This window comes from Rhinolophus ferrumequinum, chromosome 21 (genome assembly GCF_004115265.2).
Source record: "Rhinolophus ferrumequinum isolate MPI-CBG mRhiFer1 chromosome 21, mRhiFer1_v1.p, whole genome shotgun sequence".
NCBI classification, from domain to species: Eukaryota; Metazoa; Chordata; class Mammalia; order Chiroptera; family Rhinolophidae; genus Rhinolophus; species Rhinolophus ferrumequinum.
Window position 1 is genome coordinate 34,394,485 of NC_046304.1, and position 121,896 is coordinate 34,516,380.

A 121,896-nucleotide genomic window follows, 5' to 3' on the forward strand; every position below is an offset into this window, starting at 1 on the left:
CTCTCAGAGCATCAGCTCCGAGAAGAAACTAGGTTTTGGAGATCATATAAAAAAAGAATGGGAAAGGAGTGGGGGAGAGAGAGAATAGAATGAAATACGGGAGAAATAAAGAAAGAAAAGAGACAGGAAAATGATGGAGGAGACAAGAAAGGAAAAGAAGAAAATCAGACTTAAAAGATAGAAGAAAGGAGACAAAGAGAATGAGAGAGGGAAAGAGAGAGACAAAGACAGAGAGAAGCAGAGAGAATATGTGCCTGGGAAAGGCTTGGAGGGTAGCTCCAAAACCAGGCCGCCCAAAGGCTCACATACCCGGGAGACCAGCCATCAGGGGTCTGCTAGATTCTGAGATGAAGAGGCTCCAAATCCCTGGAGCAGATTCCCATCAAAGGTTTGGTCCCAGCTGTCCCTTCAGGTGTGTGCAGGCCCTCCCCAGTACCATTTCTGAATTCCCAAGGGTGGGTACCCCTGACAACCTGAATTATGCAGCCTCTTCTGTCCTGCTCTTGGTATTGGGTACAGGGGACAGTCCAGCCTCCAGTTTCAGATTCCTTAACTACTGGAGAGGTGTGGCCTGGTGCAGATTGGCTCCAGATTCCCCCTTCCTAGGTTGGGAAGAATTAAGGCTGGTGGTGGAAGAACTTGGACCTTGAGTTTAGCTATGTCCCCAAGAACCCAGCCAGAGGTGAGGGGATGAGTCTCCAGTTCCAGGTGGAACAAGGCTCTCTCTTCCTCACTCAACTGCTTTGGTAGAGTATCTACAAAAGAGAGGAATTCAATAGCATCTTGTTAAAAGAGGGAGGGGGGCTTGCATTCTGACTTTTTTCTAGGGTGTTTTCTCCAATAAAAACCAGTTGACTGAGTATATTCTATTCTGTTACCCACTACCAGGGTGAGTCACTTTCTCTCCCTGCACCTATCCCCATAGATTTCTATCCCCATCTTTTATATATTTCTTCCACTTAAAGGTCTCTCCTTAGGTTCCGGGTCTTCTCTGTTTCTGCTCTTACCCGTGGTAAGATTGTAAGGTGTGAGATCATCTCCACGCTAGACCTCTGGGATGCTGATCAGATACGCACACGTCTCCTTTAATATCCCTCTCCACTGGAAACTCCTGCTACACTTCCTGGCCTGACCTTGCTCTCCTTTGACGTCTGCCGGGGAGGTACTCTACTCTCTACTCTGAGGAAGGAATGGCTATGAATGAACAACACAAATTTTCCTTAGAGATATCTGACCCACCTGTGTAGACCCAACTGCCAAGGGCAGCATTGTTTCTGGATGTGAACTAACTTGCTGTGGTACAGCCTGAAGGGGAGTTGGGGGAAGATGTGGGGAGCAGTGAAATGGAAGCAGGAATGAAGAACCAGAGAGGCTGGGGGAACGGATACCCTGGGTGAAGTTTTCTATCTCTGCTCCAGGCCTTTAACCAGTTAGACCCAACATCTGGATATAAACTGAGAAAAGGGGGGAAAAACACCCTAGCTCATAATCTAGACATTTGGTTTGCATGTTACTGAACATCTGGACACTGAAAAATATCTGGTTTGGGAACTATAATTTTAGTTTCCTTTCAAATTTTGGAACCTATGGTCATACTTGAGTGCCACAAGACCTTAAACAAATTCATCTTTAACTCTTGCACATCTTTAAAAGATCTCTGTTACACAACATCATCATCTAGATAACTCATGCTGTTCAAGGCTTCACAGAGGAAAAATACATAGAGAGCCCAAGAGATCCAGATAACTGAGTGAGGTTAGGGAAGTCTGCAAATACATGACCTCTATTTGCATCTGGGAACACAGATGCATCTCTGGAGAACATTATTCGCATCCTCTCCCCAGTCCCACCACCTCAAGATATGTATTGGAGCATCCCTCCTTTATCCATCAGCAAATGACATCCCAGACTGACTGGTGCTTGGATACCATGGCAGTGATGAAGCCTAAGTTCTTTGATTTTTTATAAGCTCTGCTTTATTACCCATTCAAGAGCCAGCTGAGGAGCCAGTCCAGGAAATGAGGCTTTCTTTTTTCCAGGAAAATGCTTGTCTTGGCTTTGGAGTAGCTCTTTTCAGCCATCTCTGAGCTGAAGCAGAACACAATCGTTAACTCTTTCTGCCAAAATCTCCAGTTCTGCCACATCAGCATGATTCGTCTCCCTCTCTGGGAGGGGCCAGGCTGGGAAGAGGATGACCCTGTCCAAATGGCCCTGGGAGATCTGAGCCCAGCAAAAAGACGCTGAGGAGGTCATATTCTGATGGGCAACGTCTATTTATTTTCTTAGAGTCCCGCTGAATGGCCCTGTAGAGGTGACAGTATGCCTGAGACTGCTCAGTTCCTTCCCTCCCCTACTTCGTCTCCCTCAGAATCCTCAGAACAACCAGTAACACTGAAATTCTTTTCCTCATTTTGCAGATGAGAAGACTGAGGCTCAGAGAAGTGACCTAACCTGCCCAAAGTTATGTAGCTATTTAGTACTAGAGTTGGGGTCTGAATCCAGACTATCTAATTCCAAGTCTTGTGCTTTCTACTCTAACCCAAGGGCACAGAATCCACTGCAGAGACAAGATCAGCCCTTATGAAGAAAGAGTTGACAATGAAAGGTGGAAGGATCTTGCAAAAAGAAGCTAGTTAGAATAATCACTGGAGGCTTCCAGAAAGAGGGGCTACGTGAGCCTTGAAGAAAGGGCAAGACATGGATGGAGGAGGAAGGGGAAGGCATTGCAGCCAGTGAACAGCGTGAGCAAAGAAATGTAGGCAGAATTGGGCTTGGATGGTTCACCGCCCAACAAGCACAGTTGCCTAATTGTTGGTATTCTGATTCTAAATAATAGCCATACATGGGAGGGCTCTAAAACAACCATAAAAGTGCCCCATTAGAAAGTTAGCCTTTGGACATTGGCCATACCCAGGAGGCTCCAACACTTGATTAAAACTATACTAGTCACATAAGAGCTTTTCTGCCCCTTATCTTTCCTCGCTCTTTCTCACTGCAACACCGGTGGAGGGAGATGCAACATAGAGAATGAGGGAGGAGTACCAGAGTAAGGAGGTGGAGGCGGCTGGATGGCTCAGGTGGTTAGAGCGCGAGCTCTTAACAACAAGGTTGCCGGTGCAATTCCCTCATGGAATGGTGGACTGCTCTCCCTGCAACCAAGATTGAAAACAGCGACTGGACTTGGAGCTGAGCTGCATCCTCTACAACTAGATTGGAGCGCAACGACTTGGAGCTGATGGGCCCTGGAGAAACATACTGTCCCCCAATATTCCCCAATAAAATTTATTTAAAAAAAGTAAGGAGGGGGAATAGTAAAGAAGCTAAGATTCCCTTTTCCACCATAGGTGGGCCCTAAGTTAGGCCCAAGCTTTGGGAGGGAAAAAATTAAATTGGACGAGAATTCAGAGTATTGATGAATACACACTTATCTTTTAGTCACTGAAAATGACTTAAAAAGCTATGGATCTACCTGAGATTTCATCCACAAGAAAAATGAGGTCACAGATCAGATCAAAAGAGACAGTCATGAGAAAGAATAAAACTGTTCTCTGCTTACTTCCTCTTGAGTTTGGCTTGTTTAAAAACAGGAAAGCAAAGATTTCCACTCCTGAGAAGATGGAGGAGCTGTACTTTTCCCCACTCCTCTCACTAAGTACAGCTGAGGACCCTGGACATTATCTGTAAGACAATGGTAAGAAGACTCTGAAGGGTGAGAAAGGCAGACGGGGGCTGGACCCCTATACTGGTGCATGACACGGTGGTGAGTTCTCTCAGGTTTCATTTTGTTTCATGTATTCCAGACTTGGAACAGCAACCCGGGAAAGCCAATGGATGAAGACCAAAATAATAATAATAATAATAATGATAATAATAATAATAATAATAATAATAATAATAATAATAGCCCCAACTAAAAGCCTGCTCTCACTAGCCAAAGGACCAGGAAAGGGACAGCTCAAAAAGACAGTAAACTTTTAGAAAATGACCACCTCTACTCCCTCCAAACACTACAGGAAACACAGTGACCCCCTCCATGCCTGCAAAGGCCAAGTGAGGAGCCTGGACTTCCACTCTTTCAAGGGTGAGGCTGTAACAAGCCCCCCCCACCCCCCGCCACACACACATGTCCACTGGGCTGGTATCAGAGAAGGCCATGTAGGGATTTGGGATTTTCATTTCTGCAGGCCAGTGACAGGGTCAATGGAAACCATGTGGGGAGGCTGATCTTGAATCCCACCTGGCACGAGCTGTCCTTTCCTCTCCCCACTGGAGTGTTGTCAGAGGCCTAGTGGAGAGGCAGAACTTTCATTATGACCCAGTGATAACAAGGACATGCCTGCCGTGGTATCACTGGAGACCATGGGGAGTGGAGGCAGAACTCTCACCCCTGCACAATAGTAACGGGGAATAACCCCTCCACACACACACACCCTCAGACACAGCTACGTACGGATCAAAATCTCTAATGACTATAAATGCATACATCTTTAATAAAATATTAGCAAATAGAATTTGTGTATCAAAGGGAGGGAAAACCTGGGCTTTTATCTCTACCTGGAAGTAAATAGGGGTGCCCACCCCCATTCCCTTATCAGAACAGTGGCAGTGACAACCAGCTAAGACAGAAGGTTTATATAAATCCAGAGTCTCATAATATATTTTGAAATGTTTAGGTGTCAATTAAAAATGAGTCATCATACCAAGAACCAGGAATATCTCAAACTGATCAAAAGAAAAATAAATACCAACACAGAGATGATAGAAATGTTAGAATTATCTGATAAAGATTTTAAAGTAGTCATCATAAAAATGCTTCAGTGAAGAATTAAGAACACACATGAAATGAATGAAAAAATAGAAGTTTAAGCAAAGAAATAGAAAGTCTCAGAAAAGAGATATAAAAAAGAACTAAATGGAATTTTATAACCAACACACACACACATACACACACACACACACACACACACACACATAACCAAAATAAACTTAACGAATGGGCTAGATAGTAGAATGCAGGGGACAGAGGAGAAAACCAGTGAACTTAAACATAGAATAATAAAAATTATACAATCTGAAAAGCAGAGAGAAAATAGAATTTTTAAAAAAATGAACAAGAGATTGGTGGGGCTAGACGAAAAGATTCATGGCATTGGTTTCCTGGAAGAAAGGAGAAAGACAATGGCAGGGCTCAAAAAGCTCAAGATATGTAATAGGCTGAATAACGGCCTCCAAAGATATTAGGTCCTAACCCCTGGAACCAGTAAATATTTGGGAAGAAGGTCTTTGCAGATGTGATTAAGCAAGGATTTTGAGATGAGGTTATCCTGACAGACCCTAAGTACAATCACAAGTGTCCTTAGAGGCAAGAGGCGGAGGGAGATTTGACAGAGGAGAAGGCACTGTGACCATGGAAGGAGAGGTTTAAATGATGTGGCTACAAGCCAAAGAATACTGGCTGCCACCAGAAGATGGGAAAGGCACACTGATACTGGTTGTGAATTTCTGGCCTCTAGAACTATGAGAAAATAAATTTCTGTTGTTTGAAACAACTCAACTGTGGTAATTTGTTACAGCAGCCATAGGAAACTAATACACTGTGAACAACTCTACACACATAAATTTGGCAGCTTTAGTGAAATAGACCAATTCCTCAAAAATCAAACTACCCCAACTCATCCAGTATGAAAGAGGTCATTTGAATAGTACTATAACTATTAAGGAAATTGAATTTATAATGAAAACTGTTCCCCACTCCCCATTTCCAGGCCCAGATGGTTTTACTGCAGAATTCTACCAAACATTTAAAGAAGAATTGAATTCTGTACAATACCTTCCAAAAAAGAAAAGAGAAAGAATATTTAACAATTCATTTTATGAAGCTAATATAACCCTAATACCAAAACCAGATGGACAGTGCCAAACACACACACACACACAGCTACAGATCAAAATCTCTAATGAATATAAATGCATAAATCTTTAACAAAATACTAGCAGATAGAATTCAGCAAAATATGCACTATGACCAAGTGGAGTCTATTTCAGGGATACAAGGCTAATTGAATATTCACAAATCAATCAATGTAATCCACCACATTAATAGTGAAAAGAAGTAAAACCAATGATCTTTCCAACTGATGCAGAAAATGCACTTGACAAAATTCAACACCCATTTAATAAAGAAAAAACCTCTAAAAAAAAAAAAAGTAGGAATAGAAGGAATATATCCTTGAGGAATATATCCTCAACTTGGTAAAATTCAACTGACGTTCTACCTAACGGTAAAAGATTGACTGCTTTCCCCCTAAGATTCAGAACAAGCCACCACCTTGAGGGACCTCATGAGCATGTGTGTGGACATCTGTGCGCAATCAGCCTCCACCCACACCTGCTGAAAATAGCAGTCCTTTGGTCACATCTTAGACTTAAGAGTGAATATATTAGTAGCATTCTCTTCTACCCGGAAGAGAGGTCTGCACAGGCTTTAGTGTCAGAAAAGAGGTCTGTGCAGGCTTTGGACCATTTGGATAGCAAATTCCAGTGTCCCAGGGACCTGGGACACAGCCTAGATGGGAGGTATGCCCAGGCTTTGGGTGGAACTATCCTTTTGTCTCACAGACTCCTCACCTGATGCGAAAGGGCCGCCTGAAAAAGGCACAGAGCAAGACCTTTCAAAGGGTGGGGGTCCTCTTGCCTGGGTCTAAGTTGGATGAGTTTAAAAACTCACTGTGGATGAGTTTTTAAAATTCAGAGTCGTTCTGTTTCAGAAAGGTAATATGCCACATACACTGCAGATTATCAATCCCTCAGTGGGGCCTGGGGAAGCAGAGCTTAAAATATATTGGCACTTCTGCAACAAAACACATTGATATTTGTTCTAAAAGGATTTAAAAAGGCTACCACTAGTCCCTATAGGTGCTTCTGTAAATTCCTCATGTGATTTCAAGTCAGATTTTGCCACCATATGAGTTTGGGCCAAACTTCCGTAAAAGCTCTTGATTTTTCAGAACTTGCAGATGAACTGTAAGTGGAACTGTAATAGAATGGTAGAGTAATTCATGGCTGCTCAACTGAAGATTCATTTCTGGACTCCCTTTCAACTAAGTGTGGCCATGCATGATGAAAATCACTAAATTCTCACCAATACAATGTGGGCAGAATTGAGGAGGGCCACTTTGGGCCTGAACTTGAAGATATTGGGCTTACGTCTTTCCAGGAAAAAGTCCGCATATTGGCAAAGCAACACTATGGAAGGAACCAGAGTTCTCAGATACATGGCCACGTGAGGGCAGACCCCTGGACGGCTCAACGCAGGACTGCCATGTGGGGGAGAAATAAACTTCTATTCTTCACATCCCTGTATTTTTTAGTCTCCAGCCCACTTAGCCTTGAACTAATTAATGTAAGAGACACGTGCTGGGCATGTTAAAGATGGAAGACATAGTCTCTACCCTCAAAGGGGTTCTAGTTTAAGTAAAGGAAATCATTCATATATAGATAATTCCAATGAAATGTGCTAGGCTGCTATAGCTGCTATGGAAGAACACAGGCCCACCTGAGGGCTTCAGGGAAAATGTCCTTGAAAAGATAATGCCCCAGCTGACGTATGAAGGCTGAAGAGGAGTTGGTGAGGTAAAAAAATGGAAAAGGGTATGTTATAGGTTGAATTGTGCCATTGTGTCACCCTAAAAAGATGCACTGAAGTCCTAATCTTCAGTGTCTCACAATATGATCTTATTTGGAAACAGCGTCCTTGTGGATGTGATTGATTAAGAGGAGGTCATACTGGAGTAAGATGGGCCCTTACTCCAATATCACTAGGAGCCTTTTAAGAAGAGGGACATTTGGACACAGTGACAGACACACAGGGTGAACACCATGTGAAGACAGAGAGACACACAGACGCAGGGGGAAGACAGCCCTGTGAAGACAGAGACAGTGACTGGAGACACGCTGCAGAAGCCAAGGAATGCTTGGGGCCACCAGAAGCTGAAAGAGGCAAGGAAGGACCCTCTTCTGGGGTTTTTGGAAGGATCATGGTCCCACTAACACCTTGATTTCCGACTGTTAGCTTCCAGGACTGCAAGAAAATAAATTTCTGTTGTTTTAAGCCACCCAGTTTGTGATACTTTTGTTACTTCAGCCCAGGGAAATGAACACAGGGTGTTTCCGCCATAGGCAAAGGCAGAGAGATGAGAAAGAAATCACATGGCACGTGCAAGGAAACTACACGCAACTCCCTATTTATAAAGCATAATGTTCAAGGCAGGACATGGTCTGTGATAGACACAGTTCATAAATGATGTATGCATGTCTCATAAATCAAAAGATGGTGATCTCGGGGAAAGATGGTGAAATACCTGTGGAGGCATCCAAATAGGAATGTCCTCTACTGAGAGGTCTAAGTGGTGGTCTGTCCAGCACTCCACTCTAGAGTTCTTCTGGTGAGTTCTCCTTCCCCTGCTCCATCTCTGTGATTCTAATGGCAGGTGCTACATGTTCATACAGACTCTGCATGCCCAGCTACAGTTGATTGGTCAAGGAAGGAGTTCTGACCCAAAGTTCTTTTTTCTTTTTTTAAGTTTTTTGAATATCAAAGACAAGACTGGTGACAAATCTGGGAATCACCCCATATAGGTAACAGTTAGATCCATAAATGGGTGAGACTTTCTAACGACACTTTCCAAGGAAAGGGTGTAGGGGGAGGAAAATGAAATCTGCCAAAAGTTAAGGAGAGAGCAACAGAAGAAGATCACAACTGAAATAAAAGGAATGTTCAGAAAAGTAGGAAGAGAACCAAGAGAGAGTGCTGCCCAATTGGAAAAAACGAGTTGTGAGAAGCTAAGCCAAGAAGTTGGCTGATTCAAGACTCAAATCCAGGTCTTGGTTGTTTCCATTGAGCCATTGCTCCCCCCAAAAAGAAAAATTCCCATGGATTTTGATTATTCTGTGTTGTTGCTTCTTAAAAATGGACTTTCAGGGAGAGAGTCAGTATAGACAACCTGTTTCATTTTCATTTCCCTCGAGAGCCTGTGTCTCGTTTTGAACTGAAGGCTGCCTTTCCTCAGCCTTCCTCTGGTTGCCTCCTCTTGGTCGATGCTCTCACATCTGTCTAGGATTTGGTATTTTTGGCCTAAGAGCCTGACTAGCACTGCAAGCATCAAGGTGCTGAGAATGCTTTGGACAAGGGAAAATGGACTATGGAAGCAGGGTGAGGGTGGAGATCAGGCTGAGGGTTTCGGAAGCTCTGGGGCCGCATGGGGGACCATTCCCGGGACACTCAGAGCCACATACCCACAGCATTTTCTCAGAGATTTCCGTTTAAATTACACTTGTCATTTCCTCACACCTCATTCTCAATGTCACACGTCACAAAAACAAGTCATTAAGCTGCTTTACTTCATTTATCTTGTGAACATATCATATTAATTTGATTGTTATTAAATCCCATGACTTAGCTAATAGGACAGGGGTAAGTGTTTCAGGAGATCCAATAATACCTTTAAATTAGACAATGGCCATTATCGTTAGTAATTAGTGTCCCTTGTCTGGTAATTGAATGGTTGGTATGAAAAATAGCCCCATGTTAGGATCTGTCTTGGAATGAATACAAGAGGTGTATAAATTTATATATTCTTTCATATTTATTGTGCATATACTATGCATCAGCAACTATGCTGATTAACAGACTCAGAGCAGTGAGTAAGACAGACGACATCCTTACCCTTCTGGCGCTTGTATTCTAGTGGGCTGGTTTCAGAAATCCCTTCCCAGGGCACATTTCTAACAATTGAAAAATACCTTCCCCTACTTTCCCTCTTAGCAGGAGAGAACACCCACCAGGCTCTAAGCCAAGTTGTCAGGAGAGAATAATAATAAAAATCTCACAGTTTAATTCTCACTACAGCCCTGCAAAGCAGGGTAACATGGTGGAAAGGGCCAGACCTGGGTTCAGATGCCAGCTATGCTACTTCCTGCAGCTAATCCTCTCTCAGAGCCAGTTTCCTTATGTTAAGCCCTGAAATGATAATATACACAGCATACAGCAAATAAATCTTTGTCACATGGCATAACAGCTATTCTTATTGTCATTAGCTCATTTTTGAAGATGAGAAACTTGACATAGAGAGGTAGAGTGATGTGCCCAACGTCACACAGCTGGTAATCAGCAGAGCAGGAACCTGAACCCAAACCTGACTCCAAGCCATGTTCTCTTTCTAATTTGGCACCGCTGTGTGGCATGAGGCTAAGAAGTAATCATCACAAGTGATGTACGCTTCTGAAGGGGTGCAGGATCGTTGCTTGGGAGGGGCAGCCTGGGGGAAACCAAGAAAGATGTGGGGTCTCAACTGGGCGAGAATCCAGATAATGGTGAACAAGTCCAGACAGACCTGAGGAATCAGATTCAGCAGCGGGCTGCTGCCTGCTCACCTGCGGCGAAACACTGACCCCTGTCGGCCGCCCGAGGAGCGGAGGCGCCGGTCCAGTTCCCGGAGCCTGCGGGCTGATGCGGTTGGCACCGCCCGACCGTCGCTCACTGCACAGGCAGGAGCCCTGGGGACCGTGCCCTTCTCTCCTGGAACAAGGCTGAGAGGGCTGGAGAAGCGTCGGCACCTTGTGACTTCTGTGCCCTCCTGAGTCGCATCTGCCTCCTTGCTCACTCAGCTTTTGACCAGAAGGGTCCAAAGCTAAGGATTTCCCTGTGGTGGGGCCCCACCCCAGCATCTCCCAGCCTCTCCCAGCCCCACCCCCTCCGCGCATCCCCCCACCCTGCAGGGACCTGAGGGCCACCTGCCTCTTCCCACCTAGAATGCTGGCCACATGGAGCAGGCGGGGGACGCCTCTAGGGCTAAACCTGAGCCTCGCGTGGGTCATCTTAACCAACTCTGGACTAAACGCCACTTGCTCTCCGGCAGAGGAAACGCTCTGTGGCAGCTGCCACCAAAAGCAGCCGTTTCTTATTTCTCCTCCTGGCAACCCCCGAGCCTCCCAGTATCCAGTTCCAGAGGGGTTAATCCTGCAGAGCCAGCCTACCACTCTTTAGGCTGCTGGGCGCCAGGTGTGGGGGATGGACTTCTCCCCACTTCATCCCATTCCCTCCCTCCCTGCTCTCCACTTTCCTTGGACTGAACTGCTAAAAAGTGAGTTAAAACTCAATATTTCAGTTTTTAGTCCCTACGTGACTCTGCACTTCCTTCCGTTTGCTCTCTGCAAAATGGAGCGAGTGAAACACTCTGAGAACAAAATAAACAGCGTATTTTAATATAACCGTGGGCATTTCTCAATCTAAGAGGACCCCGTGGGGGAGCAATCTGCAGGAGACCTTGTTTGCAATGCAGCCATTCCAGTACATCATTCCAGTACATCCATTGCCACCAGGTAGCAAGCTGGAGATATGACATGGCTCATATAATGATGTGAAGTTGGTGAAACAATGAAGAATAAGCCCAGTAGCAATCGGGAGGGAAGTGTGTGTGGGGGGGCGGGGAGTCTTTTAGCCTCCTGTGCAGGGCTTGGCATTTTATTCTACAACTGGGATAAAACAAAGAATACAGGCTTGTTAGCAATTCAAGTATATTGATTTAGGAGGCAAAATTTTAAAGGAGTTCAATAAACTCAGATTACCTTTAGAAAGCAACAAGATGTTTTCACAAACAAGGATTGATGTCAGGTCCTTTATCTTTCTCCCCAAATCATGAATCCCTATTTGCGGGAGGCTGGATGGCTCAGTTGGTTAAACCCCGAGCGCTGAACAACAGGGTTGCCGGTTCGATTCCCACATGGGCAGTGAGCTGCACCCTCTGCAACTGGATTAAAGGACAATGACTTGAAGTTGATGGGCCCTGGAGAAACACACTATCCCCCAATATTCCCCAATTAAAAAAAAAAGAAAAAGAATCCCTATTTGGAATGGAAGATCTGACTCAACTAAGATTCCCATGAAAAAGGAGGGGGGAATTTTCACAGATGAAGGTAGCTGAGCCTGACTGAGTAAGCAACACTCATAATTACAATGTATAAAGAACTTTACAAATGCATCCTTAGGTCATCTGAACTCCACTCTGACTGGGAAGGGAGGTAGGTCGGGTGGGAGGTGGGCCGGGTGGAGGTGGGTCGGGCAGCTATTGCCATCCTCATTTTTCAGATGAGGAATTTGGCGATTAGCTTGATAGAAAGAGGAACGAGGACACAGGTTTTCGATTTTTTCCAACCTAGTGTATTCATCATACTTTAGTCAAGTGTGACCTGCAGCCCCAGAGAGGAGGCACACTACATCCCTTGCACTCTTGAGTACTGCATTTTAACAAAGGACACTATCAGACTGTCTCCTTATCATCAACTAGGTCTCCACTCAAATGTTACCTCAGAAAGGTCTTCCCTGACCTATCTAGTCTCGTTGCCATCCCCAATGATATTCTTTCACTTTATGGCACTGCCATCTGAAAATTTCTTGTTTATTTATTTGTCTACATGTTTATTGTCTGTCTCCCCACAAGAATGCAAGGCCTTGTCTGTTTCCCTCTGTGTCCCTAGAGCCTAGAATAAGGCCTAGCTGGTCCCAGGTGCTCCATTAAAATGTTTGAACGTACAAATGAACTAGAACAGTGGTTCTCAAAGTGTGGCCCACAGACTCCTGGGGGCGGGGCTCTAAACTCTTCCAGGGGGCCTGCAGAATCAAACTCTAAGTCATAGTTTGTCTTTTTCACTGCATTTACAATGATGGTGTAAGAACAATGGTGGGTAGAGGTGCTGTAGCACCCAACGGAACTAGTAGTCATTGCATTCTTCACCCACATGCACTGACAGGAAACACAAGACAAAACAAAAGCCAGTTTCACTTAAGAATGTCTTGATGAAGCAATAAAGATGGTTAATTTTATTAAATCTCAACTCGAGTACATGAAATAAGAAATAGACAAAGTATTTCTGTTGCTCACCAAAGGACAGTGGTTATCTTTAGGAAAAGCACTTGTTTAAGTTGTGAGCTAAACTAGCCACTTTTTTATGAACACTATTTTTCCTTAAAAGAGTGATTGACAAAAAGTCTATGCTAATTCAAACAATAAAATACATAGAAGAAAACATAGATATTCAACTTATGGATTTTGGTCTCAGAAGGTTTGTTTTTTTTTTTAACTTGCTCCCAAAGACAAGGAAAGTAAAAGCAAAAATGAATGGTACTATATCAAACTATAAAGCTTCAACGAAAGCAAATGAAACCATCAACAAAACAAAAAGGCAACTGACTGAATGGAAGAAGACATTTGCAAATTATACCTCCAATAAGGGGCTAATATTCAAAATACATAAAGAACTCATACAATCAATAACAAGAAAAACAATCCAATTTTAAAATGGGCAGAGGACCTGAACAGACACTTTTCCCAAGAAGACATGTAGCTGGCCAACAGATATATGGAAAGATGCTCAACTTCATTAGCTATTGGGGAAATGCAAATCAAAACCACAATGAGATACCAACTTGCACCTGTTGGAATGGCTATTAACAAGACAAATAATAACAAGTGTTAGAGAGAACAGTAAGTACATGGCTGTTTGTTATATTATCCCCTTTATTTCTCTGTATTAACATTTTTGTACTAATAAAAAGGGTGACAGCTGGGGGTGTGTGATGATTAAATGATTTAAATGAGTTAATAAATGTAAAATACTTAGAAGAGTATCTGGCATCCTCTATATTGTTAGTTGTTGTTATTCTTTTCAGTGACATTTTTAAGGAGCAGCTTTTGAAGCTACATTATTAGGGTACAAACACTGACCCTGCCACTCCATAATGGTGTGACCTTGGGTCAGTTCTGAAACCTTATCATATCCTAATCTGCAGAATGTGGATAATAACCTTAGCCTCATAGGGTTTTAGTGAGAATTAAATGAGATAAAGACATAATTAAATGAGATACTAGAGATAATAGGAGATGCTTGAACACAGTAGGCACTAAACTATTATTTGCCTTCCTAAAATTCTGCAGGGAGTGATCAACTTGGTGAAAAACCTGGAAATCTTTCCACATGAAGGACATGAAAGAAATGGAGCATGAAGCTGTTTTTAAATATCCAAATGCCTGATACACACACACACACACACACACTCACACACACACACACATATTGGTACTCTAGAGAGAACAAGGACACCTGAATTTAAGGAAGGCATTTCTCAGCAACCCTCCTGTGGGGACAGAGTCCCAGAGAGCAGGTTCCAAGCTCTCGGCCTCACGTGGAAAGGTGCTGGCTCAGGTAGTAGATGGCCATCAGCTGTGACTAGTTGGCCATCGGCTGTTACCGGTTGGCCATTAGCCACTGATATAACTGCCAGTGGCTAAACTAGCCAGTGTGGATTGCGGATTGCAGAGAGGCAGATTGCAGTTAGCAAGTGAGATTGGTTGGCAGAGAAGCGGACTGCGGGTGGTGGATCGTGTGGTTCCTGCTTCCTGTGTCTCCAACCCAGCCGCCAGCGAGAATATAGTGGTATGACTCCCCTATCTATGGCTCCGTGGGTGTTCCTTTTTGGCCTCACCATGTCCTGCGTTCTTATGTGGGGAGTGGGACCAGAGACCCCGCCTGACACCCTGCATAACATCTCCCCAAACCCCAGGCCTCTGGGAGCTCCAATGTATAGGTACCAGCACTTGCCAATTTATACTTAAAATTATTTAATCTCAGATGCTCCCAATGGCTGATCCAATTCCTTAAATAGTTACCAAGTGCTTACAGTGTGCCAGACACTATGTGTGTTAGACCCCAGCCTCATGGATGGATGAGTAAGACACTGTCCCGGTCCTCCAGAAGGAGGACAATAAGCCAATTGGTGAAAGCTTGAGGGAGACAGATGTCTGCTCGATACAGCCACTTGCTGTCCACTCCAAATCCCCCAAAGTTCTTAGTTTCAGAACCAATGCAAACTACTTCAGCACAAATCACTAGAATGGAAAGAAACGCAGGGTGAGCAGTCCAAGCGCTCAATGAGAAATCTCTGGCCCTGAAAACATGTGGCTTTCTGAGCGTGGAGCACCCTCTAGTGTCTGTCCACAGTAAGGCAGGTCCAACGCGAAACTCAAAGATGTCTATTTTCTGTCAAGAGTTTCTTCCCTTAGTTTAACGTTTCTTATGGATAAGCTTATTTTCAGTTCTCCGCGGCAAGAAACAACACTGACAGTTTTAAAAGTAATAAATAACATAGTTGCTAACATTTTTCAGCACTTACTATATCCCAGGCCTTGTGTTAATTACCTTACCTGGCTTACCCAAGAGGCAATATTATTATTATTATTATTATTATTATTATTATTATTATTATTATTTCCAGTATACAGATGAAGAAACCCAGGCAGGTGAGACAGGTGAGACAGCCAGCTAGAGGCAGAGCCAGAATTCAATCCTAGTGGTCAGACTCCATAACCATGCTCTTAATATTTTTAAAAAAAGATTTTATTGGGGGAGGGGAACAGGACTTTATTGGGGAACAGTGTGTACTTCCAGGACTTTTTTCCAAGTCAAGTTGTTGTCCTTTCAATCTTAGTTGTGGAGGGCGCAGCTCAGTTCCAGGTCCAGTTGCCGTTTCTAGTTGCAGGGGGCACAGCCCACCATCCCTTGAGGGAGTCGAGGAATCGAGCTGGCAACCTTGTGGTTGAGAGCCCACTGGGCCATGTGGGAATCAAACCGGCAGCCTTCGGAGTTAGGAGCAGGGAGCTCCAACTGCCTGAGCCACCCAGCCAGCCCTGCTCTTAATTGTTTTGGTTTATTGTCAAGGAGAAGCAAATACCACAGGCAATACCAAGATAATTCTAGTCAAGTTCTCCTGGTTACTTGGGAGAATTGTAATTTATGTAAATCCAGAAGATATATGTTGACATGTCAAGTATAGAATGAGAACAGCTTTTCTTGGGTTCATACTGAAAGGGATAGAAAGAAATCATCTAGACTAGAGTTTTCAAACTGCAGGTTGTGACTCCTTGATGCGCTGTGGAAACAATTTAGTGAATTGTGACCAGCACTTTAAAAATTGAAATACGGAGGTGGCCGGTTAGCTCAGTTGGTTAGAATGTGGTACTGATAACACCAAGGTTGCTGGTTCAATCCCCTCATGGGCCACTGTGAGCTGCACCCTCCTTATTTAAAAAAAAAAAAAAAATTGAAATATAATAGATCAGAAAAAAACACTAGAACGCATAGTGACCCCTTGCTTCCCTCTCTCATATGGTATATATATATGTATGAATAATCAAAAACATTTGAAAACTACTGATCGAGCTATCCTCCTGACTACCCAGCACTATAGTCCAGCCGTTTTATCCAAGTGAAGTTGCCTTTTGTGTTTTGAGACCCAATAACATGGCTCCACAGCCACTTTCCCCTTAGTCATTCGTTTCCTTTGAGTGTCCCACGCTGCCAAAAATGTCACTTTGGGTCTAAACTAAATTCTCCATGCTATAGCCATCCCTCTCCCTTTTTGAAGATGAAGAATTGCGATCTCTTCTTCTTTTGTCACAGGACCTGTGGTTAAAAAATAGTAAGTTTATTTTTAAAATCTAATTTGGTTATCCAATAACTTTTTTCTCTAAACTTCAAGGGTTGGAAGTAGCCTTCTCTGTGATGGTACATTGAAAGGCGGTAGGCATTAATTAGTCCCAATTTGTATTTGCATTTTAGAGAGGTTAAGTGATTTGTCCCAGTTCACACAGCTAATAAGAGGAAGACCTGGGATTTGAACATAGACAGTGTGACTGCAGGACAGCAAGCTTTCAACCATTATGTTATACAAAAGAAATGCCCGCCTCAGCGCCAAAGCTGACAGTACACAGACACTGTCTGGGATGCTGATGAACTTGGCAAGGCAAGAGTGTGTTGAGTTGTGTTGTCAGAGCTGCTACATTATAGAGCTGTTTGAGTTCCACAGTCCTGGAGGTCCCGTGACAATGAGTTGGGTGGTCCTTGGCATTTCTGCTTTGATCTGTTACACAGTGAGTATGTGTAGCAATGTGAGACACTGGGATAAGTTTCAAAACAATTCTGAGATGCTTGTTATCATTGTCCTCACATAACAGATGAAGAAACTGAAGTGCAGGTTAGTCCACAAAGAGTAAATAACCATGATGCAAATCAGGTAATAAAAAGTATAACTAACAGTTATTGAAGGCTTAGTATATGACAAGCACTATGTTAAGCTACTTCCATATATTATCTTATATAATTGTCTCAAGGAATTTTTATGAGTTTTGAAGATAAGGAAATGGGCTCAGAGCAGTTGATTAACATGCCTGAGGATACACAGTGAGTGTAGAGCTGTCAGTTAAACTTCAGTCTACTTATCTCCAAAGACCTTGCTCTTCATCCCTCTAAGAGCAAACCAGAGAATGTCTAACCTTTTCCTGGGTCACGAAAGCAAAGTGAATTTAAAAATAGAAAAAAATTCATAGCTATAAAAGAGTCAAAATGGTATGGTGGTTAGCACTCAATAACTATTGGCTATTATTTATTCCAGTTTTCTATTGTTGCATAACAACTCACCCACAAGCTTGGTTGGCATGGCCATCGATGCCTCTTTACTAAAATGAAAATGGTATCTACCTGGTACCATAGCATATCCTATCTAAAGGAAAGGATGGTGGTCTCTCCTGTCCTCAGTTCCTGGTTAAATACCACAGAACTGGAGGAGGTCATTCCTCTCCTAGACCCCTTGGCTTCTTGGGGAGCCCTTTGGGATCAACTAAGTGAACCAGCAAAGGAAGTTCTTGTACTTTAAGAATGACAGCGCTACCATCATACCTGATGAGCCTTGCTTTCTGTCTGTGCCTTGCAACCCTTAAAAGACATCTCTGATAAAGGACAGGACTCAAGGGTCCACACAATTTGACAAATGTCAACAGTGATCAAAAAGCAATAAAGATGCCTTGGTCAACAATTGGCGTCATCTGCACATTTTTTTCAGACTTTCAGGCCATTGCCTATGATCTAGCCGTCTGGTCCAACCAACGGCAACAACAACAACTCCTTATTCAAAGTCACCCCCTTTGGGGTAAAGAACTCTTGGAATCTTCTTATTTCACAGATTCACAAAAATATAAATCAAGGTCAGACATGTCTTCGCACGTACTAAAGCCACAAGGCCTCACCAAGACACTCTTTATCCCGTTCAGCGTTCCAGACATTACTGAGAGTGACCAAGGCATTCATTTCACTTCTAAAAATATATAACACTGGGCCCTTGAACAAGGCATTCATTAGAACTTCCACTTCCATTACTGGCTTCAGGCGGGAGGCACCATAATGGCTGACTTAAGTTCAAATTTAGTTAAATGAAACAACACATTTTAGTTATCAAACATCAGGGTGAATTGTAATAGAGTCTAGGTTTGTTAATGGGCTTGAGCATCTTTTCTTATGATTATTGGCTCATAATCTGGGCAATAAAATAATTCTCAATAAACTTAAAAGGATTGAAATTATGCAAAGTATGTTTTCTGACCAAAAAGAATTAAAGCAAAAATCAATAACAACAGATCTGACAAATCATCAAAACTTCTGGAAATTAAACAACACACTTCTAAATAGCCCACAGATATTATGAGAATCGCGAAGGAAATTAGAAGATATTTTGAATGAAATTGAGTAATACAACATATCACAATGTGTGGATGCAGCTAAGGCGGTGTGTTAAGGGGAAATTATAGCATTAAATACTTATATTAGAAAGAAGAAAGTTCTCACAGTAATGTTCGAAACTTTTCAGAAATTAGAAAAAATAAAAGAGCAAATTACACCCAGAGTAAGCAGAAGGAAGGAAATAATCAAGATAAGAGTGGATATCAATGAAATAGAAAGTGTGAACAATAGAAAAAAATCAATTAAACATTTTTTTAAAAAAAGATCATTAAACCCTTACAAGCAAAAACGACTTTGCAGATATCATTAAGGACCCTGAGATGGGGAAATTATCCTGGATTATTCAGTGGGACCAATGTAATCACATGGGTCTTTAACACTGGAGAAACTTTCCTGGCTGAATCAGAGAGATGAGACCAAAGAAGAAGGAAAAGAAATTTGAAGCATGAGAGGGCCTTGACTGGCCACCAATGGCTTTGAAGACAGAGGAAGGAATGTGGCAAGGAATGTGAGTGACCTGGAGAAGCTCCTGTCCCCCACTAGGGTAAACACCCTCCCCAAGATCCCTAGACCTGTTTCCTGAACTTTCCAAAATGGCTTCTGGGGCTTCCTCTCTGTCTTCTGTTCTAGAATGTGAACTTTCTTTTTTCTTTTTCTTTTTTTTTGAGTGTGGAATTCACTTGATCAGCATTTTTAAACACAGCGCTTAAAATAATATCTAAATACAGGTTTTCCACATCAAAGTAGAGACAGATGTGCCTTAATATAATATCCTGATGTTAGTCTATTTCCTGATGACCCTTAGACTTCTAGGGTGGGCTTCTAGTTTCTCTTTTGAAACAAATGTTGGTAAATGTCTTAGAATATGAGCTCTGATGGCAGGACTTGCTAAGTCTTCCTTACTACTGCCTAGCAGTTAATGGTTTCTGCATGAATGAATTCTTTAATGAAAACAACAAAAAAAGACTTTCAAAGAGGAGGATATCCATAAGGTTAATAAACATATGAAAATGTGCTCAAGTTCACTAATCTTCAAAGAAATGTATATTAAAACCACAATGAGATATCATTGTATACCATATGATCCAACAATTCCATTTCTGGATATTATATGCAAAATAATTGAAAGCAGGATCTCAAAGAGATATTTGCACACCCTGTTTCACTGCAGCATTATTCACAGTAGTTCAGATGTAGAAGCAATGTCCATTGAAAGATGAATGAATAAATAAAATGTTACCTATATACAATGGAATATTATTCAGCCTTAAAAAATAAGGAAATCCTGGGGTGGTTGGTTAGCTCAATTGGTTAGAGCGTGGTGCTGGTAGCACCAAGGTTGCCGGTTTGATCCCCGAATGGGCCACTGTGAGCTGCACCCACCTTAAAAAAAAAAGAAAAGAAAAGAAAAGAAAATCCCGTCACATGCTACAACACAGATGAAATTTGAGGACATTATGCCAAGTGAAATAAGGTAGTCACAAAAAGACAAATACTGTATGATTCCACTTATATGCGATCGCTAAGAAACAAAGGGCCATCTAAAGTAGTCAAACTCATTGAAACAAAAAGTAGAATGTTGGTTGCCAAAGGCTGGGAGAAAGGAGGAATGGGCAGTTGATGCTCCGTGGGTATAGGTTTAAGTTTTGCGAGCTGAAAAATTTCTAGAGATTTGTTGCACAAATGTGAATATCGCTAACTACTGAACTGTACACTTAAGATGGTTAAGATAGTAAGTTTTATGTTATATGTTTTTACTACACTTTAAAAAATACACAAACACACACACATTGCAACATCACTATAAACCCACCAGAATGACTAAAATGAACAAGATAGACAATAGCAGGTATTAGAAGGGATATAGAACTACTGGATCTCATACATTGCTGGTGGGAGTAAACATTGGTTAACCACTTTGGAAAACTGTTATTATCTAGCAAAGATAAACATATCCCTACCCAATGACCCAGCATTTCTACTCCTGAGTCTCTAAGTGCAGGTGTCCATTAAAACACAGAGACACTAATGCTCACAGCAGCTTTTTCATAATAGCTCCAAACTGGAAACAACCCAAATCTGCACCAAGAGAAGAATGGATAAATATACTGGGATATATTCATACAATGGGATATGACACTTAATGGAATATGGCAACAAAATAACCATTGTTATATACAGCAACATGGATGAGTCCCACATACATAATACTGAGCAGGTGAAGCCAAACACAAAAGAATACAGACCATGACTTTATTTATATGAAGTTCAAGGACAGACAAAACTAATCTATGGTGATGGAAGTCAGAATTATGGTTACTTCTGGGAGGGATATTGACTAGAAGGTTATTGATTAGAAGGAGTTATAAGGGAATCTTCTGGTAGGTTGGAAATACCCTGATCAAGGTGGTGATTACACACGTGTACACATGCAAAACTGAATTGAGCCATATACTTAATACCAGTACTCTTTGCTGCATTTATACTATACATCAACGAAAGTTACAGAAAAGGAAAATAGAAAAACAGACTCATTCATGGAAGCAAAATTTAATTGTATCATATTTCTATATTCATATTTAAGTGTCTATAGAATAAAATCACCATTTGGATGCCTTTTTCTTTGGCTGTACAAGCTCACCAGAACGTGCAAACCAGAGCAGGATACAGAGACAAAACATAGAGCACCCAGCCTGCTCCTCCATTTTACAGAGGAAATAAATTGAGACCCAGACAGGAGGAGGGGTTGCAGGCTAAAGTTCCACAATAAGTTAGTGACAGAGCCAGGCCTAGAACTCGGATCTCAGACACACCCCACCCACCTCCTGGACAACCATGTGCAGGAAGGGGCTGGATATGAGTGGGTGGCCAGCCCCACCTGGCCAAGGAGGAAGGTGTTAGGTCTCAGGCCAGGTAGGCAGGGCAACTCCTGGAGATCAATCAGGAAGGTTAGAACTCTAACTATTTGTGGTAGTTTCACTGGTTTTAAGTAAGTTGGAACCTCTATTTGGGTTTCAGAGAGAAATAAAGAAAAGAGCCTGAAGTTTCAGGATGACACTCAAGGAATCCCAAGGGCCAACAAAACACAAAGGGATCCTAGGTGCTCCAATGGAAGGTGAAACTTCCAAGCTTTTCCTTTGACCTTGGTCAAGGTCATTCCCTCTGGCCTCATTCCTCTGTTCATTCAGTGGGGGAAAATTCCATTGAAGGCACAGGGAACAGAGGAAAGGAACAGGTAGGACAGCTCTCAGCCTGGTGCTGTCCCCCAAGCAGGACCCAGCAGACAGAAGGGGGTAACAAGAAGGGAGAATGGGAAGTAGCCCGGTTGCTGCATCAAGCAGAAAACAGGGTGCAACAGGGCAAGGGATTGAGGGCTGGGGAGACTAGGACAAAAGAGGGTCCCGCGCTCTTCGCCTCCTGGTTCTGCGTTCTCTACACGAATCAGTCGCCTCCAGCCTCTAGCCAAGGGTCTGTGGGGGCAGGGGGAAGGAGGCCACCTTCTCAGACTCCTAAGGTCTCTCCTCTCCCATCTCTCCCATTCCCAACTCCCAAGGACAACTTGTCGCTCGCTTCAGAAGCCGGGCTTCTTTCTGTCTCCCCCACCCCAAATCTGTTTTCTCCCCTACTTCTTTTGTTTGTTTCTGCATTTGACGGTTTCTCTGGGAAGCGTTTCTGGGATCTGCTTCTCTCTTGTCTGTTACACCTCTTTCTCTCTCTCTCTCTCTCTCTCTCTCTCTCTCTCTCTCTCTCTCTCTCTCCTACACACACACACACACACACACACACACACACACACACACACACACACACACACACACACACACACACACACACACACACACCCCCCCCCTCTATGCCGGCCATCTCGGCGCCCTTCCTCCGCCGCTCTGGCCTTTCGGAAGCGCGCAGGGCCCATGCTTAGAACGGCTGCACGGTGATCCGACGGCGTCTCAGGGAGGGGACAGGTGAGATTGGCTGGAGCCCCGCCCGGACAGACGCGGAGGAAGGTGGCGCCCGCACCAATCCGCCGCCGGGGCCCTGTCCTCGCCCCCCCCAAACTCTGCTCGCTGTCGTCAGGGGAGCGGAGGACGCAGGAGGCCCTTCGCGCCGCTGCCCCAGACCTAGGCGCTGCGCTCAGAGGCCTCACGGGGCGGGGGCGGGGGCGGGGGCAATGGACCTGGAACCACCTAGTCCCTGGCTTCTGGGGCCGTTACCTCGGTCCCTGGGCTCTGTCGCACCTAAAGGCCAGGGTTCCCGCAGCCTATGAAGACGCGTGGAGGACAGCGCAGTTCGCAGAGGTAGGTGAGATACTCCCCGCCCTTCCTCACGCTGCTGGGGGCCGCGACCACGCGGATCAGAGCCGTGGCGTGAAAGACCCTTCTGGGGCTCGGCAGTCCCCGGCCGCTAGTTGAGCACTCCTGGCCGTGGCGGGCACGGGCTCCCAAGAGCCACCAGTTAACCTTGAGCTCCGGGCCGACCCAGACTCTCGGGTGGGGCCTGGGACGCCCCTGCACCGCCTTGGCCTCCGGCCCCGCTCGCATCCGACTCTCCCTCCCCAAACGAGGGTGGGTACGGGGGCAGAGGGTCTCCTCCCATCCTTGCCCTGAAACTCGGGCTCTCGGGAGCCGGGTGCTGAGGGTCCTGTGCAGCCTCACGCCCTCTCAGACCAGTCACCACTCACAACCCCGACTTCCAAGCGGATGTAGCCAGAGAGACAGGGGCCGGCTCCTCCGAGCGGCCGCGTGGATAGGGTTCGCTTAGAAAGGGGTTAACAGTTGTTCTTTCTCCATGGAAATTAGAAATTGGCCTGGAACTCTGGGCCCAGACTGCAGTCCCCAGGCCCCCACGGTGCAGAATCAGTCCTCTTTCTAGCAGCTCCTTGGAAGGGATCGGGGCTGAATACGTGGGGGAGTCTCTTGCTTCGGACCACCTTTCGGTGAAGCGGAGGGGTGGGGAACCTGGGTCTCCTTGCTTTCCGGACCGGGCTAGGGCTCGGGTGGCCTCCCGCCTGGGAGAGCGGCGTCTGAATCTGAAGGGACGCCGGTGCCGCCATCTTGCTTGAAACTCACACTCAAAAATCGTGAGTGTGCTTTTTTTGTAGGGGGGTGCTGCTGTTTGGGGGAGGGGGCAGAAGGCAGGGAAAGGATCTCAGTCTGTCTGGACTGGGTCAATACAAAAATGGCTCGCCTTTGAAAATGCTTGTAGAGAGAAGCTGGCGTAAAGGGCCTGCATGGTGCGTATTGTGGTTTCTCTTAGTAGGAATTAGTAACCCTCAGGAGTCTGTGAGGAATCCTATATCAGAGTATTGCGGATTGTACAAACACGCAAAGCACATATGAAATTATGTACTCTCAATTGCACTCAATAATAAAAGTAGCTGATGGGAAATTCATATTTTCACCTATATGGCCCCTTTCAAAGCAGAACAGTGCAGAGAATATTTCCCGTATTCCGCATATGTGTGCTAAATGTGGAAACATGCAGCACAGAACCTCACTTGCCAGTATGGATAGAAGCACAGAGATCCATGATGGAAAGGAGGTGCTCCCCGAGTGAAAATTCGAATTTCTGGGTGTACTTGCCTGAGCCTTGAAGGAAGAGAGTCAGTGCTTTTCCTGATATGATCTTCCTTCCAAATCCCCTTTGGAGCTGCAGCTCCTCCCTTTCCTAGAGTTGGAGCACTTGCCTCCAAAGTCCAGAGAGGCCTCCTCACTCCAGCCCAGAAGGGGGTGAAGCTTTCTTCCACTCCCAGCCATATTGCCCTGGGCTCCCCGGAGGCGAGTTGCCTGCCCACTGCTACGGTTTAGAACCACCACCCCAACACCACTCCAGTGCACCCCAACACCACATTTCTCCATCAGAAATGCAAGGGAAGGCTTTACTGTGGGAGACCTCAGAAGACCTTAAGAAGAGCTCCTCATTCTTCCACACTACAATTTGGGAGATTCAGACCTCTACCCCCAACAGATGGTTGGCACTTCTTACTGCCTCAGAAGGTGCTGACCCTATGATTGAAGCTTCTGTTAGGCTGGAAGCTTAGTCACCCACCCACCCTGCCTCTGACTTCTTTTCCTGGCCTGATGAAACAAATATCAGGCTTCAAGTGCTATTGGATTAGAAAGAGAGTCTGATTATTTTAATCTATTGGAATTCTCTCCCTGATTTTCTCCTCCCTCATCATTCTCTTACTTGGGTTTTGTCTATTCTTTCTCCCTAAACATAGACAGAAAATCCATGACTTTTCTGGGCTTGGAAGGAAGGAATGGAGAGAGAAAGGAGGGATGTCTGACCCATCCAGGCAGCACCCAGAACTGTGATTGGAAGCACCAAAGTCATCATAGTACACCCTGCCTTCCAAGGCCGAGAGGTCATTTGATTGCATAATTCCAACCCTCACCCCAAGATACAATGATACCATCTTCCTTAAGAGGAACTAAGAATTTGGAGCTTCTGCAGTTTTCAAAAATAGGAAAAAGAAAAAAGTCCTGTATTATTTGGGTGGCCAGATGTGGAGGGAGTTCACAGTTTGGCCAGCATGCCCTGGGCTCACACAGAAACGGAGTCCTTGGGGATGAGAGGTTTGGGGCAAGTCCTGCTGAGCTTGGTGAGGGGCAGGCTTGGCCCCAACCCAGCTGGCAGGGGACCCTAGGCTGTTCACCAGGTGAAGGTGAGATCAGGGGACTGAGGGTCCATGTTCCTCACCTGCCTGGCTGCCCCATGGGCCCCAGAACCCCCTCTGGGCCTAAAAGCAGGAATAGGAGAAAGAAAGAAAAAAAACTGAAAGCATCCAAATTTGTAATCTGCTTAACTACCTAGAACCGTGAAAGCAGTGGAGAAACTATCTCCTTGACTGACTGGCAACTTGCCACTCTTCAGTTTGGTAATGTGTGGATGGGGTCGGCCTGCAGTTCAGACCTCAGCATCCAGAGTCCTGTCTAGGGATCTAGACTGCAGGATTTTGGGACTCTTACCTCCTTCTCCCATTCCCCCTTGCTTTCTTCCCCTTCCAGAGTTTCTCAGAAGGTGAGTAGGGCTTTCTTGTACAGCCACAAAATTCCCATTTCAGAGGATTTCAGGTGCCTTGAATGTCAGTCAGGTTAAGAAGAACTCCTATTTGGATTCATCAGAGAATTTGTGTCTGGAAAATGCTGAGACCAAATATGGTCGTTAATTTAGGTCTCCACTTTTTTCCTCTTTAGCTGATGCTGTGGTGCTTATCAGGTCTACCTCCACCCGTGAAAGCACCCAGAGGCAGTGTGTTCCACCCCACACCGCCACCCCCATGCAAAAGTCACCTGGGCCTGAAAGTTGGGCCCAAATCTCAGTGCCCTTTTCCTCAGGAAGATGACTGAGTGGCCACTCTCAGCCCACTTTCCATCCTTACCTTATCCCCTCCTCAGCCCAGTTACCGGAATAACAGCCTTTACCTTTCAGGGATCATTACGGCCAAAGTGCCCCCACCCCCATTGCAACGCCTATCTTGGGGCTGAGTCGCTCCTTCTGAGCCCTCACTTAGGAAGTGCTCCTGGGCTAATGTTCAAGGCTGAATCTTGGGTGGAATGGAGGCAAGGGCTTAGCTGGGAATAAACTGGATATTAAGTTATAACAATGAAGAAAAATAACCATGAACTCCCGTGCCTCCCCCATGCAGAAAAGTTCCTCCTAAAACTGTGGCCGAGACGTGGCCAGACGGCAAGGACTGATTCAAATGCCCCAAACTCTTATGGAGAGGGCAATCAATATCCAGAGACCTCATCCTTTAACGCAATGAAAGGGAAAGGGTCCAAATTTCTACCCGGTAAACTTCTTACCTCTTCCTCAGTCCGTTCGCTCCTTGGCCCGTGACCTCGGGCTCCTGAGCTCTAAGGTGAGCCGGAGGGAACAAGTTTCCTCCTGGAGGCTGGAATGTCCCTGCTTTGCGGCTCCCGCCGAGGCTCCGAGGAGAGACCACGTCACTGCTGTGGGACCAAGTTGCGCGGGGATTGGGATGGTCGGAGAAGTCGTGGCGAGGGGTTTGAGACCACTGCGGCCCTCGGTCCCCAACTCAGGCTGTGTTTGGGCGCGGCCAGTCCGGGTCCTGTCTACGGTTCCTTTGCGCTGGGCCAGCGCGACGGTCCCCGACGGCCCGCGCCCCACAGTGCTCCGCTGGGGATCAACATCTTTGTCTCCCGCGGGGTGTGGAGTGAAGATCTCTGTGTCAGCCGCAGGGCTGCTCCGCTGTGGCAGAAGGACAGGAAAGTCGCCAGGCAGGGAGGTGGCTGAGCCGGAGCCGCAGAGTTGCCGGCCGGAGGAAGGTCAGGGCACCTCGGGACTCCGCGCGCCTCCAGCCACACCCGCCAACAGCCCAGCCGCAGGGATGGAATCTGGAAGCCTGGGCTTTCAAATCCGGCCAAGACGTCCGGGAGCGTCAATTAAGGGTCGAAGGGAGGGCTCAAGTACACAGGTGTCCGCTCGAACGCTGCAACGCCAAAGGCCTGCAGACTCCCCAGCTCTGCTAACCGAGGAGACGGCGTGGGCTGAGGGGCTCTGTCCAGCCACCAGCGCAGGGAGCGGCTGGGATCGCGGACCCAGCGCCTTGCTCAGCGCGCGGGGACCAAAGAGGCTGGGGCGGGGCGCCCTTTCCGAGTGAGCAGCTTCTTCCCGCTGTCTTGCTCCGAGGGGTGTCGGTCCTAGTTTCTGGGCCTCAGCGTTCCCTCCAGGCCGCCGCCGGGCCAGCATCACTTGCCCCCGTTTTTTGGCTCTAGGCGCGCCTCCTCGATGCGCCCTTGCCACCCACAATTAACAAACGATCTCGCGAAACCCAGCCAGGGCCCCGGCGTAGGGTCACCTCCGTCCTCCGACACGGGCTAATTAATCAGAGAGACTTAAGGAGACCGAGGAGTTGTAAACGGAAGGTTTAGAACGAGGGGGCGCTGACAAGGCCATTAACCTTCCCGTAAAGATGGGAAACGGAGACGCCTCCGCGGCCCCTGTGGGCCCTTCTCAGCACGCGGGTTTTGGCTGCTCTGCCTACCCGCGGCGTTCCAGCTCCTGCCTCCTGTCTGGCTGTTTCACTCCGCTCTTTGTCATTCTCTTTCTTCTCCCTGGCCACCTTCGAAGGTCCCTTTCTTTGTGTCTGCTTCTGTCTACCTGTCCAGCTGTCTCTCGCGCCCTTTTTCGTGCCCAATCCCGGCCAAGAGAACTTTAGAGTCAGGCGAGCAGCCTTGGCGGGCTGTCTGGCTCCCGGGTCTCAGATGCGGCACTGCAGGCTTGGCTGGAGCTGAGGGAGCTGGATATCCGCGGGAATATACCCCCTCCCGCAAGAGCGAGGGCATTTGGGAGGGGAAAACGCAGAGTGAAACTTTGGGTTCTCTTTCGGTATGGACCAGTTCAGGACAAGGCGACAAGTGGCAGGAGTGACCCAGGCCCCAAGGTCGAAAAGCTCTGTATCATTTTGATTAGAAATACAGAGACCTTGTACACTCTGTCTCTACCCAGGCAAGGGTGTACGAGGTAGGGACTGGGCATTGTGGGCCACCTGGTCTCAGACCTGGGTCCTCAGCACCTGTGAGCAGGTGCCCATTGTTCCTGGGAAGGTCAGGTGACAGTATCCATCTGTGACACACACAATTGTTAGCCCCCTCTTTTAATTGATCTTATCGGATACCCAAGTCTATTCCGTTGCCTCCCTCTGCATCACGTTTGTGATGTTTGTATGTCAATGGTGGATGAAAGGTTGTTAACACTTTTGGGGTCATTCACTGGTACTTTAAAATCTGATGAAAGCTGAGTCCCACCTCCCCAGGGAAAAAATGCACTTATGTCGTGCTCACCAAATCCCACAATTTCAGACCCCTTGGACCCAGGTTAAGAACTCTTATTTGAACTGATCAAAGAAGCTGGTGTCTGGAAAACGCAGAGGCCAAATATGGTCAGTTAATGTAGATCTTCACTTTTTTTCCTGTGGCTGATTTTTCAGTGTTTGCCAGGCCAACTTTCACCTTTAAAAACACCCACGCAGCAGTATCCCCCCCACCACCACTGGTGGGTTCTAGGTTTCCAGGGGAAGTCAGTCTTTCTTCCCTCCCCGGGCCAGGTGGCTCGAGCAAGTGGGAAGAGCTTTGCTGGGGAAAGCTGACTTTGGACTGGCCAGGGATGGGACTGGACCAGTTGCTGGAGGGAAGTGGGGCTTGGGCAGCCTCTCAGGGAATAAAAAACACACTGGAACTCCTGGGAAGGGAGGGCTATCCAGCACCAACCCCCTAGATAATTCTTTCTGTGAGCCGAACAAGTGGGGATCAGGCAACCAAATTTTGAGTCCCTTATCAATCTACTTTTCAATTTCCTCAGAGACTCCAAATCTTCATGGGGCTAAGGGCTTAGCCAAGGTTAGAGGCTGGGGGATACCGAATTCTGGGCTGAACGGGGAAAGATTTGTTCCTAAACACTTTTTGTAATCTTCTTTGTAGGAGCCAAACAGCAGGTAGCCTCTGACAAGCCAGGGTGAAAGGGTGGTGGGTAGAGTGGGGGAAAGGAAGTTAGGGACCTCCTAGTTTCACCCAGCCACATATGTTGTGGCTTATTTAGACTTAGCTCTTCCTCTCCAGCCAGTGAAAGTTTCCTGGCCTTCTCTCCCCACTCCTGTGAAATGACCAAGCTAGATCTTCCAGGGAAATGTCAGGTTTCTTTGGGGTCTGTGATGTGAACAAACTTCCTTCTTCTAGGACTACAGTCAAATTAGGGGAACTGGAAATTATCTGGCTTATTGCACCCTCCTCCTACACACACACACACACACACACACACACACACACACTCCAAACCCAACCCACCTGGCTGGTCCTCAATTTCCTACATATTTCAAGCAAATGTGAGTTGGGGCAGGAAAACCCCATCCCATTCCTGGCTGCCCCTCTCTAAGCTGGCACAACCACCACCTACCAGCCTAGCAGTTCTGGGCTGTAACAAGAAGCAAAGAGTTGGTTAATAGTATTCAGACCCCTGCCTGAAAATAAAAGGAAAAAAATAAACAATTTTCTGCTTGGGACAACTTAAATTGAATAATTCTAGCTGTGAACACCTGACCTAAATGCTTTTAATTAGAGCAGAAGAAATATATGCCTATTTGTTCCCTACTTTACTAATTAAAGAAAGCTAATTGGTGTTCTCAGGAACTTCCGACTGAGGGTCAGAAACCTCTAGTCAGCTCTTTGCCCCTCCCCACACAAGGCCATCACCACCGTGGAGTTGGCCTCTTTCTGACAGACAATGGGAGGGAGGGGGTTCCCTCAGACCCTTTGGCTCCGCCCCATGCACCAGGACTTTGGCTCTGAAAAGGCAATATTGTCATTGGCCAGAAGTTCTTGCCCAGCAGGGTCCTCCCCCTTTCTGGTTCCCTGCACTCTTTTCTAGGATCTCTTACTGGCTACAAGTCAGCACTCTGCCAACTGGTGGGGTGCAGCTCCCACTGGAGCCCTGGATCTCAGCCAAGTGCTGGGCACACAGTAGGCACTCAGGAAATGTTTGTTGAATGTGGGATGAAAGTTCCCACCAGGCAAAGGTCTGAAACTTGTTCGGGGCGTCTCTGAGGCGGGTGCATGGAGAGTTCCAAGGCCTCCTGGCTGCCGAGGAAATGAGCAAGACCTTAGATGTTGTTTTAATTCCAGCTTCCTGGGCCCCTATTTCTTTTCTACTCATTCTCAAAAGCAGGATCTTGCTCACTCTGGCAAAGGGAAAAGACTTATTGAGAAGGGGGATGAGAATATGTCACCACTCCCCAGACCTTTCCCCCACCAGATCCCGGTATTTCAGGCTAAAGGGAGTTTGAACCTGAAATGAGCCAGATAATTGCCCCAATTCTCTGTTCCTCATTGAAGAGGGAGTTACAGGCCAAGAGGTTCAAGAGGCCTCACTTTTATGGACATTGCCCTAAGTCAAAAGAATTCATTATACATATACAGGCTGAGAGGCACACCCTCCAACCTACCCTGGTTCTCTGAGAACAAAGCAGGTTTCTCCCTTCTCCCTTTTCCCTTTCTCTTCCTCCTTGTTATTAATAGTTACTATTTACTAAATGCTCCCTGTACACCCCGCATTGCGCTAAACCCTAGATATATTGTACATTAATTATTCCTTACAACAATTCTCAGAGTTAAGACATCTAGATTTTGCAGATGCAGAAACTTATTTTTCGGGCATGAAGCCCGTGTGTGTGTGTGTGTGTGTGTGTGTGTGTGTGTGTGAGATAATGTGATACTGGCAGATCTGAATGTTCAAGAGGTATAACAGGGATGGTTATAAAGAAAATTGACAATGAAAAGCTCTTAAAGTTTTTGAAATATGGAATGTTTTAATAGAACACAGATAGTTTTTCTTGCCCTAAAGTGAACAAAGAAGTGATGCAATTAACTGGCTAATTCTAAGCCCCAAATGCTTTCCCTTGAAATGGCCGGATAATGAGGCTGACAGTATGTTCTCAGTTGAATTCGCCTGATGTTGCTCCATTCCCCGCCCCCCCCCAACTTTTATGAATCGATTGGGCAATCACAGTGAGACACACAGACACACGCACTCACACACACAGGAATGCTGACACACACAGACACGACTTTATCCTGCCTCCAGAGTCTTTTATGACTCAGCCCTGGGAATGAAAATAGGGTTTGGAGCAGAATAACGTGCCGGAGGCCGGATAGTGTGCAGCTGCTCCAGATGTGTACTAGATAATTAGGCGCCCAGAAAAGCCCCTGTGCGACTGGGAAAGGCATCTCTCTGTGGGCTGCAGGCCTAGGCAGGCGTTGTACTGTGGTGCTCTTTGCTGCCCAGGCCCCTCTAGCTCCTTTTCTTCCCTTCCTTCCCCGCAGGGTATTCTCTGGGATCACTGTCCTAAGAATAACTTTGGAGAAATGCCTCACAGAGAGCTGTGAAGTATAAAAAGGCATCTTTGCCTTGGAGGAAGGCAGAGATGCCTTTTTATACTTCACAGCTTAGAGCAACCCGTTTCTCCTACCTCGAGCTTCTCAGGTTCTGGATGTTTCTGAGCTCAGACTCACAGGGGCTGGTAGTGGAACAAGGCTTCTTTTTCCTTACCCCACCCTGTAACTTGATAGGCCCCATTTGAGCCAAGGGAGTGACCCTACTGCCTGCCTTAAATGACCTTCTCTTTTTGGCTTATGGGACAGCCATGTACCTGGCACCTTCTCTTAGTCATCAGGGCCTCTTTTATAAAGTATTCAAACCTCACAACATCCCCATGTAGTAGGTCATTTTCATCCGGGCATTTGAGGGCCTATGGTACTTGCTCAGGATCACACAGAGCTAGGGAGGTTATAAGTGTTGAGCTGGTCATGTCCTGGCTCCCAATCCTAGCTGAGCTGCTCCTATATGCACCTCCAATTCCCTTATATGCTTCCTCATATCTGAAACCCCAAAACCCCCAAACTTCCAACGTAGAAAACCCCCAAAGACTGTCTTTCTGGAAGTGAATTTTGCTTACAAGAAAGACATTTTTGTTGGAGTTGTGGAGTCATAATTTTGGAGTAAGAATATTCCATTTGAAGTAGAGCACACATGCTCCAGCCCTGCTTCATCACTTTAAATAGCTGCTCTGATCTTGGCTAACCAATTCATTTCTTTTCTTTAAAAAAAAAATTGTTGGGAATATTGGGGGACAGTGCATTTTTCCAGGGCCCATCAACTCCAAGTGGTTGTCTCTCAATCTAATGGTGGAGGGCGCGTTCCAACTCCAAGTCCAGTTACTGGTTTCAATCTTTAGTTGCAAGGCGCACCAGCCCACCAGCCCATGCCGGAATCGAACTGGCAACCCTGTTGCTGAGAGCTCGCGCTCCAACCAACTCAGCGATCAGGCCGCTCCTAACCAATTTAGTTCTTCGGGCCTCAGTGTCTTCTTCTGCAACTTGGGGAATGGGGTTGAAGATTCTGGCGCTGCCCTTGAGCTGACTACTGGGGAGATCAATGGAGACTTGAGCTGTGGAAGTCTCCCTAGAGTTAGGATGCGGGTAGGGGGTGGTGAGCGGATGGAGCCTTGAGTAGCTGTCGATTGCTTTCCCAGCCCTCACTCGTTTAATCGTGTTTCTCTCGCTTGGCAGAGGGCGCCAAAGGCGACGCACCGGCTGCCAGCTCCGGGCCAAGCCCAGTGCGCCCACAGGAACCAGCCCCTTCACCCAGCACGAGACGCGGAGCTGCGCGAGAATCTTGTTCAGCGCGGACTCAACGCCAGGGCGCCGCCTAGAGGTCAGCCGCGGCCTCAGGCTCACCCGCCAGCGCCGCGGAGCTGCTTCTCCAGCCGCCGCCAGAAATTGGGAGGGGCGGGAGGGTAAATCTAGCTCGGGTCTCAGGGACGCTGCTTTAGGCACTTCTGACTTCTCTGAGACCACCCCGCCTTACCAAGGAACCCTAGGAAGGGAGCAGGAATGCCCAGAAATATTTATTCTTGTGACTCTCACTAAATGGAAGGGGATGTCAATTTCTGTTTCTTTGAGGATCCTGTGTTCTGCAATCTCTTACCATCCAAATTGTCCAGCCCCCTCCAATTACGCTAGAAAGAACTGCGGTTATCTTCAAGGAGTAAAGGGAGTAGGGAAGAGTTGCCCCTAAATCTTACAGTTTGGTCGTCTACATTTTCAATTCTCGGAATAATTTGGACATCGACATGCTTTTGGGAAAGTATTCAGAAAACTTTTGAGGGTGAAAAGAAACATTGCTTAAGTGGCCTTTACTCACTGAGTGACCATCAGCTCAACTAGTGTATGAGAGACATTCAGGAGGGTGTTTTTGGCACTAGCGACCCTGTTGGTGGGTGTCTGTGCTGACCTTTTGAAAGTTGACTCCTTTGGGGCCAGGGGACCTCGGAATGAGAAGGCTGGCTGGTGTCTATGAGAATGGATTTGAGGTGTCGTTTGGCCCCATGCAGAGAGTTTTCTTTTTTTAAACTGGGATCCATGGCCTGGGTTCTGGAGATGAACGTAAGGAGAAGCAACAAGGGCCTGAAAAGTGTATACAAAATTTGTGTGTGCACAGGTATGCAATTCTAAGACTGTGGCCTCCTCAGATTTTCTAGAGTCTAAGACTAAAATGGTTTAATCCCCTTTCCTTGGTCCAGGGAGCCATGGAGTCCCAGTTCAGGGAGCCGACACACTGACCTGCTTCCACTGCAGGCCCCTGGGGTGGGGTAGAGGGTGGATCATAACAGTCTTGATGCTGTGGAAACTGCTGGACCCTCAGTTCTGCCCTCCACACCCATCACTAACAGCTCTCCAGAGGCAAATCCTGACAGGAGGGTGACAGCCACTGGCTGCCATCACAGTACTTTTAATAAACATATAGCATGATAAAGTTCGAAATGAGGACGGGAGCAGGAAGGGCCTCCCCAGGCATATCCTGGAATATGAATGTTGGGATGGAAACAAGCTACTTCCTGTCCTCTACACATTAATGAGCTCCCCCTCTTCCTCCTTCCTGGTGCAAGGAAGGGGCCAGAGGGCATCCCCACCCTCACTGGCTAGGGCAGAGTGTGACTGCCTGCGTTAGAATTAGCCTTTCAGAAAAACCAGGATCTGTAGACCACAGCCTAGTATTTTCCTGGCCCATTCCATTTTTTAAAAATCGCCAGCAGTGCTTTGACACCTTTTGTTGGGGGTGGGGAATGCAGTTGGCCGGTCACATAGGGTCGTACACGTGTGTCTGTTGGAGGAAGGTGTCGTTGGGGCACCAAACACCCACCTGAGTCTGCAGCTGGACCTCAGTCTTGTACCTAAGGCCAAGCTGAGCCTGAGTTCATCTTAGCCCTCCAGTGCCTCATAGACCTGACTCCTTGTTATTTTTTTGGTGAATAAGTGTGAGGTGTGATTGAATTCTTTTGCTCTCCCACCCAGAAGTGCACCTAACCAGGCCCCTCCAGCAGACAAAGTGAGCAGGAAGCCAATAATTTCACTACCACTTATCTGGATCCCAAGGTGCAAAGGGTTTTTTCCTAGTTTGGGTTCACAGTGTCCTAATAAGCATTACAAATTTGGATTCCACAAAGTTTTGTAAAAAACAAAGGGCCCCGAGCAAGAAAGAACTACAGAGAGGGTCGTTGAGGTCCAGTTTGTTTTTGTTTGATTTTGAGGCTTTTTAAGAGCCGGAGAGGAGATGGCGGCAGAGCTCGGCAGAGGCTAGTTTGGACACTGCTCAGCGCTGGCCGTCACTCTCACTCCCCCAAAGACCAGCCCCTCCGTTACTCCTTTGGGAGCCCCTGCCCCGCTCAGGTCTTCTATCTCCCTCTCGCCTTCTCTCAAGTACCTGGCAATAAATGGGCGGGGCAGGGCAAAGTTCTGGCCTCTGGAGACGAAAACAAAACAAAACAAAACAAAACAACACCCGCTTTCAGCGGAAAGATGCGAAGAATGGAAGCCCAGGGCGTGGCTGGCAGAGCCAGTTAGCCAGGAAGGACCAGGGAGCCCGACTCTGTGTTGGCGCAGACCCGGGAGCCTCGTCGGGGCGGGTGAGCCGAGCCGTGCTGTGAGCGGGCCTCCGGGACTGTTGTTCAGGCGGTGGCTTCCAGTCCTGGCCGCACGGCCGGCCGGGCCACCGCACGGGCCGGGGCAGCGCGGCGGCCAGTCGCGGAGAAGGGCACGCCCGGCGGCGGGGCGGCCGGGGCAAAGCCGGGCCGCTTCTCTCCACACGGACAGTCTGCTCCGGCAGGAGAAAGGGGCCGAGGCGGGGGCTTCTGCGGCTCGTAAATTTGTTTTCCTTGCCTTGTAACCCGCCCCCCGGCCGTCTTTCTTTTCAGGACGTGAGGGGATGTAAACCGTTTGAAGTTCATCAACACGGTGAAGTTTTATTGTATTTCCGGTCCCCAAGATTTATACCCGGGAGGGGGAGCGGGCAGCCAGGCAGACTCCTTCGCTCCCTCGGACTTCCCTGCCGGACACGTGGCCACTCGGACACTCGCTTCCCGGGCGAGGGCGGGAGGGCGCCGGGCCTTACGGGACGCGAACGCTTGCCCCGCACCTTCCGACGGCCGCTCCCGCCCAGCGCCGCCGCCACTGCCCAGGTAAGTCCACCGCCTCCGCCCCGCCGGGCCGCCGACCGCGTGAGGGTGTGTATGCGCAAGCACATGTGAGGATGCGGGTGTCTGGAGGGGTAGAGGTGGCAGTAGGGGACATCAGTCCGGGCCGGGGAGCAAAGGGGCCAGACTGAAGGTCTGGAAGGAAGAAGCAAATTTGTTCTCGGCGTCCCAATCCGAGTCCTCAACCTCCCGGTTTCATTTGTGAATTCAGAATGGGTTGTCTTACCTGGGACAGCTCTGCCTCGGTGGACCCAGGGCCACCGGACATTTAGGGCAGGGTGACTTCACAGCGACTGTTCAGGTCAACCTGCTTTCCCTTCCAGTCATGTTCTTCTGTTTGCTCCCTAGTCTTCCTAATACTTTCTCACACTCTGATTTTCTGTCACTTTCTCAGCACTCCTCCTCTCCACTCTCCTGTCTGTATGTATCTCAGCCTCAAAGCTGGGGTTTGGTGTAGGGCTTGAAGATTTGGCCTCTCTGAGCTACCTTGGGTGACCCTGGAATATAAGCACTAGCTTCACCGTTAATGTAGATGCACCTTGATAACAGTTTGAAGTTGAGAAATCCTTTTATCTGTGGAGACCTCCAGCAGCGGAAACAAAGACTGAGGGGTGGTGACCAAGCAGGTATATCCACGAGATTCTGCCCAGGTCTGGGGCTGGGCCTAGGGTCCCGTCTGGTCAGGGCTCCTGGAAGAGAGTGAAAGTTCTTAGTATCCAAACTGTCAGGATCAGCTCCAGAAAGGTTTTTCCTGGAGTCCTGCCTCCAGTTCTTTGGGTATGTCGTTTATTAGCAACTGGGTTCTGTTGGGGAAGAGGCTGAGGAAAATGAATGAAGTTAGGCCGTTAGTTAGCAGGTTTGGCCCACAAAAGAGCTGCAGCGGCCTGCCCCAGTGAGCCCTTGACCCGGAGCCTGAACTGGAACTGCTGAGTGAATTAGGTAGTTTCATGTTGTTGGGCCTGGATTTCTGAACACAACGACATTAAACCACCCGACTCACGGCAGTTACTGCTCCTCGCTTAGCTGGAGGAGTGGGGGGTGGGAGAGTGGGGAGTGAAGCAGAGTCACGACTAGTGTATCACCCTTGAGAGGTTTGAGGTCCCTCACCCAGGGGCAGCTAAGATGTTCCCCAGAGAGGAAATCTGGGAAGTTGTAGGGTGTTTCCCCACTTCTGCATTTTTTTTTTGTTTGTTTGTGTGTGTTGGGAGGGAAAGGAAGAATTCGGAGAACACCACTCTCCAAAGGCACCTTGCTGGGCTGTTCTGCAGAGTCCAAGGATGGTAGATGGGGCTTCAAGCTGCCTGCCGTGGGGTCTTCAGCTCCTGTCTGTATTCAGACTTTCCAAAGAAAGTCTCCCCAGCTTGGCAAATGCTTGATATTAAGAGACACAGGGGGTCCTTGAGGTCTTGTAATCCTTTGGGGGGCAGGGCTCTACCTCAACAGGAAGCTTCAGTGCCTAGAAGAGGGCTCAGTACGTCCCATTCTGAAAGGGAAACATCAGGATCTCTTGTAGTCTCAGCCTCTAGACCTCCAGGGTCTTTCCTAGGGCCCCCTAGTGGGACAAAGGTGGGTTTTAGAAAGTCCTCCCTGTTCTAAACCTGTAGTGGGCTCCTTTTCCCACCCAGTGGCCAAGGCTTCCCCAAGACCCTAGGTCTGCGCTTCAGGTTTGCATAGGTCCTGAGGGCCAGTGCCTGCGAGAGGGGCCTGACTTGCAGGCTAGTGGGGAGCCTAGGCATTCGGGCAGTTACTTCAGACTGATGGAATGACAGGAGATGGAGCAGGGGGTGGGGCAGGGGCAAAGCTGTGATACCCTCTTTGACCCCAGCCCTCTCCAGGCTGCTGGCTGTCTGCCCAGGAAAGAAATAAGTAGAAGTGGTGCTCGCGGAAGGCGTGGGACGGTCCAAAGCATAAGCTGACTTTTGTTCCCAAACTTTTCCCCTCTGCTTGAGGCAGAGGAAATGTGGAAAGGGGCCTGACCGGATGGGGCTTGGGCGCCAGGCTGACTTGGAGGGCAAGCGGGGTGTCTCTGAGCAAGGGGCCCCTGCTAGAGTGCAGGGGCCCTTGGGAGACCCACCCCCAGCCCAGGGGAACTGCAGCCTTCAGCCCACTGTCTTGGTGAGTGAAGGCCTATAATGCTGTCCCTTGTCATTTTCTTGTCCTCCAGTCTGGGTGAAGATGGTCTGGAATGTCCTGCTGCCTTGTCTTGCTTCTCCCTGGGCCTCTCACCAACCTGCCCAGCCACTGGGCGCCTAACTATCTTCCATCCCTGGAGGCCCTTGGCCACCCCCTCCCAAGAACAGTGCTGTAAAAAGAAGAAAAGGGGAGATGTTAGAGAGAAAGGAGGAAATAAAGTCTTTGGAAAGCAGAGAGTTTTACAGCCACAGGTTTTATGGAAGCAATTCCGTAATAACCTTCTACCTGCTCAGCTCCTTTCCGCCCCGCCTGCCGTTTACCCCGTTTGGCCTCCGGGATGCTCCCTCCCAAAGAGTCAGCCACCCCCACCACCTTCCAGATCTCTGATGCCGGAGAGTTGGTAAGACATTCTGAGGTCTGCCTGGGCCGCTGACCTCTCAGTCCTTCCTTTCACCTCTGACATCCTGGGAGGGAGGTTGGGCAGAAGGTTTCGTTACTTTACAATTAAAATCCCCACTTGCAGGGTGTGGAAGCGCGGAGGTTTGAACTCAGGTGTGCAGATTTGATGTGATTCGTTTTGGAGGCTGTTTTATACAAAGGGTGAAGGTTCTGGGGACCTTGATTTCTTCCCCCCTGGCGCAAGTGTCCCCACACCCTCTTTCTTAGAGTGGGTCTGGACTCTGATCCTGGATCAGAAGAAATATCTCCAGGTGCTTAGGGACATAGACCTGGGGACTTTTCTAATTGCGTTATACACAGCAGTGCTTTTGTGTGACCTCCACAGTTACCTGCGGGCTTTCACATTCACCTCATCTCTGTCCACTGGTCAAATTCACACCTTTGTGGGACACACTCGTGCGCAAGTAGTGGTGCCTTCATCTGGTGCCCATCTCTACCATGAAGTAAAGATCACAGGATGCATACTATCCCTGCAGCGTTGGGTAAGATACGCAGTAAAGGATTTCATGGTCAAACAAAAAAGTCACAAAATTTCATGACCTCCCTTAGGCCAATCTGAGGCATTTCCTTCACCTTCCAGAGAATATTTTGGAAGGAAGTTGTAAAAGAATCCCGATTTAAGTGGCACGTGTTTATTTGAGGATACGGTATATACTTTGCTTGAATATCAAGTCAACAGGCAGATTTTTAAGTGAAGCTTCTGAATCAGCTAATGTTCTATAAGCCACAATTGAAGTACACAAATACTCAAGTTTTTGCCCTTTTCGTAGGTGTGTGATGGTTATAAAAATGTACACGCAAGGTTTTGGGTCATAGATCTTCTTATATGAGTAGAATTGTAAACCCACATCACTCACAGGGGTTATTCACACATCTACATATATAGCACTAGATCTTACATACGAACGCCCAAGCACATCCAGTATTCTCGTTGTGCACATTTATTTATCACATATTCTATACACAGCATAGAGCACAGCACATTTGCACACTGGGTTCCCCATAAAGAAATATTGATTTGAAATATATGTACAGGATATATACGTCTATTCAAATACAGCCTGTGTAAATTTCAGCTTAGCTTATCAATTAAAAACAAGCTTTCCCCCCTTTCCCATTCATTATTTTTCTTCTTACTTTTTTCTTATTTCTTTCATTTCCTTCCCTCCATCTAAATCTTCTCTCTCTGCTTACTGACAAAGACCCTTCTGAAAGCCGCCCCTAAAGCACAGGGACTCACCGGCTGGTCCTGGCCAGGGTTGGCCTCTGCGCTCCCCAACCTCAGCCTTGATTTCGATGCTCTGGGCCCCAGTGTGGCCAGGGGCTGCAGCTTTACCCGGCCTGCTCTTCCCGGAGCTACCAGATGCTGGCCCCAGCAGTGTTCAGGAGCCGCTCCTGTGCAGGGAATGGCAAGAAGCTTCGAGGGAAGGCAGGGTGTTCCTTCTTTCTCTTTAGGATTGGGGTGGGGTGGGAAGCAGTTTGTGCTCTCAGGACAAAGTGACCCCCACTCGAGCAACCCCTCTATTACGCATCCTTAGAAGCTGGGCTTCAGAGGCCCGCAATCCTGTTTGCCTCCCTCCAGTCAGCCATGGTAGGTACCATTGTCTGGGAAAGAAAACAAGGGGTTTTTTTTTGGGGGGGGGTGGTCATCGGCTTTCAGAGCACCCAAACAAGGAGCTCCCTCTCATCCAACCCTTTAATCATTTGCCTGAGGTGGAGTTGAGCTCCAATTTTGGGCCGCAGTGCTTTCTAGAAAGGCTCTCTGGGGTGGGAGTCATTGCTTCCATCTGCATCCCCACCTGGAGGGAGAAGAGCTGGGCTGCAGACTCTTGGGTGCTAGTTCATTCTTGTCATTTCAGAGTCATCTCTCCTGAGAAGACTGAGACCCTCAAAACCTGTCATTTTGAAATTGTTCCCGTCCTCCAGCTTTTTTGTGAGCAAAGGCTAAGCTTTGGTCTCAAAGAGGTCTGGCTCCCTCCTATTCAGCACCCAGGAGCCACCAGGGGTTAGGGGCAACTCCCAGACAGACAGCAACCTTCAAACCTGAACTCTGCCCACTGGGACATTCCACCCTTGTAGGGCACACGCCATGAGCCCAAATATTCTACTTCTAACTTCTTCCCTAAACTAAATGGCCCTCTTGACTTCTCTCTTGTTGCGAAGAAAGGCAGCGACAAATCCAGGATGGGGAATGGCAACCAGAAGGGCTGCAGTCAGAGTCCAGTGCCTGCGCAGCCTGGGTCTTAAGAACAGCCCAGCGCTGTGACTTTTCCATAAATAAAAAAAGTCCCTGCCCACAGTCCTCATGTCCGTTTGGACCCTAATTTATATACTACAGAAAGCCATATACTCAGCCAGCCATGCTTCATAACACCGTTATTTATGGCAAGAGAGGAGTTTTTTTTTTTCCTGAAGAATATATTTATTGCAGGTAAAGCCAACAGCAGGGTCCATACGGCTGGCAAATCCAGAACAGGTGCTTTGCCTTAACTATGATTCATTCACTCTGCGTCCAGCTTTCTCGCTGAGTCCGGGTAGCTCCCTCGACTTTCCCAAGCGTCCAACCGCTACTTAGAATTTGCATTGGGTTTTTTGTTTCCCCACTTGGGTCCCATGGAAAAAGCAGATCTTCCCGCTGTTTGGTTTCGGATCTGCGGGGCTGTTGTCCTCGGAGAACTAGGATGGAAAAGAAGGGGGGCGGGTTGGGCGCCGGCATTGATCTTTAAAAAATCATTTTGAAATCGCCTTAATGTGAAGAAATATGGCGCTTTGCCCTCGTATTTCACACATAATGACACGAGATGGCTTCATTTGGAAAGGAAAGCAGGCGGGAGGGTGTGCGTGTGCGGAGGTGATCCGCAGCCTTCTGCACGGCACAGGGGTACATGCCCCAAAAGACAAAACCTCAAATTAGAATGGCTCCACTTTTGTTAAAATAATGGGGCTGGGAGCAGCCTATCTTATAAGGGCCCAGGGTCAGCGAATGCCAAGAAAATCGGCCCCAGCCTGCTCCTAACCCCAACCCGAGAAGAATCGGCCTGTCCAGGGGCTGCCCTCCGTGAGCGCCCACACCACAAGAAGCTACTGCACCCAGGGCAGAAACTGAAAGAGCAACGGCTGGGAGATGAGCCAGGAAGCCAGCCGGTGGTCCCAGGGGAGTCCCAGAGCAGGGCCCGTAGAGTTGATACCAATAAAACAGGCGATTTGGAGGCTCCAGCGAGAGAGTCGCAGGAGGAAAGGCGGTGAGTGGGCAGGAGACTGACCCGGCAGGCTCTGGGTCTACGCTGATGCCCAACACCGGGTATTTGGAAATCCTTTGGAGCGACAGTTCGGAGTGAGAGGAGCAGGGCAGGAGAAGCGAAAGGCTCCACTCTCACTGGGTGAAAGGGGAGGTAACTCTGGACCCCTTCCCACACCTCTGTTCTGCTGACACCTTAGGGAAGCTCCCTTACGCCTTTGTCACGTTCAGCTCTCCCATCCCCGCAATTCTAAGGGCCTGGCCTGTTATTTAGTGAAGGAAAGGAGAAATGGCTGTGCCCTCCCCCCCGCCCCCACTTCCCTCTGGCCAGGGCCAGAGAGAGGCCCAAGAAATTTAAAGGAGTATTAAACTCTTTTCAGAGGCTCAACTTTCCAGGGCCTGATGAATTCCTTTAACCTCATGCAGGTTCTCATTTTAGGACAGCTAAATTTTAGGACAGGATTTTTAGACACACACCCATATTTCTCCTCACTCCTCTCTCAGCTGCTGAGGGGTCAGGAGAAGCTCCCAGGCCGGAAACTCTCCCAAAATAATCACAGAAAGCCCCCTCCAAAAGAGGATAACTTCTTAAAAACCCCGAAGTTCTCTCCCCCTCATCTCCAGTCGACTGCTGCTGCGCTGTTGTTTAATCAACATCTTGTGTCAAACGGACAGAAGAGGAAACGAGGGCCTGCGGGGTGGAGTGGAGGTGTGTGTATGTGTGTGTGTGGGGGGGACAGGACCACTTCCTCTTTAATTGCGCTGCGGGCCCCTCTGGCCGCTCCCTGGCAAGGACTCGCCCTCCCTCTGCCCTGCTCTCCCTTTCTCCCTCCCGGACCCGCCTAGGGAGAGGGCTCCACAGCCCGCGTCGCTCCCTAGGCAGCCCGCTGCTTTTCCCTCCGCCTCTCCTCCGCCCCCGCCGCCCCACGTCGAGAACTCCCCCCGCCTTTCTGCAAAAGGCGGGGGAACCGGGCGGCCGGCGGCTCCGGCTGAGGTTACGTGGCCGCCGGAGCCCTGACGTGATAGCACATTGCATCAGCATAAAACAATCCATCCTCGATATGGAATGCGGTGAGGACGGATGACAGCGAGAGCGCAGCCCCCTCGCCGGATTGATTTATGTCGGAGCTGACGCTTTATCAGGCAGTCGGAAAAACTTTGACCAATCATTTTGCAAGAAGCGCTGAACCGGGCTGCTCCACTGTACTTTGTTGGCTGAGAAGTTGAGCAGGGGGTGGGGGTGGGAGGGTGGGGGGCTGGGGGGGTCGCGTCCGAAAGTCCTCACACCGGTCTGGGTGCCACCTCTCCCTGCTTGGGCGCCGCCGCGCGAGCGCTTCCCTTCCCCCTGCGAGCGCCCGGATAATGTCTGAGAATGTCCATTTCTGGGACGCTTAGCAGCTATTATGTCGACTCGATCATAAGTCACGAGAGTGAGGACGCGCCTCCAGCCAAGTTTCCTTCCGGCCAGTACGCGAGCCCCCGGCAGCCGGGCCACGCGGAGCACCTGGAGTTCCCCTCGTGCAGCTTCCAGCCCAAAGCGCCGGTGTTCGGCGCCTCCTGGGCGCCGCTGAGCCCGCACGCGTCCGGAAGCCTGCCGTCGGTCTACCACCCCTACATCCAGCCCCAGGGCGTCCCGCCGGCCGAGAGCAGGTACCTCCGCACCTGGCTGGAGCCGGCGCCGCGCGGCGAAGCGGCTCCGGGGCAGGGCCCGGCGGCGGTGAAGGCGGAGCCGCTGTTGGGCGCGCCGGGGGAGCTGCTCAAACAGGGCACGCCCGAGTACAGTTTGGAAACTTCGGCGGGCAGGGAGGCCGTCCTGTCTAATCAAAGACCCGGCTACGGGGACAATAAAATTTGCGAAGGAAGCGAGGACAAAGAGAGGCCGGATCAAAGTAAGTTATAAAAAGTGAGGAAATACCCAGGCCGAAGGCCAGGCGAGGGGGAGGGGAGCGGCAATAAAGTGCGGACAATGTGAAGGGAAACCGCGGCGGCGGCCTGCAAGCGAGCAGGGGAGGAGGAAAGAGGAAGGAAGGAAGCAAGCTGGGTGCCCCAAGGGGAGCTCGAGGCCGCGGGAGGAGCGCCGCCCCCACCACGCCAAGTCCTGGAGGGTACTGGGGCGCAGGGACCAACCCGCTGCTCTCGGCCTCCCTTCCCCAGCTCTCCCGGAGGCCCGACTGGAAGCCGGGAAAGAGGCTGACGACGGCCGGCCAGGAGAGGAGCTGGCAGGGCCGGGGCGGCAGCCAGCGAGGCCGAGAGTCCACGCAGGCGAGGGCGGGAGCGCACGGGGCTGCCCCGGCCGGCGCGGCTGGCAGAGCTCCCCGCGCCACGCGCAGACCGTAAAAGCCGGCCAAGGGGAAGTGGGAGGGGGCTCATTAGGATTTTATTTGCGATGCAACAGCTTGGTGGAGGATTGAGCCTAACAGATCTCGCGCAGTAGCCGCTCAAGGTCTGCAGCCGGCGCCAGGAGGGGCGGGGGTAGCCCAGGACCGGGTGACTGAGCCCCCTCCCAGGATGCGCCGGCCCCTCCCCGGGAGCCTTCCCTCCGGCTGCCCCCTCCCCTCCTTGGCAGCATCTCCCGGGTTGAGGCTTCCTTTTCTGCAGCCCCCCGCCGCTCTCCGCAGGGCTCCGCAGCCCCAGCCAGCGCTGTCCGCGTCGCAGGGAGTCGGGAATCGTTTCCGGAACTTCGGGGCCCGCAGCCAGAGCAGAGAAGGAGAGATCCCGAAGGGACCCTGGGGAGAGGAAGGGTGGGAGGAAGAGTGGAGTGCGGAGAGGTGGAGAACTTTACCCTCCGACGGTAGTTTCTCATCACCTCCCACTCCTCCAAAAGCACCTCCGCCAGGAACCCAAGTCTGGCTAATTTCCAGGAGGTGCTGCTGGCTGAGCGTGGTGGTGGTGGGAAGTCTCGTATTTTTCGTTTTTAACACGGAGAAAGGCAAATTGGTAGCCCCAACCAATAACCCACAGGCTGGCAGGGACAAATCCTCACCCTTTACTACTTTGGGGGGACTGGGGGTCATATTTTGTAGTCTCTGCTTGCCTTGCCAGATTTCCCACTAACAGAGCACTGCACAGGCCCTTTGGGGCACCCTTACTGCCGCACTCCCCTGAGGTCCCTGTGGGGTCCCACCTGCCAGGTTGAATCACAAGAGCTGGCATTTGAGTAACAACGAGTCTTCTCAAACCCTCCCTGCTCACAGCCAAACAGACCCCTCCACCCCTAAGCCCCCAAACTCTGCCTGGAAAGCCCATTATTGCAAGGCAGCAGTTTGGTTAGAATCAATTATTAACAGTTTTTTTTTCCTCTTTCATATTTAATGTAACTGTGGGTCCCATCACAGGCAATCACATTAAGGAAATAGCGCTGCAAATTGGTAAGAAATGGTACTTAGTGTAGGATGAACCAGATTATTTTTTAAAACATATTCAGTGCTTTTTATTTGGGAAGAAGGAATCTAGCGGAGGGTAGCTGTTATTTTTAATTGGCTCTGCTTTATTTGGCAACTTTTCTGAGTTCCAGGGTAGGGAGAAGAGAAGCCTGCATGTATTTTTGTTTCCTCTTTTCCTCGGCCTCCATTCAATTACCCCTTTCTCTGTTTCCCTTCACCACATGGAGTTAGGTGTGCTGTGAAGGGCTTTCTGTTACCCCCACATCATCCGTGGTTCCCCACCTTGGGACTGGAGCAATATTGCTTCCAAATTTCCCTGAACTTGCTTTAACCAAACTGCGAGCTGTGCAGGAGCGGAAAAAGAGAGACTATTGCAACCATAAGTTATCTGTGAGCCCCCAGCGCTCCCTTGTCCACAGGCTGGAGTTGATAAATGGTTGCAATTGGGTTGCTTGTGAATTGCAGTCTGCTGGACGTTTATGTCTCTAAGTGTGGACCCATATTGGTGGTGTGTAGTGTGGTGGTGGGGGCAGATATCTATACAGACACACATGCCTGCTGCCATGTGGCTAAGAGACAGACGCAGCTTGCAGATCAAGGCAGGGTATACTGGGACTGCACCTGAGGGCCAGGGAGTCTCTTGGTTGTGGCTGAATAGAAGCTGCACTCCCCCAATCCAATACTTCTCTCACCTCCCAGACCTATAGCCAGGACCCTTCAGGTCAACCACCCCTAGTTAGATTGGTGGTGGTGGGTGGGGGGCTTTTGCCATGCCGGGCTCTGACCTGAGTCCTAACCAGTTTGGACCCAAGTGGAGAAAGAGAAACTGAGGCAGTTAAAGCTTTGGAAGTGCTGAGCAGCCTGGCACATGGTTGGCTCCCTCCTGTCCAAATAACCTCTCGTCTGTATGTGTCCATAGCAACTCCTGGCCCATCTCTGGGACTCTTTCTGAGAACTTGACGGCCCAGGTGCCTCTTTCTCCAATGGGGAGTGGAGACCAGGGGTGTGCCCTCTTGAAAAGAGAACACAAGGGCCCTTCATCTCCCCTTCCTTTCTTTGATTCTATCGCTGCTTCTCTTTCAGCCAACCCCTCCGCCAACTGGCTGCACGCTCGCTCTTCCCGGAAAAAGCGCTGTCCCTACACCAAATACCAGACGCTGGAGCTAGAGAAGGAGTTTCTGTTCAATATGTACCTCACCAGGGACCGTAGGCACGAAGTGGCCAGACTCCTCAATCTGAGTGAGAGACAAGTCAAAATCTGGTTTCAGAACCGGCGGATGAAAATGAAGAAAATGAATAAGGAACAGGGCAAAGAGTAAAGATCCCCCCCTTGCTCTCCCCACCCTTTTCCCATCTCATGCTTATTTATAAGTGATGGCTGCAAAGCCAATGCTGTCTGGGATGTATTCAAGTGAGTGGGGAAGGGAGTCTTTCTCTTCAAAGTCCTTTCCTGCATCTAGAGCCTCTCTCCTTTCCTTTGCCCTTACCTGCCCTCTTCTCCCTGGGCCTCAGGAGGATGTTTTGTTAATTTAGAAGGTAGATGTAGTTGGTTCCTAAGAGAGGGTGGGCCACAAGGAAAGAGAGACCTAGTCGAACCCCTAGCAACCCCCCCCAATCAAATTTTTCTGGGAAGCCCCAGCCCCTCAGTTCCAGCCTGCCTGTTTCCCCTACACCTATCCCCAAATCACCCTGGGACACTCCAACTGCACACAGCCCAACAGAAGCCCGCATACATAAAGCCTGGAGCCCACAGTAATAATGGGGAAAGCTCACAGCCAACACTCAAATGAAGTGACCTCCCAAATGCAGACCATCGCACCCCAAATCTGGCAGAACAGCCAGCAGACCGTCAGGCAAGATTCTATCCCTGACTCAAATACACAGCAAGATGTCTAGAGACACACTCCAGAATGAGGCACTGCAGCCCAGTGGGCTGACTGAGCATCACAATACCACCCCCACGGAACCCCCCAACTTTACCCTGCCCGACCCAAGGGCAAAGGGAGTAAAAGCCCCCAAGCTGGTGGGCTAGAAAGGGCAAGGAAAGGCAGTGGTGGTCTTATGAAGGTATCTTAGGTTTTATGAAGGTATTCCACATATGCGTTTTGTTGCAGGAAATGTTTAATTCTGCATGTTGTTTTCCTCTCCTTCCAACAAAAGGAGGTCAAATTGTGGGTCGTAAGCCTTGACAATGTCGTCCGTCTGTTCATCTGTGCCCCGCTTGACAGAGACTGTAGCTTCTCTTGCTCTCCACCGGCCCCTGCATTCTTCTGCATCCTCCCAGCTCTGAAATCAACTCAGTTCGGCCAAATCCACCTTGCACCAGCGAGTCAAGCCGCCCCTTGTAGAAAACCTTTCCACCCTCCATCCCCTGCTAGGTCAACCTCGCCCTAGGCAGGAAAGCCAGGGCAGGAGAGTCCCATGGAGAATTTATTAGGAATCGATTCCTGAGCTCCCTTCCGGGCTAAGTTGTGGAGGACAGGGAGCAGCAAAGGCTCCAGCGCGGCGTTAGACGCGTTCCTCCCCCATCCTGTCCACTTCCTGACCCATGCCGAGGAGCCCCGGGCTTGGCGGCTGCGCGCCCCAGCGCAGAATGAGACCGGCCCCAGCGCCGGGTTTTGCCTGCCGCGACTTGGGCTTGGATGGCAATCTGCGTGGCTACTGCGCGCACGCTTCTGGGGAACAGTCCCGCGTGCAAAGGAGAGAGGCAGAATTGCGCCTAAGCATCAGGCCGAAGCTTCCTCTGCGCTTCCCTGCCGCCCCGTGTTCCCCCACCTCTTCAATCCCTTTCAATTCCATGGACTCTTGCTCCAGCTTTTCCCTCCCCTGCAAGGGGGACATTCCAGTAGAACTTTTTGCTTTGTCGGTGGCTGTGGTGAAATTGTGCTGTGTTTCGTGATTTCTTTGGGGGTGATTGTCTCGCCTGTTTTCAGTTGTCGCTTATATGGGAGGGTGGTGGGTGGGAATGGGGAGGGTGAGGGGCCTAGAGCTCTGATTGTTTGTTTTGGAAGAAAAAAAAAGAAAAAGAACAAAAATATATATATCACTCTAGAAAATCAATCTCTCCTTGTGTCTTATTCTGTGTTGGCTCTCCTCATCTGGCCGGAGATAGAGGTCCGATTTCCAAGAGGGTGCCTTGGAAAAAAGAGAGAGACTCCTGGGCCCAAGAAGTTTCTCCTTAGACCTTGCATAGCAGTCTTCCTCGTGGAGCTGAGAGCTAGCCCGGACCCAAGGTCCCCAGACCACTGCCTAAATTGAGTAAGAGCCTATAAACAGGAGAGCTGGGAGACTGGCCAGGGAGGAAGAGAGAGGTGAGCAGTTTTTAGAGGGGTCAGGTCTTGCTTCTTCCAAAGTTGCACCAGGGACCTCCCCACCAACTCCAGAGCCAGAGGGTAGGCAAGGCCTTCCCTGCCTCTCCTGGAAGCAGTTCCTCTCTCTGCCGGCTGAGCAAGTCACCTGGGTTTGGCCACTTGAAAATATTATGCATGTGAAGAAGGCAGTAACTTCCTTGTACTATTTCCAGAAGCAGAGGGACTGGGTCTAGGCAGAGGCCACTGGAAGGCCAGGCTCTCCTTCCTTCCACTGAAAAGGAGCCAACCGCTTGGGGTTCTTGGTCCTCACCTGGAATTTGAGGCTCCAATGTGAGCCACAGGGGAGCAGCCTTGGTATAAGGTGGGTGGAGGTTGGTAGGGGTGGAGGCCTGGGGAGGCAGCTCCCAAAGACAAGGGAAAGGGATTGAATGTGGAATAGAAGTGTCTCAAGAGGAAAGAAATCCCTTTCTCAGTCAGACCCCAGAACTAAATTCCATTCAAAGAAACACCTTTCTGTCCTTCTCAGACTCTGTGGTGTCTCTGCCAGAGCCCCTTATGAAGACGGCCATTCTCGGGCAGCCCTGCCTTTCTCATTCAGGCCTTGGGATTCGGCTTCTGCCTGGCTGGCGCTTAGGAACTGGCCCCATCAGAGGTCCCCACCCAGCCACCGCAGCACTTTGCAGCCTGCAAGGACCCTGAGAGTTGGGGTAGAGGTGGAGACAAAGAATAAACCGAGTGAAATAATCCTGGAAGAGAAAAGGCCCGGCCTACCCCTCTCCAGCGAAGGAAAGGATGTACTAATCGGAGAGATGGCAGGAGGCAGGAGAAAGCAAAGCTCCTGGGTATGGCAGGGCCCAGCACCCTCTTGCTCCTAGGAGGGTTCCATGCGGGATGTAAAATGAATCTGGTTTTAGAGCTTGTGTAGACGAGGCTCCCTCCCCATCCTGGGTTCCTTGGAGCAAGCCGGAGCTGAGAGTGAGTGAGCCGAGAAGGCCTGGTTCCGCCCAGGGGAAACGCAAAAAGCGAGGCTGGGACCGGACGGAGTGCTGCGGGGTAGAAGGCGAAGGCCCCGGGAGAAGCCTCCGGCGATGTCTGGGTCCTTAGCCGGGGTGGCTTCTTTAAAGAGAAACAAAGGCGAAGATGCAGAGGCTGGGAAGCCGGAGATGGGAAAATCTGTTGTCGTAAAAGAGAGCGAGAGATTCAGAGAGGGAGACCGCGAGAGTGCGAGACAGAGAAGCCAGGAGAGGAATTCAATGCCGTGTGCGCAGCAATAAAAGAATATGACCGCTATAAAAGTTTATAGCGTATAAATTTCTGAAGGTTAAGAAACTAAACAGCAGCAAAGCAAACAGTGAAGGGAAACTTTCCGGAGCCGAGAGAGTCGCAGCTGGGCCTGGGCTACAGTCCTCTTGGGGGGAATGCATGGACCTGATTCTGCAGCCCCCACTCTCACCGCCCAGTACGGAGCTTAGGGTTTCCGGGGCCCCAGGGGGCAAAGAGGGGAGAAGAGGGAAGGGCGAGGGAAGAACACTTTGTTGTCACAAATGCTTTAGAGAACGCAATCGGGACTCTTGCCTTTGTTCTTTACACCCCCTTCAGAATCGGACGTCATAAAGAAGCCCCCTGCGCGCGTGCACACACACACACACACACACACACACACACACACACAAACACACAAACACAGGTCCGGCGGGGCCAGACGTCTGGGCGCGGGCAGCCTCTTGATCCTTTTACAGTCCCATTCCACCCTCTCAGGCCTCCTCTCCCCCCACAAAAAGCCCAATTGTTTCTCCTCAGAATTTGAAACAATCGTGTTGGGTTTGAAAAGTGCTCAGCTCCCCCTTTTACGGGTCATAAACGGTGCACTGCTTGGCGGTCTCCGCCAGAACTTAGGGGCTTGAAATGGGTGGGGGTGTCATACGAGAGAAAAAAGCTATGGCTTCTTTTTCTCATCTCCACCCCCTCACCTTTTTTTTTTTTTTTTTAGCTTATCTGCACAATTTCATGAACCATTTCCTGATTTCCGATGCCTTTTCTCTCGCCCGCTCTCATTTCCCTCCCCCCTTTTCTGCCTATAAAGAGTTTCTCCCGCTTGTCGCCTGGGTGGCTGTCTTTCCGAAAAACTGGCGGAGCCGGTAGCGACGGCGCCTTTACTAGGTATGGCCGCTAGATGGCACCCTTGCTCCACGTGAAAATCCCCGGTGCGGCGGTGCGAGCGCTGATGGCTGCACAGCGCACCTTGGTCGACCCTGAATCTACGAACTGAGCGCTACCAAAGTCATGAATGATTTGCGTGTAATAAAAATATAGGGTTGATTATGGCGTTTCCCCCGATTTATAGTTTTCAGATGTAGTGGTGCTGCCCCCCCCTCCTGAAATGGACAATTTTTAAAATTTCCCCCAGGAGGAGGGTGACTCAGTGCTTCTCACCCAGTTTCTGTGTTCGGTGGGGCAACAAATGCATGAAAATCGGGAATAGTAGCAGTAGTAATAATAATAATAATAGGAATAATGTGTCTAAATAAAAGAGGAAAATTGGTTTGGGAAAATAAGATTTTCCCGGGAGGGGAGCAACAGGAATGTCTGCAGATGCGGGTGAGCAGGTCAGGTGAGAGCCGAGAGCCGGCAGAAGAAGGTCGGATGTAGAGGAAGCTGCAGGGAAACCTGCTGCGGGGATCGGCTGGAGAGGGAACCCGGTGAACCAGCCCGGGGGTGGTGTGGCAGTGGGGACAATTTAGGGGGAAATGGATCCGTGGCTTTGGTGGGGATTGGAGGTGCCCAGAGTCGGTGGGGCGGCTCCACTCGGACCAATGCTCCAAGAGCCTTTGTAAGTGTCGGAGTCTGGGCTGGGCGCGCGCCGGGCGACCCAGGCGCGGAGCAGGGACTCCCTGGAACCGCGAGGTGCGAGAAGGCTCGAATATTTCCTCCGTTGTTTTGCGCTCCCCAAGTTGGACCTCTAAAAATATGCGCGTTTTCCGGATGGATGTGTGGAGCAGGCACGGCACCTGGAAGCAGGAGTTCGGTTCTCCCTGCGGTCCGTTTTTTTCTAGGTGAGAGCTCTGGCTCCCTGCACAAACCTGAGGGACACGGGTCTTCTCGCAATTTAGCTGCTGGAGGCCTGGACTCGGGGCGTTTTTCGTTCTGAGACCCGCGCTCTACTCTACAGCCCCTTACAAATCTCCCATTTGCTCCTGGCCCAGCCCGATCTGTGCCCCCCATCCGGACAAACCTGCGCGAGAAATGATTCCTCCCCCTCCTTTAAATTAGCCCGGCCGCAGCCTCTACTCTCTTCCTCCAGGAGCGGGTGCAAAGAGGCGAGCGGAGTTTCTCAACTTGAGTTTCTCTAATAAATCTGCGCTCCGTTGGGTGTTTATAAATTATCTCCTCGCTCTTTCTTGTTTTTTCTTATAATAGAAACATTTTCCTTCCATCAGGAATTTCTGGCACGATGTAGGGATGATTTAGAACAAGCCATTGAATTTCTACCTCACCGGTGAGTCCTCAAATCATGACCATAAAATTCCCCGCACTTGATAAAAATGTTCGCTTCGGCAACAACTTAACTCTCTCTTCGGCTGTCTCGCCGCCCTCTGATAATTCAAGACCTTTCCTTTCCTTTTTTCCTTTCTCTCTCTCTTCCTGTCAGCCTTTCTCTCCCATTCTCCAGATTCACTTTTGAAGGATCAAGTGGCCCCACTGGTAACTTCCCCTTAAGAAAATGATAGTTTCATTTTTACACAGGTTAAGGTGAATGGGATCCCTAAAAAGCACCTCTCCAAATACATAGCAAACCACTCTCCTGAATTAACAATGGATTGAATATATTTGTAAAGCCTCCACCTTTTTGCTAGAAATTTTCTTTCTCTCCCTTCTTTCTTTCCTTTCCTTCCTTTGGCCAGAGAGCCCCTTCAGGAAGCCATTGGTTTGGACCCTCAGACTGGGGCCTTCTAAAGCCTGGCCACCATCGGTCACTAGGCCTAGTAGGTGAGGAAATGCCACCGACAGGAAAGCATGGCACCCAGTCAGTTCTGTCCTGCAGTCTGTTTCAGGACCCAGGTCCTCAGTTCTGGAGGGAGAGCTGGGCTTACCTAAGGGGTCCCCAAATGTGAGGAGAGAAAATGGGGGACTCTGGCTTTGCTGCATCTAAATCCCCTCTTCCCCAAGGTCAGTTTAGACAGTGACAGTGGCTCAAAGGACGCTGAAATCGAAAAGGTGCCCCCTTCATACATACACTACATGCATACACCCGACAGCCTAGGGCAGAGCAGGGTACAGGACCTCAGGCCCAAGGCCAGGCGCCAGAGCCCCAGAGCCCAGCAGCAGCCCCCATTACCCTTCCCTCCCTTTGATGTGCTGACAGACTTGGCGGTGCCCTCTCACCCTAGGGTGCTGTGGAAGGTGTGGAGGACTGGCCGGGGAAATGTTGGGAGTCATTTGGGCTTGGTTTACTGGGTCCCAAGGCCTGGTTGCAGGAGTGGGGTAGCCCAACTGGGTGTCACCCTGATGGTGGCATCAGGGCCCTCCCCAAAATACAATGTTGGTCCCCCAAAGTGCTGACTGGGCCCAAGTGCCTTGCAGAGACTGCCCTCCCTATCCCAACACTCCTCCCCCCACCTCAGGCCAACCGAGGTTGTGAAAAACTGCAGTATCCTCAGTTAAAGGGCGAACTTTGCTGGGTGGTTCACCACTGCCCATTAACCGGAAAGTTTCTTATCCAGTCCGGGTCCCTTCTCAAGCTCTTCCCCACCCCTTCTCCAAAGAAAATCCTTGTTTGTTTAATGAGGGAAAGTTGGTGAGTGGTCTGGGTTGGGCACAGAGGGGGTGGCTTGGGGGCTCCAGAGATGGGGTGGGGGCAGGTGCCAGAGCTGAAGGAGGCAAAAATCTCTCCGAAAAGTCAGACGAAAAACCGATAATCTTTCTCATTTCGGCTTTGTCACCCCCACCGTGCTGCAGTCGGGCGGCGGGGGCGATCGAAGCTGCAGTTTTATAGCTGTAGAGGAAAGAACTCGTAAAATGCTAACAGCTTTTATGCGCTGCGGCATAAACAACAACAGACTCCGGCTTTATTGCGTTTTATAGTTTGTTAAAGAGTTTACAGCCGTTTTTTTGGGGGGCCGGTTACCCAGCCAATTCCCTCCACACGATAGTTAAACCTTTATCAATAATAAGGAAATTGATCATTAAAGCCTTAAATATGACTACCTCGTTTGTTTGAAAATATGTTTAGGAGAGGAAGCTGTATGATTTGATAACTTGTATTAAAATACCAATTACATTTATAGGACCTTTTAAAACTCGGCGCAATTAAACCGTGTTCTTTTACATTTTTCCAAAGCGACCCTGACATTTAAAAAGACTCCAACTGCCTCGTTAAAATCGTGAAATTAACAGCGTGCCTACGCCTGGCGCGTTGTATCTCTGTGTGCGTGTTTTTTGCTGTGACTCCCCCACATCAGTCTTTGGGGGTGGTCTGCGAAGGTATTTGATTTGTTGTGAGGAGAGAGATATCTCATTAATGTAGGTAGTTAAACAGATTTAATCCGTATTCATTCTCTCTCTCAGCCCCTCTCCCTCGCCCCCTCTCTCTCCCCCTCACCCCCTCTCTCTCCCTGGGTGTTTTTTTTTTCTTCCCCTCTTTTTTTTTTTTTCCCTCACTCTCTCCTCACTCCCAGGCGCTCTCTCGCTCTCGCTCTCTCTCTCGCTCGCTCTCTCTCGCTCTCACCCTCGCTCTGCGTTCTGTCCGGGAGGAGTACGGAGAAGCCAATAGGATGCGGGGTCTCTAATGGATGCAAATGATCATGAAAAGACAGTGCAAAATATGAAACAACTCATTTGCAGGGAAGTAAATCACCGAAAACTGTTTATGAACTGGCATCCCTTCTTCGAAATGTAAAGCGAGGACCTCTTTAAGTGGCGGTATATTTTTGTTTGGGGGGTGGGGGGTGGGGGGAGGGCGAGCGAGCCGCGGCTGCCACGCGAGCTTAGACTTTTGGAGGCTTCGCCGTCCTTTTCTATTCCTGGAAATCACAAAAAGTGTGGTTGCTTCGAGATCTTCTTCGCCTTTTCTTTCTTTTCTTTCCCCCCCCTCCTCCCTTTCCCTCTCCTTTCCTGGCGAGGGTGACTAGGAGCCGGCGAATCCGCGTTTTTTTCTCTCTCTCTCCCTCCCTTTCCCCCTCCCCACCCCCTCCCCAACAGCCCCCAACTACAGTCGCCGCCGCCGCCGCCGCCTCAAAATTCAATAAAATGAGCTCTTATTTCGTCAACTCACTGTTCTCCAAATACAAAACCGGGGAGTCCCTGCGCCCCAATTATTATGACTGCGGCTTCGCCCAGGACCTGGGCGGCCGACCCACCGTGGTGTACGGTCCCAGCAGCGGCAGCAGTTTCCAGCACCCGTCGCAAATCCAGGAGTTCTACCACGGGCCGTCGTCGCTGTCCACGGCTCCCTATCAGCAGAACCCGTGCGCCGTGGCGTGCCACGGGGACCCCGGCAACTTCTACGGCTACGACCCGCTGCAGCGGCAGAGCCTGTTTGGTGCGCAGGATCCAGACCTGGTGCAGTACGCCGACTGCAAGCTCGCTGCCGCCAGCGGCCTGGGAGAGGAGGCCGAAGGTTCAGAGCAGAGCCCGTCGCCCACCCAACTCTTCCCCTGGATGCGCCCGCAAGGTGAGCTTGCGGAGGGGCGGGTGGGACGGGAGGGAGAGCCGAGGGCCCGAAGCTGAGCAGGGGGCCGGGCAGGCCGGGGCGCGTTTCCTCCAGCTCCTGGAAGACGTGCCTGCTCTGTTCAGATGGCCTCCCACTTCTTTCCTTCCTTCCTTCCTTCCTTCCTTCCTTCCTTCCTTCCTTCCTTCCTTCCTTCCTTTCTTTTTTGTATCCCTTGAAGGAGGGTCGCTAAGCGACATTTCCTGAATCCATAAACCCCTCACCCCGCCTTACTTTTCTTCCTCTCCCCCTCCTTTTTTTCCCTTTTACTGTTTTATGGGGGGTAGTGGAGAGAGGATGGTGGGAGTAGGGGCGCTCAACTTTTGCACTTCTCAATTGCTTTATAGTTTAATTACCCTGAAGAAACTTTTCTTCTGGGGTAGAGGCTCTGGGGGCTTTTCGAGGTGGGTCCATTCGTCCCCATCACGGCTTTTTTATTCTTATTTTTCCCCTCCTTCACATTCGTCCTTCTAAAGTTTATGGCACTTTTAATAGATTTGAACCACCCCCACCCAACTCTGGTGCTGGTTACCAGGGGAGGGGGCTCCCCCTTTCTGACTCCCTTAGATCCAGTGGTGTCTGATCCTCCTCCCCTCCCCCTCCCCCGCTGACCGCGGCCTCCTAGCGCCCCCACCCCCGCGCGGGCATAGAAGGTCCCCTGCCCTTATTATACTGGTCTCCTAGGCTGGTTCACGAATCTTCCAACCTTCTCCGTCTCTGCCCCCTCCCCCACTCTCCCCTCCCCTCTGTCTCGCCCTTTCCCCCATTCCCAGCAGCCGCCGGACGCAGGCGAGGCCGACAGACCTACAGCCGCTACCAGACCCTGGAGCTGGAGAAGGAGTTCCTATTTAATCCCTATCTGACTCGCAAGCGACGGATCGAGGTATCGCATGCGCTGGGACTGACAGAGAGACAGGTCAAAATCTGGTTCCAGAACCGGAGGATGAAGTGGAAAAAAGAGAACAACAAAGACAAGTTCCCCAGCAGCAAATGCGAGCAGGAAGAGCTGGAGAAACAGAAGCTGGAGCGAGCCCCGGAGGCGGCAGACGAGGGCGACGCGCAGAAGGGCGACAAGAAGTAGGCTCCAGCTGGGACTGCCAGGGCCGCGGCCGCCCTCGGTCCGCGGGTGCCCCGACTGCGCCGCCGTCGCCCGCCCCCGCCCGAGAGAGCTCTGGTCCCGGGGGTCGGCCCGGAGCCTGGCCTCCCACCGCTGCGTCCCCGCCGCGCCAGTCCCCGCTAGTGGTAGTATCTCGTAATAGCTTCTGTGTGTGAGCTACCGTGGCTCTCCTTCCCTTCTCTTGGGGGCCGGGGGAAAGACAAGGATTGTAAGCAAGGACTCCCTCGCCTAGCGAGGGTGAGCGGCTGCAGCTTGGCTGAGCCCCCCCCCCGCCCCCACAGGTCCCCGCCCCGTGTAAAAAGCCTCCTTGTGCAATGGTCTCTTTTCCTTTGAACGTGCTTCTTTGTAATGACCGAGGTACCGATTTCTGCTAAGTTCTCCCAACAACATGAAACTGCCTATTCACGCCGTAATTCTGTCTCCCTCTCTCTCTCTGTCTCTCTCTTTCTCTCTCTCTCTCTCTCTCTCTCTCTCTCTCTCTCTCTCTCTCCTCCTTTCCCATTTCTCTCCTCCCACCCCTCTCTCCCCGCTGCCCTCCCTAGCTCGCTGGCTTTCTCTCTAGCTTCTATCTTTTCCTCCGCCCACCCCCCTTTGGTTTGACAATTTCGTCTTAAGTGTTTCTCAAAAGAGGTTACTTTAGTTAGCATGCGCGCTGTGGGCAATTGTTAAAAGTGTTCTTAGGTTTACTGTGAAGAGAATGTATCCTGTAACCGTGAATTGCTTTACTGGGGGGAGGGAGGGCTAATTATCTATTTTGTTGTTCCTCTATACTTTGTTCTGTTGTCTGCGCCTGAAAAGGGCGGAAGAGTTACAATAAAGTTTACAAGCGAGAACCTGAGACTGGCCAGGCCCGCGCTCCTCTTTTGCTCCTGGTGCCTTGCAGATCCGGGGGGAGCCGGTCACCGAGATCCTGCGCCCGCCAGACCAGGCCGCGGAGAGGAGGGGGCGGGGGCTGGAGGCAGGTGGTGCTAGTCCCTTGGCCCAGGGACGCAGGGGGTGAGGGAGGCGGCTGCGCGTGATTGGAGGAGAGAGGAACGAGGGAGGGGAGCCAAGAGAAACCCCCTCCCTTCGCGTTCCGAGGCTGCCTAGCCCTGGAGACCCGGCGCCCAGGCCACGCTGGAGAGATGCGCCTGGGCTGGTGGCTACAACCCCGCAATCTTCCCCTTTGTTTCTGTGTGCCCTCTCGTGTGTTTCGGGGCGGGGTAGGGGACGATAAAGGTGGAGTGCAGGGCTGCTGAACAAGCTTAAGCTTATATATTTTTATTTTGCCCGGGACTCTGGGAGGGGGTGGCCTCAGGAAGAGAGGTGAGATGCTCTTCCCCGCCTCTCCCTCTGAGCTTTGGCCACCTTTGCTCAGCTCCGGCTCGCCGCCTTCTTTCATTCGCTTCCCTGCTTCTCCGGCAGCCGCTCCACGGAGGCATCCGCCTCCCGGAACCAGGAGAGCAGCTTACCCGGCCGCCCCCCTCCCTTCCTTTCTCTTCCCACCTACCTCCACCCCCTTCCTTTTTTATTTTCAAACCTTGTTTTTTTTTTTTTTTAATTTTAGTCACCAGAAACCGCAGCATCCCACGCCTGTGGGCTGGACCCCGCGTCTCTAGGAGCACCCACGAAGCCTGGCTCCTTCCCTGCCCGTATGTCTGGGGCACCGAGAAAGAGCCTGACGCCAGGCTCACCTAGAGAGAACTGGGCCGAGTTACCTCAAAGGCCCAGCCAGACTGAACTTGTCCGGATTAATAAAGACCTGACCTGCTCGCACCCACCTGCCCCGTTGCGTGCAATCCCTGCGTTTGTTTCTCGCTGGGTAACGGGCTGAGGAGGAGGGGTGGGGGCGACAACACGGGTCGCTTGGAGGTTATTTATTTTACCTTCCACTCAATACCTTCCTCCCCAAATCTCGCCTGCAAGCTGCCTCCAGCCCACGGGGTTCGACAGCGGCCCTTGAGCCCCCAGTCCCAATGCACAGGGCTTGGCTTCCCCCATTCATTATTGATCATATTTTATAAATCTAACGCCACACAATTTTTTCCACATTACCGGGAGCCGTGGGGAGGCTGCCCGGCCATTGGCGGAGGGGACGTCACGAGGGCGGGGTCACGTGGTCCAGAGAGGAAAAAGGGGGTCCTTTTTGGTGTAAATCTGGACTCTAATTCTGTAATATATCAAGGAATCTCGTAAAACCGACACTAAAACGTCCCTGCCTACAAATCATCCGGCCAAATTATGAGTTCATTGTATTATGCGAATGCTTTATTTTCTAAATATCCAGCCGCAAGTTCGGTTTTCGCCACCGGAGCCTTCCCCGAACAAACTTCTTGTGCGTTTGCTTCCAACCCCCAGCGCCCGGGCTATGGAGCGGGGTCGGGCGCTTCCTTCGCCGCCTCGATGCAGGGCTTGTACCCCGGCGGGGGGGGCATGACAGGCCAGAGTGCAGCCGGCGTCTACGCGGCCGGCTATGGGCTCGAGCCGAGTTCCTTCAACATGCACTGCGCACCTTTTGAGCAGAACCTCTCCGGGGTGTGTCCCGGCGAACCCGCCAAGGCGGCGGGCGCCAAGGAGCAGAGGGACTCGGACTTGGCGGCCGAGAGTAACTTCCGGATCTACCCCTGGATGCGAAGCTCAGGTAACGCCGCGCACCGAGCCGTCCCAAGCCGCAGTGGACCGGGCACATTCCCCGGAAGGCGCCCCCTTCCAGGCCAAGTGCTCCTTTCGGCGTCCACAGTGCTCCCGGTAGGAGGTCAGCCCTAGGGATGAGGCACCCCCTTGGCCTGCAACCCGGCGTGGCGCCCCCACCCCCATTTTTGCTTGGTGCTCTCAGGCTCGCTCTGCTTCCCGGCGGATCTCTCACCGCCGACGCCGCGGCGCTCGGAGCCCCCAGCTCGCCCCCCACCCTTCCTCCCGGCCTTTTAGCTTTAAATATTTATCAGCTGCGCCGGCACGGGCTGGAGACGAGGCCGTTTGTCTTGCGGAGGAAGGCTGGGGTTTGCAGAGAATAGCCATTAGGGTCTCCCCCCTTCCTCCCCCCGGGGATCTCAGCTCTGGGTGTGTCCCCCAGCCCCAGCTTGGATAAGGTCTGAGGGAGGGGGCCGCAGTTCTAAGCAATTCTCCCCTCCCCCTTCCTTCCCAGCCAACCCGGCTCCCCCATTATTCCCTTCTGGACAATTAGAGGTGGGCTCTAGGGGCCCGGTGGGAGGAGGGGGTATGAGAGATTAGGATCCAGCCAGGGACAGAGCGCCAGAGAGGCAGGTGGAGAGATGAGTCTCCTGACCCCCCAGTGAACTTGGGAAGGGGGCGGCAGAACTAGAGAAAGAGGCAGACACCTCATGGTAGTACAACTGGCTTCCTCAGGTGCCCTTCCTAGGGCTCCTAAGCGCCCCAGGAGAACTGGCCAACAAGTTTACAGGTATAATTCCAGAAGCGTGAATGTCCTCTTGCGGGAGTCACTAGGACTTTATAGAGTTAAATCAGGAGTTAGAAAGTGCAGGCCACTGAGCCAGCTGCCGTTGGAACCCCAAGAGACCAGGGGTTCCATGGGGTCTCCTGACAAGCCTGTCCCAGACATCCTTCTTAATGCTGCCCTGGGCTCAGGGGCCAACCCCAAGGGCCAGAAGACCCAAGACTTGTGGTCAGAGGCCCCCAGTCCAGCCAGGGTTGAGGACCAGGAGAAGCCCAGCTCTTATGCCATCGGTATTGGTGGTCACGGTCCCCATTACCTGCTCCATAATTCAACTGCCTTTCCAGTTGATTTATCAAAGACCAAATTTTTCTGCTCGTAAACATTTCAGCTTGGCTTTTATCTGACTTGAAATTAGGGCCCCTCCTCCCTCCTCCCACCTGCTTCTCTGGAGGACTGGCACCAGCACCTCCCCCAACACAACCTTCCAAAGGTTCCTCAGGATTTGGGGCCTAACCTGGGAAGCTGAACCCTGCCCTTCAGCCCCCACCAGTCAGATACTTCATGTATCACTCTAACCCATGTTTCTGTCCCTCCTCTCCCCCTGTGCCGTCTGAGAGGCCCAAAGGTTGCTTTGGAGAGCTGGGTTATCTTGGCAGGTAGGCAGGCAGGACAGCCTGGCTTTGTCACAACCTCAGCTACTCACTGGAAAATAGTTATCATCCAAGGAAATCTGCAAATTCTCACCTCCTCCTCATGCCACAACAGGCTGACAGGGCAGGACGGGAAGACTTATGGAGGGATGGTGGGTGTGTATGAACAACTAGACCTGTGAGGGTCCTTTGTCTCCTTTTCTTTGGGGGAAAAGCACTCAGACACTAGAGCTTTACTCCAGGGTCACTTACATGCTTTCCATTGCCCCCTACCCCAAAAACCATCAGAGGCAGCATCCAAGAGGGGAGGCGCAGGGCCCTGGTCCTAAGGGTGATGGGAAGATTAAGTTCCCTTAATCCTGCATACACCCCTTAGACGCTGGGCCTTTAACAGCCAGCAGGTTAGATGTGGGTTCAGAAGCCCTAGGCTAGAAGACTTCTTGGCTGAAAAATGGGAATGTTTGCCTCTCAGGAGGCCTGTAGAAAGGTCTGCATACTTAAGGAAGAGGGCTGGCATAGGCTGGGACATGGAAAGTGGGACTTGGGTTTAGTGGGACAATGGGCTCTTCCAACCACTGACTCCAAAATCGCACACAGAGGGAGATGGCATTCTTGTGGTTTTCACCCCACGCACTGATTTTTCTTCTCTAAATACTGTGAGCAGGGACCGACCGTAAACGAGGCCGCCAGACCTACACGCGCTACCAGACCTTGGAGCTGGAGAAGGAGTTTCACTACAATCGCTACCTGACCCGGCGGCGGCGCATCGAAATTGCGCACGCGCTCTGCCTCACCGAAAGACAGATCAAGATCTGGTTCCAGAACCGGCGCATGAAGTGGAAAAAGGAGAACAAGACCGCGGGTCCCGGGGCTGCTGGCCAGGACAAGGCCGAGGCAGAGGAGGATGAGGAAGAGTGAGAGACAGACAAAGGGTAGAGGAAGAGAGATGAAAAAGGGAGAGAGGGAAACGCCCAGCTCTGAGAACTGAGAACCAGGAAACTCAAATCAAATGGGGGGGGGAACCTATTTAAATGGAAAGCAGTTAATTTTTTTTAAGAAGGTGAAATTTTGGTTTCTTAACACTGAAAAAAAACTACCTATAGAAAAGTCCGCAGGGTTTGTTTTATACACTATGGGAAGGACATCATCTACCTGTTCTGTAGCTTTCTGGAATTTGCCTCCCCTTTTCTATGTTGCTATTGTAAGGTATTTGTAAAATCTTGCTGTTTTGTAAGCTTCCCTTGTTTATGCTATCTTTGTGGTCTGTGGGTCTGGACTAATGTGTGTTGTTCCCTCGCCTTCCTGAGCCCCCACCTTCCCAGTAGCCACGCTGAAGGGGCCTTAGGGAGCCCCAAGGACCCACCGGTGCGCTCAGGTCCTCTCTGTGTACCTGGCTGGCCCCATGCTCCTTGCTCCTGCCAATTCCTTTGATCCTCTTTACATTCTATGTGTATCTGAAGAATGGAGAAATAAAACACAATTTAAAATATAAATGGATGCTCTATTTTCTGTGTCTCCCTAAGGCTGGCAAGGGGTCACGGTTAGCCATGCATCCCAGCAGTCAGCACTCAGCTCCAACTTCTGCCGCTGGTCCAGTTCTTACTGGGCAGGGGTCTGCTCTTTTTACTGGTGTCCCTGCTCTGGTGGCTGCCAACTAGAGAACCCTATCATACACATATACATTTCCTTAGCATTCTTTTATACTGACAAATGCAAATGTACACAATCATACATATTTACAGGTTGATATCACACATAAATGTATACATTGTCACATACAGTCACAAAGAAACACCCATATTCATATGTTCACAAATACACATACAGGCATTTATACATCCCAACACCATGCCCAGACACATGCATTCACATTTACACACACAAGTAAACACACGTTCACACTCACAGACTCATTTATACATAGCAATGTACATTCACACATTGGCTGATAAACACACAGATTCGCATCTGCCCCCAAGTAAACACATCCATGAGTCCACATGCTCACACACATTCACCAAACCAAACCAAACTAAACCCCCACAGCTTCACAAACTTCCTCAACCTGGCTTTCAAGCTAGGCTGGGGCTTAGCCGTGCCGCTGGCGCACAAACAACTGAAATGCAAAGTACTGGGCCCCGTACGGAGGAAGAGCGAAAGGAAAGGGAAGGTGACCACCCAAATCCACTCCCGCTTCTTGGGCGGCTTTGGTCAGAGGCCAGGCCGGCAGCAGAAACCTCAGGGAGGCCCAGATAGGCCTCCAACGCCAGGGCGCTCCCGGCTGCCTCGCTCATTCGGCAAGCATTTTCCGTAAGAGCTATTCGGTTATTTTATTTCCACTTATTTTACTTTCATTTATTTTAATTCATCTATTCTAAATTAACAGTGACTTAAATAAAACTTTAAAATGGGGGGGGGGGAAACTGAGCCCCGAGAACGAGAGCCTGAGCAGTGCGAGTTTACCGGTTCGTGTGGCCACGGCATCCCGGCGCTCTGAGACGACCGCGCAGCCCGCCCCGGCTCCGCCGGCTTCCTCCGAGCCTTTCAGGCGGCTCTCCGAGCTGCCGGCAACCTGAAATCTTTTTCCGGAGTACAGAGAAAGAGAGAAAAAGAAAAACATTTTGGGAGATGTTATTTCGTTTCATGAATTTGGGCGCTAGCTAGTAGCTTAATTCAAAATACGGGACTATTTCAGGGGACCTGGGAAACATGGCATAAATTTTGTTGCTCTTGTGTTTCTTTTGCTCCCCAAACACTCCCGATTGAGGGATTAAAAACCCGGAAGTTGGTGTCTACACAGCTAGACCTGCCGAGCTGATTTTTATTATTTATTCGATTATAAACCCTGGATTGTTTAAATTTAAAGAACAGCACCGGACAGAATGGGGGAAGAGGGTTGGAAGGGAAGCACGTTTTAGAATCTGTTTAATTTGAATTTGTAAGTAAAAGGCCCTTAAACCAGCAGTTTCTCCTTTAATGACGGAAAAAACCCCTGGAGAGCTCATGGAGTTGTCTTTGGGAACCCCGGTCTGCCCGCATTTGGGCGGACGAGGCAGGGATCCATCTAGCTGTAGCCTCCTCAAATTTCTGGGGTGCAGAGGTGAGAATCCCGTTACTACATTGTCCACCTTGGCCTTCATCAGGGCCACCTTTCCGCCCGAGGTGTAAACTAGGCCTTCGGGGATCTAGGGCCCCCACACCTGCAATGCTGCAAGCTTCACAGGTGGGGTCCCACCATCAGTAGGGTTGAGAATAAGGGGGGAGTTCAGAGGAAAAGAGGGGGCACTGAAGCTTTCATTTTGCCTTGACGCAAGTGGCAACTCTGGACACCAGCTGCTGCTGCCGCCGACTCACCCCCAAATTGGCTTAGAATGGTACTCGTGCGGAGGATTTAGGGTGAATTTTTACTAGAAGATGGGACAGAGCGCCAGTGAGAATAGGGAGGTTCGGAAAAGAACCCACTTTCCTCGCTGGACCCTTGTGGCTCCTCCGCCTGATTGCCTGCACCCCAAATCTCACCGCTTCTCAGATTGGGGTTTCCCCAAAAAGCGAGAAGGAGAAGAAAAGAAGATGGCGACTGAGAAAAGGGTTGCTGGTGGAGCAGCCATGAAGAAATGCAATAAATTCCTTGTTGTTTTATGAAAATTTACAACTTTGTGATAGAAGTTTATGAGTGGTTGAATCCAGCGATTGGCCGGCGCTGGTCATGTGGCTGGGCGATCGTGAACATGAACTTTTTATCATTTCCCTGGTGGTTATAATGCAGCATTCTTTTGGACACCACACCTAGGTCGGAGCACTGTCGTCCTTTAGGGCTCCAGCCTCTTGATATTTTTATACTTCAGTATCAGCTCGATAAAGCAAAAGAGAGAGAGGAAGAGAGGGAGAGAGGAAAGAAGAGAGAGGGGGAAGGAGGGGTGGGAATTACACAAAAGGGAGAACCAAAAATAATTTTAATTCCTAAGTTAATTTGCTTGCTGATCTGGGATTTTAGTCATCATGGAGGGTAAATGGACAATCTGCCCAGGATCGCAGCCTGATACCATTTTTCAAAGCCAGAACTTACTCCATTTTCTATGCAAATATCAGAAAAGCGAAACACCCTCTCTTCCAAGTCAGAGAAGGGGAAGCGACGGCTCTCAGGTTGGGACAATATTATCTGGAGGATGAAGAAGAAACCGAACGCTCTTTTTTTTTCCCTCCTTCCTCCCCACCCCTTTCAATCGGAGGAAAGAAACCCCAAGGTCTGCAAAGGTAAGGGAGATTCTACAATTGTCATTCTTTCGCCTTGATTTTGTAGGGGGTGGGGCTTGGGTTTGTCTCCCTCCTCCCCCCGTCCAAGACGGGGCTGAACCCCACCTCTGGGTGCTGCAGGGAGAGGCTTCCCAGGAAATTCGGTGGCTGAAAGAAGGGTGGCTGCTTCCTGGAGGGGGAGCCCAGGCAAGAAAAATGGGAGGAGGAACCGAAAGGGGCCACGGAGTCGAGCTCTAAGTCGCCTTTTTAAGCTGGCAGGAGAGGTTCAAGCGAGGGGTTTGCGAAAGAGGATGGGGGTTTCTAGGCTTCAGGGCGCTGGCAGAAGCCGGTTGCTACGGCCTCTGTGGGTTTGAGCCCCTTCCCCCTCCCACTACCCCTCCCTCGTTCCGGCCTCCCCCGGTTGCCCTCGCGCGGTTCTCTTGCCCGGTTTGGGTATCGGCAGTTTCCCGGCAGCATTGGCACGAGGGGCGGTGGCGCTGAGGGACGTCCTGGTCTCTGGAGGGCCTGGAGTCTCCGCAGAGGCCGGCGAGGGCGAGGAGGCGGCTAGAGAGACACAGAAAGGACAATATACAGAGAAATGCTCATTATCTCCCTTCGGAGGAGACATTTCTGAAATTAAAGGGCTGTAAGTGGAGACACCCAAATCGAGAGACACCTCCCCCTCCCCAGGAAGCCCGCCTGAGAATGCCCAGGTCTCTCGCCACTCCTGAGAAGGGAGCCTTGCTCTGCAGTGAGACAATTTTGTGTGTGTGTGTGTGTGTGTGTGTGTGTGTGTGTGTTTAATGCGGTAGGTTACAGCGTGTTGGTTTTGGAGCCTTGCTCTGCAGTGAGACAATTTTGTGGGTTTTTTTTTTTTAACGCGGTAGGTTACAGCGTGTTGGTTTTGTGTAATATTGATTCTATTACTTGTGTTTTATTGATATGGGGTGTGTGGATTTCGGTGGAAGAGAAAATTGCCATGTGTGTGTTTGATGTGGAAACGTTTCAAACTTTCCTGGATCCAACCCTGGTAATTGTGAAGAAGCTGTTTAGCGTGTTGTTGTTTTAGGCTTGTAAACACAAACAAAAAAGAAAAGAAAATAAGAAAATTAAATTAGGGGACCTAATGATGTCGGGACTGGAAAGCTTCCTGCCGCTGAGCTCAGGCAGCTTGTCCTGTTCCACCGGCGCCTGATTTCATTACCCAGCCAGGCCTCCTGGAGGGGGCGTGGGGGTGGGGGGAAGAACCTTCGGGCCAGAGACTGAGATTCCTAAAGTAGCTGATTGAGTGCAAGAAGGCACAAGCCGCTAGGTGAGGATTTGAAAATAGAGTGAGAGGGCTTCTGCGGAAGCTGTAAGCCAAGAGATAAGAGACTTTGGGCGCGGAGGGCAAGAGAGACTGATTTAGTTTTGTTTGCATGAATAGGTGATTGCTTTTCTTTTTTTAAAAAGACCAGAGGCAGAGCGTTCAGCCTCGGGCCTCTGGTTGCCCAGCGATTGCGGGGTCTGGGGATGTGGAGGGCAATATTGGTCCTCTCAGTCCTGAGCTGGGAAGAGAGGGACATAGCCACTTGTAGCGCGGGAGGGGGCCCCTGGAGGCCCAGGTAGATGCCCTCCCAGCCGGCCTGGACTGGATGCCTGGAGGGACCCCTCGCTGCGTAGCCAGAGAAGTTCTCAGTCAGCACCCATGGCACTCGGAGCCTATTCTCAAAGGAAAAAATTCCCCAAACCCACCCAGACTAAAGATCTTTTTCTCCTGTAGTCTCGACGGGGTATAAATCATCCCTTAGACAGTTTGCTCTGACCCAAATTATGCGGTTTGCTGCCATCTACCGTCCGTTTGGAGACATGCGGCTTCGGTAAGCCCCGCGACGCTGCCTGAACCACGCCGGACGCCTGGAGCCTGGCGGCTCAGGTTCCGTGGGATTTGGTGGAATTTGGGCCCAGATTGTCGCTTTCCGCTGGATTTTGGTTCCCGCCCGCCGGCGTGTGGATTAGAGAACAAGAGTCCCCTAACTGCTCGCCCGCCCTATCCCGGTTCCAAACCTGGCGGCTGGCTGGGGAAGCAGTTTTTTTCTAGGACATATTTAAAGAGGACTAATACTGCATCCCGCGGGCAGGGGGCCCTGAAACGAAGGGTTGGGGAATCGCTGTCGTGAGCCCCCACCACCCCCCACCGCAGGTGGGAGAGGGGATTATCCGGGTCGCTCCGAGATCCGAGGCCAAGGCTGTTCAAGGTTTATTTGGTTTTCTTTTCGGCCAAGGGAGGGTCCAGCTGAGGAGGCGCCGGCCCGGCAGTTCCACTCGGTTGTCAAAAGACAACCGGGTCTGTGTTCTCCCGGTTGGCTTGTGGGTCTTGGCCAGTCCCTTGGCCGGTGAGTCCGTGACGAAGGAATTGAGCCGAGTTTTCTGGAAACTGATGGTGTCTGCAAGTGAGTGTGGGCCCCTCCCTCATTCTCGATCGTTTCAAGCGAAATCGACTCAAATATGCTTTGGGGGAAAATTGGGAGTAGGAGTAGAGATGAATCATTAAGGAACCAAACCAATCATTAAGGAACCTAACCATCGTAATTTCCGTTCCTGCCGGACCCTTCACACCCGCTTTCCCAGAAGGGGTGGCGAGGGCGGGGGTCCTCGCCTCTGCTGCCGCGTTTGAATATTGGCCCCTGTCTCACGGGTTACTGATTAGCCCGGGCTTTCAAGCCGCAGGAGGAAGCTCTGGCCATTCCTTTCAAGGTGCTGTGGCCCTGGTTCCTGGGCGGGGGCTCCAGGAAATTGCCTGTAGTGCCAGGCAGGCCGAGGTGTTACCAGGGCCTGGCCCGGGAGCTGGAGGAGCTGCCGAGGTCCAGGGGCCCAGCGGTGCTGGGGGCAAACACGGCGGCTGTCGTCGCGGGGTGAGTCTGGGCCGCAGGGGAAGCCCTTTCAGCTTTTCCGCAGGGAGAATGACTTTCTGGCGGCTAGAAGGCGCGGCCCAGGGAGGGAGGCCCCGAGGGAGCACGCCCCGAAAGTCTTGGGCCCCTCGGGATTTTTTCTTGTGGGCAATCCAAAGGACAGATATGGAAGGGAAGGCGTCTGGTACAGTGTTGAAACAGTTCAGGGCTCTTAGGGTGCCGGCAGACCTGAGGGGGTGGGAACAGGGAGAGCGAGCTGAGCACCGCTGCCCTCCCCACCGGTAGAGCTGGGACATTGCCGCTCATTTGCATAATGGAAATTATGTCTTTGTACCGCTCTGGACCGGCCCATTTTTAGGGCCTGTCCCATCTAAACAGCTCCCAAAGGTTGGGGGAGGCCACACTGCTCCCTCTGAGAACATTTATGTTCCTCAAATCCAGAGAATCACAGATTTGGGTTGTGATGTTTTAATTCGCGCCATCGTAGTCAGAGTTGGGAAAGTGGTGGGGGAAGGTGCCCACAACCCAAAGAGCTGGAGGTGGTGGGAGCTTTGTAGCTGAGAGGAGAAGGGAAGCCTGGACAATGTCTCAATCTCCCCTCCCCTCCACATACATACAGGCAAATACCCCTCCCTGAGGTTGCTGGTACAGGAGAATTTTACTCCTGAGCTGAACACAACCAAGACATTTCCCTGGGAGCTGGAATGTGTGCATCCATAGGAGCGTCGATTTGCAGCACAGAAAACTACAATTATAAATCCTGCCTGTGGGGTTTCTGTACCATCCTTCTGTTGTGTACTCAAGACTTGGTACACATTTATATCCACCTCCCCATACACAAGCTATCTCATGGAGGCAGGGAGAGACACCCCACACTGGCAGATGGGCTGTGTTGCTGTGTATTTACATATCCCCCCTTGGAGACAGACAGATGTGGGCGGCAGTGGACCGAACCACAGACAGATTCTAGAGATCTGGCTCCAGAAACCAGGCGGTCTCTGGCCCAGCTCTGCCTGCCTGCTCGTTCTCCCAAACAAACGGATCAGAGGAATAAACGCTCATAAATACCTCTGAGCTTAGATAAGAGCGATGAGGCGCTATTTCCTTTCATGCCGGACTCCAGGCGCCCAGGCCCTGCCTTTGCGGCTCCATCTCAGGACAGGCAACCTGCAGAGGTGAGGTTAATTTGGGGCTATGACTCTAAGGATAAGGCAGTTATTTTCCTGCTTCTATATCACAGGGGAACCTTACTTTGTCCAGGCTCCACACGCAAGACCAAACCTGCCAGTCCTAAGATGAGGACATTGTGGTCAGGAAGGAGGCAGAGAGGGCTGAGGCCCAAGGTCCAGCCTCAGTGGCAGAGAAGGGGGAGGTGTATCTAGGCACTCTCCCATCTTGCTCCCCCTGCCCAAATATTCCCCATTCCTCTTCAGGAGTGGGCCCAATCACAGCTAGATTGGAACATTTATGATTTTCCCTCATTAGGAGGCTTGAGTTTTATTTTCTTAAATCTTGATAAAATGGCCATAGAATCAGGCTGGGAAGGGATCACCACTTGGTCATGAAAGTGGAGCCTAGAAATTGTCCTGAATTTAGGAAGCCTTGTAGGCCACTTTACAACCATTCGCGTTCTTACCCTTAGTCACCAACCTCAGCCCTCTACTATTTTCCCTAGTGTCTTGTATCATCTTCAATGGCCAGAGCTGGCCCACCAAACGGAACCCAAAAGGCAAGGTAGAGAGGAAGCTCAGCTTGGCCCCTTCATCAGATTTTATCCCACAACCTGGCCCATTCCTGGCTCCAGGTCCAAAGGTAGTCACCTTGTACTGCCTGGCCACCACATGCATATTAGAATGTTGAAAAACACATTGTGGCTCAGGCCTCCAGCCTGGCTTTAATGTTGATTTTCCTTAGATGAGAGAGCCAGAGACATATACTCTCTCACACACCCAAACTTGAACCACACACAGCAAAGCTGGTGATACAAACGTGAGATGTGGGAAGGATTGTACAAGTGCTGAGACAGAAGGGGGGTGAGCATCTGGAGAGGGGATGCAGGCTGATAGTTGTAAGCTGCCTGCTAAGTCCCCAGGAGGACCCAAACACCCTTCCCTCTTTATAAAACCAAACCATAATCAAGTCTTGGGAAATAATTGATTTAAAAAAGAACTTCCAGCTTCTGAAGAGACTTGGAAAAGGTGCAAGGGTTCCTCTCTTCCCAGTGGTCTCTGATCGCCTCAAATATCAGGAGGGCTTGAGGACCCTAAACTGGAGGACCACTTTCTTCCCTACATCCACTTTCTGAGACAACCTTGATTCCTAAGAATCTGTAGCTCAGGATATTCTTATATCTTTTGGGCAAGACGTGGGGGTGGAGTGAGGGTTGCTGGCAGGATAGGGATCAGGAAATCTAGGCTGGGGGTCACCCCTCACACCTCCTCTCCATATCCCTAAGTGAGGAGAGGGCTAATCCCTTTCTCCAGTGCTCCTCCCTGTGCCAAGAGCAAGTGGTGCATACTAGAACCAGGCGAGATGTCTCCGGCAGCAGCAACCATAGCCTTCCAAAAAGCTCCTAGCCTAGCCGCAGAGCCAGAGGGAGAAGACCCTCCTCCTGCTTCCCTGCATCTCGGGTCTTCTGGGCAGCAGGCTCTGGCCTGCCCCACAGACCATAAGAGTTGTGGAGAAGCAGGAATAATAACCCTGGGTTTGGAGGAGACAGAGAAAATCTGAGAAACAGAAACAAACAAACAAACAAACAAAAAACGGTTTTCAAAACCTGGGAAGGAGATGGTTTCTTCTTCGACTCTCTTTCTGAAGACAAAGCTAATTAGCAGAGAACTCTTCTCCCCTTCGACCAACACAAAACCCTAGAAACAAACCTTCTCCTTTAGTTCCCTTCTAGCCAGATTGAAATTTGAGATTCAGGGATGGTTACCCACCCTTCCTTTGAGGGAATGGGACTTAAGCAACGCAGGGGTTAACTTTTCTGAAAACACAATTAACTTTTCCCTATTCTGCGTGGGGAGGGGAGGTTATATTTATTTAATCACTGGGGAGTGGGGTGGTCTCAACCCAAAGCTCCCTCCTCCCTCAAAGGCACAGACGCTTCTTTCGCAGATCCTACGTAGGTGGAACAGGACGCGTCGGGTTGTGGGGAGAGAGAGAGAGAAAGGAGAAGGAGGAAAAAAAGGTTGATAGGTTTGTGCGCGGGTCCCTCGTGCCGGCTGCGCTCCTCCTGGGTGCTATTTGACAATTCCTGCCTCTGCCATTGGTCAGTGTTGGATCAGATGGTTGTATTTCCTTCTGGCCCTCACTGGCACCTCGCCATCCCCCCTCAGCTAAAACCCAATCTCAGATATACTACTAATAGGCGCGGCGCTCGGACTATAAAACACAACAAATCATAAACCCGGCGGAGCAGCAGCGGCCGTGCGCGCCTCCCTCCCAATGAGTTCCTATTTCGTGAACTCCACCTTCCCCGTCACTCTGGCCAGCGGGCAGGAGTCCTTCCTGGGCCAGCTACCGCTCTACTCGTCGGGCTATGCGGACCCGCTGAGGCACTACCCTGCGCCCTATGGGCCCGGGCCCGGCCAGGACAAGGGCTTTGCCGCCTCCTCCTATTACCCGCCGGCGGGCGGCGGCTATGGCCGAGCGGCGCCCTGCGACTATGGCCCGGCGCCGGCCTTCTACCGCGAGAAGGAGTCGGCCTGCGCTCTCTCGGGCGCCGACGAGCCGCCCCCCTTCCATCCGGAGCCGCGGAAGTCCGACTGTGCACAGGACAAGAGCGTGTTCGGCGAGCCTGAGGAGCAGAAGTGCTCCACGCCCGTCTACCCCTGGATGCAGCGGATGAATTCGTGCAACAGTGAGTGAGACTCCGCCGTCGCTGCGACCCCTGCGGGCCCCCACCTCGGGAGACAGAAGTAGCAGCTCCCCATTCTCCAGCTGGATGCGGGGTGCGCATCTCAGTTAGGAGTGAAGGGGAGATGGGGCGCTCGCACTGGGGCTTCTGCTCTGGCCTCTCACCCTCAGTTGTTACAAAGTTTGCAAAGTCCCAGCCGCACTCGGAGGCAGGGTAGCGAGTGGGCTCTCGGGGGTGGCAGGCCAGAGCAGGGCTTGCGAGTCAGGGCAGGGGGCAAGGGCCGCAGTCATGCGCTTGGCTTTCCCTTGCGCCCCCAGACCTGGTAGGGTCCCCCATCCAAAGACTGTTCCATTAAAAACCGAGTGCGTCACGGGAAGGGGGGCGGCGTGACGCTGGCGAGGGAGAGTGGACTTGTCCCGGACTGTGTTTCCCTGGGGGCGGGGGGTTGGGGAAAAATGAGGAACCAGGAAAGGGGCGGTAGTCAGAAGACGGAGGGAGAATAAGGGGAAGAAGGAGCGGGGTAGCGGGCGGAGGGGGAAAGTGGCAGAAGCAGGCGCCTGGGTCTCAGGTTGGATTATTTGTCGGCCTTAAGTCCCAAATTGATGTCCATTAGCGGGACACGAAAGTGAGGAGCCGTTAATGCCGACTATGGATCGATCCACGTCATTACGGATTAAGGGCTGGAATCTATCACACGGTGGTGCGGGAGCTAGAAGGATGGGGAAAAAAAGATCTGGCCAGGAAGAGACACACCTGGCCAGTATACTTTCCCAGCCCCTCCCCCTAGACTCAGGTGGGATTTTAAACTGCTCCTCCCATCCCCCACCATAAGTCTAGACCGGAATCGCAGGCCTAGGAGACCCGGAGGGAATCTGGAGGGGGCGCTGGAGGGTGAGGGGGGTGGGCAGGGAATGTGAGATTGGAGGGCATCCCGGGACAGGCTGGAGTCCTTGTTTGAGAGTCGAATGGGGGAGGGGGACTCTAGCCCTAGTGACCTCAGGCCTCAGCATCTCTTCTCTGCGTAACAGGTTCCTCCTTTGGGCCCAGCGGTCGGCGCGGCCGCCAGACTTACACGCGCTATCAGACCTTGGAGCTGGAGAAGGAGTTTCACTACAATCGCTACCTGACCCGGCGGCGGCGCATCGAGATCGCACACGCCCTGTGCCTGACCGAGCGCCAGATCAAGATTTGGTTCCAGAACCGGCGCATGAAGTGGAAAAAGGAGAGCAAATTGCTCAGCGCCTCTCAGCTCAGTGCGGAGGAGGAGGAAGAAAAACCAGCGGAGTGAAGGCGCTGGAAAGGGAGGGGGGACGCGAAAGGAGAGGCCTGTGGGCAGCCGTGGGCATCGGAGAGCCCCGAGAAGGCTCTGCAGGCGGGGGAGCCCAGGGACCTGCTCTCCAGCACAGACAGGTGGGGCCCAGCGCTCTCCTGGACGCCCCCACCTGCAGAGCTCTCGCTGTGAGCTGGGAGGCTGTGCCTCCTGAGCCCACCCAGCACCCCGTGCGCCCCCTCTATCCGCGTGGAACCCGCCTCAGCCCGATCAGCCCCCCTCCAACCCGTGAGAACTGAGGACCGGACTCACTTGATGTTTCCTGGAAGCAGAGCAAAAAACACTCTTGTCCGTGTCGCGTCTCATTTCGTCCATGTCCCCCGTGCACGGTTTCAATGGTAGCTTCGCAGTCCCCTCAGCGGGGGCCTCGAAGACTCCCTAACCCCAGACCTCTCTCCTACCCCCTACCCCTCAAAGCCACTGGAAGGAGCACATACTACCTAGAAGTAAGAAGAGGAGCCTCAGAAGAAAACAAAGTTCTATTTTATTAATTTTCTATGTGTTGTGTTTGTAGTCTTGTCTTAGCTCGGGACGTGAAATACTTCGGTAATAATATTAATATTATTATTAATGATGATAATAAAGAAGTAAAAACTCGCCGCTCAGTCACCTCTGCTCGTCCCCTGCCACTTCCCCACCCCTACAGCCACCCTGTGGTCCTTTGCCGGAAACTCCGCAGCAAAGACAGGAGTCTGGTAGGCCCCAGCGGGCCCGACAGGACTCGGACGTTACAGTTCAGATAAAGGCTGGAGCCGTCCTGCCCATGCTCCGGCGCTGCGCCTCGCGGGTACTGAGGCTCAGAATGGCCTCTCCAAGGGCAGTCTTGGGGGACTGAGAAAGGTCGTTTCCCTCCTGTTCTCTAGCTTTTCCTCGTTTGTCCCTGGCACGAGGGACAGCACAGAGGCCTCCTAGCCAGGAGCCCCTGCAGAGACTTAGCCAGGCGGATCTGTAGCCTGAGCAGCGCTTTTCTGTCCTCCCGCTCACCGGGTCGTGGCCTTTGGCCTGCCCACATGGCCTGGTCTACCGCCGGCCTTGGCCCTCGGCTCCTGGCCTGTGGCTCCTGAGACCAAATCAGGGTCGCGGGGTATCTCTCCACCCACAGCTGAAAGCTTCCTGCCTCGAGTAGGAGCTCAGCGAGGAGTAGGAGAATGCGAAGCCAGAGGCAGGCATTGGCTGAAGGGCACGACTTTCCCCTGCTCATTGGAGACCTGAGGGTAGGAAGCCAGGTGATCGGGCAGTTTGGTCTCATCTCCTCAAACAAAAACGACCATTATCTCCCACCCACACCCAGGCGGCGAGCTGCGGACACTGTTTTCCTTTCTTCCTCCTCCCTCTCTCCCTTTTTTATTTTTAAAGAAAATAGCCGCCCGGCAGAAGGGGCCCAGCTGCCGCAATCTTTGGCTGCGCAATGCACTCAGCAAGGCGCCGCCGGTCCTCGGAACCCCTTCCTGGGGAAGGCATTGGCCGCTGGGCACATTCTGACACTACCCGGACGCCCGCGAGGGTCGTCGAGCGGGGCCTCCCGACGCAACAGCCGGTATCTGGTGAGGAGGAGAAAGGATCCTGCCTTGATCCCAAACTCTGAAAACCACATTGCCACGCAAACCCCGGACACCGACGCGGTCGCCGTTACCGTTTTCCCCACAGCTAGGCCTCTTAACCCCAGGCGTGCTCGTTCTCTCGGATCCCTATCCTGCTCTGCCATTCCCCAGGCTGGGTTAAGGATGAGGAGGAGGTCCGGAAGAGGATTCCAAACTTCTAAGGGACATAGGAGAAGCGAAAGTTTCTCCTTTGAACCCTTGGCCCAGCCCTGCCGGCTCTGCCTGGGCGCTGTGAGTGGGCCACGGCAGCCCCGTTAGGAAGACCAGCCGGAGCTCGCGGGAGAAGGGGAAGGACCCCGTGGCAATAATTGTTTTTCACACACCTCTTTCAACCCTCTCCCCTATTTCCACCCCCAACTCAGAGACTTGCAAAACCCGAGTAAGCGAAAAGCAACTCAATGTTTGATCATCTCATCCAGAGTTAAAATAATAATGACAGGGAGAAGAACATACATAGAAGTTATCCCACTCTCAAGAAAGCGGATAAAGGCTCAATCGGTCCCTCTTCTAAAAGACTCAACCCTGCGTGTGAGCCTAGGCCGGGTTTCTTTCTCGCCTGGCGGTTGCGGGGAGCCAGCAGGGAGGCAGTCGTCGCCGCCATGGCAGTCTGGGGCCCGCGCTCCCGCCGATCACCGGGAGGTGGCGCGCTCTGCTCAGAGGCCACCGCCAACCTTCTCCCTGTTTCTCCCCCTTCTTTTTTCCCCCTCTCTCGGAGGCTCGCATTGAATCGGCCCTAACGATTCTCGGATCGTCATTATTTGTAACCATAGAGCATGAATTACCTCTTGAGGTCATCAGCGAGAATTTACGACTGGTCAACAAAAGCACGTGATTCCCTAACGCCCCCCCATCCCCCTTCCAGCCCCCCCCCATATTTGGCCGCATACATAGCAAAACGAAGTACAGTGCATCGCTATAATTCATTAATACATCATAAATCGTGAAGCACAGGGTTATAACGACCACGATCCACAAATCAAGCCCTCCAAAATCACCCAAATGAGCTCGTACTTTGTAAACTCCTTCTCGGGGCGTTATCCAAATGGCCCGGACTATCAGTTGCTAAATTATGGCAGTGGCAGCTCTCTGAGCGGCTCTTACAGGGATCCCGCTGCCATGCACACCGGCTCTTACGGCTACAATTACAATGGGATGGACCTCAGCGTCAACCGCTCCTCGGCCTCTTCCAGCCACTTTGGGGCGGTGGGCGAGAGCTCGCGCTCCTTCCCCGCGCCCGCCCAGGAGCCCCGCTTCAGGCCAGCGGCGTCGAGCTGCTCCCTGTCCTCGCCCGAGTCCCTGCCTTGCACCAACGGCGACAGCCACGGCGCCAAGCCCTCTGCCTCGTCCCCCTCCGACCAGGCGACCCCGGCCAGCTCCAGCGCCAATTTCACCGAAATAGACGAGGCCAGCGCGTCCTCGGAGCCTGAGGAAGCGGCGAGCCAGCTAAGCAGCCCGAGCCTAGCTCGGGCACAGCCAGAACCCATGGCCACCTCCACAGCCGCACCCGAGGGGCAGGCTCCGCAGATATTCCCCTGGATGAGGAAGCTTCACATCAGCCATGGTAATTCTCGCTCTTTTTTTGTCTTCTCTGCGTTTGGGGGGGTGGGAGGAGGGCAAGGAGAGCTTGGCTTTTCCTCGAATATAGATTTATTTTTTTCCCAGAGAGGGAGAAGTCTCTAAGAGGGTCCTCATGGCTCGGGGGACAGAGCCAAAGAAGGTCTTTAGCTGGGGGAGGAATATTTTTAATAATTTGTTCCCAGACTCGGCTTAGATTTTATTCGCCCAGCTTGTATTAGCTTTTAAATGAAGGATCGGGTTTATATAAGATGGGGAAGGGTCCTGTTTACCCCCGAAAATTTGAGACTGCCACCAGCAAAGAAGGGGCAAGCAGTCAAACGAGCTTTCCAGGGCAAGAGTGCAGGCGCTCTCCTCCCTCCCGGGGCCAGCGGCCGCCTGAGCCCAGCCAAGGGTGAGGCACAGGGAGGGAGACAGAGACAAAGCCGAGTGCTTTCGCTGCTGGCAGAAGTGGGGTCTGCAGGAGAAGGGGGTGCAGAAAGGGAGCTTGGATGCGGGGCGTCTGGAGTGGGGAAGATTGGAGCTGCAGTGAGCTGGGGGCCGGGGACGCCTGGGTCCTGCTCCACGCCCCCTCCCACCCAGTGCCCCCTCCTTTAACCGGAATAACGTTGCCTCGCGGGCTCTACTCTGTCTGCTCCAGATATGACCGGGCCAGACGGGAAAAGGGCCCGGACCGCCTACACCCGCTACCAGACCCTGGAGCTGGAGAAGGAGTTCCACTTCAACCGCTACCTGACGCGGCGGCGGCGCATCGAGATCGCCCACGCGCTCTGCCTCTCCGAGCGCCAGATCAAGATCTGGTTCCAGAACCGGCGCATGAAGTGGAAGAAAGACAACAAACTGAAAAGTATGAGCCTGGCTACAGCCGGCAGCGCCTTCCAGCCCTGAGCCCTCCGGGAGGAGTCCTGGGCGGCCCAAGAGCCCGTGCCGCCCCCAGCCCCGGCCCCTCTGAGCCTCCCCGCGCTGCCGCCGCCCGCTGAGGACCGGTTCCCACGAGCCTGCCTTGCTCTGGCCTTGTGTTACGATTTTTCGTTTGGTCTTAGGTCTTCCTGTGGCTCCCTCTCTCCTGGACTGGTTAATCTTGTTATTATTGTTAATAATGATGATAATTATTATTTTCCCTCCATGCTCCTCGCTCCCCTCCACTCATCCCAAATCCACCAGTGTTTCTGAATGTTCGTGTCCGTGGTTGCACTCCTTCCCCCAGGAAGAAAAGAAACTCGCATGTTTAATGTGAACTTTCCCCTCCCCATCTTGTTCTTCTAACTTATTTATAAAAGGATGATCGCTGTATTTTGAGTTTCAGCTTGAAACTTCTCGAAGGGGCAGCAGTTGAGGTGGGGTGGTGCCGCAGCACTGGGGCCCAGCTGAGCTGGCCTCCGAGATGGAGTCCATGACTGTCTCTTTCCACCCTCCTCTTCCTCCTCCCTCTCGATTCCCTGGGCCCAAGTCTCCCAGTGGCTTGGTTCTGGGGTGGGAAGCAGCCAGGGAGGACCAAAGGGGTGATGTTGAGAAGAGGGAAGGTAAATAGTGAGATTTGAGTTCCTGCCACCTGGGTAGGCCCCACAAGGCCTGATCTGGGAGTGTACGGAAACAAAAATAATCCTCAGTGTAAAATGTCGTGTGTATTTCTCTGTGAATCCATGGGTCTGGCGTAGAGGGCCCAAAGCTTGTAAATATGGGGGTAGTCTGGGTCAGACCCATCCCTTTCCCCCTAACCCATTTCGCTTCCAAGACCATCTGTAGTGAGCGAGTGGATGCTGTGCTACGTGTGAAATCTGTCTTTGCCCAGCCTGTCTCAGTGATTCGCTTTTGGTATTTGTTTGTAGCTTTCCTTGAAGTCAAATAAATGTTTCCCCTACTCCACCGCCCTTCCACTTGTCTTTTCTCTGGGAGCCTGCGTCTCCCATCACAGGGCACACCCTAGACCATTCTTGATAGATCTAGAGAAGGGAAAGCTCACCAGCAGCCCCTCTCAGCCACCTAAGTCCCTGGCTTGGTCAGTGGTGCTTGGACCAGAGGACAGGCTTTCATGTCTGGAAGACTGAGAGGCCCAGAAACCCCACATGGGGCTGGGGCAAGGGAAAGGCTGAGCTGGACTCCACCCTGGCCTTCCAACAGCCAGCCAGAAAAGTGTCAGGAAACCTCTTCAGGGAAAGTAATTTGGGCCTAAGTCCTGAGCAGGAAGCTCCTGGACAGATGAGAGTGGTACAGGCCTACCCAACCCCTCTGTCCCCTGCTTCGAATTCAGCTCTGCCACCCAATAAGGAAAAAAAATCAACTAGATTTCAAAGATTTCCTCTCACCCTCAGTCTTCTCTGCACCTATCCAGGGCTCCCTCTCTCCAGCAGCCTGACCTTCCCTCTTGATTAGGAGTTGGGGTCCCTCCTGGAAGACCCCTGGTTCCCATTACAGCCAGACTGGCCCAGGGCCAGGGCCCAGTCCTTCTCCATCCAAGTCAGCCTCCACCCTGAGCACAAGAGTCAAGTCTGGACACTTACCCGTTCAATCCCTTCCAGCTTGGCCCAACTTCTTACAGGACTTGGGGGGAGGGGAAGCTGGTGAGGAGAAAGCCGAGGGTCGTGGAGGCTCTACTGGGCCCTCCTTCCCCCCTCACCCCTTGACTTTGTCCCCCTTTGTCCATAGCAAACTATCCCAAAAGTCGCTATGACATTTAGATGTCAAATGGATAGGGGTTTTATCTTGAAGTTAGATCGTAAAAATCGCCGAGAAGTCAGACAGATACCCCTCACTGGCTCGAGAAAGTCACGTGAGGTCCATAAAGTTAGTTTTATGGTTTTGGGGAGTTGACACCGCGCGGTATATTTCACATTCTCCAGAATGTTAAGTGACACTTTAACTGCTCGCTGTGGTGGGGAAGGGGGCAGAGGTAGGTGAGGGCTCTCCCAGCCCAGAAGGCAGTGTCGGCAGCCGAGGCCCAGCACTCCCGCAGTAAGTTGCTTCCAGCTTTCACTTTTTCCCTTTGCAATTTCGGGGCGGAGAACTGGGGAAGGAAATCTTACCTCTGGCAGGGCTGTAGGATAAGTGGGGGAAATTTAGTCTGCTTTTTGCACCAAGTTCTGACAAGTTGGGTGTCTGAAGTGGGGGCACCCAGTTCAATAAGGCCTCAGTGGTTGGGGTGCCTGTTTTTTATTTGCAATAGTGTCTGACTCGTTGTAGGGGAAAGGCTTGTGTGGGTTCCTTCAGTGCCCTTGGAAATTTAGAAGGTAAGAAGGAGGGGTGTGTACTGCTGAAAGAAGGGCCCCTTGTGGGGCCACTTCACTGCTGGATATCTTCAGACAGACATCTCCCCAACCCCAGGAAAGAAACTTTATGACATTCATTTGTCAGGGGTGTGTGTGGGCGCGCCGCTGGGCACTTTTATCTGGATACATCTGAGCTGAGAAAAAGCGCCGGGAAGGCTAATCCAGCTGCTGTGGGCTGCCTTGTACTGGGGCACTTTCTGGTTTTCAGAGCTTTGAACCCCATGAAAGGGGGAAACTTCCATTCTCCATGGCCTCATCAGGGCTATCCAGCATAGGGAGCGTGGTGCTTTTGCATTCCACTTTAGCCTGTTGGTCACAGGCTTGGCTCTAAGTAGGGTCCTGAGGTCAGAGTGGGCAGCGGATAGAGGGGGGCAATTCCCTCAAATCCAAAACCTAATTCCTGGCCAGCAATGGGTGGAAGGGGAGACTTAGGTGTTTAAGTAGCTCCATGGCAATCCTTCCATAAATAAAACTCACTCAAGAAAATAGATCTTCAGCTTTCCGGAGGGAAAAAGGGACTCGAGCTGGGAGAGAAAATTGGAAAGGTGCTATCTTTCCTTTCCTCTCCTCTCCTTTCCTCTTCTCTCCCCACCATACCCTGAAAAGCCTCTATGTTTTGTGGTACCACACACCAGAGGGATTTCATTATTTGACCTTCAGGGTCCTGTTATTTTCTAAGGATCAGTCAACCGTCTTCTAAAAACCAGAGGCCCCTTCACCAAATTGACTCCCCAGTTTTAAGACCTATAGGGTCAACCACTCTGTCACTCCTGCTTTCGCCAGCCCGCCAGCTCTTGATTCAGCTTACCAATTCCCGTGGATAGTGCCAGGAATTGGGAATGCGGCACCTTAAGGGGTTTCTGATCTTTGGGATAGGGAGAGGGTCACTAGATTCCCTCCATTTCTCATTAAAGGACAGTCCCACTCTCTTTCGCCTCTCTCCTGCAGCTGCTCTCTGTTCCCTGAGTCCTTCAATCCCTGCCCACGCCTGACTTACAGGAGACCCTTCACAGGCTTTGAGAGCTAAGAGGACAGACAGCTAGGGGTCCTCACCCTGATTTGAAGGCATATCTCCCCAAGAATGATGGAGCATTTGTATCTCCTGGGAAGGAGGCTCTGCTCAGCTCCTGAAGGGTTCCCAGCACCATATAAAATACTAATAAATTTCCAGGCAAAGCTTCCACAGGCTTCCACTCTGGACAAGGCAAATGAGTTAAGTGAGGTGCAGAGGAAGATGCAGCAGGAACAGAATCCCGCCCGGGGCCTCCTGGGAAGCCCTATCCTATTGTGCCCCTGGCCTCCCTCTCTCAGAAACCCCAGACCACCAGGCCGACCTCTGAAGATTTTTTTGCCCCCTCTCATGTCAGTTCTGTGAACTCTGATAAAGAGAGAGTGTGTAGGGTGGGCGGCCCAGGGACATCTGCTGGGCATATCTTGACAGATTTTCCAGAATGGCTAAGAGCAGCCCCGGGGTGGGCAGATGGGGGTGCCCATAAAACAGCGGAGGCCAAAACCCTTGGAGGGTCCCCTGTTCTAAGCGGATCTTGGAGAAGAGGCCCTAGCTGGGCTTTGCTCTTCCCCACTTCAGGCTCTCTGGGCAACAGTCTCTTTTGAACCCCAACAAGGACGCGTTGGGGGAGGGGATGAGAGGTGAGAAGAGGTTTCTGGTGCAAAGGAACTCTCCTCTGTCCCAGACCCGCGCTCTCTCCTCCCGCCTTCCCCAAGACTTTCTCCGGGAAAGCAGCTCCTCTCTGTCCTCTCCCACCCGCTTTCCCTTTTGAAATGGGTCTAGGCCTCAACCTTCTGAGCTGGAGGCTGGTACCATCTGGCCAGATCCTTGCGCCCAGCCGCCCAGCCTCCGCGCACCCTGGACCTGCGGCAGGGCGGAGGGGGTGGCAGAGGGCCTTAAGGCTGCAGTTTCCCTTTCCCCTGCGATGCCAGCTTGACCACCACTCAGTAGACAATCTGAATTTTTTGTTTTGTTTTATTTGGTTGTTTTATTTTGTTTCTCCGCGGCCAGAGGGTGGGAGGAAGTATGAAGAAGTGTAAACAGGAAAGCCAGCCGGGCTAGGAGTTCCCAGCGCCCATATTTCATCGGCTTCCTCTCCATAACTGCAGCGGGGACACTTAACCCTTCCCTGGCTGTGAGAACGTATTCAGTAGGGGCTGGTGGGGCAAGGTGTGGGGAGAAGATCCAAGTGGAAGCTCCTCTCCCGGCTTGGTTCTTTTATTCCTGGGGTCTGGATGCTGGGGCGTATGGCCAAGGATTCAGAGCAAGGGAGAAGACAGCCCGCTGAGCACACTCCCCCAAACTCAGTCCCTTCGGGAAAGAAAGGAGAAGGCGCATGGGCTTCCCAGCCTGGGAACCTCGATGACCAAACAAGGAGGACAGTGCTGGCAAGAATCCCTCCCCGCTGTTAGGGGAGAGACCACTGGTCACTCTCTCCATTTTGGGAGATTCTAGGAGTAATGGGATTTCAGGCTGGGATCTGCCCACAGCAGGATTTATTGATTTCTTTGGCCGCAGTTACCCATCCATATTAATTAACCCAGACAACGCCGGGAAACCCAGCTCTTTGGGGAAAGGGAGAGAAGAAATGGGGGCCTCTTAAGGAGTAGGGACATATCTTCCTAAGCACCTCTGGGGCCCGGATTGGAGAGTCGTTCCCCACAAGAATCATGTGGCCATCCCCAAGCTCGAAGTCCTTGCTCTTCTCAGCGGGATAAGCCTGACTTACTCTCCACAGTCCGACCCCACACCAAATCTCCAGGGGAGTGGTGATGGTGCAATTAAACACCACCGAGACCTGACTCTTCCATGTCAGAGTTAGGTTGCCCCAGCCCTTGGATGGATGGATCTTCTTCTGGTGGATGTTCCCAGCGCGACCTTTCTAGAGAGGTTAACGCAGGCTCCCTACCTTTCTTTTAACTTCCCCAAGGTAGAATCTTTTTCTGGTGTTTGGACTTGTTTTGTTTTAGTGTTTGGTGGTGGGGTAGTGATGGCTTTTCCCTTCCTTCTACCCCTCCCTCCAAAAAGTGATTAAAATCTGTTAAAGGATTTAATTAAGAGAGTTAAATGAAAAGGAAGGAGGCGCAAATGAGTTGGGGGAGAAAACCCACACCAAAGCTATTCTCAACGATTAAATCGCCATTTTAACAATATAATGGAGTTTGCATCCTGAAAGGGGAAGTCAACGCTCATATCTCATCAATAATTCATAGAGTCCGGGATCACCCAGAGGTCAGCAGACGGGCCGGAGCGCCGGCCTGCTTGGGCTGCCAGCCACTGCCGCATACATTACGTGCTGCGGGTCGCACCGCCACTGCTACCTCTGCCAGCTCTGGCCCCGGCAGGCTCGTGCCCACAGGTTTAGGCGGATTTTGCATTCTTTCTTTTGGAGAACTTACTGAGATCCAGATTTCGGGCTCCAAGAGAAAGTGAGGGATTTAGGAGACTGAAGAGGATTGGACTTCGGGCAATTCGGAACCTGTCGGACCCCGAATATCACCACCTTTCCAAGTTTTAATCTTTCTCCCTTATTTATCCGTTTCTCTGTTTCAGGCGTCCTCTGTCCTGTCTCTTCTCTCCATAAATTCCCTTTCGGAGAGGAAAATACACTCTGCAGCATCTTCTAGCTTCTCCCAGGAACCGCTCCCTTCTTTTTTTATGTTGGGCTGCGCTCTGGCCTTGTTCTCCAAGTGGATTCGGGTTGAGCCCCGAAGGCTGTGATCTGGCTGCGGCCTCGGAGCTCAGGGCCGGCTTTGGCTGGAGCCATCCCTGATTGATCTCGGAGCCCTGTGGGTTAGAGATGAATGTATCTAGGGAGGAAAGGTACCTCATTGGCCCCAGTCCAGCTTGCCTAGCCAAGAGACGACCCAGGCCAAGTGGAAAGGAGGGGATTCAGCCTGGAAAGCAGCATTTAGGGGAGAAGTGGAGGGAGAGTCCCAGTGTGGGAATGTCTCCTCTTTGGGGTTGCAGGCAGCAGAAAGGATAATCCCTATTTCCCGGAGTTTCTGCAGGCTTGTTTCATTCTCTTTCTCTCTGGTGTCTCTCTCTAACTCGTTCTACCTTTGCTGTTTTCCGACTCGCAAGGGCCCCTAGGAAAGGAGGAACAAAATCTTTCCTTGTGAGAGGTGGGGGGCCTAGGAAGTGATGTTTGGGAGCAGGGGAAACTGAGAGAGCTCAGGTCGCCCCCGCGGCCGCTGCGCTGGCGAAGAAGCAGAGGCTGTAACGTCCCGGAGCTGCCAGTAGAGTCCGCCTTAGACCAAGTTCACAGCCAGGCTGGGGCCTGCGAGGCGCCAGCGAACGGCCGCGTAAGGTGGCCCCGAGCCCGTTGGGCCTCGCATGGCTGGATACTGAACGCTCTCTAACCCTGTGGGGACGAACGCCCCCCTCCGCTCCCAAGGAACCCTTGCTCCAACCTCTCTCCACTTTTTACTTCAGAAACACCTTTCTCCTGGTCAGACCATTGTACTGCTCCCCAAGCGTCTCCATGCCAGCAGCGGGCCCCACTGTGGGGGACAGGAATGGAGAGGGGTGGGGCATTAAAAGCTCTTCTAAGCATCCTAAAATGAGAGACCCGCGAAAATGTGGGAAGTGGGGTCAATGCGGGAAGTGGGTTTGGTGTCTTTTCTCAAGGAGTTATTTAATAATCAAAAGACTTCTCTTCCCCAAGTCTAAGGCCCCTAGTGGAGGGGGTGGGGGTGGGGATGGGCAGGAAAGATGTTTTGCGTTTGGATTTCTGCAGCCGGCGCAGCAGAATGAGACCATGGGCGGTGAGGCCAGTGTTATTGCCGGAGGGGTCGCAAAGTTGGAGGGTCAAAAGTTTACCGCATGCGTGAGCGGGCGATGGCGGCGTCTAGCGGCGGGGGCGGGGTGGGAGAGGGGAGGAGGCTCTGTGTGTGAAGAGAGAAGAGAGCGAGCAAGGGATGCTCGAGGTAAGGAAGGCTTGTGGGCTGGGGGGCAGTGGAGGAGCAGAGCTGGGGAGGGGAGAGGCAGATGTCTGGGGAAGGACAAACTGAGAGAGTAAGAATCCCTTCTTCAAAAACGGCGCTGGTTGGGTGGGGAGCAGCACAAAAGAGAGCGATCCGGGTATGGCGAATTCTCTGTGCAATTTTCTCTCCCTAAGATAACCTTTGAGTCACCATATAAAATTTAATTAAAACCTACCCAGCCGCACACATTTAAAAAAATCCAATTACCCACACGTCCTTGCAGGATTTTTTGTGGGGCCAAGGAAGGCTTCCAAGGTGAAGGCCTGAGTCTTAGCAAGGTCAGCCCCACCCGCTTCCCCTAAAGGGGCCAATTAGCTGGCTCCCCCAACCCCTCTTTCCCCAGGCAGGCATTTTTTCAGGGATTCCTAACCCCCAGGCTGGGTCCAGGCAGCTGGAGTCCATGACTATGGGCCAGAACTGGAGGATTTCTAAACTCCCATCTTTCTTTCCAAATTGCTTGGGTTTAAGAACTTGAATATTGAAAGAAGTTTAGCTTGTTAATTCTCTTACTCTCCCAAACCTCCCCTTGTATGTTCATCCAGAATCTCGCTCTTCCTATTTGGAGGAGGGAGAGGCAATGAGTAGGAAAAATACTGAAAGGTCTCACAGAGAGCATTTTAACTGGAGTTGAAACAGGTGACCTGAAATGAACCTTAAATCCATGCATTAAGCTTAGCTCATAAGTAAAATGCTGAGAGAGACTTTGTAATTATAACACCAGGGTGTATGCCTATTTTGGGGTCTTTAAATGACTGTTTGTTGTGTTATGAGATGTCATCATATTCTCTATTAAACAGTTAATATAGGAGGTGCTCTGTGGGTGTTTGTCCTGCCAGGATAGAGATAACCTGAGAGTTTTAATAAAGACGCCCTTTGAAATATGGCCAGAAGAGACAATGGTTCAATGTCAAATTTCAAATTGATTTGACCCCAGCTTCTGACTAAACCAACTGGGTGTGGGTCCCCATTTCTATTCAGCCTTCAGGAAAGATTCTCTGTGTCAGGTCAGGAAGGAATTCTTGGGGTCCAGAGGAGGTAGAGGTCAAAGCCTGAACTGGAGAATCTATCTCCTTCTGTTCCCCCTTAGTCTCTTTCCCCTCCATCCCAGGACAGAATGTTAACAAATTTATGGTTCTGCGGGATAGATTGGAGCAGCCCAATGTCCTGGGCTGGAAGGGCCTCAGGATGGGGAAGGAGAGTCCACTGCCATCCCAGGCCAAGCTAGGTGCCTTGGGAAGCTCTCTCTTGACTTCCCTGTACTAGGGGGATACCACCCTGCAGACACTCCCGCTAGACTTGAACTGGATGGAAGGGGAGTTACCTGATCTGCCTCTGCTGGTCCCTTGGAGGACTGAGAAAGGGGAAATGTGTTGTTGGCAGTCCACTCGATTCTAATCCTGGAGGGACAAACCAAAGGAATCCTCTGAGTATTTTTAATGCTTTCTTGATTTGTCCCTGAACCTCCTTGTGGTGGTGATGGGGGTAGGCAAAGGAGTTACTGTATAGATGAGAAACGCTTTTAGACAAAAACTGGAGAGGGTATTTTGGTTTTAAAGGAGAATGAAAGCCTCTGAAAGCCAAGTCAGCTTGGACCAGTGCATTTCTCTCTGTCTTCCCCAAACTTACTAGCCTGCAGACCAAATCTTACCCCACACCCCCCTGGTAGAGTAGTCATTCCTAGGGCCCTGGAGCCTCCGAAGTTTTGGCAGAAATGGGAGGTATTTATGACATTGCGGGAGAGAATAAAGCACATGGAGTGTGCAGCGAGGTTGGGATACAGGCCCTGCCAAATGCAGCCATTTATAGGGGAGGCAGGAGGGAAGGGGGCTCTCTCTCAGGCCTGCTCTCTGGGACCCAGATCCCCAAGGCCACATTTCCATTTCTCCGGGTGCCAGCCTCCTTCACAGGCCACAAAGGGAAGCCCCATGGAATCCTACCTTCTCTCTCTTTGCCTCGCGTAACCAGAGCTGACAAATTTGATGGAATATCAAATTTGAGGCCGTGTGGGCTGAATTCTATCCGAATGGGACTTTTTTGGGGGTGGGGGTTGGGTTGAAGGGAAGGTTCTGGCAAAAAGTGAGCTAGAGAGGATGAGCTGAACCAAAATCCTGCTCTGTCATTTTTCTCCCAAGTAATGACTTGCGCAAAATTCAATATGACCGAGCTAAGTGCGCGAACGTATTATAGTAACTGCCTGCTCGTGGGGGAGGCCTGGAGAGGGGTGAATCGCAGGTCACGGCGTCTAAAAATTATTAAAATGTTCGAGAGCCTCGTGACGCGCCTAGCTGTTTAACAAAGACTGCCAAAGTATGAGATTAATACGAAAACTTACGCTTCAAAAACAAAAACACACCAAAAAAAAAAAAAAAAGTCTTGTTCCGGCCTCTAAGGGGCCCGGAGCTCCTCTTCCCGCAGCCGCGGTTCGGTTTTCCGGACACACAATAGTGGACAAGAGCGAGCTCAGCTGTTGAGCGGGTCCCGGGCGGGTCGGCGGCCGGGAGGCGCGGGGAGCCGGAGGGTGAGTACTCTGCCCTCTCCCTCTCTGGGCCTTCCACTCCTCCGCGCCGCTGCGGGTGCAATGCAAGGGGCGGCTGGGGGCTCGCTTCCTGGGCCCTTCGATTTCCCTCTCTGGCTCTGTCCCTCCCTCCCCGCCTACAGAAGGTAGAGGATTCCGCGCGGGCTGGCACGCCCAGGGCGGCGGAGGGGCGCTGAGCAGTGAGAGGTCACTCTAGCAACCTGTGGCTGCCGGGAGAAGGCGGCCGGCAAGCTGGTTAGCCACCCGGGAGCGCAAGGAGGTGGCTCGGGACGCGCGCGGAGCGCTTGCCCTTTCTTATTTTTATTATGCGTGTTGATGTTAGTATTCTTCTGGGGGTGGATGAGAGAGACAGCCTCCTGTTCTGCTGAAACCCGTCTTGGGAATCGCTGATAAACCTTGTCCTCTACCCATCACGGCTGGATTTTGCTGGATTGGGAGGTGCGGCGCCTGGGTGGGATGGGTGGCGAGGGCAGGTGGCGGCGCCCGGCGCGCAGAGAACATCTCCGCTCTCTGTCTCTAGGATTAGGCATACCCAGCCCTGCAGTGGCTCTGCCTCCTATCCCTCTCTCTTGGGGTGCTCCGGGCACCTGGGCCGCATCCCTTGTGAAGTATCGAGCAGCAGAGAGGCCTGGTGGCCAGCTCAGCGGCTCTCCCAAAATTCCTAAAAGCCGAGGAGTTGGACAGGTTTCAGAGAGAGGGAGAATTGAGAAGGCGGTATGGGGTGGGGGAGGGGCTTGACCAGTTGGAATGGGTCGTGGAGCTCCTGACAAAGTGGCCTTTGACAAGACTTGGAAAGGTCCTTGCCTGACGCTGGGGGGCTGGTGGGGGTCCTACTTACGCATGTTGTCTGTGGGTCCAGGGCCAGACTCCAGTAGTCCTGGTTGCCCAGATGGGAGTCTGAGATTTCCTATTGGACCTTCTGTTGGCAAAGATAACTACAATGTAATTGTGTGTGTGTGTGGTTTTTCAAATATATGTGAGTCCAGACTGGCTGGGAGAGTGTTGGTGTCAGAAATCAGGCCCGAACGCCAACATTGACAGTATAGATTTGGGATAGAAAAGAGGGTGTCTGGACCTAGTTGCAGATGGGAGCTCTCCTCCTACCTACCTGTAAGGGTCCCAGGACCAGAGATGGGCAGAGACTTTGGAGTGTGGTGGTTAAGGGGTTGTCGTTTGTGTTGTTGCTGTATTTGTTAATGAAATCGATACTATTCTGACTTGCTCACTAGGGATACAAGTTTTTCTCAGACCTAGGGAGATGGGTAGGGAGTCTGGGTGCGGTGGAGGCTGCTTCTGTGCACTTTTCCCTCACTCTGGGAAGGCCCTCCAGCTTTCACAGTATAGGACTCAGTTCGCTCCAGTCCAATCCCCAGTCTCCCAGTTTAGTAAATTGAGCGGTTTACTGGAAGCCTCGGGAAATTCATTCAGAAACCCCAGATCCCCCAGGTTTCCCAGATCTCCATTTTGGTCCTACTGCCAGCAATCCTAGCAGGTGGCTTGAGTAAGCAAGTTTAGAGAGAGCCTGCCTGGAGCTAGGGGGGGATGGAGAAACGGGGTTCCTCCTCACACTTCAGGGATTATCCCCCTTTTCTGGTCCCAGGAGGTATGGGAGGTCAGGAGGGGCTGGAATATCATCTGGCTGCATCATTTATGGTTCCTCATTGTCCTTCATTGGGAAATGTAATGCCTTTGATCTTTTTCTCAGGTTGTAAACGGAATTGCCCGTCATTAAATATCCGGGGGCTCCATCTGCTTGGTCTCCCAGCATTTTTCTTTACAGCTGTTTCTCTCTCTTTTTACCATTGAATTTTTCCAAAAGGACTTTTATGATACCCCCTTCACACCCAGCCCTCCCTTTGCTGAGAGGCACCTTTGGAAAATATCTAGATATTCGTTTGATCACAAACTAAAGGCTGTAAGGGGCACCGAAGGAGCCGATTTGGGTTTTGTTTTTCTTAAAAAAAAAAAAAAAAAGTCCTGGGGGGAGGGGAGGGGCGCGAGGGCACCCAGAAGGGCCAGATTCTGACTTGCCCGCAGCCTCAGGATGACCCTTCCTCCTTTTGTGTTTAGCTAATGTTTACATCTCATAATTCATGCGCCACCGCCGAGAGTTTCGCGGAGGCCGCGAGGTTCGCGTCTCTTTGCGGGACCGGCTGCTTCTAGTTCTAACAGAAGAGAAAGAGAATTGAAAACCTTGTTATCCCAAGGATGAACCCGCAGTGCCTTTTCCTGCTCCCAGAGCTCAAAATCAGAACAAAACGAAATAAAACCAAAGCACTCAAACAACACCCCAAACGAAGAACACTCGGAAAGTAAGAGAACTGGAAAATTTCTGGGCCAAGAAGATCTGTCTGTCTTCTGTATATACCCTGTAGATCCGAATTTGTGTAAGGAATTTTGTGGTCACAAATTCGTATCTAGGGGAATATGTAGTTGACATAAACACTCCGCTCATTTTTTTTTTCCCTCGAAGAAAAAAATTTTTTTTTTCTAAGTGAGGACCATCCGGTGACTGACCCCGCGAAGACTCCTTCCTTCTTTCTTTCTCTTTCTTTTCCTCCCGCAACTGGTTAGAGATGGAGGAATCACCTACCTGCAATCTCCCCATGCCTACCCCTGGAAGCCTTGGTCCCTTTTCACTTCCCTTGATAGGTTAATGTTGTTGGTGGTGTTTTTATTTTATCCTTTCCTGCAAGCCCACCTATTCTCTCTTTTGGGCTCAGGAAGGTTTTCCTGAAAATCCGGAAAAAATGACTGCTGTCTTCACTGTGCGAAGGCAAAGGAAATTCGCTTTCAAACGGATACTGAGGTCGCCTTTCCGTTTGGGTTCAGAACAAGATGCCCTGCAAATACTCGAGTATCAAGGGACATTCTTGTTCGTGGGGGGTCACCTCCAGGGCTCCTGGCCCCAGCATCACAAGGATGTGAGATTTCTGTTGGCTGTGGAGACCGTGGCATTAGCGGCAATTAGAACGTCTCCACCCCGTGGTTAGTATTGCTCCGATGGTTCTGGAATTAGCAAATTGCTATTCAATGTGCTCTCAAAAGTTGCAGATTTTTTACTCCAGCGCTCATGTTCAGTGTGGGAAACCAAGTCGTTTCTCCCGGCTTCGGCCATGTAGGGTAAGGGGAGGAGTGGATAGGCGAGGGGAATAGACGGACTGACTGACACAGCCAAACTAATAGCTCAGCTAAATGCGATTTGGAAGGCGAGGTCTCCCCGAATTAGTGCATGAATTTCCTATCGATCCACCCGCGGTTCCATTCATCTCTGACAAGTCTCTCTGTGCACCCGCCTGCTTGCTCCCGTCGCCTCCTCTGTCACTCCCCACCCCTCCCCATGCGGCTGCAGAGAAAAAAGCCCCACGCTCAGTGCCTCTCGTCCCCAAGTGGGTTCCCCTCTCTAGGCAGAGCCCCCAGTCCGCCCCTCACTTCACTCCCCGCACAGACGCAGGGTGCGTGGGCTCCGTCCCGTCGGGAGGAGGGGATAGGGGCCTAAGGAAGGCAGAGAATGCTAAGCAGAGGGGAGGCGGGACAGGAGGGGCTACACCGGGAGCCCCAACTTCATAGGGGATCAAGGGATTGCGCTCTGCCCAGCGCCCCAACAGGCCCTCCGGTGGCAACCTGCTCTCTCTCTCTCTCTCTCTCTCTCTCTCTCTCTCTCTCCCTCCGATCTTGGAGAGAGCGAGGCGAGGAGGCGGTCGCCCCTCAGGAACCCTATGTAAATCCTGGTGTTGGGTGGGTGGGTGGGGAGGGGGATGAGAAGAAGGGGAAATAAACCTCTTTGGCTGGAGTAGGGTCCGGTGAGCAGATTTCCTTATCCGGGAATCACAGGCGGGGCGGCCATTGGCTCCCAGGATCACGTGGGGCCCTAACTTTGTTCACTTGACAGTAAGTAGGAGGGCTTTCGGAAACAGGAAAACGAGTCAGGGGTCGGAATAAATTTTAGTATATTTTGTGGGCAATTCCCAGAAATTAATGGCTATGAGTTCTTTTTTGATCAACTCAAACTATGTCGACCCCAAGTTCCCTCCGTGCGAGGAATATTCACAGAGCGATTACCTACCCAGCGACCACTCGCCGGGGTACTACGCCGGCGGCCAGAGGCGAGAGAGCAGCTTCCAGCCGGAGGCGGGCTTCGGGAGGCGCGCGGCGTGCACCGTGCAGCGCTACGCGGCCTGCCGGGACCCCGGGCCCCCGCCGCCTCCGCCACCACCCCCGCCACCCCCGCCACCGCCCGGGCTGTCCCCTCGGGCTCCTGCGCCGCCGCCTTCGGGGGCCCTCCTCCCGGAGCCCGGCCAGCGCTGCGAGGCGGTCAGCAGCAGCCCCCCGCCGCCTCCCTGCGCCCAGAACCCCCTGCACCCCAGCCCGTCCCACTCCGCGTGCAAAGAGCCCATCGTCTACCCCTGGATGCGCAAAGTTCACGTGAGCACGGGTGAGTGCGTGGGCACCCCTTCCCCCTCCCACCCCCGGCGCTTTACACCGAGGGGACCTCGGAGGCATGGGGGTGGGGTGGGGTGGGGAGCTAGGGGAAGCCAATTGTCCCCACTATAAACTCGCCATTGACGAGATTTACGGTCGCCTGTTTTCAGAGCCACATAATTACATCCCCCATAAATTTTTATGGCCTGGTGGGCCCTGCGCCTTTGAAGTCGGTTCCCCATCCTCTTTGCCATTCTCACCAGCGACTTTTTCGCCCGAGAGATGCAGTGTCTGTGAAGTTGGAAGTTGGGGAGGAGGGTTGGAGGTGGGAGAGAAGGAGGAGGTAATCTGTATTTAAGCGGAGAGTTGAGTCAACTCCCACTATTTATTTTTCCCTTTATTTCCTCTAGTCTGGCTCCTTGGCTCAAGAAGTGGGCAAAAGTTTTTACTGGGGGCAGGCACTGCTTGGAATCTGAGCAGAGAGGGTGGGAACTAACAGAAGAAAGGTTTAGGGAAGCCCTCCTCCCCTTTCACCCCTCATTCTCCCATCCCGGGCCCCAGGCCAAGGGGGGAGAGAGGAGCGATTGAAACCTTGTGAAGATCCCTCACTCCTGCACCCCACCTCCAGACACCCCAACAGCAACATCCAGACAACACAACTGTCCAAAACTTTGAAGCCCCTTTCTCTTCCTGGGGTCCCTCTTTCTTCCCTTTTCGTCCCCACCCCCCTCCGGAGGAAGAAGAGGTGGCGGGAGAGGGAGGGAGGGAGGGAGATACTGTGTTAGCTGAAAGAAAGGGCCTCCCTCCTCCCTTTCGGCAATAAAACTTTCTCTTTCTCCTTCTCTCTGTGTGTGTTCAGTAAACCCCAATTACGCCGGCGGGGAGCCCAAGCGCTCTCGGACCGCCTACACTCGCCAGCAGGTCTTGGAGCTGGAGAAGGAATTTCACTACAACCGCTACCTGACGCGGCGCCGGAGGGTGGAGATCGCCCACGCGCTCTGCCTCTCCGAGCGCCAGATCAAGATCTGGTTCCAGAACCGGCGCATGAAATGGAAAAAAGACCACAAGTTGCCCAACACCAAGATCCGCTCGGGTGGCACCGCAGGCGCAGCCGGAGGGCCCCCAGGCCGGCCCAACGGAGGTCCCCCCGCGCTCTAGTGCCCCCTGCGCGGGAGTCGCGAACCTGGGGCGGGGGTGGGTGGCTAGCGCCGGGAATAGGCGGGAGAGATGCGGGAGGGGACCCTGGGGCTTCGGCCCGGACAAGCCTACCTGCCCACACACACACACACACACACACACACACACACACACTTTATTTACACGAATAAACGCAGAGGAGGGGGAGGGGAAGCTTTATTTATAGAAATGACAATAGGGAGCCCGGCGAGGCCCCCCAGAAGCAAGGCTCAAGTCTCTTGCTTTCTTCCTTAAAAAAAAAAAAAGAAAGAAAGAAAAGAAACGAAGAAGAAGCAAGGAAGAAAAAGACAGAAAGAGAAATAGGAGGAGGCTGCACTCCTCGTTTTCAGCTTTGGTGAAGATGGATCCACGTTTCACCTTTAATCACGCCAGGCCCAGGCCCATCTGTCTTGTTTACTCTGCTGAGGAGAGGATGGGCCTCGGTGGCGCCCATTACCTCGACACCCGGCTAACAAATGAGGCCCGGCTCGGCCGCCGCCGCCTCTGCTGCTGCCGCTGCTGGAAGACAGCCTGGATTTTCTTTCTTTGTCCCCCATTCCTGACACCCAGCGAAAGCACCCTCTGACTGCCAGATAGCGCAGTGTTTTGGCCACGGTAACAAACACACACACACACAACCTCCTCCCTCTCCGTGCCCCTTCGCGGGGACACTGACTGCTCCACTGCTGGGGCTGGGGCTGGGGGGCAGCAGGAAGGGGACAAGTGGAGGCGCTGGCCGCTTTGGCAACGCAAGAGCGGGCAGGGAAATTGAGTCCAAGAAAAAAGAGAGACCGGGAGACCCGGGATGACCTTCCTCTGGAAGGTCAAGCCATTCCTGGCAGGGTGAGGGGCCAGTTGAGTTCTGAGAGCTGGGCACAATCCTCTCGCCAATCTAGACTTGTACAGCGGAGACCTGTTCTCCTAGACTGAAGTTGAATGTGAAACTAGGAAATAAAATGTTGCGCCCCTCCGGGTCTGGGAGATAATGTTACAGAGACCTCTCCCATAGTTTATCATTGTTGCATTGATTATTATTATTATTATTATTAATTATTATTATTTTATGTCATGTGCGTCCTATTTTCTTCCTGACATTCCAAACCAGGCCCCTTCCTAGTTTTGGGGCTGCCTGAGTCTAGAACCCTTCGTTGGCCTGAAAATTTGTGTCCTGTACAGAGTGACAATAGAAATAAATGTTTGGTTTCTTGTGACCAGCACAGCGTGTTTTTGTTGAAGACTTGATCCAAAATACAAATGCCACCTAGACTGTATTTTGAGCACCCCAGTCCCATTCGGCCTCACATTGTCTGTGGTTGACGGTCCAATGGGAACTTCTATCTCTGAGGACTCCAAATTGTGGTAGTTGGTTTGTTTTCCTTTTGGGGTGGGTGTGTTCTGTCTGGGGCTTTAAATTTTTTCCCTCCAGTCCAAAAATGGATTGAAAGGACTGGGAGGGCTGACTCCAATCCCTAATGGGGGGAAACTGTTTCATTGTAGGACACAAGAGGCTTAAGTACGGCAAAGCCTTTCATATCGTGATTTATTTGTCATAAGCAAATAAAATGCGGTTAAGCTGTCTCCTTCTAGACAGACGGCTCTTTGCTTATTAAAGTTCCGAGAGAGGATTCCGAGAGGCCAGCCTCTTTCCTCCCGCGTAAGAAGGTATCGTTTTCCTCTGAGGTGTTTAAGGCTTTAATGAGTCTAATTTTTTGCACAGATGTTTCTGGTGTTTGCAGGTTTTCAGAGTATTTTTATATTACAAAGGAGCTAGCCGGTGCCATAGCTCAACTCTGACAAGCAAATAGATAATCAAGAAGACAAATGGCCTCTTTTGTGAAGCCTGCTCCTGTATTAATTTTCATTTTCTTTCTCATAGAAAGTATCGAAAGTACGACTGGGGACCAAATAGCTTTCTGTCTCGGAGGTCCCAGTCACCCCTAGAATGGAGTGGGGGAAGGGGAAGGGGATGCGAGTGGCCCTCAGAAGCTCTGTCAGGCTTGGGACGCTTTTGTAGAGCACCCAAGAGAAGTTCTAAGGTCTCGGGGCTCCAGCCTGGGGTCTCTTATTCTGTGGTGGTCCAGGGTAGAGCCACCCACCTCCAAAAATCTCGGGGCTCAGGGGAGCATATGCAGTTAAAAGTTGTTTTTCAGCCCAATCTCCCTTCCGAAAATAAAAATAGCCAATTCCACCCGCACGTTTTATTGTTATTTCTTTTGTATTCTTCCGTTTTGCAGCGCCCGGGAGTTTGAAGCAGGGTAGGGCCAGGGGACAGACGGATCGGTGTCCACAGCTCGGGAAAGGGCGGTTGAACTGGCAGTTTAATGCTGCGGGGGAGACTCATAAAAAGTAGCCAGGACCTGGAGGATGAGAGCGGCCAGCTTTGTTTTGGTCAATCGCGGTGTGATGTGTAGCTGCCAGGGACTGTGGCACTCTTAGCAGAGGGGGGAAGTACTTCTTAAAAAGCATATGCCCCCCCCCCAGGAATGCCTCTATAGAATCAAATCAAAGCTGCTCCTTGGAAGGTATGAATAGAATAAAAAAAGATTTCTATGGAGCTTAAAGTTCACAGCCATTCTGTGTAGACAAGAGCTAAGAAAAATGTGAGAATTATACAGAAAACCATTAATCACTTCTTTTCTTTAAATACGTATCCTCTCTCCTTTGTTATTATTCAACAGCAAATCTCCGCAGACCGGCTGTTGGGGGAAAAAAGTGTTAGCCGTCTCTCCCGGATCTGCGAGGGGGAAAAATTTGGAACCATAAAGTTGAAAACTTTTTTCTCTCAGTTTGGAAGAAGCCCTTCATCATGAATGGGATGCAAGGAGTTCGGGCAAGAGGAGGCGAGAGACGCAAAGGTAACAAAGCCCCCACCTGGGCTGGCGTTTTTTGGTTTTTTTTTTTTAATCGTTTTATGAGTTCTTTTTACAAGGGAAAGAAGAAACACTCTCTCGCCTCCTTTTTCTTTTTCAACTGTCTTCGCGGGTTTTTATGGTGGACGCTTGGTGAGGTTTGCTGCCTTTTATGATGACTGATGCTAGGGGTCAGAGGGAGAGAGAGGCCTGGACACCTGGAGAGTGTTTGAACTGCTGGGGACTGAGGTGTCAGGGCCCCTGAAGAACCCCAGAGAAGGTTGTTTGTGAGGCAGCTCCAAAGTGCTTTCCTGGTTTTGGAACATGCAGGTGGGCCTGGGGAGCCGCAGCATGTGTGCGTGTGTGTATGGCGACATGCATATGTGGTCAGTGTGTTCGTGACTCCGCTTGTCTACACTAGGGGCTTGTGTCCCATATGTCTGTTTACCGGTGAGATGTTGTCACTGCCTTCTCCTGGAAAAATGGAATGCAGTTCTTGGATGTGATGCCCCAACCTTGGAGCAGGGTATAGATAGGTAGACGCGTTTCGTTTTTGCTTTTTGTTTCTAGCTTGGAATTCTAGACAAATACTCACAACTCTCTGAAGCAGGAAACTGCTCCGTTCACAGGCAAGATTCCTTAACGCAGGAATCTTCCTCTTCGACTCTGCCTCCTCTACCGTCTTCCTGGAGGCTCCGTGTTCAGTTTGGTTTCCTTTTGCTCTTTTGGTTTGAGGGCTCTCTCCTCTACCTCTGGGGCCCTGCTTCTGAGGGTGAGTGAGCCAGTGGACTCTGCCTCAGACGTGAATGTGCTGTGGCCCTTTTTCCCTGGGGCTCACTGAGAGTTTGGAAGCAGGAGGCTGGCAGGAGAGAGTTCATGGAGAGGCCACGTTTTCTAGGCGATTAGCTCAGTATTAGAACCACAAAATGACCTCGGAAGCCCCTTGACCTCTCTGAGACTGGACATTGTGCTGGCTCTTTCGTCCTGCCCAGGAGGAAAAGTCACCCCTCGGCTGGGTGCCCATCTTGTTCATCGGTCCTTGGGCTGTTGGGTGCCCGTCTTGTTCATCTCTCTATAGTCCCCAACTCCTTCTTTGCTATTTTGGAATTTCTGGGTTGTTTTTCTATTGTGGTCCATTGGGGAGAGAAGGAATAACATTTTTAGCTTGAGTATAGCTGGGGGAGGGGAGAGGGTGCTGGCTGGTCTTTTTGTGCAGCGCTCCTTCCCTCGGTTAGGCCCTATGTCCAGTTTATCCCTCCTTTCCTCTTTCACTTGGAGGGAGCTGGGAGAGGAAAGACAAAGGGAGGGGACAGGAGAGGTCTACAGTACTTCAGAGCACTAGGAGAACAAGCCCCTGGGTCCTAAGGAGAGAGAGGGCTCGCTCCCCTCACAAACAGTCCCTTGGGGTTACTGTGTCTCAAAGTCTAATAACCAAATCCACAGCCTCTCAACCCATTTTTCTGAAGTTCCTTTGTTTGAGAAGCTATGCCTATAATCACTTTCACCCCTTTCCCCTAATCCCCAGCCCCACCCTAGCTACTCACTGAGCCCATGGGGTACCTCCTCACCCCAGGAGCAATCGAAATGGAAGACGGATCAGTGCAGGGTGTTCTGACCATTTCCAGGGACAGCTCTGCCACATTAACTAAAGTTTACAGCAACTTTTAATTTTCTCAGATGGGTAGAGGTTTTGCCGAGAAATGAACCCTGAACATAGAGCCTATTTAAATGTATATTCCGCTTGCTGAATCTTAAAAATCCACACTAACAGCCATCCTCTTAGGAGGAGATAGAGAGATAGAAACAGAGAGAGACTCCAACTGGGAAGAGGAAATGCTCCCTTTGGGTCAAGAGTAGGAGAGACAGAACCTTGCTGGGATATGTTTGGGTGTTTGTTTGCATTTTGTAAAATGTCTCCTGTAACTTAGGGACTCTGTCTCAGGCAAGAAATAACTGGTATTGGTTGGTATCCTCTCCTTTGTCCCTGGGTGGCATAATAGATGCAGGGGGCGGAGACCTCAGGAAGGAAAGGGAGTGAGCAAAAAGGTGAGCTGGGCTTCTTCTGGACTGAAAATATTTGGGGCTCAGGGGACATGTGCCCTTATTACTCATAAGGGCACATAACTAATTGTGGGCCCTTTATTGACTCAGGTAACAAAGATCTAATCACCTGGCATTTTATCAGCTTCTGCTGCAATGTGAGGCTTAGGGGTTCACCAATGGGAAAGAGGAAAACAATGGAAAGGGAAGGTTGGGGTTCATTCAAGGATTTCAGCCTCACAGGTGGGAACTTTGGGATCTCTCCTTTCCCTCACTCCCAGCCCCTTGGGCTCATTTTCTACAATTCTAGCAGCCACCCCTAGTGCTCCTAATCTTTGACCTCTCTTCCCTCCAGGTCCCTGGCCCTCCCCATCTCCCTCCTACTTCCACCAGCCTGGGGCAGCCTCAGCGCCCGCGGTGGGTCTCCCTGGGAAGAGGCCAGGGAGGGGGTCTGGTTAGAAAACGGAGTGGGGAAGTTTCCCAGTGTGAGTTGAGCGCTGACGGATTTGTGATCGGCCATAAAACCGGCGCGTTCAGATTCGTAAATCAATCTCGCCTTTCTCACAGTATAAACGTTCGCTTTATCGGCAGCAAGAAAGCGCTCAGCTCGCGCTTAGCGCTTGTTTATTTGAACATGGACATTCCCAGGATCCGAAAAAAGTGTGGGCATTTTAACAGAACCTGCCCGGCATGCCTTCATGTCGTTTTGCTATTATTTTTCTTGTCCTTAAAAATAATTTCTCAGTTTCAGAGATTGCTGCCTTCCCATGCTCCCGCATATTATGTTGTCTCTATCATTCGCTCATATTTTTCTTTTAGACTTTAGTGGAGAGTTTTCTTTGGGAGACCATTTTAATGGATTTGTGGTCAGAACCTTGCAGGGAGTTAGTTGCTGGAGCCCGGCTTGGGACACACATTAGAAGCAGGCGGAATTCAACACTAGGCTGTGTTTTGTATCTGGACAATGAAAGCCCACCACTCCTCTACAGAGTCCAGGTCCCTCCAGCGCCCCACCTCTGCATCAGGAGCCAGATTCTGAGGCCAAGCCGGCCCAGTGCCTTCTGCACGGGCTGTGATGCCGCCACAGCTGGATCCTACAGAGGCTGACACAGGGATGGCTGTTTCTTTGGGGGTTGTTAAAACATCTGGGGCCTCAGCCTTTTCCCCATTGAGTTGCTTTTGGTTCAGAGCCCTCCAAACAAACCAATAACATCCCTGAAGCCCCAAGTTCCCCCACCCAAACCCCATTTGTCCTTCCCTTGTCTTGCTTGTCCCCATGGCTGTGGCTGGGCTGCCCCCAGAGCTGGTGAAGATAAGGCGGGGTATGTGTGGCGAGGGGTTTCTTCAGGAATGTGTTTTCTGCTCCCCCTTGCACCTCTACCCCACACTGTCGCCAAGAACTCCGATTCTGGTTGTAACTGGGCTGCTTATTCTGGGGCCAAGCTGTAGGTTTGGGGATTTGCTTTGTTTTGTTTATATCTGAGATGAAGGCGTTTATGTATATTTCTCTCTCTCTAGGCCTGCAAAACAGATTTCTCCTATGTCTCTGGTGTTCAAACTTTTAATATGCAACCCCCCCCCATCCTTTTCCTATTGATCAGTCTCCATTGTCTGTCGATTTGAAACTAAGTGTCAGGGTACTGACACCTGGGAAATAGGGACCTGAGGCTGCCAGGCTGACTTCAAAGCCTCTTTCTTCCTTTTTCTTCCCCTCCCCTCCAGTTCAGATCTCCAGCTGTCTTCACTGGAGTTGGGTGTGAGGGGCACTGAGACAGGGTGTGACATAGGTAGAGAGAAACTGAGTGTCCACTTCTTTTGTGTGGAAACCTTAGGCCCGGTCTTTGTCTCTAGAGCGTATTCTCAGCCGGTCAGTAGAATTTGGTTCCCTGTGATAGTAACACCACAAATGAAAACAGTCCCCCTTGTGGTTATTCTCAACTCTGGAAGTCCCGGAGTCACCTCTTCACCCTGTCCCTTTTTTGCACCTTCAAAATGTGCCACACAAAATTAAAATATGGAATGAAAGCCAGAAACCTCATTATATACACAAACACACACACACACACACACACACACACACACACACACACACCGTGGACTTATGAAGTGTTTCTTTTGAAGCTGGTCCCTTTAGAAATTGTGTTGATTATTTAGGAAGAGGAAGAGTAGGTTCCACTAAAATCAGTATCCTAGGAGTGTGGAAGAGAATGGAGTTGGGGGAATCTTAATCTTAAAGGATGCAGGGAGAAGAACTGGAAGCTGAGAAATCCAGGGGCTTGGAGAAGGGCTCGCGCCCACCCCACCCCCACCCCCAGACGCCCCTGCAGACTATTTCTGCACCTCCACGAACTAAGCAGAAGCAAGAGGAGAAGGGAGAGAGGAGAGGTGGGCTGTGTGGGTAAGTGTGTGTCTGGGGGGCGGTTAGGGGGCTGTAGATAGAGTAGGTATAGATGTGAGTCTGGGAGAAAAAGGAGAACTCACTACTATTCCATTGGTGGGTTGGGGGGAACCCACCTATTTTGCAGGAAAATTTCTCCTCCTGAAGGGGAAGGTCATAGTGGTCCTTTGAGTCTGAAATCGAAAGACCCCCTTCCCCCTCCTGGTCACGTGATTCATTAAATAATTAATGCCGAGGTTGCAGAATAGATATGTATTCGTCAGGAAAATCGCAGGCTCGGTCTCCCTGTTTCTGACGTGCAATTCAACTGTCCTTTGAAAAACAAGCCTATACCCCGAGAAAAAAAGAGAGAGGGGGAGAGAGAGGGAGAGAGAGAGAAAAAGAGAGGGAGGCAGCAATAAAACAGCCCCGCAGCCGGAGCCACACCGCGGGCTGGGGTATTGTAAGTAGAAGGGATTTCTCACTACCTACCGCGTCTTATATGTCCATGTAAATTTATTGTTTGTTATTAATGTTATTGTCGTAAACTGTGACAAATAGCCATCTTCATTTCCTGCCATTTCTCTTCACACGGTGCTCTGTGTGTTTATACCCATTGAGGCATTGCATAGAGATTTTAGGAATATTCCTCTTCTCTCTCTCTCTCTCTCTCTCTCTCTCTCTCTCTCTCTCTCTCTCTCTCTCCCTCTCTCTCTCTCTCTCTCTCTCTCTCTCCCTCTCCCTCTCCAACCTTTTTCTTGATTTATAGCAATATGGGTGTCAGCTTCTCGGCCTGCATGCCAGCCATTGTATGTGTATGTGTGTGTGTGTGCGCGCGCGCGTGTGTGTGCGCGTTTGCGTGTGTTTGTGAGCGAGTTGTGTTGTTTATGGCCATGTCTTCGATAAATCATTTCTCACGGAAAATGATGTGGAAGCTGGGCTATTTCTGCAGCCGGGAGAGAGGGACTCTCGGAGGCACTTCCTCCCTTTCTGCTCTGCTCCCAGGAGTTGGTTATTTCAGACGATTTACAGTAATATATCAGCAGTTAATATGAAAGCTCTGTAGCTGGAGGTCTTAAATTACAGCATCCGTGATTATCAATTAAGATGAGATTTGTATAAATTTGGTAAACCAGAAATGCCTCATTGGCATATAAACCCAGTCAAAGACCACGACCTAATATAAAAATTATATTTGTGAGCCTGATAGAGCCAACATTCCTGCAGCAGCAGACAGAGCTTCATTTTTCAGCAGTTCCTCTCTAGGAGTTTGGCCGCTCTGACTCCAGTCTGGAGGGAAAGAACCCAACTCTGAAAGCAGAAGGGAGCCTGCGGGCAAAAGAGGTGGAGGGGAGGGGAAAGAAGAAATTACTAGAGATGAAGGCAAAGATTTTTGTAATCAATGGGGATCAGATCGAAATCCTGTTCAATTGGAAGGGAGCTGGAGAGATTCAGCTATAGTATTAAAGCTTAATCCATAGGACTGGTGTGAATGGCAGGGAAGGAGCTGCCCGAATTCGGGGAGACAATGAAGGCAGAAGGTGAAGGGCAGGGAGAGAAGCTAAAAGCCTTGGCTCCCCACCCTTCTGGTTAACAAAACAAGGAAATGAATTCACACCCCCATAGCCTTCCTTCGACCTCCTGAAACAAAGAAAGTTTCCTCAGCAGTGAGGAACTATGTGTGTGTGGGGCTAAAGCCGGAGAAGTTCTCAAGTTTTTCTAGAAAAGAAATGTTCCAGGAATCAGGTGGTCCCAGAAAGTTGGAGAGTATTCCAGGACATGGAGTGTGCTCCGCTCCCTAAGCCCCCATCCAAAGAGGAAGCAAAATGGGGTGCAGATTGAGAGAGGGTGGGCTGGCAACTTTTCTCTAGGGTTTCTTGTGGAGGTCTCAGTCCCTCCCCATCAGGGAAGAGTCTGCTGGTCAAGAGCAAGGCCAGAGGTGGCTTCTGAGGATATGCTATGCTGCGCCCCAAAGTTGTGATGGATGAGAGGCAGAGGACTTTGCCAAGTCTGGTCTGGGCTGCTGGCTTTTTTTTTTCCCCTGGCTGGAGCTGAGCCAGCTCACTTTATAGCCACTATTATCGGTGATATTTAACTCTGCCTGCTAGTGTAAACCTTTGAGTGGAAAAATTAGAGTGACGCTGCTCCCAGGTGTTAATTATTTATAGCATCAGCTGCTGTAGAGTGGCGGCTTAGGCTCTAGTGATGGAGCATCCAGGAGCTCGCTCCCATGCTTTGCTTCAACTAGGTGCTGAGCCCCGTCCTAATTAACAGGCAGATTTGTGGTTGGGTGGTGGGTAAAGCCTCCCACCTTGGGAGTCTGGATTGAAAAGGGTTTAGGGAGAAAGAGAAGGAGAGGGACAAGACCCTAGGCTGGGATGGGTGGGAGCATTACCTGGCCTGGATAAAAGAAATTGGGTGGAGTCTGGATTCACAGGCAGCTTTGACAGGGCTGGAGATCATAGGAAGGGGTGAAAGGCTGGGGGAGGCAGCAAAGAGACCCAAGGGATGGGGCCTCCAAGTGCTTCAGGACCTCTATCCTTCAGTGTTGGAGAATCTCTTGACACACACACAGAAGGTGGGAGGCGAGTATTTCCTTTTCCGTCACCTGGGAAGGGGTGTGTGTAAATTTGGAAGGGTTGAGTTCACCCCCAAACCAGTACTCCAGAATTTAGGTCAAAGGCTTGGGATCCCTGAGAGTGGGGGGAAGGATGACTCCTTCTTTAGAGAGGAAGAGGGACATAAAGGAGAAGGAAGAGGGTAGAATCAAATCATATTTATTAGCTTCTGAATTCAGCCTGTTTTGGAGGATGGGGAACAAAAGGTGGAGGGTGAAAGATCTGCTCTTTGGGACAGGCCACAGCTAGTGAGGAGAGCTGGGAGCCAGTCCCATAGGCCCCTGCCCCTGTATCCCCAACTCCTCCTCCCATCTCTCCTCCCCCTGCTGCCTTCGCCTGTGCCTTTGACCTGGAGGTCTGATCCCCCCTTTTCCTCTCCATTCTCTCAGCCTCCTTCAGGTCTTTGTCTCTTCTGGCCCTGGGGATACCCCTTCCCCTCCCCTTTCCCCCACTCACACACAGACTCTTCCCCAGGAGACAAAAGCAGGGAAACCATCCTTTCCCACCATTATCTTTCAGTTGCTAGTCCCTCACTAAATCTTCCTATGTGAGGCCTGATGCCCTCCATCCAGGCCTATAGGTCCACCCCCCAAATCAGCAAGTTTGAAAAGATTATTTTTTTAAAAAATATATACATTTGGTTTATTTAACCATGAAGCACTCTGCCTCTTACCAGTTACACACACAGAGAAACACACACACACATTTGCTTTTGTGCTGTTCAGAGGATGGGGTAGAATGCATTTGATGGAAGGGGCTTTAGGAAAGCTGCTGACTCTGTCTTCTCCCCAGACTCTGCTGGTGTCCACTTTCTCTATATAATTACAATGTTTTCCCTGTGTCTTCGAGAAGCTGGGCTGCCACTGCTTTAATGATCAGAGGAGTTGGATAGAAAGATGAGGAGAGGATGAAGGAAAAAGAGAGGACCCTAGAGAGAGAACAAGCAGCAGGATCCCTTTCTGAGGCGGGAAGTTGAGGCAGGGCCCAAGGAGAGGAAGACAAAGTGGAGACAAAGACAAGTCAGAGAGGCAGGGAGGCTGTCCTGGAAGAATGAGCCCCACAACTGGGTGGATACACATATGCACTCAGAGTTAAGTGAGAAGAAGGGAAGTGGAAAGGAAACCACTCACTTTGCCCCCTTCTCTGTAGATGAGAATGTCTCCATGACAGAAGAGAGGGTTTTCCCCGCAGAGGGTAGGGCCCTGAGGCCAAGGGCTCCACATTGCTCCAAGGAGAGGGGCAGCCTAATAAGCGAGCCCAGCAATGATTTCTGGAGACTTTCCTAAGTCCTTCGAAAGAGTCAATTCAAAATCACCCAAGACACAGAGAGAGGCAGAATTTGAGAAGACAAAGGGGCTGTGAGAAAGGGACAGAGATGACAGAGATTGGGGGGAGAGAGAGAGAGAGAGAGAGAGAGAGAGAGAGAGAGAGAGAGAGAGAGAGAGAGAGAGAGCCCAACCCCCTAGGGGGGCAGGCACAGAGGGGAGATGGCTTCAGGGTCTGGAAGCTCCTCCAGACTTTGTGCTTTCTTTATAGGCAACTGCCCAAAGCTGAAGCCATCCCAGAAGCAACTGCCTCTAGAGTAGGCCCTCCTGGGTGCTAAATCAGGTGTGAGGCAACTGGGGCAGGACTGAAGTATCAGGGAATGGCCAAGATGTCTTGGGCACTCCAATTTCCTCTTCTACCACCAGCATCAGTAACTTAAGGGTTGGACTGTCCCAAAACAGAATTCCACCATGGGTGTGGGGGGGTTGGGGTCAGCCTCTCACACGTGGACCCTGGGATCTTTCTTTGGCCTCTCTTCCCCCTGGTGGGTTTGGTCTCTTCCTTCCGTCTTTAGGGACTGGGAGAAGTAGATCTTCCAGCCGCCTAAGAACTTTCCCTTTCACCTCCAATCCACATCCGTTCCCTTGAATCCCAGCCTGAACAAACGGATGCCACCCTCACTAATCTCCTCCCTCCCCCATCTTTCAGGAAAGAAAAGGAAAAAGGGAAAGAAAGAAAGTTCCTACCAGCCTAAGCAGTTTTTAAAAACTCCAGGAAAACTGGAAAATGCAAGCTTCCCGGCCTCTCAGTCCCTCTCTGCCTTACCCCCTTGACGCCGCTCTGCTCCCCTCCATTGAGCACCCCCCACTCCTTATCCTCTCGTCCTGTCCTGCCCAGAACTCTCTTCCTTCCCCTCCCTTCTTCGCCGGGCCGGACATATGGAACCCATTTCGCTGGTGACATTGAAGAGCCGCCCGTGCGCCCGCCTTCCTCCATGGCGCCCCCGGCGCTCCCGCGCCTCGCTGTGCCCCCGTCACTCGCGGCTCCCCTCGCCTGGCAACTTGGCCGGCTCTCAGAGCCCCGAACCCAGCTCGGTTCCTGGCCGCCGCGGCGAAGGGGGAGCCCCGGCTTCTCCAGAGAGGGGCGCCCCAAGTGGAGACCCCGTGCGCCCAGCCACCCCGCGGCCTCGAAGGCCAAACAAAGCCGGGGGCGGGGGCGGGGGCGGGGTGCGGGCAGCGCTTCCGGGCCTCTCCCCGCGCGGGCCTGCCGCCCCGGGCTGCCCGGGTCTGAATGACCGGGATGCGGCCGGCGGAGCCCCAGCTGGGGCCGAGGGACCCGGGCCTGGCCGTTGGCTCCCGCGCACGCCCCACTCCCGGCCACCCGCCGCGGCCCGCGCCTTAGCGGGAGACGCACAGGTAAGTGTGGGTGCTGAGCCAGGGCGTACCCGGACGGGCTTGGGGTGGAGAGCAGGGGTGACAGGGATCCCTGCCCTCAGACTTCCCTCCTGGATCAGCAAAGAGGCTGGATCCGAATCGTGGAAGACGAAGATGAGGGCAACATAAGAGGCGAGGGGAGTAGAGGAATCCTCGCGTGCAGGGTAGTGTGGAGGAATGTGGGGCTGTGCGTATGGGTGTGTGGACTGGAACGGTTCAGGGATGGGGGAGTTCTCCCCCTCAGGAGGGGTGTGGGAAGCTGTGGAGTGTTTTCCATGGGAGCTGGGAGCTGTGGCTTGTGAGGGGCATCTGCTGTGAGGGGTGGGGGCACGCATGCCTGGGTCCTGCTCCCACAGTCCAGCTGCCACCATGGCCAAGCCTCAAGGTGTTGAGGGTTATTTGAAGCTGGAACTACAAGGGGTTGCGCTGAAGCCGGGTGTTAAACTGAGAAGGTAGGAGAGGGGGTGATTTATGGCTTCAGAGAAGCTGTGTTTACTCCCTGACTGCTCTGGAAACCAAAAACCAAACAGAGTAGAGGTGGGAGAAGCCCCTCTCCTTAGAGTGGGAGGTAATGCCAGGTTGATTCGCTGGGATTTATTTTCCCAGATGTGGGGAGATGGTGGGAACTGTCCCTTTGCAGGCGCAGGCGGTGCTGGGTCTGTGTGAAATATAAGAAGAGTGTGCAAGCATGCACACGTGTAGGTGTGTTGTGTATGGTGTGAGTGCTTGGGCTGAAGTTTGTCCGGTGCAGCATGGCTTTGTGAGTGGTCACACAGGGAACAAGGAGGGAGACTGGATGTTCCCTGGTCCTGGTACTCTCAGATGTGGTAGTGTGGATAAACTTTGCTGCCCCGTGCCCTCGCCATGGAGTACTGCTTGGTCCCGCCTGTGTTTTCTTTCCTCCCACGGCCACATGCAGCAGAGTCCACTTGGCCTAGACCCTGGCCCCTCTGTTCCATCTGCCCACACCACCTGATCTTCACTTTGAACCTTTAACTTTGCCATGGGAGACTAAGGAATTAGTGAGCATAGCTGTGTGGGAAGGGGAGGGAGAGAGAAGAAAAAGGTCTGAGGTAGTAGGGGAGATTGGTGGTTTGAGGCTGGGCCTTGGCAGGCTTGGGTTCCACCATTGCTGCTCAAATTCCCCTGAAGTCCCTGCTTGGGGGGGGCAAGGGAGCACAAAGGGGAGCAGAGTGAGGGAGCCATGCAGGATGATGGGGGTGGGGAGAAAAATATTTTGACCCCAGATAGTTATTTCCGCAGGCCAACTGGTGGCTCTTGCATTTCTATCCAGACGCCTGGCTTTGCCTTGAAATTGTTTTGCATTAAATTTTCTCAGCCACAGAATTATCTTTCCTCGCCTCCAGCTAAACTTGCATTTTTCCACCAGACACTTGGGCCCCACACCAATGAAATCTGAGAGGAAGCGGCTGGGCCCTAAGTGGCCATAATTTAATTGATTTTATCATAAATCATCAACTTGATGAAGAACCCGAGGTTTCAGTGAAGTAAATTGATATTAATGGGAGTTTCTTGAAATGCAAACTCGCTGTATTGTTGGGGCATCTTGAGCTGGGGAGGTGGATTACGTGTGTCCCAAGAGCAGGGAGCCTGGACCTGGAGCCTGGCACAGCTTTAGGGGGTAGGGAAAGCAAGCTGTGAGGGGCAGCTGCAGGCAGACTGATTTCTGGGGAGGGAGAAGGCAGGGAATGGAACTTTGTGGGGAGGGAGCAGAGTCTGACTCCGTGAACCCTGCTGGCCATCTTGGGAATGCCGGTCTCCAACTGGGGAGAGGCAGTTGGGAAGCTGGTAGGTGTGTGGGCAGAGTAGGGGGTCGGGTGAGAAGGCCAGGCTGGTACAATGGGTGCATTGACTCTTGGTTAAAAATTGCCAGGTTGAAACCTTCCTCTTCTAATTATACAAATTAATTATTTACTGCTCAGGTTTCTGTGTCCAAAAACAGCACTTTTGACTTGGTGATGAAGGTAGAGAACAACCGCCTCCCTTCCCCCCCATTCACAGAAGAGCAGTAAGAGCCAGTGCATGTGCCTCTGTGAGGGCAAGAAGGACCAGGAGTGGGGTTGGTGTAAGCATTTAAATCCCAAAAGGAAATACCCTGTGTGTGGCTGTGTTGGTGCCAGTTATTTTCTGAACTCAGTTTATTGTTATTGCTTAGTGTCGCTCACATCAGCACATAGAGAACCACAAACTCTCAGTCCAAAAAGGGACCTCAGAAGCTCACTTAGCCCAATACCCACTCCACACACATGCTCTGGCTTTATAGAAGGGGACACTGAGGCCCAAGGAGTTCTCTGTTTCAGCTCACACAGCCAATCTGGGCTGCCTAGAACCCAAGCCTCCTGACTCCCAAGCCGATTTCAAGGATGACTTTAGACAAATCACTTCCCCACTCTGAGCCTCAGTTTCTCTATCTGTAACACTGGCAAGGGTGGACAGGATAATCCCTGAGTTCTTCCAGTTCTGAATGTGAGTAATTCTCTAGTGTTTGGGAGCAGCTCCCTATGTGTGTCCTGGGGTTCTGTGGGCCTCTGGGTACAGAAATGACTGCATGTTTATTTGCAATATACAGGGAGTTTGTACCCGCCCAGAGCAGTGTATGGTGACTCAGACTGGCTCTAGGAAATCCACTGGAATCTGGACCATTCCTCCTCCTGACAGTTGGAGGAGAAGCCCAGGTCTCCAAGGGCAATGAAGATAGAAGCCAGTGGAAGGGCTAGCTGGATTGGGCTGGGGTTGGCATCTGGAAGGAGGCTAAGGAAGGAGGGCTAAGCCTCACAGAGCAAGGCACTCTCCTTGCCAGGCACGGAGCTGAGGCTGGAGTTGTTCAGAATGCAGTCTTAAAGTCCGTTCTACCATACAGGGGACTGAATTGTGGTTTCAGAATTCAGATTCCATGATGGCAGGCCACCCGCCCCCACAGCCCACCCTGACCCTTTGGACCCTCTCTTCCTTGGAGAGGGCACACACAGGGTGCCACAGCACTATACCAGGTCTCTTCCCAGGGCAGCCAGGACAGGAGGCTTGCAAGGTGGGTGACGCTCCCTCCCCAATTCTTGGTCTTATTTTCCATCTCTTTCCCCAACTGGGAGAAAATAAAATTCAAAAGGGATAGGGGTTTCTCGGAAGTTGGATGGTTGTAAGGGGGGTGGGGGAGATTTCTTGTAGGATCAGGGATATGAAGAGGCCAGCAGAGGAGGGGAGGTTTCCAGTGTGGTCAGGGATATGAGTTGTGCTGGAGGAAGTGGGAAGAGATGGCAAACAAGTTCATCTTTTGGGTTTTAGAAATCAGAGTCTCTGGCTAGATAATCCACTTCCTAAGGCCTCACCCTAAACCCTATTTTGAGAGAAAGAAATGAGAGAAAGAGAGAGAGACAGAGAGAGAGAGAGAGAGTTGGCAGGTTCAGACTCTGGCCCTATCCCATTCTGACTTTGGAGTTTTATATTTGGAAGCAATTCGGAAGGCCTTCTGCTGATTGGTCATTAATCCGGTGAGTTATTGTCTGCTAAACAGAGGTCACTGGGAGAGAGACATCCAATCTGTCAGGAGAGACCTGCGCAGTCACTCGCAGCGGCTGGGCCCGTTCCTCTTTTGCCTGCTTCTCCCTTCCTTCTCCCGTACCCCTCACCCTCTTACCTTCTCCAGCCTGCCCACCTTTGTCTGGACATCCGCTGGGGTGGGGTTTGCCCCTGCCAGGACTGAGCTTCGATGAGGCGAGACCCTTGATTCAGAACGGCTCATAGGCCTGCAAGGAGCTCGCGGCACCGTGATCCGCTCATCAGCGCGTTCAGGCGGCCTCCATGATCACTGAGTAGCCTTTGCAGATACCATCCTGGCTGCCCTGTTTTTTTCCTGCCTCCCTTACGCCCTGCCGCCTGGGGTGGGGGGAGAGTATTGCTTGGATTTTTCTTCTCCAGTGGTAATGGCCTTTTTGTTCTTTCGATCTCTGCTTTTGCTTAGCCGGGTCTACACCGGTTTCAGCCCAGGCGCTGAATCTTCTTGCGGCTGCCCCTTTGTTCCCTCCCGCTCCCGCATCGTAGAGAGGATGGAGACTGGGGATCCAAATATCAAGAGCCGTCTTCAGTAGCAGTTCCCATTTTACAACCCCTAGCTTTGAAATTTTTATTTTTAATTAAATTTATTGGGGTGACAAGTTAGTAAAATTACGTAGGTTTTAAGTGTACAATTCTATAATACATCCTCTATATATCACTGTGTGTGCTCACCATCCAGAGTCAGTTCTCCTTGAAATTTTTATTAATATTTAGGAAAACATGGAGATTCAGGTACGTGTGTGAACTTTACACGACTCTGCTGCTGCCACAAAGTTAGGCAGTAAAACTGGAAAAGAGAGTGGGACCAGGAATCCAGACAGGACCGCAAAGAAACAGATCGCTAGGCGCCTCTCCCAGCTCAGGTTCCAGCTTCTCCGCGAGCCCCGCGGGCCGCCAGATTTGGGGTTGGCTGAGCTGGGGGCAGCATCCTTGGTCGCCCCAAAACTGATATTAGAAATAGATTTTAAAGAAGCCAGCCAGTTTGTGCTTATTGAGAGAATTTTCGTTTGCTCTTTGATGGATTTTTTGGGGGACAGGGAAACAGACATGATCCCCCAAAGGCCTAGAAAGCTGGGCGGCCAGTGATCTCTCAAGGGAGTTTAAAGTGCTCCTCGTCCCCTGTTACTGTGGAAGAGGGGAGTGCCAGCGCCAGATCCAGTGCTCTGGCTTTGTGGAAACTGAATCAGAGAGAAAAGAATGTCTATGAAGGGGAATATTTTCTCTAATTTTTACCTTTATTATTTTTTGCCTTTATTAGATTACACTAAGATCTCTGTGTCTTAATCTTTCTCTCCATTTTTTTCAATTTCTTTCTCTCTCTCTCTCTCTCTCTCTCTCTCTCTCTCTCTCTCTCTCTCTCTCTCACACACACACACACACACACACACACAGAGTAAGTTGCCAAAGTTTATCTCCTTGAGTCTAGGAAGAAATTGTTCCCTCTTCTCTCTCTAGTCTGCCCCTAAATCATGACTTCACCGCAGGGGTGAAGCCTTCTCCACTCCTCTTTTTTTAGACTCCAAAGTCTTTCCTCAGACCCTCTGCTGTCTCTCACCCCAAATTCCCTGCCCAAGCTCCTCACTGCACTGCCTTGGTCCCCAGAAGTTTGAAAAGTCCATAATCTGCATCAACATCTCAAACGAAATGGGTGCCCTTGGGGCTGCCTGTTCTACCTCCATCCCCCACCCTCCCAGCCCCAGTCAGGGGCAATCGGCCAGCTAGAAATCTCTGAGAAAGAAAGAAAAAAGGCAAGAAAGAAACCAAACTGGGATCTTTTTTGCCTCCAAAGCATTTCAAATGGGCTCTGCTCTACAAAATTAAGAAGTTCCCACTCCATCTCCTACCGCATTTGGGAGTGCAAGTCCTCTGAAATTTTCCCCCAGGTTAGCTTTCTTGCTCCCCTGTCCTTCTATCCCACTGCACCCCATTTTCTTGTGCAGCCAAAAGGGACCACAATGAGTTGAGGCTCCGAGAGGGGAAGGAGGGGATTTCCGAAAACCTCCTCCACCCTCAGCTCAGCTCCAGGTTGGATCCTCCTGCAGCCCCGGCTTGCATGCCCGCAGCTGGTTGAGTGTACTCCGGTCTTTTTTCATTCCTTGAGGCAAAGCTGTGTAGCCCCACAAGCGACCAGGTTCTCTACTCTCAATTTCACTATGACCTTCTCTAGCCAGTGGTAGCAACAGCTAGGAGAGCTGGAGTGTCTGGGGTACACTCTTGACTTTTTAATTTTGGGGAGTGAGAGAAAAGATGCTGGTTTCTTTAAACCTCTGGAAGCATTCCTGGGCCGAATCCCTGACCCACGAGGCCCAAGGGAGCCTTCCAATGTTGTAGATTTCTAATCAGGGTCTAGAGATCTCAGGACAGACTCCTTGCAGCCACATACTCAGGCAGCCATAATGGCTCACTTTGAGCGGTCTGGTTTCATACCCAACACTGGGTCTGGTTTGGGCATTTTCTTTCTTTGATACTACTAATGAACACAGAAAAAAATGACTCCCACCTTCCCCCCTCATCTCCTCCTCCGGACTTCCCTCAGCCACCAACTCTCTAGGCAGGCCATAGGATCCTTGGGACATCACAGTGGGAAGCTCAGCACACAGTTCCTGTGGCTGGAAGGTAGGCAGGTCATGAGTACCACTGCTCCCCATTCAGCAGGGCCCCAGGAAATTGGCTGCTCCAACCCATGAAAACTGACTTAGGGGCCTAGAAGAAGTGGGGGCTGGAGGAGACCCCTTTCTCAGCCCAAAGCAGAGTTTGAGTGGGGAGCGACAGGGTATGAGGGAAGCTTTGCCAGACGCAGCCACCCTCTCCTGGAACGGAGACAATAGCTGGAAACCATCTCTCACCTTTGTTCTCTCAGTCCCACCTCTCCTGGTGCATCCAGATGGGAGAAGGCAAAAGCCAAATATTCTAACCAGTAGGTCACAGGGTAGTGACTGGCTCTGCCTGCTCGAAGTTAAGAGAACAAGTTTTCCAATATGCCTTTGTAGAAAAGAGAGACTATCTGCCTTCTATTTTATCCCCTAAGCCCCGAGTCAGCAGTTAGGCAGAGTTGCAAACTCCTGCTTTTGGAAATGTCCTGGTGTTCTTTTTGTCTTTTTCCTTCACCAAACTGGCTCTTCCCCACCCCCAACCCAAATCTGCAGACACCTACATTCTTGACTCCTGTCTTCCTCCTACAAGCCTCCTTGCCTTTTCCTGCCCTTCTCAAACACACCCTAAGAAAAGTTTAGCTTTTGTAGTCTTTCTCACTTGTGCCAAGAATCAAAAATCTTGCACAGCTAAGAGAACAAACAGGTTTGTTCTGAATAATAACAATAACAACTATCCCGTCTGTTCTGCCAGTGCATTTAAAATTAAGCCATTTTGCTAGTTCTTCTCATCCTCTTAGAAGTACAAATGTCCTTATCACCTCTTAGCCCTTTCTGCCTGTCCGGAGGTGAGAATTGTAACAGAAACTTCTCCGTGAAGTTCTTACAGCCTCTTATTGCCAGCCGGTCTGGAGCTCAAGCTAAACACAGGGTCCTCCTTTTGTCACCCTCTCCTCAACCTCCCCTCCCCCTGCAAGATGGTCTGGATTTTTTAAAATAATCACTCACCGCTTGTTGTCTGTTCTCAAAAAAAGGGGGGTTGTTTAAAAAAAAGAAAAAGGTCTGGACTTCCCCCCTACTGATTGGAAACGGGGCCTGGAAATTTGTGAGGAGAGGAAGAATAGAGAGGGTGTGGGGTAGAGAAGAAACAGACTGGGAGACTCAGACGAAGAGAGCCAGAAGGAGAGGGCAGAAGACCCAGCCGCCCGTCCCAGAGGAGTTAAACTACTAAAAAAAAAGTCCTAGTGTTCCACTGCCAATGAATTCCGAAGGGCACCCAGCACCCCCACCCCCAGGGAAGCCAGGGTCTTTGACTAGGCCTCCCAACAGCTACTTCTCCAATTAGCATAATGGTTTACTAGTGGGGTGGAGGGAGCTGTGTACTCCAACTGGCTTTGCGTCGCCTTTGCTCCCCCAGCCTCCACTGCCAAAATCACCATTTAAAAATTTACCTGTTCTTTAAAAAAGAGAGGAAAAAAAAACAAACCCGAAAATCTCTACCTTCTTTCCTTTCTCACTCTTTTTTTTTGGGGGGGGGTAAAAATCCCCCCTCCCCCAATACCACCATCACCTTCCCTCCTTATCAGGCATCTAAGCTTGCTAAAGGGGGAGAGGTAAGGGGGTGTGTGTGAGCTTGTGTGTATGTGTGTGTGTGTGAGAGAGAGTGTGAGTGTGTGTGTCTGTGTGGTTTTTTTTTTTTTTTTTTTCCCTGTGCAAAAGCAGAGGCCATTGTTACGGAGAGTAGGGCGTACCAGTCTTATAGGGCAACCACACTGTGGCGGCTTGGCCGTGCTGGAGCCCGGAGCTGGATTCTCCACGAGCCCAGCCGCCCCAGCACCTTTCGGTCTTCTTCTATTTTTTTCCCCCGCTCCCCCACCCCCTCCCTCCTGCGCACCCCCGCGCCTAAGCCGAGTGAATTGAAGCGGACGCCGCGCGGCTCCTCCGGCCGGTCTGCCCCTCGGGCTCACCAGCCGGGGTGGCTATTGGGGGGGGGGGCGCGACGCAGCTTTAAACAGTGGTCTTTTTTTCCTTTGCCTTCAAGGAGGGGAGATTTCTCGCCTGCCGCTCGCGCTGGGGCTCGATGTGAATATATATTATGTCTGCCTGTTCTCCCCTCGTCGGTGGCTAAGGTAAGCTGGACTGAAATAGGCTATCAGTTTGTGAATGGCGGAGAGTATGTCTCAATGATTTATGGCCCATATGACTCCAATCTCGGTTCAAGAAGAGTTCACAAGCTTTAAGCTTCCTTCCACGCAGCGACTCTCTCTCTCTCTCTCTCTCTCTCTCTCTCTCTCTCTCTCTCTCTCTCTCTCTCTCCCTCTCTCCCTCTCTCTACCTCCCTCCCTCCCTCCCTCCCTCCCTCTCTCCCTCTCCCTCTCTTCCTGCTTCTCTCCTTTTCTCCTCTTTTCTTTCAGCAGCCAGGTCCAGGGCTGAATTTTCCCCCGGCTGCTAAGAAGAGCTTAACCTGTCTCTCTCTTCCTTCCCTGTTCTTTTATTTTTCTTCCATTAATTTTTTTTTAAGTCCTGGTAGGTGGACTATCCCCTCTCCCGTGGTTCCCAAGCTATTGTTACTCTCCTCGGCTCTTCTGGGGGTGTGCCTGCAAGGTGGGGTTCTTGGGGGTGGCTCATTCCAGCGAGATCCTGGGGGGAAGCCGGGAGCCACCGTCTCCCTCTCTGTCTCCCTCCTGAGAAGCTATATGAAGCCTGGATTTTTCCAACATGGAGGCAAGGGAAATAGACATGTTTGGCCTGGTAGAGCTGTTCCCCACCCCCTCCTCTCCTGGATCCCCAGATCTTGGATCCCCTTCTCACTGTCCGGTAAGCCAGGCCTCGGCGCCCTCCAGTCCGGCCTGGCGAAGTCCCGGAGCGGAGTTGCTAAAGCGCCTTTTAATTCGGTTACCTCCAGCGCCCAAACTTACTGCTGCCCGTAGGGCTCGGCCCTCGGCTCGATGCGCTAGAAACCTGCCACCACTAACCGTTTGGGCATCCTGAACGCTCTCTCTTCGCCTCCTTAGGCCAGCATAGCTAGTCGCCTGCCACCGCAGCAGCAGCGGTCCAGACAGCCCGGCGGCGGCAGCCGGGAGCTAAGCCGGTCCGCAAACCTTCAGGGCCCTTTCTCGCCACCGCGGAGTCTCCATTCTTTCCTAACACGTCCGACTCCTCCGCTTCCCACACTCGCTTGTCCTCGGTCCTGCGATGGTTTGCAGGTTTATTGCAGGGGGAGCGACAGAAATTTCGGCCCCAGGCGTCTAGTCAAATTATTGTTTTATTATTATTATTACCATCATTATCATCATTATTGCTGTAACAATCATTTAGACTAAATAAAGCCAGGGCCCGGCCAGCCAACCCCCTCCAACGTTTTTATTTTATTCTCCTCTCTATCTATTAATAACAAACTCAACTGATGCCTGTTAATTAATTCCCCCTTCAGCCAGGGCTGCTCCGCAGCTAATTTTGGTTAAATCATCAGAGGCTAATGGTAATAATAATAAAGGGATTGGGTCAGCCTGGTCAATTGTACTCCAGTTCTCCTCCCTGAAAGGACCTGCTGCTTTGCAGACTCATGTGTATTTCCCAGAAACAAATTCTTCCAGGAAACCAATCCGAACTCAGGGACTCAGGGCCACCCCAGCTTTCTTTTGAGTATAAATCTGTGCCATTAAAAATGGGATTTATGTGTGGGAGGGACTTCCTTCACCTACACTCCTTTTTTTATTATCCTATTTTTAGTTTTCTTTGGAGTTGGCCAGCTGGAGTGAATGAGATTTAAGTATCCCAAACTCACATGTCAGAAGAGAGGGTCAGTCTGGAGGTTTTATGAAAAGTGATGGTGAGGTGATGGGGAAGACAGATAGGGATAAAAAAAAGTGAGAAGTTTCAGAAGAAATACACAACATCCTACTACAGCTTGAACCTTTATTTTTCCAGCACACTTTTAAAAGGCTGCATGAAAATAATGATTGTATTATTATTATTATTATTTGCCTCAGAGAACTTCAATAAGCAGGGGTACCCTTTTTCCAACCCAGAGAATATTGTTCAGATTGCTTTGTTGACTTTCTTTTTTCCTGAGGAAATTTTTTTCTCTTTTAGAAAGCACTTTTCCCATCTCTTGGTAGAAAATTCCAGCAGTTATCCAGTTTCTTTCTTCTTCTTTTCAAGAAATCAAAGGAAACAAACTGTCAAGAAAAGGGTGGGAAAAAATTAAGTCTGATGGAAAAAAATGGAGGAGTGGGGAGATCTGGGCCAAATGGTCACAGCACCACCCAGCCTGGCCAGGAAAATCGAAACAATCCTGCTCCATTGGGGGCTCCATGAGAGCCGCAGGCTGCTGTGTCCCAGACTTGGCTGAGCAAAGACTCTGACTGGAGGTGGTGGTACCTGCAGCAGGGACATGGGGGAGGCTCAGTTCTGTCCGCTCAGAAGATTAAAAATCTTTAGAAAGTTTATTGTCTTCGTGAGATGGGAGGGGAAGGAGAGGATCCCTTGCGGGAGAAGGTTGTCTGCTCAACTTGCTTCTCTCTTCTGTTTCTTTTCGAGATCTGTTTTTCCTCCAGGAGAGACCCTGCTTGGGTGAGAGAGACCTAGATGGATTTGGAGGGAGGCAACGGCAGGAGGCAGGAGGCCTCTCAGCTCAGAGGAGGGTGTTGATGACGCTTTTATTTTGGAGTCTCTAATCTCCCCCACTCTTGAGCCACCCTATCCCAGAGTTGGGGGGGATGAGGTAGGGAGACGGAGGAGAGGTCAGGGGCTAGTGTGCAGGCAAGAGAGAAAGCAATGACTCTTGCAGGGGTAAAATTCTATACCTAACCAGTCCCCAAAGGAGTACAGTCCTCATTTTTTAAGTGGAAATGAAAACTGGTGGGCTTTTTCTTTAAAATTAAAGCGCTGAAATAAGAAAAATCCATTTCAGGTCAGGAAGTAGCCTCAGCATCTGCTGTGAAGATGTTGGGGTGGGGAAGAAGGAAAAACCCTATTGATGTCAGTTCCCTTTTCAGTTCCTAAGATGGATTCGAGCCCCAGTCCTCTTCTCCCCCTTGTGTCTCTTCTCTCACCCCGCAGGTCAGACGCTCCGAACAGACCCCGGGAGGAGGGGGGCAGAGAGGGGAGGGGGGGTCCGGCGCCTCACGTGACCCCCAGGGGTGCCAATGTCCGGTCGTGAGGGTATCAGGCCCTTGCAAGTTGCCACGCACTGCCCGGGCCTCGCCCAGCGATGCAGAAAGCCACCTACTACGACAACGCCGCGGCTGCACTCTTCGGAGGCTACTCCTCGTACCCTGGCAGCAATGGCTTCGGCTACGACGGTGCCCCCCAGCCCCCTTTCCAGGCCGCCACGCACCTGGAGGGCGACTACCAGCGCTCAGCGTGCTCACTGCAGTCCCTGGGCAACGCCGCCCCGCATGCCAAGAGCAAGGAGCTCAACGGCAGCTGCATGAGGCCTGGCCTGGCCCCCGAGCCCCTGCCCGCCCCGCCCGGCTCACCCCCGCCCAGCGCCGCACCTACCAGTACCACTAGCAACAGCAGCAGTGGGGGCGGGCCCGGCAAAAGCGGCCCCCCCAAGTGCGGTCCCGGCTCCAACTCCACCCTCACCAAACAGATATTCCCCTGGATGAAAGAGTCGAGGCAAACGTCCAAGCTGAAAAACAGTTCCCCCGGCACAGGTACTAGCACTCTGCCTTCCTCGTCGTCCGCTTTTGTCCGGGCCAGGAATGTCACTGTTATTCTAGTACCCAGCTCCTAGGCGCCAGGAGGCGGCCTAGGAACAATATCAGGTGGCGGAGGCAGCGGCGCAGTTCCCTTACCTCCCAACTACCTGATGACCCCTGACCCCGCCAATACCCTCTCCTTCCAGCCACCCTCCAACAGAGCTCTAGAAGGTCAGGCGCTCGGCCTCAGCCCTTCGGAAGGCCGCCGAGCCACGAGACGCTGCCAGTAGACGCAGAGTCGTCAACGATTGATTATTATTAAGTATGATTACTGTGGGTATTAATCATAGTCGCTCGGGCGGCCCGGGGTCCTGGCCTCCAGGCATGGCAGCCTCTTCGCGCCACACTTCTGTGCCCTGCCCACGGATGTCCAGATTCTCTCAAGGGTCTTCCTCGGCCACCCACCTTGTCCACAGGGTGGGACAGGAATGGGGGGAGTGTCTTTCCAGACCTGGAATTGGGGATGGGGGAGAAAGCGTGCGCGAGAAAATCCAGTCCTAAATAAATGGCCATGCGGCTCTGTCTGCGTGACATGATCAAATTTTCATAAGCTGGGGCAGCGAGAGGAGAACAGGTCTCTTAATAAATGCCACTATTATAGAGTGTCCGCTAATGCGACGGGCGTTGGGGGGGGGCGTGGGGAGTGAGGAGGAGGCGGGGACAGGAAGGGGAGGCGGCGAGGGCTCTGAGTCCAGGCCTGGATTTATTAAGAAACGATGCATTCAATTTCGGCGTGTTCAGTAATTATCTTTTATTTCATTTTCTCCTCTTCCCACCCCTCCCCCTTGGATCCAGCGGAGGGCTGCGGCAGCGGCGGCGGTGGCGGCGGCGGAGGCAGTGGTGGTAGCGGCGGGGGTGGCAGCGGGGGAGGGGACAAGAGCCCCCCGGGGTCGACGGCGTCCAAGCGGGCGCGGACGGCGTACACGAGCGCGCAGCTGGTGGAGCTGGAGAAGGAATTCCACTTCAACCGCTACCTGTGCCGGCCGCGCCGCGTGGAGATGGCCAACCTGCTGAACCTCAGCGAGCGGCAGATCAAGATCTGGTTCCAGAACCGGCGCATGAAGTACAAGAAGGACCAGAAGGCCAAGGGCCTGGCCTCGTCGTCCGGGGGTCCCTCCCCCGCCGGCAGCCCCCCGCAACCCATGCAGTCCACCGCCGGCTTCATGAACGCCTTACACTCCATGACCCCCAGCTACGAAAGCCCGTCCCCGCCCACCTTCGGCAAAGCCCACCAGAATGCCTACGCGCTGTCCTCCAACTACCAGCCCCCTCTCAAAGGCTGCGGCGCTCCGCAGAAGTACCCCCCGACCCCGGCGCCCGATTATGAGCCCCACGTCCTCCAAGCCAACGGGGGCGCCTACGGGACGCCCACTATGCAGGGCAGCCCAGTGTACGTGGGCGGGGGCGGCTACGCGGATCCGCTGCCGCCACCTGCCGGCCCCTCCCTCTACGGCCTCAACCACCTTTCCCACCACCCCTCGGGGAACCTGGACTACAACGGGGCGCCCCCTATGGCCCCCAGCCAGCACCACGGACCCTGCGACCCCCACCCCACCTACACAGACCTCTCCTCTCACCATGCGCCTCCTCCTCAGGGTAGAATCCAAGAAGCGCCCAAATTAACACACCTGTGATGGGAGAGGTTGGGCAGAGCAGCAAGGTCATGGGGTGTGGGAGAGCCAAGAGGGGCAACCTAGAGATCTGAGACAGAAGGCTGGGAGGTGGTAGCCGTCCTTCCTGGGAAGAACGGGCCCAGACCTCCTTCCCCTCCCCCTGACCTGGGAGGTTGCTTTTTAAGTCCTCCAGCCCTGGTTCCATCTGCCTGCCAACCCATTAGAAAGGAATCCACAGCAGATTGGAGATGACCCCATCAATCTAGGCCTCCAGCAATACCCAGTTCAAATTCCACGCTCCGGAGTAGCGTAGAGGAAGAGGAGTAGAGAAACAAGACAGAGAAGCACACTTTAAAAAACAGACAAGATGGCTGGGCCATCACCAACCAACCAACTTACCTTCCGTCTCTGTGGTAATTCCCCCAAATCTTGATTTTTTTTTCCCCTCGCAATTCTCCTTTAAAAAATATTAGAAAATACATTTCAAAACCAAGGGCACAAAGCACGCTCCACTCCCAAGTCCCCGATGCCTCAAATTTCCTCCCATCTATTTGAGGTTAATTGGGCACTCCCTTTCTAGCCCCATATTTTTCTGCTCTAGGACATTAATATTTTTACCCCACCCCCATCAATTACAGTTTTCAGAGGGCTCAGGGATGGTGAGAAATCCTGAAAGTCAGAGCTGTCTATATTATAAATATATTTTTTTTTCTTTTATGGAAAAGCTGGAAGGAGAGGGCAAGCAAGTTGTCAGGACTGAAGGTCTGCCCATTTTGCTGCCTTCCATCTCAACTCCAAGTACATCCCCCTCTCCACAGAAAGCGATCGGTGACACGAGGTTCTACACTTTTCTTTTCTTCTGTTGCTCTCTTGACTTAACGTGAAAACAGGGTATATTTTAACAAACTGTCTGTCCTGAGCAGGGGCTGCAGCTGGGCCTGTGCGCCTTGCTCAACCCCCTGACAGGACACTTTTGTTGCACTTAGAGTTTACATTTTAATGGATATAAAAACAACTGTGAGAGATGCCTGGGCCTGCAGGAGTCTAGCATCGCTCAAAAAGTGTGTGTTCTAGTGAACATTTTCATATATATTTATTGGTTATAGCCTGTTAAGATATTTTCTTTTTTGTATTATTTATCCCCTTACATTATGTATTTATATGAGGGAAAAAAGGAAAAAAAACCTGTACTTTTTTTAGTATTTACTTGTTATAAAGGATGTTGTGTTTCCTGTCATGTAAAACCAGCTATTTTAGTTATTATTGTACTCTAGAAAAGAGCTGTAGATTTATGTTTAACTCGTACTTATGAGCAATTGTAATTAGTTCTAAAAGGCATGAGCTCAGCTCCTAATTGTCACTGTATAGTCCTGAATTTGTAGAATTAGAGTTAATTCCCTCTTGGAACTTTCTTTGTTCTTCTGTAGTTACTTTTTTCCTTACTTAAAAGGATTGTCTGTCAAACAATTCTTGAATAAACTTTCTGTTATCAATTTTATCTTGTCCTGGTGGTCCAATTTAGATAGCAGAGGGAGGCTGCTGACTGCCAGATTTCCCCCAAGGGAAGAAGGACATTGAAGCCCCTATCCTGGCCTTTTTGTTCACTGCTCAGGCCTCTATCTCCCCTTCCTGTGTCTCATGTTTATATAGTTTTTCTCACTCACACAAGCCTGGAATATTCTGCCAATTTCTTTAGCTAAGATTTTAGTAACAAGTTGGGGGAGAAGGACTCTTGGGTGCTCTCTCTAGGTCTTTCTGTTTGGCTTCTTTGCCTCTCTGTTTTTCTCATTCATTGACCTTTTGTCTTCTCGCTCCTTTGGTCACAACTTCCTTGTCCCGCCCCCCTGTCCCCCCAAAAACAACAACAAAAATCTAGCCGAATACTGCTCTTTCCACGCAACCTAAACTTCACAGTTCTCTTCCGGAGCTACAAAGAAGTCGTCACGTGACCCGAAGACCAACCACTATTGGGTCTAAAATGAAAACAAAGGAAAATGATTAATCTAAAAAAACAAAACAAACAAAAACAAAAAAAAACCAAAAAAACCCCTGAGGCCTGGACTTCTCAGGTCAAACCTTAAAACTAAAGTGAAATTAAATAATTTTTAAAAACTGAAGCGGAGGGAAAGGAAGCCCGTTTGATTTCCCCTCCCAGGAAAAGGGGAGAGGAGGTGGGTGGGAGAAGCTGTTGGATTCAAGCGTAAATAAAATAGTCCCCAGGCTAATGTGCGGCTCTGTTTCCACGATCCTTGGGAAAACTTCATTTCTTAGTCGTGGTTCTATAAAAGTTTTATCACATTGGAGCGAGGATAGAGAGGGTCTGTCAAAGATGAAATGTCACCGCCGCGTCGCTGGAGTCGATAAGAGCGAGGAGACAGGGCGGCTGAAATATGGAGCTAATTCGTTGAAAGAGAAGCGATGGCTGCTTGCTGAAGAGTTGCATAATTCTAATTGTAAGCGATGCGCCCGCATTGCTTAATTAGGAGCATATATTTGGTGGAAGTGATGGGGAGGGGGTGTCGGTGAGAATCGTTGCAGGCCCTCATCCTTAAAGCGAGGGCTGATTTTCATTTTTATGTTGCATCCTGGCAGTCCAAGGTTAGTAATTACAATCTTTATGCAACAATAAATAACAATAAAAAAGCAACCTGAGTTCTACCCCCCACCCATAGGATTTTAACTGGACTCGGCTCATCCAAGCAACAAGCAATTTAGCATTGGGTCAGGCTATAATTTAAAGGCATAAGAGCGTGCAAAGTTTGATTGGGATCAAATAACGCTCAAGGGTTTTTCTTTCTTTCTCTCTTCCTCTTCCCTGAATAACATTTTCTGAATGATGTAACTAGATGAAGCGCCATGTTTGGCTCTGGGGTGCAGTAGATTGATTATTTATCTAGGAGAGAGGCAGGCCAAGAGAGAGAATTTTGCTCGAGTTTGAAAAACAGCTTTGGCTTGAAGCTGGAACTGCAAACAAGAAAAATAAGAGCTGACTTGGCTTGGTGTCCCCCGCCCTTCTTTCTGCGAGATTCCATGCGCTAGTTCAGCAGCCAAAGTCAGGGGGAGAATATCTGTGCTATACGACTCACAGCACAACAGGGGGGGGGGGAAGGGAAGCAGTGTCTCTGGGAAGGAGGGCTCTCTTGGCCCCCCTTTTTTTCTCTTGGCCCCTTTTAACACCCAAGTTTTCTGCTCTTCCTTAATCTGGCAGTAAAATCTGTCAGCAGGGTTAGGGAGAGCCGTATTTCCTGCAGGGACAGTCTCGGCCGGCTGTTGCCGACAGAAGTGCTCGACCCTGCAGCCAGCTGGAGAGCCTGTGAAAAAACTTCCACGGCTTCTCAAGGGGGCGGCCAGAGGAAGAACCGGCTCTCAGGCCTCACTGTGCAACTTCCAGACAACTACTACCCGGATTCTTCTGTGCCCACCCCCACCCCATCTCCAAATAGCAAAAATGTCTTTCTTCGGAGCTGAGTTGGACATAACCATCTCCGGCCAGTTTGCCCAGTTCAGAGCAGTTCTGTCTGTTCTGAGCCCTCCAGAGCCTGCCAGCCCATGTCTCTGCAGCCGCCACCTCCAGCATGCTCTCCTTCAGTCCCACCCTTCTCAGACATCTCTGTCCTTTTTAAATACTCACCACCACCCACGCGGATGAATACTCACCACCACCCACGCGGCTGTTACATTGACAGAAAGTTTCTAGTTCCAGCTCCCAGCTAAGTTGCCATTTCTCTGCTAACCAGCTTTCTCTTCCTTGCTGGGCAGCAGAGAGCCAGGAGGGGGAGGGGAGGCCAGAGCCGTGGGAGTTCTCCAGACAAACTTTCCATCCAACTCAGCGCCCTTCCCTCTGTTCCCATTTCCCATCTGTTCCCCCCCCCCCCCCCA

General features: G+C 51.1%; 7 protein-coding genes across 11 annotated transcripts; all 7 read left to right on the forward strand.

The window, feature by feature from the left end:
• Positions 1-42,787: 42,787 nt before the first annotated feature.
• On the forward strand, positions 42,788-47,947 carry HOXB9 (homeobox B9). Its single transcript, XM_033090840.1, has 2 exons — positions 42,788-43,393; positions 45,971-47,947. The coding sequence occupies exons 1-2, from the start codon at positions 42,877-42,879 to the stop codon at positions 46,204-46,206; spliced, it is 753 nt and encodes a 250-aa protein (XP_032946731.1). The 5' UTR covers positions 42,788-42,876; the 3' UTR covers positions 46,207-47,947.
• Positions 47,948-53,855: 5,908 nt separating this feature from the next.
• Positions 53,856-56,859, forward strand: HOXB8 (homeobox B8). Of its 2 annotated transcripts, none has more exons than XM_033089082.1 (2): positions 53,856-54,868; positions 55,678-56,859. In XM_033089082.1, the coding sequence occupies exons 1-2, from the start codon at positions 54,445-54,447 to the stop codon at positions 55,983-55,985; spliced, it is 732 nt and encodes a 243-aa protein (XP_032944973.1). In that variant the 5' UTR covers positions 53,856-54,444; the 3' UTR covers positions 55,986-56,859. The 2 variants fall into 2 exon arrangements, with proteins under 2 accessions (XP_032944973.1, XP_032944974.1); XM_033089083.1 differs by having other exon boundaries at positions 54,445-54,868; positions 55,681-56,276.
• A 1,283-nt stretch (positions 56,860-58,142) lies between these two features.
• HOXB7 (homeobox B7) lies at positions 58,143-61,080 on the forward strand. The gene is made up of 2 exons (XM_033089085.1): positions 58,143-58,641; positions 60,730-61,080. The coding sequence occupies exons 1-2, from the start codon at positions 58,242-58,244 to the stop codon at positions 60,981-60,983; spliced, it is 654 nt and encodes a 217-aa protein (XP_032944976.1). The 5' UTR covers positions 58,143-58,241; the 3' UTR covers positions 60,984-61,080.
• Positions 61,081-70,292: 9,212 nt separating this feature from the next.
• HOXB6 (homeobox B6) lies at positions 70,293-72,961 on the forward strand. The gene is made up of 2 exons (XM_033091680.1): positions 70,293-71,051; positions 72,077-72,961. Exons 1-2 carry the CDS (start codon positions 70,637-70,639, stop codon positions 72,334-72,336), a joined length of 675 nt encoding a protein of 224 aa, XP_032947571.1. The 5' UTR covers positions 70,293-70,636; the 3' UTR covers positions 72,337-72,961.
• Positions 72,962-74,699: 1,738 nt separating this feature from the next.
• Positions 74,700-77,418, forward strand: HOXB5 (homeobox B5). Its single transcript, XM_033091679.1, has 2 exons — positions 74,700-75,540; positions 76,195-77,418. The coding sequence occupies exons 1-2, from the start codon at positions 74,979-74,981 to the stop codon at positions 76,440-76,442; spliced, it is 810 nt and encodes a 269-aa protein (XP_032947570.1). The 5' UTR covers positions 74,700-74,978; the 3' UTR covers positions 76,443-77,418.
• Positions 77,419-78,376: 958 nt separating this feature from the next.
• HOXB3 (homeobox B3) lies at positions 78,377-121,684 on the forward strand. Of its 4 annotated transcripts, none has more exons than XM_033091100.1 (5): positions 78,377-78,506; positions 94,628-94,804; positions 112,738-112,825; positions 115,761-116,359; positions 117,200-121,684. In XM_033091100.1, exons 4-5 carry the CDS (start codon positions 115,912-115,914, stop codon positions 118,036-118,038), a joined length of 1,287 nt encoding a protein of 428 aa, XP_032946991.1. In that variant the 5' UTR covers positions 78,377-78,506; positions 94,628-94,804; positions 112,738-112,825; positions 115,761-115,911; the 3' UTR covers positions 118,039-121,684. The 4 variants fall into 4 exon arrangements, with proteins under 4 accessions (XP_032946991.1, XP_032946992.1, XP_032946993.1 ...); XM_033091101.1 differs by lacking the exon at positions 78,377-78,506 and adding an exon at positions 86,202-86,333; XM_033091102.1 differs by lacking the exon at positions 78,377-78,506 and adding an exon at positions 93,248-93,308.
• HOXB4 (homeobox B4) lies at positions 90,127-91,956 on the forward strand. Its single transcript, XM_033091103.1, has 2 exons — positions 90,127-90,786; positions 91,633-91,956. Exons 1-2 carry the CDS (start codon positions 90,330-90,332, stop codon positions 91,929-91,931), a joined length of 756 nt encoding a protein of 251 aa, XP_032946994.1. The 5' UTR covers positions 90,127-90,329; the 3' UTR covers positions 91,932-91,956.
• Positions 121,685-121,896: the final 212 nt, after the last annotated feature.

Excerpts from the sequence above, each read along its gene's own strand:
- HOXB5 (XM_033091679.1), top strand. The coding sequence starts at position 74,979 with ATGAGCTCGTACTTTGTAAACTCCTTCTCGGGGCGTTATCCAAATGGC. Across the intron at positions 75,541-76,194 it reads GAAGCTTCACATCAGCCATG|ATATGACCGGGCCAGACGGG; the intron begins GTAATTCTCGCT and ends TGTCTGCTCCAG.
- HOXB8 (XM_033089082.1), top strand. The coding sequence starts at position 54,445 with ATGAGCTCTTATTTCGTCAACTCACTGTTCTCCAAATACAAAACCGGG. Across the intron at positions 54,869-55,677 it reads CCCCTGGATGCGCCCGCAAG|CAGCCGCCGGACGCAGGCGA; the intron begins GTGAGCTTGCGG and ends CCCCATTCCCAG.
- HOXB4 (XM_033091103.1), top strand. The coding sequence starts at position 90,330 with ATGGCTATGAGTTCTTTTTTGATCAACTCAAACTATGTCGACCCCAAG. Across the intron at positions 90,787-91,632 it reads CAAAGTTCACGTGAGCACGG|TAAACCCCAATTACGCCGGC; the intron begins GTGAGTGCGTGG and ends GTGTGTGTTCAG.
- HOXB3 (XM_033091100.1), top strand. The coding sequence starts at position 115,912 with ATGCAGAAAGCCACCTACTACGACAACGCCGCGGCTGCACTCTTCGGA. Across the intron at positions 116,360-117,199 it reads AAACAGTTCCCCCGGCACAG|CGGAGGGCTGCGGCAGCGGC; the intron begins GTACTAGCACTC and ends CCTTGGATCCAG.
- HOXB6 (XM_033091680.1), top strand. The coding sequence starts at position 70,637 with ATGAGTTCCTATTTCGTGAACTCCACCTTCCCCGTCACTCTGGCCAGC. Across the intron at positions 71,052-72,076 it reads GCGGATGAATTCGTGCAACA|GTTCCTCCTTTGGGCCCAGC; the intron begins GTGAGTGAGACT and ends TCTGCGTAACAG.
- HOXB9 (XM_033090840.1), top strand. The coding sequence starts at position 42,877 with ATGTCCATTTCTGGGACGCTTAGCAGCTATTATGTCGACTCGATCATA. Across the intron at positions 43,394-45,970 it reads CAAAGAGAGGCCGGATCAAA|CCAACCCCTCCGCCAACTGG; the intron begins GTAAGTTATAAA and ends CTTCTCTTTCAG.
- HOXB7 (XM_033089085.1), top strand. The coding sequence starts at position 58,242 with ATGAGTTCATTGTATTATGCGAATGCTTTATTTTCTAAATATCCAGCC. Across the intron at positions 58,642-60,729 it reads CCCCTGGATGCGAAGCTCAG|GGACCGACCGTAAACGAGGC; the intron begins GTAACGCCGCGC and ends TACTGTGAGCAG.